This window comes from Cuculus canorus, chromosome 8 (assembly GCF_017976375.1).
Source record: "Cuculus canorus isolate bCucCan1 chromosome 8, bCucCan1.pri, whole genome shotgun sequence".
Taxonomy (NCBI): domain Eukaryota; kingdom Metazoa; phylum Chordata; class Aves; order Cuculiformes; family Cuculidae; genus Cuculus; species Cuculus canorus.
In genome coordinates, this window is record NC_071408.1 from 5,359,121 (window position 1) to 5,481,172 (window position 122,052).

The 122,052-nt window shown below is 50.6% G+C and overlaps 4 protein-coding genes and 2 long non-coding RNA genes across 18 annotated transcripts; 2 read left to right on the forward strand and 4 right to left on the reverse strand.

The window, feature by feature from the left end:
• Positions 1 to 8,817: 8,817 nt before the first annotated feature.
• LOC128852917 (uncharacterized) lies at positions 8,818 to 23,631 on the forward strand. Of its 6 annotated transcripts, none has more exons than XR_008451042.1 (6): positions 8,818 to 9,033; positions 11,261 to 12,832; positions 13,675 to 13,758; positions 16,362 to 16,852; positions 18,168 to 18,749; positions 19,812 to 23,631. It is a non-coding gene; the product is annotated as an uncharacterized LOC128852917 (long non-coding RNA). The 6 variants fall into 6 exon arrangements; XR_008451044.1 differs by having other exon boundaries at positions 12,692 to 12,832; XR_008451043.1 differs by lacking the exon at positions 8,818 to 9,033 and having other exon boundaries at positions 10,599 to 12,832; positions 19,812 to 20,000; positions 20,174 to 23,631.
• A 4,893-nt stretch (positions 23,632 to 28,524) lies between these two features.
• On the reverse strand, positions 28,525 to 53,009 carry LOC128852916 (uncharacterized). Of its 5 annotated transcripts, XR_008451039.1 has the most exons (5): positions 47,977 to 53,009; positions 47,782 to 47,871; positions 33,270 to 37,057; positions 30,949 to 31,308; positions 28,525 to 30,399 (listed from the first exon to the last, which is right to left on the reverse strand). It is a non-coding gene; the product is annotated as an uncharacterized LOC128852916 (long non-coding RNA). The 5 variants fall into 5 exon arrangements; XR_008451037.1 differs by having other exon boundaries at positions 47,782 to 53,008; XR_008451038.1 differs by lacking the exons at positions 47,782 to 47,871; positions 47,977 to 53,009 and adding an exon at positions 37,791 to 38,316.
• Positions 53,010 to 56,961: 3,952 nt separating this feature from the next.
• GLUL (glutamate-ammonia ligase) lies at positions 56,962 to 67,948 on the reverse strand. 2 transcript variants are annotated; one of them, XM_009559611.2, is made up of 7 exons: positions 67,792 to 67,948; positions 62,125 to 62,315; positions 60,656 to 60,817; positions 60,237 to 60,383; positions 59,638 to 59,765; positions 59,263 to 59,462; positions 56,962 to 58,336 (listed from the first exon to the last, which is right to left on the reverse strand). In XM_009559611.2, exons 1-7 carry the CDS (start codon positions 67,923 to 67,925, stop codon positions 58,018 to 58,020), a joined length of 1,281 nt encoding a protein of 426 aa, XP_009557906.1. In that variant the 5' UTR covers positions 67,926 to 67,948; the 3' UTR covers positions 56,962 to 58,017. The 2 variants fall into 2 exon arrangements, with proteins under 2 accessions (XP_009557906.1, XP_009557907.1); XM_009559612.2 differs by lacking the exon at positions 67,792 to 67,948 and adding an exon at positions 63,512 to 63,668.
• A 5,112-nt stretch (positions 67,949 to 73,060) lies between these two features.
• On the forward strand, positions 73,061 to 92,090 carry RGSL1 (regulator of G protein signaling like 1). Its single transcript, XM_054073072.1, is given in 21 exon segments — positions 73,061 to 73,073; positions 73,815 to 73,897; positions 74,150 to 74,224; positions 74,965 to 75,094; positions 76,074 to 76,178; positions 76,483 to 76,644; positions 77,027 to 77,745; positions 77,747 to 77,917; positions 78,473 to 78,535; positions 80,254 to 80,485; positions 81,159 to 81,341; positions 83,401 to 83,808; positions 84,293 to 84,410; positions 85,106 to 85,202; positions 85,644 to 85,773; positions 86,779 to 86,956; positions 87,692 to 87,830; positions 88,444 to 88,568; positions 88,735 to 88,847; positions 91,334 to 91,429; positions 91,937 to 92,090. Coding segments are annotated over 21 exon segments (3,414 nt in total). The 3' UTR covers positions 92,011 to 92,090.
• Positions 92,091 to 96,627: 4,537 nt separating this feature from the next.
• RNASEL (ribonuclease L) lies at positions 96,628 to 103,466 on the reverse strand. The gene is made up of 7 exons (XM_054073708.1): positions 103,336 to 103,466; positions 100,889 to 102,513; positions 100,443 to 100,531; positions 99,842 to 100,032; positions 99,610 to 99,736; positions 99,014 to 99,135; positions 96,628 to 97,931 (listed from the first exon to the last, which is right to left on the reverse strand). The coding sequence occupies exons 2-7, from the start codon at positions 102,345 to 102,347 to the stop codon at positions 97,796 to 97,798; spliced, it is 2,124 nt and encodes a 707-aa protein (XP_053929683.1). The 5' UTR covers positions 102,348 to 102,513; positions 103,336 to 103,466; the 3' UTR covers positions 96,628 to 97,795.
• A 5,376-nt stretch (positions 103,467 to 108,842) lies between these two features.
• On the reverse strand, positions 108,843 to 115,220 carry RGS16 (regulator of G protein signaling 16). 3 transcript variants are annotated; one of them, XM_009559609.2, is made up of 5 exons: positions 115,022 to 115,220; positions 113,625 to 113,726; positions 112,873 to 112,934; positions 111,410 to 111,576; positions 108,844 to 111,146 (listed from the first exon to the last, which is right to left on the reverse strand). In XM_009559609.2, the coding sequence occupies exons 1-5, from the start codon at positions 115,099 to 115,101 to the stop codon at positions 110,946 to 110,948; spliced, it is 612 nt and encodes a 203-aa protein (XP_009557904.2). In that variant the 5' UTR covers positions 115,102 to 115,220; the 3' UTR covers positions 108,844 to 110,945. The 3 variants fall into 3 exon arrangements, with proteins under 3 accessions (XP_053928987.1, XP_009557904.2, XP_053928986.1); XM_054073011.1 differs by lacking the exon at positions 115,022 to 115,220 and adding an exon at positions 114,339 to 114,970 and having other exon boundaries at positions 108,846 to 111,146; XM_054073012.1 differs by lacking the exons at positions 113,625 to 113,726; positions 115,022 to 115,220 and adding an exon at positions 113,098 to 113,422 and having other exon boundaries at positions 108,843 to 111,146.
• Between the last annotated feature and the right edge of the window lie 6,832 nt (positions 115,221 to 122,052).

Sequence of the window (122,052 nt, forward strand, 5' to 3'; positions counted from 1 at the left end):
TGAGATAACAAGAAGGTACTGTGCTCAGAGGGGTGGTCGTTGTCCTGGCTGGGTATCTCCTGATTAGGTGCAATACAGAGATACCGGCAATGCAGTCTCAGCACGCCAGGGCCAGAGGTGGGGTTTGGCAAAAGGGTATGCAGGTCATGGAAACAGGGATGGTCCTTGTGGTGCCCCTGTCACCAGCCCTCAGCTCTATCCCCAGTTCTGTGCTAAAGGATGCAGGTACCTTGGAAAGTTTGGGGATGCTCCTTTAAAAAAATTAATACTTTATACCAGAATGCCTCAAGTCTGTATGGCCTGAGCCCAATTTCTTCCTCTTAGGGGAATTTGTATGATTCCATTTTCTTTCTGCACTTACTCAAATCATGGCATTGCTGCCGTCTGTTCAACAGTGGCCAGGCTCTGTGCCAGTGGTGGCTGTGTTTTGTGGGGAAGGGGAGTGTCTTGGACTGGTACATCCATGAAACATTGCAAACCGTGTTCATAAGAGTGATCAGACTGAAAGAAAGGTCCTGAGAGAGGCACTGAGTTTTCTGAATTGATGCTGTGTTTGGTTTCCATGTGCTTCTCCCCTCTGAAACTATGATTTGATTTACAGGAGAGATGTGACTTTTGCATTAGCCTTTAGCCAAGGCTTGTCTCAGCTGGAGGAGCACCTAGGAGACCAGTGCACAGAGGTCCTCTCTGTCCAAGAGCATAAGTGTGGTATGTGACAAGTGGGGACTGACGGCAGAGTGGCTGTGCTGGTACCCAGGGAAAGGGACTGGCAGTGCTAGGAAGGCTGTGGCTAGAAACAAGGAGGGAGGAAACCCTGCTTTGAAATCAAGTGCAAACCTGAGCCAGTTCCTTTCCCATGTGCTTTGTGTCCTAGTCACGCAGACTTTTCCAGAAGTCTTGGAAAACTTAATGGAGAGGATAAAGCAATCAAAACTTGAATGCATTGCATGTTGGTGGTGACCTTCCCCTGCAGCAAAGATAAGGAATGTGCAGTCTTTGCAGTCAGGGAAAGGAGCCAATTTCAGTTCAGGACCAGGAGATAACTATCTAGCTGGACGTTGCCTGTGCCACGTAAACCTGCTGGCGGGCAGTTTGCTGCCAGCACTATAAAGCTCTGTCATTCTCCAGATGCCAATAGGCCTTATCACTTAAAGTAAATCATATTGATTGGGAGTGGACTTTACTGCCTGTATGTGTGGCCTTTAAACCTCATGTGAAGTTTTTCACCCTCAAATGAGTTGGAGAGGGTTTCACAAGGTGGTAGAAAAGAGCAACAAATTGTTTTCTTCCAGCGTGAGCTACCCTGAGCTGTGGGTGTCCTACTGGCCCCATGGATGTGTGCTGCTTCAGGAGCAACCACATTTTTGCTCCAGTGTGATGATGGGGATCCAGAGTGGTCTGGGGGCTGTGCCAAGTTTTTGACTTCCTCTGTGCTTGAGCAACCCAGGTCCATCACACCTGCATGACCTCAGTAGAGCTTTTCCGACTCCAGCAAAACCAGTCAGGATGCTCTTTCTGCCCAAATTTGGAGCAGGAAGCTGCCCTCGCTGTGCAGTTCCCCTGGTTGGTTCAGAAGAGCTCAGCAGAGGCGCTTATACACCTAGCAGCCCTGGGGAATGTTAAGTCCACTGGTAGTGGGCTTCCAGCCAAGGATGCTGAGGTACAGCTAGCCTTGCCTACAGTCTTATGAACAAGAACATAACAATGGGTGTTTCTGGGCATTTGATTCATTAATACTTATCTTTATATTCCCAGGAAGGCAAGAGCAGTAATTCACTGAGGTCCTGGTATAGGTGATGCCTCCCTCCATTTCACACCTATTCTGTGCAGTTCCTGGTAAGGTGGTTCTGCTCCCTGGGACAGTTTGGACAACCAACCTCTCCTCCCCATGTGGCTGCTTCCCCCACATTTCTCTTGAGAAAGGGAGCACCTGGTTGAGGGGGAAGGGGACATTATCTTGTCCCCCACACTGGCTCCTTGGCCCTTAATGCTCTGTCTGCCTTGCCACTGCATGAGGAAGGAATTGTAGAACCATAGAATGGGTTGGGTTGGAAGGGACCTTGCAGATCATCCAGTTCCAACCTCCCTGCCATGGACACCTCCCATTGCATCAGGTTGCTCAAAGCCTCATCCAACCTTGGCCTCTTCCATCTTGAAGGCTGGCATTGCTCAAGCCTAGTGAGTGGGACTCAGCTCATCTTCTCAAACAGTTGCTCCAAGAGCTGTGATTTATGGCTCTTTATGAGCAGAGAGAAATGTCCTGTCTCTGCCTTGCCAGCAGAGAGCTACTAGCAGGGAGGCTGGAGACTTTGCTGCCCATTCGGAGGTTTCCAAAGCCTCCGAGCTCTACGTGCTGCTCCTTTCCTGCCTTTCCCTTTGTGGCCAGGTCGGCAGAGGGCACTGCATGTCCATGCTTCATCCACCTGGGGAGGGAGGGAAGGTCCTCTCCACCCCTCCAGGGCCAGAGGAGGCATGGACCAGCAGCTTTGCTCTCTGACCACCAAGCCTTGCCCCCAGCTCCCTGCCAAAAAGCTCCTGGCTGCAGGACTGCCTCCCTGATGGAAAGATTTGGGGCTGATGAAGGAAATCAGGAGGTACTTGTTGAAACAACAGGCGAATTCAGATCAAACGGCAGGAAATCCGCTCTCCAGCAGTGCAGAAGAGCCACGCTGTGGAAAGCTCTGGTCTGACAGGAGGTCATCCAAGACAAACACGGAGCTGCCTTCTGGGGTGGACTGGCCAACTGGCAGGATGGGCGAGAGCTGGAGATCTGGGCAGGGGAAGCCATAAAAGCCTTTTGGCTTTGTGCTTCTCTGCAGTCGCTGCAGGTGGCTGGGGAGGAGCTCCCACCCTAGACAGTGTTCGGGATGGTACCCTCAGCCAGCACAGTGAGCAGAATCAGGCCTTTCTCATCAGGGCCTGAGGAGACAGACTGCTGGACTTTTTCATCAGAGCATGACATTTATCAGCCTGGGTGGCATCAGCATGGTCGCAGCTTGGTTTGTTTCAGATTGGACATTAGGAAAAATTTATTCACCTGGAAGGGTTCTCACCTCGAAGGGTTCTCAAGCACTGGCAGAGACTGCCCGAGGGGGTGGTGGAGTCCCCATCCCTGGAGGTGTTTAAAAGACGGGCAGATGAAGTGCTTAGGGATATGATCTAGTAATGGACAGGTACAGTTGGCCTTGATGGCCTCTAAGGTCTTTTCCAACCTAGTGATTCTGTGGAGCAGATTGTGTCCTCCTTGGTGAGGTGGGCTGGAGATCAGTGTTTGGAGACAGGCTTTGGGCTCTTCCAGTGAGAATATTTGAGTGCAAACACAGATGTAAGTGTCCCAAAGGGGACATTCCCATAATGCTTGTGGAAGTAGCTGCTTACCAGAGTGAACAGGCAGCCAGATGGTACCTCTTGCCTTAGCGTAGCAAGGTTTTGACGCACTAGTGACTTCTCCTCAATGAAGGTCTCTGCCTGAAGAAGCAGCAGTAATAACCACAGGCTCATGGAATTTCTTGGACAGCATGTCCTGCTGCCTTTCATTAGGCAGGAGGCGTGAGCGATTGAATTGTGGAGCGTTCCTTCTCCAGTCTCGTGCACTGGTTGAAATCTGGTCTTGTCTGAGAGCTCTTCTCCTCAAAGAGTGATTTGGCAGCACTTGGATGACCACTCCGAAAACCTGGCTGGGCAGGTTTCTGCAGGGCAGAAGTTGCAGCTGAAAGAGTGGTGAACCTCAAGAAGACATCAGGCTTGTGCATCCCCAGGCAGTACCTGTGGTTTATGCAAGCCAAATGCTTCACTCATATTTGAGTTCATTTATTCCTAGCCCGTAAAGGTGATTGCTCCTTGGGAACCTGCCTTGGGGTTCATTTGTTCACTGAAACCTTTATCAAGAGAGTGAAGGTGATTTTCCAGACTTGTTGATGTCCTTAGGAGATAGCTTGCACGGAGGCTTTCCAAGATGTTGCTCTCTCAGCTATTGCCCTTTGACAGGAGCAAAGATAAAGATACATGAACCTCCTGCTCAAGGAAGCTCCCTCCTCTCTTGCACCACTTCCTTGAGATTAGCGTGCAGTTTGCTGCTTCACGAGCTGAGGCTCTGTCCTCAGGAGAAGCAGCTGGGGTTTCACACACAGCCCTACTTGCTAGTGAAAGTACTCTCTGACTTGGCTCTCCTCACCCACTTGGGGCAAGGGCTTGTGTGGGGCTGTTTGAGCCCTGCATGGGTGTGAGAGCATTGGAGTGGAACTGGGTGATCCGTACAGACACTGCAAGCAAGAGGGATGGATTTTATCCCATTTAGGCTATCTAAAGAAGTAGCTGTTGCTCAGGAGGAGAGACGAGAAAGTTTGGCTAAAACCACAGTCCCTGGCATGATAATGCCTGAAACAGCAGTATATTTATGTAGGACTGTAAAGGAGCCAGGAACTGCCACCAGCCTAGCCATGAATATCCTGGCAAGCCTCCTGGAGCCTATAGACACAGCCTCTGCTTGCTCCCTCTGGCAAGCAGCAGACCCAAAGGGAAAGGAGTCTTAAGTGGGACCAGCTGGGCAGCTCGAACCTGTGCAGACCTGACATGATAAGGACCTCTGGCAGGGCTAGTCAGCAAAGATGGAAGGGGAGGTGAGCTCTGGACCACATCCATCCTGCAGGCTTTCCATCCTCATCCCCCATGTGGCTGCTTCTAGGAGAGGTAGCCGGTCTCACCAGCTCGCTGTCAGGGTGCAGTTTCAGAGGTTTCCCTCAAATGAAGTGTTGGGAAGAGTCCTGGACTGTTGGGCTTAGAGCCTTTGGGCTGATGAATGCAAATGAGACCTCTGCTCACTACGGGCAACCCACTGATACAAGCGCTTCCAGAAAGCGATTCTGATTTGTCTTGAAAGAAGGTTGGGTTTGGGTTATTTTGTGTCTGCTGATCCCTTTAGGAGACTGCCTTGGGGACTTTCCCTCTCAGTTGTTAGAAATGTTCTATAGATTTCCAGCACAAATGTGTCTATGGCCAACTTTTTCCTCATTTGTTCTTGAGCCAGAGGACAGCTGGCACGAACAGCTTTTCTCCCCGCCTGTACGCTTCAATGTTGATTTGAAGTAGTCTTTCCTTGGCCTTGGGTTTCAGAGGGATACATTTCAAAACCAGAAATACATGGGCTTGAAATATTTCCCATAATTTTATAAGAGCTCGACCCTCTGATAGCAAGATTAGAAGAAAGATAACAACAGAGATAATCAGCATTCAGGCTGGAACCGCTATTGTTAAATAGACAACACTGTAAAGCCAGTACTTCTTGTTTACAATTGAACTCATGAATTTTTAGATATTAATGTATGAAGGAATTGAGTAAACAACCATTGTGCCTCTAAGGAATGAGTCCCAGGCTGTCCTGAGCTGGAATACTTTGTACTTTCCTGATTGCCTTCCAAGAATTTCAAATTACTTTGTAACAGAAAAACAAGCCTGCTTTACAAGACGCTTGTGAGGTTCTCTTCACGGCCTTAATTCCTCTGTGTCGTGATGTGGCTGGTGTCGGGGCACAGCTCTGGGTACCGTGGGGTAGGTGCTCAAAGAGAGGTGGGAACTACGTGTGAGCAATAATCTACTCAGGAAATTAAACCCCTGCTGTAGCGTACGGGCTTGCAAGCAGCGTGTGGCCCGTTCATCCCTGTTCCCAGTTTGATGGGCACAGAGGCATTGTGGACACTGGGCAATCCTGTGACTGCCATGGAGAAGGAGTGGTGAAAGGGGCTAGTGGGAAGTCATGCAGCAAGTCGGGCCGAGAGGCAGCAAGAAAAGGACTCTACTTGCCTAAGCCACAAGGCTTTTGGGAGCAGCTGGGGTACTCTTGGGCATGGGTCTGTGGAAACAACTCCCAAGGACAAAGGGTAAAGGGATGTGTAGGCAGGGCGTGTGCCCTGGAGAGACCATGCCGTGCTCTCTACTGAAGCTGCAGACCGTGTTATATATTCACAGACTCTCCAGGTGGAGACCATGACAAAACACGCTGTGGTACATTTGCAAATTGTCCCTTATTTCTGGCTGTCCTGTGCTGAGCAGGTGCTCTTCAGGAGCACTTGCCCAGAGTCCCTCCAAACAAAAATACCACTTGGGTCTGGAGACCAGCCTGCTCAATGTCCCTGCCAACTCCTGCCCATTTGCCTAGTTTTTGAGCTAAGACCAGGAGCCAGAAATGGCAACATCTTTCCAACAGTGGTGGTGGCTGGGGATTGCAGGGAAGACATGCAGCAAAGGCAGCTGATGGCCATCAAGCCTTGAAATGTCCCTTTCAGCCAGTCTGGGCAGTCCCGTCTTGGTCATCATGACTGGCACTTTGGTAAAGCAGGCAGAATGGGTCCCTCTCTACTTGAGTTGTTCTTGGATTTGGTTTTGAAGCCAGCAGCCTGGAGCTGTGGAAAGAGTCATGAATCTGGGTTACCAAACCATCTGCTGGATGCATTTTAAAAAGCAATTAAAGCAAAATTGTTTCCAGCCCTTCTGTTTGCAAGATGTAGCCTAAAGAGAGATAACTGAGCCAGGATTTGCCTGATCCTGCCACAGCTTTAAGCAGGAGTTAATTTGATCTAATCCCTCCTCTGTGTGTTCTGGTAAGTGAGGAGTTCCTTACTAAGAACTTGGGGAGCGTGCAGGTAAACAGGGCTGCTGTGCTGTTAGCACAGAGATTTGGGTGATGGTGAAACCCTAGAAACTGGCATTTTCAAACACTTTTTATTGGTTTTAATCAGAAATTATTAAAGAGTGAAAGAAAAAATAGAAATTAAAAATACTTTTGCATGGTAGCGGATGATAGCATGTTGCCAAAGACTGATGGATACCAGGTCCAGGCAGTGTCAGGTGGAGTTGCTAGAAGTCTGAGAGGCTGGATAGGAGTGGAGGACAGTTCTTTAGCTGCCTCTGCTCATGCACTGGCTCTCAGTGACCTCTCAAATCATGAAACTTTGCTTTCTTCCTTTCCCCGTGGTGAAAGGCATGCAAACAGCCAAAAGAAAAAAGGGGTTAGGGATGAAGAGAGAAAGTAGGGTGACATCGTTCTTGCTTGTCCTCCTTTGCCAACTGTCACCAAATCAGAGACTAACCTGAGGTGAGGCTGTGCCTGATGGTGAGGGGCATGTATGCACTTTCCTGGATGTTTTTATATCTACAGGGTTTTTGTTCCTGTTCTGCTGAAGGGTCCTTCCCAGGAGAGATTGGGTAAGAGTCACAATAATCCTTACAGGGCATGTATTTGGGGATGCCCTTAGGCATGAGGACTCCTTGACAGCCAAGGGTCACAGGATCAAGACACCCTTACAGAAAGAAGGGACAGCTTTCCCTATTGCTTCATGCTGTGCTTGGTAGAGAGGACTCGCAACCATGCCACCGGTGCCCAACATCTTTGTGACTGCCCCTGTGATGATCGCAGGGCAAAGCAGAGAGAAATGAGCTCTGGTGTTACAGAGCTCAGATTTGGGCCAAAGCATCTCCTTTTTCTGGCAGGAGGAGGTAACATGCCCCAGTGCCAAGTCTTGAAGAAGGTGGGATGGGTTGGTGGTGGCTTGTGGTGTTGCGTTGAGGCTGGGGACAGCCCGGTGTTCCCCACCCATGCCCCAACCATATTCCAACAACCACCTGAACGTGATGTGGGTGTGAGGTATCGTATCGTATCTGATGATGGAAGGGGAAAACAAGAGGCTTGCAAGGAGGCAGGAGAGAGGTCTTCCATGAGTGGTGGGGGCAGTGCAGCTGCAGGGTCCCAGAAAGGGTCTGCTGGTGCAGCTGCTTGGTTTACAAGAAAAAAGCCCTGAGCACAGCACCGGGCTGAGCCGGTAGCTTATGTAAGAGCTGGCAGCAGGGCTAGCGGTGCAGAAACTCAGCGGGCTGCCAGCGAGCCGCGATCGCCTTTGATTTTTCTCCTGTTTGCTCAGCAGCTTTCATGCGGTGGGGGAGCGGGGCGAGGGCACGAGATTCCTGCACACTGAACTCCTCTGTTTCTCTCGGCAGGATAAACAGGACATAAAACAAAGCCCTGAGCCAGCCCTCTCCTCCGAGGCAGTGTGTTGCCAAACCCCAGTGGGGTGGCCTGTCCCCTGTGTGCTCCCCGGGGAGCAGCCACTCCATCCTGGGTGCTGCAGCCTGGGATGCAGTGAGGTGATGGGAGACCCCCAGGAGGATTTCTGGGTGCTACAGCCAATATTTTTGCAGCTGGGTGAGGGTTGTCCCATGGCATTGGTGAAGAGCAAGCAGGGAAAATGGGGGCAAAGCTTCCTGGCAGGGTTCAAGTGGCAAATCCTTGGTGAGTTGAGGGTGGGTGCTCCAAAAGTGACACCAGGCTGGACGCTGCAGACACTGGCTGGGCTAAGTGTCCCCTGCAGGGATTTTGCTGCGACCCAGCTAGCCCACAAGGCCCAGTCCCAGGCAGTGGGATTGAGTCCTGTCTGATGCATCGTGAGATGCAGCAGGGTGAGCAGGGAGTTGAATGCTGGTCCGCTCTCTGCAATGGGCTCTGTGTGAGGTTTTGTGTGTGTGCCTTAAAGCTGGGCTGCTTTATTTATAACTTCTCCTAAGGAGCAATTTCCAGGCTCTCTTTGCCACCGTGCTAGCTGCCTGTCAGTGACAGAGGGCAATGGGGCTGACCTCAGCCCTTTCCCAATGCAGTGTTAACTAATCCAGCTCCCCAGAGATATGCCAGCCCAAGCCCATGCCAGCTCCCCTGAATTTCCACAGAGCCATGATTTCACCACTGCCAGCCTGCTGCACAGAGAGGGAAGAAGGCAAGGAGCAAGCCCTCACTACTGAGGTTTGAAACACTTCCAAGAGGTTCAAGTAAGGTTCTATCTGGAGCAAAGTGTCCTGTACCCACCTTGAAATCGCTTGCTTGGGGAAAAGCATTGACCAAGTGTGAGGCTGGAGCGAGACTCCTAGGAAATGCTATCGCTTCTAAAGCAACATGAAGGGAGGATGGTTTGGCACTGTGCCTCTGTCCTGGTCGTCTGTCCTGCCAGCTGTGGTGGGTGGTGAGATCCCTTCTCCTCCAAGGTGCTGCTGGTGAGTTATCCTGAGCTGCACTGCTGCAGCTATACTATGCTCCTTGTGCTGCTGCATACCATGGCATTGCTGACTTCTGTTCCCGAAAGGAAGAGCTTTGACCTGGAAAAAGTCACCTGAACAGAAAGCTGGTTTTCTGATTGGAGTGTGGGGCCTCTGATGCTGCCTGCCGTAGCCTGGAAAGATGGGCTGGGGTGGCTTCAGGGTCTCTTTCTTGTGCCCAGATGGGAAGAACATGCTGGTGTCTGGAGCTGTATGAGGGCTGGGGAGGCACGTGGGAGGTATGCCCCCCTGTGTAGCCACACTAACCTTGGACAGGGGAGGCTTGAAGAGCAGCGTGCCCTGGCTGCCTGCTCTGGCTGCTGGTTTGTGGGTGCTGAGCACCCCTACAAGCACCGGTGGCCAGATGACCTGTGCTCCTCAGAAACCATCAGGATCTTGGTGAGGAGTGCAAACCCTGGGGCTGCTTATCCAAACCTCTTGGCCTGAGGTTTTGTGAGAGCCAGCTTTCTCACAGGATTCTCACTCTGGACTCGATGGGTTGGAAATACTGCAAGAGCAGCCCTTTTTCTGTTTTGTTTTGGGTTGGTTTTTTTGTTTTTTTTCCTCCTGATGTTTGTGTCTTTCCACTTCCGTCTCTGGCCAAGGCGAGTGGTGCCAAGGCACAAGACCCAGGCACACCCAGAGGGAGGGGGAAGCAAAGCACCCTCAACCCACAGAAAATGGGGACAGAAAACAAACAAGGCCTCCAGGAGCAAGGAGGAGAGTTTGCTTGTCATCTGCAGCTGAGAGATGTCTCTCCTTGGGGAGTTCCGTGCACTTTGAGGCAGGTATCATGCTTCTGATCCAGCGCTGATGTCATGAGAGAGGTGAGGGGATGCCCATGGGGTGCACACAGGGCTCAACACCCTCCTGCTTCCCAGCAGTCGGATCTCCCTGGCCCTGCTTTGAGGAGCAATATGGGCTCAAGCTGCACGAGCTGAAAAGGCTCAAGCTCTCGAAAAGCAGCACGGGATCAAAGCTTTCTAAACACTCAGGGCATTTGGCCTGGGAGGTTTTGTTCCAACTATTTATAGCAGTTGGGGCCAAGCGAGTTCAGAGTTGGAGGCAAACTTTTCCAAAGCTAGGGGCCGTTTGGATTAGGGAGGGGGAAAGGGAGTTCAGCCAGGCCCGTTTCCAGCAAACGTTGACTCCTTCCCTTAGGTATGTGTTGCTATCCGTGACACACTAACAACAGCTCCGCACAGAAGTGCCTGGCTGGGGCTGTAAAGATCAAAAAAAAAATGTGAATTGGCTAGAAGCAAGAACATGAAACAGAGAAAGTTTCCAAACAGCAAAGCCGTTGCATTTGAAAGTGAAAACTTTCCTTACCAGCTTGTTTTCATCCAATGGTCAACGTCCTGCAACTACAAATACACTTGTGTTGGTTTTGGGAGGGGAAAGCTGGTGATGATTTTAGGGCAGAAAGACCAAGATATGGCTTCTTGAAGCATATATCATCATAGAAATGGAGAGGAGGGGTCTTTTTACCTTCCAGGTGATTTTTTTTTGTGTGTGTGCTGTCGCTGAAGAATGTGTTATTTTTCTGTGCTACCCAATATAGACAAAACCAGGCTTAAACTCTGAGCAGGCAAACCAAGCTGGCCAGTTTTGAAATCGCATCACATTTGAAGCTATAGCCCTTGCAGAGCATGAAGGCAGAAACTGGGGTTTTCCTGCCTGCTATGTGCATTCTGCTAATGATGATGTTTAATTGTGAGGAGCATGAGCAGCACTGTTTGGATACCATAGCTTTTTGCATGCCTAAATCCACTCTTGATTGAAGGCATTCAGTATATGTTATAAAAATATCCCTGTAATTACCAGCAGCTTCCCAGCCCACTGTAAAATCTCTGCTGCCTTGTAGGAGCAGTATCTCTCAGCTTCTCCAGAAGGACAGGGTGCAATTAGGTTGTCAGGTAATTATAATTATTCTAATGAGGAGGTGGTTTGAGGGAAGTGAGTTTGGCAGCTGGGTGGTGTCCAGCCCAGGTGGGCTGTTGTGGCAAGCAATGTTATGATCTTTCCTGGCAGGGATGGTACAGGTTTTCTGCTTGCTGTTGGGTGCTGCATCAACAAACACAGCCCAAGCCTACTACACTTGTGCCTTGGGTTGCTTTCAGAAAGGAAATGCCGTAGCTGCACGGTTTCCTTTCATCTCTGACATTCTACCTCAACTGTATTGCAGAGGATATCTATCCTCATTGTGGATGGTTGAACTGCACTGGAGAAGCCAAATTGTTATCGTACACTAAAGGCCACAAGGTCTACGTTGAATTCTGAAGAACAAAATGTGGGTGGAGAATGGGATGAAGGTGGATCTGATCTGACTGCACATTAGGTGGTCGTGGCTGGTGTTGCAAGGGGAAGCATCAGGCAGAAGAGGTGGTTTCTCCTGGAGCTCCCAAGTTTTCAGTCGCAGGGGCTGTCTTATTTCAGATTTCTGTGAATGACCCAAAAAACTAGAAGAGCAACACTGAGGTGTCTGGATGAGGCAGAGGAGGACAGTACAGAGGAGGTTATAGTTGTAAAAAAATAATTGGATGACCTGGAAGATGGGAGCCACAACCATGGTATGAAGCACATCAGCATAAAACACAAGGTCTTTGAGACTGAGGAGTGACAAGATATGACAAAATAGGACTTCGCATTGTCTGGGAGTGACAGAGAAGGGCTTTGGACTAGCCACTGATCTCACACAGTACCTGAATGCTGCCAAGCAAAAGGTGGCTGCACCCTGAGGGAATTCTCAGGACAAGGCCTCTCCATTGACCTTAAAACCCTCAGGACAAGAGCAACCAAGACCTCTTCTGGAACAGTGGGTACAACTCTGATCATCCTTTCCCCATAAAAATTCAGAGTAGAGTGAATGTAAAGCAAATCCACCATCCTGGTTGCTCCACGCGTGAAATGGGTGTGAGGGCCAGACGTGGTTGTCCTTCTCACGTCTTGGTTTTTCAACATGGCAGAGACAGGCTCTGAGCTTGGCTTCCACCTCTACCCAGTAGAAGAAAATGTTCTCCTCCTTTTTGCCTCCTAATGATGATGATGACCATTCACCTCTTGTTTTGTATGTGTCCTTTGCTATGAAAGACTGTCCTTGTACTCGGTGCTTATGTTCCTAACCCTTGGCTTGGAAAGGGTACACCGGCCAACTGGACAGTCATTCATTTCGATGAGAGGCTGTCTGTTCTGCAATTAATAGACAAAATGCCCACCACTGTGGTTGAAAAGAAGTTTTAATTAAAATCCCTTGATATTGGCCTTCCCTAGACAGTGAAGTGAATAGGAAGAGGGCAGAAGGCCCAGGTCGGTGTCTTTGGTCACCCTAGGAGAAGAGTGTCTGCTGAGCTGAGACTGAACACGAGGAAGAACCTGGTTTATAATTGCATGGGCTTATTTTTTTTCCCCTCAAGTGACCTGCCCAATGGACAATTGCAAGCTGATAGGAGCGCAGATACTGCCAACCAAAAGCTGGGATAGGTCCACAGGTCGTTTGAGTCCTAATGAGAAACAATGAATAGAAGCTCACATCACACGAGTGAAAAACACCTCATCCTCTTCTCTAATGAGCAGAGCGTACCAAATGTTTCTGTCTTGGGCTTTGCTTGGCTTTCAGAGGTGCCTAGAGCTGCATCTTCCAGGCTGGCTCCCAAGCTGTTGTCACTCACCCCATCTTCTCTCTGATGGCCACCAGGAAGGTACCTTGCTCTGCTGGCTGGCCAAGGCGAACCTGCAGTGGTTTATGATAGTGGCATGGGTAAGTGAAGTCTTCAAAGGGTGAGATACCACCTCAGGGGAGATGTGATGGGCCCTGCGTGGTTTTCCCCCAGGTGGAATTAGCCTTCCATGTGCTTGCCTGTGATGTACTGGGCTCTGGACAAGCAGGCACATTTTTTTCACGTGTGGTGTTCCCCACCAGCCCTGTGACTGCAGGTGTTACCCTAACGAACGAGTGTCTGCTCCTCTCAATGTCAAAGCCCATTAATTAATTCAAAGGCCATGTAATAAGTGCCTGAAAACAGGAGCCAGGATGGGTTCCCCTGTTGTCTGCATGAAGCGAGTCTGTGGTACCAGCCCGTTTATATTCCCTTTGCTCAGGATGAGGTGACGGATTTCTAGTTTGCACAGTAACGAGCAAGCAAAATTGAGACATTTAAAAAGCTGACTGGGTGCCAGGCCCATAACTAGTCACACGAAGGCCAGTCTGAGGGTTCTTCCAGCCCGCGTTACCCCTTGACACAGCACTAGAGCCCTGAAGCCATATAGATGCTCTTCAAAATGTTACTCCAACATCACTCGTATTTTTTTGAAGATTGTTAAGGTAATTTTTTGGAGGCAAAAGCCTCCCTTGGTTCTGAGCACTGAGCATTGACTCCTGCACCTTTCCTTAAGCATGGCACAGGCTTTATCCAGAGGTACCCCAGCCCCTTGCGCAGGGGGATGGAGCAGGCATTTGACACAGGGAGCTGGAAAAGGAATTTACTTTTTCTCTTGGGCTCTGGCCTAGAGAAATCAATTAGCTTTCACAGGTTTTAAGGAAAAAAACCACCAAAACCTCCTTTCCTGCTGCCATTTAAGGTTTTTGTCTTTTGGTTTCAGGTTTAATTTTGTGCTGTCAAGCTTTGTGGGAGCGCTGAACAGCTTTGGAGTTTCTCAGCCGGTGCTGGTGGAGACATCATCCAGGTGACCCCAGGCTCTTTGGCTCAGCTACACCTGTGTTTGTCTGGGATGGGTGTGGGTGTCCCTACCAGGAACTGGTGCTGTGGGCAGGGGAGCAGAGGGGGCAGTTGGGTGGCTGGGACTGGGAAGATGGGAGAACCCCAGCAGTGAAGCATGGCGGTGGCTCCAGGGACTCGTGAGTGGTAGCATTTGGGGCTACAAGGACCCAGGTGAAACATCCCAGTGTATTCTCTGCTGGCATCAGTTTAGACACATGCAGGACCAGCCACCTGCACAAACCCAGCTTTTGGGATAAAATTAGTATTGTATTAGTATTGTAAAGAAAAAATGCCGTTTTTAATGCCCAAGTGTAGCAGACAAAGGGGTTGGCTGTGTTTTCCCCTTCCATTTCAATCCCTTTTCTGCATGGTAATATTTTCTACTTCCAAACCCTGTTCTTTATTATTTTTTCCCCTCTTTTTCTCCTCCTATTTCCCACTCCCTCCTCAGCCAACATCTTGGGGGAATGGCCCCTTTCCTGGGGTCCCCCTGTCCTGGCAGGGTGCCGGGGAGGTACCAAGGCGTGCAAGAGGGACGATGCCAGCACTTCCTGCTCCCTCCCTGGCAGCACAATGGGGACATTCAGGCGGGCACCGTGTAGCCCAGCACCAGAACCCCCCCCCCCCTTCGTCATCCCCGTCCTCCTCTATCGCCGTCTTCCCAAATAGCAGCGTGAGACAGAAAGCAGCTGACGCTGTGTCCCAGCACGCCGGCGGAGGCGAACTGGAATCCAGCATCACAAAACAAGCCCTGTGCATGCTCCCCTCCTGACGCAGGCGTGTGTGTGGGTGTCCCCCTCCCTCCATCCCCCCAAAATCTCCAAGTCTGCCCAGTAACACCAAATTCGGCTCCCTTTCCCACCCACCGCTGGCCAATCCGCACGCTGCCAACAGGCCAGGGCCTCCGCCGCTGAGATGCGAAAGGCAGGAGCTGGTAGAGTTGCAGGGAACGGCATGTTTTCCTTCTCCCCTTCTTCCTCCGGAGCTGCTTGTTTTTTAATTCAGGGCTGGAGGGGAGGAGTAGGTCAAATCTTGGAAGCAGCCCCCATCCTTTCTCCGGAACACAGCCTACCTCCCCCCAAAAATAAGATGAGATTTCATTGTTGCTCCGTGGTTTTAATCGCAGGCAGATCAGCGGGTTATTTTGGCAGTGGAACAAAACAGAAAGGAGGGGCAGCAAAGCAAGAAAAGCCAGACTTCATCCTCCCTAGGTCCAACCAGAGCTTTTCAGGCTTTCCTGCCTGCTTTGAGGGGTTTTTCCACCCCCCATCCTCTTTGCTTTGCTGTTTTTCCATGCCTCTGACCTTGCTCGCGGCAGCTGCTGTGTTTGCAGAGCGGGAGGCTGGGCTGGTGTAAATCCAGTGGTCCTGGGGTGCTGGGGGGTGATTGATAGCGGCTGCTGGTTGGACTCCAGGCTGCTGCCCTCCGAACCTCCCTGGGAAAGCACTGGGGTGGATTCAGGGGTAAAAACACAGAACATGCTGGCTTTAGGGGATTTAACTGAAGGTCTTTACGATTGGACTTGATGATCCTAAAGGTCTTTTCCAGCCTAGATGATTCTATCATTCTATGACTTCAGCTGTCTTACAGGGGAGCGGCTGCCTTCTCTGTGCATCTAGGCTTGTTGCAGGTCCCTTGTGCTTAGCAGCCACGCAAATACAGATGCAAAATAATGATTAAACACATTTTGATCTTTTCTGGTGTGTTCACGGGGCAGCACCTCGTGACAAGCTTGCCAAAGTGTCCTTAAAAGTGCAAAGGTATTGGGGATGTCCATGATCCTGGTGCTTGTCACCGACGTAAGGGATAGGTGTTTGGAATCAAGACTGGTAGGGCAGGCAGGTAATAACATGCCCAGTTGTGCTGAGATGCAGCAGTGGCTGATGAGAGATGGAAGACCAGCTTATGCCTGCTCTCCTGCAGAGTTGGAGGAGCTCTGCTGTGTCAGTGTCAATGATGCTCTGCTGATTTGCATCCTGCTGAAGCCTTGGTCCAGGAAGGTGCTTAATGCAACCAAATCCTTGTGGGATCTCAGTAAGCTGAGGGCATGAAGGTAGTGGCCTTGTTGCAAAGGGTGGAAAGCAGGAGGTCAGGTAACCATGCGGCTTATGTCTTGTGGGAAAATTGCTGCCAGCAATACTGCCAGCCAGGTGGGATTGTCCTGACATCTGAACGCTTTGCAGCCACCTCCAGAACAGTGTCACACTCCCATGGTCATTTTGAGCATTGTGACCCAACATCAGCTGAAGGGAGGATGAGACAAATATCCCCCTGGCTCTAGGGGCCCTCAATGGCTGGGGAGAAAAGAGGGGCTGCTGCAAGCTGGTGCCCTGGGCTCCAAATGGAGAGCAGGAGGGCCAGATCCTGCTGGCACTGCGTGCAGTGGGTAAATGACATGAATAAAGCTTGGACTGCAGACATCCCAGGGAATGGCAGGTCAAACTGTGCCAGTCTTTGAGGGGTGGTCAGGAAAGGCTGGCGAGGGCACTGTGTCCCTGTGCATGCTGGTGGTGCTCCACCCCAGGGAGAGGCTGAGCCCAGGGCTTCTTGCACAAACTGTTTGCGCAGGGTGAAGAAAGCTGGGGCCTGAGGGCATGGAGCAACTCCAGAAGTCCAGTGGCAGTTCTCCTGCACCAGATGCCAGGGACAAAGATGCAGCTGAGCATGTGAAACAACATGTATTGCAGCTCTCAAGGGATACGGGCATTGCTGGGTGAGTGGGACCACCTCAGCTGTGGTGGATCTTCCCTCCATGAGGCTGTGTTATAGATAAATGGGTGTTATTTCTTGAAATTAATTTGTGGTCTTTTTCTCCTGTGCCTTTCCCTCGTCTGCTTCTCAGCATCTGTCCTGCTCACTGACTCCACTGAATTATATCAGGGCACAGGTATCTGGGGTGAAAAGTGTACATCTTGCATGGACAGCTAGCACCATCATCGCTTCCTGGCTCTGCACACATCCAGCACACAGCCAGAGGAACAGCAGGGAAGTTTCAAAGCCCCAAGCTTTAACCCTTACACCCATTTCTGAATGACAGCCATGGGCATGATCCCTGCAAGGTAAGAGAAGAACAGCCAGGGCCTCACCAATGAGAACAACTTGGATGGGAGGATGGCTGGTGTTAGATGAAGGACAGATATAATCTTCTGGTAGACTTGATTGCAGGCAAGCTAGAGGTTCCTACAGCAAACTCACTGCTCTGTTCATCCATGGGTGCAGAGCCATGGAGAGGGCAGGTGCTGGTTTCTCCTGCGCTGGCTATGGCATTCACTGGGCAAACCAGTCCTCTTGGGCACCTGCTCACTCCGACTCAGGTTTGAGTGGCAAGTAGGATGCAGGCACAATATATGGGGTATCCTATATGATATCAAGCTATAGAATGTAGACATGGTCTACAGCTCGCTGTAGAAAACGTCTTCCAAATGAACAGCTCGAGAGCTGGATTTTTGTATCAGATGTTGCAAGAGCTGCAGTGGCAGGAAGTGGGCTCGTTTTATCCAAGCCCAAAGAAAAGAGGGTGGGGGGGGGGGTGGGGGGGGGGGTGGTTTCCTCATCCCCTTCCTGACTCAGATTGTGGTTAGGGATGCAGGTGGGCATAGCAGTAGGGTGATGGTCCCTCCATACAGGGCAGTCCTGCATCCATGAAGCAACCAGGGTAGGGGCTGGCTGGGGTCTAGCTTAGCCCTTTATGCTGGGAGGATGGGAAAGGGCTGGCAGGGAGTGGGCAAGAGTGGTGGAACACAACTTTGCATTATGGTTATGGGATGGAAAACAAGTTCAGGAGGGTGTGAGCTACGGCACACCCTTAGGGTTATAGTAATTCCCTCCACTGCCGGTGATTTGAGCTGTACCTACTCTGGGTCTGGAGCATCAAGGTTCGACCGACCCATCGGATTTCAAATCTTGGAGATTTCCGTGATGGAGTGACTTGGTTTTCTTTGCAGCAGATAATCTTTCCCTCCTCCCCCACTGCTGAATACTCTGGCATTCCACCAAATAGTAAAGTCAACATGAAATACACCCTCGTTTCCTGGGCCTCCTCTTCCCTGCCATCCTCCAGCAAAGAGGAGTGATTTAGCGTCTACTTTTCTAGCCACAGCCCTCTTCCAGGGCTCGGTCTTTGTGTCTCTTTGGAGGTGGTGCCAAGAGCTTTGAAATTCATTCAAGGCATAAAGCAAGGAGCAAGCAGCAGGAGCCTGTGTTGAGCTCTGCCCTCTGCCACTAGCACCCCAGATGCTGTTCCAAAGGGTGTCAGGTTGACTCAGGCTTTTAAGGGGCATCACTGAGGCCACCACAGTCCCATGGTGTTCCACAACCTCCCTATTCAGTGCAAAGGGGGAAGGGGCTGCTCACATTTCTTTCCTTCCAATGCAGGCACAAAGAAAGATTGGAATAAGGATGTTGGCTCTGTCCCATTGGCCTGGAAACTGCTGTTCACAGCTATGACAATGAGTCTAAGTTATGGGATAAACAGGATCGGGAGAAGCTGATCGGTGGAGAGAGATCTCATCAGTGTCTGCCAGGCCTTTGCCAGGAACTGGAAGCAAGATAAGATCAAAGGTATCTGCTGCACCTTCGCTGCACCAGTTTCTCATCTCCATCCCAGTTCTCTTGCAAAGCAAATCGGAAGCTGGACAAGCAGCTTTCCACAAAGGTGGGTGTGAAAAGGCAGAAAGTTGAGCTATAAAGGAAGGAGGGAGCCAGGGGCAGAACAGTCTTCTCCTACCCTAAATCAGATTGCTCCCTGTCAGTGTTACAGGGCTATGGCATCTTAGGGTCTATTGTTCTGTCTCAGATGAAGGGTGATGTCTCCCTGCAAGTTGTCAAGGCTGTAGCACCAACGAACCCAGCAGAAAAGGGCAAGCAGAGGCCTTGAGAGGGAGATAAGTGGTGGAGGGATAATTCTGACTGGAAAACGGCTGCTATTGGAGGTATCTCTGCTGCTTCACTCTGCCTGTAAGCACTCAAGAACCAATAAAACCTTTGGCACACACCCTGAGTTTACACAAGCAGATGCAAGAGCCCCCCTGACGCACACCCCAGCCCCATTGCAAGCACAGCTCCCTGCCCTAAGGCCCTGACGGCCTCCCCAAAGCCTCTCCGCTATAGGGTCTGCCCATCAGGATCCCTGTTTCCTCCAGCAGGCAAGAGGGATGCTGGCTCAGTGGGAAGCAGCTGGCTCTCTAGCTGCAGTTATTATGCAGCAGTAAACACCTTCTTGCAGCTGGCCCAAGTCCAGCACCAACGTCAGCCTCGGGGCTGTGACACAGCCTGTGTCCTGGGGCCACCCTACTGACACTGGGTGCCAGCCTCTCTGCCCGTGGAGGGAGCAAGGCAACCACACCGCTCATCCTGACCCAGCTTTGAGGTGTGGACCTGGAGAACAATTCCCCCGTGATGCTGGGTTAGCCACACAAAGTGTGGACAAACACACAGCTGCATGTCAACCTCCCGTTTGCACAGCTCTTGCTTGTCAGGACATCTTCGAGTACATTGTCTCCAAGTCTGGTGGATGTCTCTGAGGATGCACACACAAAGCTCCTTGTTAGCTGGAATTAAAGATGATTAAAATAGAAATGTACTAAGAAATTCAGCCCCTCTGCCAGCATCTCTTTAACTGCAGCTGACCTCACTTGTGCAACCACACTACAGATTCTGACAAGCTGTAATGACCTGTGCTCCCATGCGAAGGCTGTGGTGGAGCTGCACTTGGAGCAATGTGGAACTAGGAACTGCTGCTGCTGGTTATTAGGCATAGAATCATAGAATAGTTTGAGTTGGAAGGGACCTTAAAGCCAATCCGGTTCTAACACCCTTGCGATGGGCAGGGACACCTCCCACTGGATCAGGCTGCTCAAAGTCCCATTGCTCCTCGTCCTATCCCCACAAGCCTTTGTGAACAGTCCCTCTCCAGCTTTCTTGTAGCCCCTTCAGATACTGGAAGGTCACTATAAGGTCTCCTTGGAGACTCTTCTCCAGGCTGAACAACCCCAACCCTCTCAGCCTGCCCTCATACAGGACGTGCTCCAGCCCTCGGATCATCCATGTAGCCCTCCTCTGGACCCATTCCAACAGTTTGATCTCCTTCTCGTGTTGAGTATCGTGCACGGCTGGAGCTGTCTGTGTGCTGGGCAGTCCCTGTCCCAAAGAAACTTGCCTGGAGGCAAAATGAATCACCTGAAGGCTCAGTCTTGTGCAGTGGCCAAGGTAAGGACCCTGGTTGAACAAGCACGTGGAGCTTCTACGTTCTTACTGCAGCCACAGAACGTGTGGGAAGGCTTGCAGAGCTCCCACTGACTTGGTTCCTGCCATGCTGCCCCAAAACCACAACCCCAGCAAAAGAAAAAACAGCTCTTTCCTTGGTATCTGTTTATTTACAGGTGGAAGCTGGATGAGCAAAGGCATTTACTCCATTGCTTGGAGACCTTGGGCATCTTCCAGCCCCAGCGTACAGCAGGGACCAACCTGCTCTGCAAACCCACAACTGACCCTCCAGCATGGGGACAAGGAGTCCTAAATAAGCTCTTCAGAAGTAATGAGGAACTCCAGCACATGCACTAAAAATAAGGAAACAGCAGGCTGAGCTGGGAGGCTCCCGTGAGTCCAGGCTGACTGAGCCCTGATTTGTGGTCTGACCTCAGCCGCACTCATTGAACTCCTTGGGCCGTGGCTCGTCTGGCTGGAAAACTGAGTAGAGTAAAAAGCGAGACGTCAAAGCTAAGCGTAGCTTTTCCTTCTGCAGATAAATCACTAGGAGATGAGGAAATTGGCTGTGTTTGTTTGCAAACAGCTTGCTTTTAGCGTGCCAAGCCTGCCTGCAGAGAGTGGCTGCGCCAGGCAGGTCGCACAGTTGGGATGGGAGGATGTGCAAACCATCGTGTTGCCCTTGTTCTGCTGATGGAGAGTTAGCCCAAAGATCCTGTCCACAACAGCACGGTGGTACCCAGGGACAGGGAGTGGAGTGCAAACCACCAATGTGTAAAGGATGGAGGTATGAACTGGTGAAAGAGGGGAGATTTAGATTAGATCTTAGGAAGAAATGTTTCCCTGTGAGGGTGATGAGGTGCTGGCACAGCTTGCCCAGAGAAGTTGTGGCTGCCCCATCCCTGGAGGTGTTCAAGGCCAGGTTGGACGAGGCTTTGAGCCTGTGATCCAGTGGGAGGTGTCCCTGCCCATGGTAGGGGGCTAGCAACTGGATGGGCTTTGACGTCCCTTCTAACCCTAACCATTCTATGATATTCACGTAGCAAATGTCTGTGTCATAAAGAGTTTATCTAGATGCAAATTTGGCACCTGCTAGGCTTGAGCCAGGGTATCTCAGTTATTAAGTGCTTAACAGAGAAAGCTCAAGGGGACACAGGAATAACTACACCCTACTCATCCCCATTTTCCTTGTGGCTCCAGGCAGCAGGAGCAGAGTTTGCTGTAGCTTCTGTTCCCATATATTCTGGAGCTGAAGCTGTAAAAACAGGCAGAGGATGACTACACCACACACTTGCAAGCACTGAGGAATGATGCGGATGTGAGAAGAAGAAGAAAAACTTGCTCATTTAGTGTTTTTCTGCCTGCCTGCCAGAACTGCATCTGCTCTTCAGCTGACGCAGTGTGAGACCACGAGCTGGCTATTAGATGAGAAAAATGCAAGTAATTCTTGTCACGTGGAGGAAGGGGGAGCAGAGACCCACCCCGATGGCCCTTCGGAGCTGAAAACTGATTCTCGTGTCCATCGGCTGCTATGTTCAAGATAACAATGTATGGATTTTTTGTTTTCTTTTTAAAGTTTTTCCTAAAACTTTCATAATTTGAGAAGTTAACCAACATGGCCAAACCAAGCTGATGGTCTGTTGTGGAGGTAGAAAGGAGGGAAGAGCATGAGCAGATATGATCCCTTGCAGCATCTTGGAGGCACCTGGGTTCATGGCAAAACTCTTCAGGAGGCCCTCAGGACCTTCCAGATGCTGGGGTGCTGCTGCCCTTTCCCCCTTCTTTCTTCCCAGCTCTCAGCACCACCTCTTCTGAGAGCTGGGACAGTTTAAACCCATTTATTTGAAGCCAGGGAGAGAGAGGAAGGAGGAGAAATACAATTACTGTGTCAGAGATATATCTCCTGCAAGGTTCCTGGTGCACAGAATGTCTGCTGAAACAAAAATCATCATTTGTCTAGCCCTGATAATTTCATGAAGAGCTCTGGATCCAGGGGTGAAATACAGTTGTTCCCAAGGAGGTGCCTGCATTTTGACAGCTGCCAGAGATGGTTATTATGCATGGGATGAGCGGGGTTCTGCTTTGCTCAGTGCTGCAGGATGGACCCCAGCAGCTCAAGGCACGCCCCAAAATGGGCCCTTTTGTTATACCCACCCCGGGGCGATGGCGCTGGGGGAGCTCAGTGTGAGCCTGGTTTGCAGTTGTTATAGAATCATAGAATGGTTTGGATTGGAAGGGATCTTGAAGCCCACCCAGTTTCGAGTCCCCTGCCATGGGCAGGGACACCTCCCACTGAATCAGGGGGCTCAAAGCCTCATCCAACCTGGCCTTGAACACCTCGAGGGATGAGGCAGCCACAACTTCTCTGGACAACCTGTGCCAGTGCCTCGTTACCCTCACAGGAAAACATTTCTTCCTAAGATCTAATCTCAATTTTATCTCTTTCAGCAGAAAACCATCCCCCCTCATCCTGTCACTCCACGCCCTTGTAAAAAGTCCCTTCCCAGCTTTCTTGTAGCCCCTTTCAGGTACTAGAAGGCTGCTCTGAAGTCTTCTGGGAGCCTTCTTTTCTCCAGGCTGAACAACCCCAACTCTCTCGGCCTGTTCTTGTATGGGACGTGCTCAACAGTTGAATCATCTTTGTAGCCTCCTCTGGACCTGTTTCAACAGCTCCATATCCTTCTTCTGTCGAGGATTCCAGAACCAGACACAATCCTCTAGGTGAGGTCTGACAAGAGAGGAACAGAGGGTCAGAATCCCCTCCCTCGCCCTGCTGGCCACGCTGCTTTGGATGCAGCCCAGGACACGTTGGCCTTCTGGGCTGTGAGCGCACACTGCCGGCTCATGTCGAGCTTCTCACCGACCAGCACTCCCCCAAAGTCCTTCTCTTCAGGGCAGCTCTCAATCTCATCATCCCCCATCCTGTATTGAAACTCAGGATGGCCCCAACCCAGGTATAGGACCTTGTACTTGGCCTTGTTGATTCTCATGAGTTTCTCACAGCCCCACTTCTCCAACTTGTCCAGGTCCCTGTGCGTGACATCCTGGGCTTGCTTCTCAGTTTCTAATCCCAAGGAGTAAGCTGGGAGTATTTGGAGACTGGGAGACAGAAGGACATATGGCTCTGAACTGAGCTGTGTCTTTGTCATGTGTTTTAAATTGCATTAAAAAAGATGATGTTCAATAATAAATTATAGCATTTAATTAGGAGGATCCCAACGCCTGCTGTGCTCTGGTTTGGCCTGGGGGAGGGAATGGAGCTGGGAGCTGTAAGAGGGATATAACAAGCAGTAAAATATAATCCTGGGATTACAGGCAGCAATTAGCACTGTATGTTCATGTCACCCCACGCTCCTGGCCTGCGGGCTTTGGGGTGCAATACAGGGGCCAGAGCATGTCTACAGGTCTTACGAGGAGCGGCTGAGAGAGCTGGGGTTGTTTAGCCTGGAGAAGAGGAGGCTGAGGGTGACCTTATTGCTCTCTACAACTACCTGAAAGGAGGTTATAGAGAGGAGGGAGCTGGGCTCTTCTCCCAAGTGACTGAGGACAGGACAAGGGGGAATGGCCTCAAGCTGCACCAGGGGAGGGTCAGACTGGATATCAGGAAAAAACTTTTCACAGAAAGGATCATCGGGCACTGGCAGAGGCTGCCCAGGGAGGGGGTGGAGTCACCATCCCTGGAGGTGTTTAAAAGATGGGTAGATGAGGTGCTCAGGGACATGGTTTAGTGGCAGATAGGAATGGTTGGACTCAATGCTCTAAGAGGTCTTTTCCAACCTAGTGATTCTATGATTCCTGTCTGAGCTCACCTCATGCCAGAGTCCCCGAGTTTGGGCAATGACAGGATTAGTTCCATGAGCTTCCACTGTGCCACAGTGCCCGCAGCACCTTGGCATCACAGTTTCTTAGGGAAATTAGCACCAGCTGAACCTGATGGACTCCAAGGAGTGCTGGCCTGGACTTGTGAGTGCGGCAGAGCTGGCAGGAGAGGCGGGGGTGGGGGAGATCAGCTCCAGGGGGAGCAGGATGGCAACAGGATCTGCAGCCCAGGTTGTGCTGGGTAAGGACGAGCTCCTTGGGTGCCAGCGTGAGCCCTGTGCCCACCTGCACGGCTCAGCCCATGCTGGGTGGCAGCAGGCAGTGCCAGTCATGGGCTGCTTTTGAGACCTGTGATTTAGAGCTGCAGTGGGTGTCTTGTCCCAGGAGCAAGTCACGTGCACCCTGCCTCGACAAATAAAACCCCCAGCATGAATGAGAGGCTGAAGGCTACAGGGCTGGGCTTGCAGGCAGCCAGGCTTTGCCACAGCCTCACTCCACCTTGCACCATCCATCCTCTCCATATGGAGAGCGCAGCTGGAAGTTACAACGCAGCCGACTGTGGCCTTTCATTTCTTGTCTAGAAAATGACCCCCATATTAAAAAGATGGAAATTTAGGGAGCCACAAGTGTTTACTGGCCAAGGAGGCATCAGGATGCACCAAGTGATACACCTTTTCCCAGCTGTGCTCACCATCCGTGATCCCAGTCCAAACTTTCATGGCCAACTCATTAAACATGGGACATGGATTTAAAGCTGGCTCAGGTGCAGTTTGCTTTATTTATAGGTAACACCTAGAACCATCAAAAAACCCCATGAAACTCCAGGCAAAACCAGACATAGGACTAGAACATGGGGGTCAGCAGTTGCCTTGTGGCTCCCTGAGCTGCTGTGTGAGCAGGACTTGCTTGTCGGTGGGTGGCAGGGATGGAAAACACCCCCAGGGTGTGGGGATATGAAACCAGGCACTGAACACAAATGCATCATGGCCATGGGAAAGTGAGAGTTGTTCGTAGCTCAGCACTGCTTCTACACAGCTCAGTGCTGTTTGCACAGCACGGATTTGGTGATTTGGCTGGTCCCATCCTGTCTCTGTGGCCATATTCCACAGCCACAGGACCTCGTCCTCACTCCAGTCCTGACTGAGCAGCTAATGGGGCTCCTCCCTGTGCCTTGTTCTCCCTCAGGGCTCCCCTGACCTTCAATCTTCGTTTGGGCATTTTTTTTGGCATTTCCACATTTCATAGAATCATAGAATACCCTGAGTTGGAAGGGATCATCGAATTTGGGTCCTGTCCCTGCACAGGAGAACCCCAGCCTTCACACCATGTGTCTGAGGGCATTGGTGAGATGCTTCTGGAATATTGTCAAGCTTGGTGCTGTGACAGCTTCCCTGGGAAACTGTTCCAGCTCTCCACCACCCTCTGGGTGAAGAATCTTTTCCTAATACCCAACTCCTGGCACACCTCCCTGCTGGTCCCTCAGATCCATCATTGGTTACCAGAGAGACAAGATCAGCACCTGCTCCTCCTCCCCTTGTGAGGAAGCAGTGAACTGCAATGAGGTCTCCCCTCGGTCTCTTCTTCTCCAGGCTTGAATACACCAAGTGACTTCAACCACTTCTCATATGACTTCACCTCTAAACCGTTCAGCAATGTCACGTCCACCTATGGACACTTTAGATCTTCGTTATACTGTGGCACCCAAAACTGCACACCGTGCTTCCTGCTTGCTCGACTTCCATAACCCACCCCAAGATGCCACCGCCCGCCCTCAGCCTCTCTGGCCCAACAGGTCTATGTGTGCTGCAACCCCTAAACAGCTAGATCTGCATTTTTTTTTTATTATTTATTTTTTTTTGTGGGGAGATTTCAAAATCCAGGACATTTCCCAAAGGGGGCTGTTGCCAATGAACTGGTGTTCAGGAGAGGGCAGGGTCAGCCACTATGCACTGCGGCATAGCGTCAACATTTTGAGGTGCCTCTGCCATGATATCCATCCCAGAGAGAGCTTTGCCTTTTCTATGGGTCCTTCAACCTCACTTACATCCACATGCTTTGTGCCTTTTCTGTCCCCTTCCAGCCCAGGACTGTCCCTGCAGAGCCAGGGGAGGGCAGTGGGCACCTTATTTACACCGTGTTCATGGTGCTGAGCCATTGCGAGAAAGGATGGAGAAAATACCTGACACTAATTGAGGGATTGGTTGCAAGTAGTGTTGCCCTTCCAGGAAAAGCAGGCAGCTATGGGCACTCTCGAGCCACTGAGCCCTGGGGACTGCAGGGCTTGCAATGGGCTCTGCCCCATCATAAGGATGCTGGAATGGTACCAGGAGCTCCACCGGAGAGGAGCGACAGAGTTAGCATCATTCCAAGAGACTTAGCGCACACTCCAGCTCCTCAGTCAGGGCCACTTTAGGTGATGAGTGAACCATCCTGCCCGTGGAGCAACGCGCTGAGTAGCACAGCAAGCCCCTGCTCAGCCAGACCAAGGGATGGAGAGAGCCAAGGAGGATGACGGTGGAAGGTTTTCCATCAGCAGGGTTGGGGGAGCAGCGGGATGGGAGGGGGTTAGCAAAGCATGGAGGAGGGCACTTTCCTAGCATTGATTTCTCCAGAACTCACACCCTTCCTCGAGTCACTCCTGAAACTCATCCGGCCTTGCGCTGGCTACAGGCTGTTAATGTTTAACTGGACGGGAACAGCATGTTGGAGCCAGCACACGGGGGGCCGGGCCAGCGTGCAGGGATGGCAGCGGGCAGCTGGGCACCCCTGAGGTCACCTCCGCGCACCCAATGCTGTCGGTGCACCCGGCTACCACACTGCCCCCATAAGCCCTAAGACATAGTGGAGTGAAGAGGCTTTATTGGGGATAATGCTTGGAAAAGGGCCTTCCAGGGCTGCGTGACCCAGGATACTGCGGCACCAGCTTCAGGGGACCAGCTGAAAGGTGTAAGGGAGGGGATGCGGGCTTCAGCCTCCTGGAAGCGCATAGCCTGGCAGGCAGAGCTGTGGGGTGATGCATAACATGAACCCAGGGTGTTTGCACACACAAAGCCCATTTTCCCCCAGAGCCAGAGTGCCTCGGAGCCCAAGTGAGCCCAGGGAACACAGAGGGGGATTGCTGCCATGTTTTAGAGAGAGCACTGGTTTGTCTAATGAGGGAAAAAAAATAGTTTCCTTGTAAGCAAACAAAGCTTGACTTTATTGCCTTTAAAGTGCAACTAGCACAAACAGTGGCAAAAGTGCAAACACTGATAGTGCTCGGAACATTTTGAGCTAAGCAAACAAGGCAGAGGTAGAAGAGTGTGTTGAAATGAAGGGGTGAGGGGTACAGGAGGGGAAAGGAGGGCTCCCAGCCTCATAACCTTTCAGGACTTTCCCAAGGCAGTGATGTTGAGTTCTGGTTTGGGGGTGGAAGCAGCCCCAAATGTGCAGGGCTGAATGGGAGCCCTTTGGAGCACAAAACCCTCGCTGAGGTGGGATGCAGATGTTATTGTGACATTTTTAGCCCCAGACTGAGGCTATGCCCTACCCTGGCAGCTAGAAGAGCTCCAGAGCCTAACAACGGAGCCACCAAGACCAAGCAGAGCCATGTGTTCCTTACTGGTCCTGAGAGTATGTCTGTAGGTCACTGCCCAGCTGGAGCATCCCTCCAGCATCTCAGACACCCACCGTGTGGCAGACAGCCTGCTGCCCCTGCTTTATTTTCACCCTTCCTTCCCTACCTCATCTCCTCTTTCCCAGGCAGGTGGATGCATTACACATGCCTGTGTTCCTCCTGTAGCTTTGATGTCCTGCCCAGGTGTCCAAAGCCTTCTCTGGGTGATGATCCATGAGTGGAGGCTGCATATCCCAGCCCTGTCTTGCTGGCTCCTTGCCTGATGACCACAAAACCCGGTTGCCCACTGCCCAGAGCTCATCAGGGCACATTTTTCCCTGGATAGGGGAGGGTGATGCATGGGAGACAGTCCTTGAAGATGTGAGATAGCTTACAGAGATCTAGAGCACCAGTGCTGTAGGTAAGGATTAAGGTCCCGCTCTTCAAGAGACATTTAGGCATCTGCTTCCCATTACTTAGGATTACAAAGCAGGTTGGAAAAAACAGGCCACTGCAAACTGAGTCAAAAGAAGAAAGGGAGAGATCTCAGCTGGATTACCATAGATTCAGGCAGGGTGCAGGGAACTCAGCCTTTATCTCGGCTCTATCCCTCCAGATCACCATGCAGCAGAGGGGCACTCCAGGATGGTCCTGCTGCCAGGCTGGGAGAAGGAGGGATGCCTGGAGTCAGGACAGCCCCATTCCACACACACAGCCCATGAAAGGATTACCGAATTCTGCATGTGATTGATGAACTCTTCCCTAATCCAGCCTCAAGGGGGAAAAGCTTTTCCTATTAAATCCATTCCCCGTCCCATCTGGGCATCCTGGATTGCTCCCCTTCCCATCCAGGCTGCTGCTTGCTGGCTCAGACACCTCCCTGGCTGCCTGATGCTCCAGCTGATGAGGTGACAACCAGCTGGGATTTTTCAGGAAACTGGGGACCTAAAGAGCCTTTCTGTCTCTGCAAGAGACACTCCAGCACTGACATCTATTTTCCTGCAGCCAGGAAAACCTGAATATTGGGGTGGAATGTCTTTGCCAGACCTACCCAAAATCAGTCAGTTCAGCGTGTTAGTAAGGGAAGGGACAGACAAACGGAATGGCAACACACTGAAGTACCTAAAACAACAACAACAACAAAAAAAAGGGGTAAGTTCAGTTGCTCTGGAACAAAGTGATCTACTTTTTAATTTTTTTTAAAGCTAAACCTTCCTTTACTCTTTCTCCTAATTCTTCCAAATCTCTTCTGAGTGAGGATTTTGGGGATTTTCCCAGCTGCACTCTGTTTTTTGGTGGAAGAAACCAGGGCAGGAGCACCCACAGATCCCACGCTCGGAGCAGAGAGGCGATGCACATTGTACGTGACACCTGGTGCGGTTTTGGCCCAGTGTGGGTTGTTGGTATAACTGAGGCTGGAGGCCAAAGGTAAAAAGGGATTAGAGTAAAGCAGTTTGGGCAAGGAAAAGGGTTTTTCCTAGCCGTTCACTGGGTGATGCTCCTGTGAGAGTGCGGTAGTGCAGTGCACCCAGGTGTGCACACATACAAGCAACAGAGCCCATCACAGACACGCTGTCGCATGGTGGTACCCGTGACATTCAAGCAAGGACCCAGACAAAACGGGTGCTTGATGTTGGCAGGTTTTCAGAGCAAGCTGTTATTCTTAAACAGGCTCTTTCTCACCCCAAACACTTACTTTCCTTCCAAAAATCACCGCGACCGTCACGTGAAGCGTGAGCCCCATAAGCCCCACTTCTCCCCAGCGCTGCCTCCCAGGGGGCTCCTCTGCGATGAGCAGCTGTTGGCTCACCCGTGGGGTGCTGGAAGCTGTCAGACCTAAAAATTCACAGCTCCTCAGGGAGCAGGAAAACTATTTTAGAGGCTTAAAAATTGCAGCAGCCCAAATGATTTCCTGAAGCCTGCATTAACTTATTCAGGCATCTGGCTGTGCAGGCATAAAGCAGCTCGCTCATAAAAATGCTACTCCCTGATAATTTTCTTGACTTTTCCCACAGTCACGTTTTTTCTCTGTGCTACTGGGATGTGGGGGAAAGAAACATCTTCTAGTGAGCTTGTTCAGGATGCGACAGGAAGGTATTTTTGTGTGTGTGTGTGCCCACTTGCAGTATGCACATGGACACCCTGGACTGGGAGCCTGACATCATCTTGTCCCCGGCAGTGCTTGCATTCGCCTGGCTTTGGACAGAAAGGCAACCTATGTCCTGTAAGTGGTAAAATTTACTTAGGCATGGCTAGCAGGATAGATGGATTCAAGGAGAGCCCTGGAAAGCAAAGCCACCACGTCCCTGAAGCACTCAGCCTGTCACAAGCATCCTTGGGTTTCCTCTGCAGGGCCCCAGGCGGGAGAAGCCGGGTGGGTGCTCTCCCCACTGGGCAGCCCACATCCCAGCCTTCTGCCAGGGTCAGGCGCCCGCATCACGCGCCGAAGCATCGCCACCGACTGGCACTTCACAGCTGCTTTGAGGTGCTGCCAGGGACTGCAGGTCATGACTGCCAACAAATCAGAGCCATTGTGCTCCATCGCTCCCCCCGTTTCTCCCCGTTAATAGCCCCTTTCTGTACCCAGGGAATGTGATTCTGCATCATCCCGTCCCTCTGCGAACTCCAGCTCTGCTCCAGGCTGGCTGCCTACGTCCAGCAGAGCCGGTGTCCCTACTGGCCTTGCAGGATATGGGTATCCCTCCCACAAAGCACTTTGATTTTGTACCATGGTATTTGTATTGGGTTGCTACACTCAGAAAAATCTCTGACACTGCATTATCCATAAGCCCTTCCACCAAAAACTGGGTCGTATTCTCCAAAAGCTGCAAAAGCCCCTCCTTCACTCACCCCATAGCTGATGTTTTGTACCCAAATGGAAGCTTGGGTAACCAGAGCAGCAATGCACAACAGCGGGCACCCCAACACCAGGGCTTGAGCAGGCGGGTTGTTTGGATGCTCTCCAGGAACACGAGCCACCTCGCCAAGCTGTTGTTCTCATTTGTTATTCACTGTTAAGGAAATCTGCACCATTCTCCCGCCAGCCTCCCCATCCCGGAGGATAATTGATGCTAACGTCATTTCATTTTGGTCCAGCTGCTGGGCTCGGGAACAGATGTTTTATTGTTCAAACTGAACACACAAAACCAGAAAAAAAAAAACCAAAAAAACCCACACAACCCAAAAAGCAACAAAACCCAACTAATTTGTGTTTGTCATGAGGTTAGCCACAGTTTTCTCTCCCCAGAAATGCGAGGAGACAGAGCAGCGGCCCCAGGGAAGACCTAGACCTCCAGGAAAGCTAAGATTTATAAATCCAACTAAGTGACAACCTCCAACATATGACGGAGCACAACCTTCCGAGAGCTTGCTGTGTCCAACAGGTAGACTAATCTCAGCAGATAACTACTTCCCTCAACACTGAGATGTCATCTTCAGGTGGGATGTGCCCTAACAGCTTCCGTGTCCTCCCGGGAGCAGAGATCCTCCTTAGTATTTGCAAAGAGGAGAGCAGCACTTGTTTAAGAGCAAGGATACACATCTCCACCAAGGAGCAGATAAAAATAGGTGCAAGAATATGCCCGTGACACGTGCATCTCCTGTGCATGGGCAAGTGAGATCAACCTCTTTTCCAGCTCATCAAAAGCAGTCTGTCCAGTTGATTCTTCGGAGCGAGAGCACCACGGTTTGCAGCCGTAGGGGAGGGCTGGGCACCACACACATACACACACCTCTCTTCAAGAGCACTGGAGGGAGGGCTCATCACTTGCTCTGCAGCAGGTGAATAACAACATCTGGTCCCATCCTGGTCCAGCCACGCACCTCACCGCATCCTTAAGGGTTCTTGTGAAGCTACTACAAGGCAAGCCATGCAGCAATGGGAAAACTCTTCCCTGGCTGCCAAAAAAGAGATATGTTAAAATAATCTTGCTGAAAAAGCCTAATATTCATTTTCTCTTCAGCACCAGCAACCCTATAGATAAGAACAGCACTTCTCCCACAGAGAAGAACTGGGATACTCTGGTATCTCTTATACAAACTGGTGAGAAGCTACTAGGACAGACACAGCTGTTCTCCCAGCCTCACCTGCAGAGCCCCTTTTGCTGCAGGTGAGACACGGCCCTGAAAATAAAGGGCTCTTTATTTTATAAACACCCATAGTAAATCGCTTGCGTAATTTTCCCTACACGCCCAACGCAAATATCACCGGGCTGACGGCGAGGCCCACGCGAGCATCTTTTGACACATGATTGGCAGTATTCCTGGCAGCATATTGTGTTTTCTCCCTGTTCCACAAGAGGGAGGTAGCAGGGATCCAATCCTAAGGGACACCCAATCGTATGGGCAATGGCATGAAATTCCCTGGTCTCTCTTGGAAGACTGTGCTGGGCCTGGCAACCAGCACATGGTTTGAAAAGCCCTGGCAGGAGAATGGCTGCAGCATCTCCTCTTACAACAGTGGGAGAGAGGCATTGACTTTTCATCGTTGCGAATAAAATAGACCTTGTCCACGAAGGGCTCCAGGCTCTGTAATACCTGCACGGTAAACCCAGCTGCTGAGGGATCAGTGCCAGATGTGACAATCCCATCAAGAAAAGTGCTGTCAGGGGAAAGGAAAGTGCTGTAAGGCAGCACAGCGAGAGCAGGAAGAGGCTTGAGGTGGAAAATACCTATGGGATCATCTGCCCCTTCTCATTCAGCTGAGTGTGCAGCAAGGATGTGCTGTCAGTAAGTGTCCCCTCCTTTGCCTGGTGACAAGGTCCTCCCACTTCAAAACAACCTCCCTGTGTCCCACCTTGAGCCCATGGATGCTTCACACCAGGTCTAAGGCTGCTGCCTCCAGCATCCCAGCTGGCTTGGCAGTAGTCCATAACCACAAGTGTTTTTTAGCTTTGAGCAGGCCAGGGAAGGTGTTGGAGAAACCATCAGAGCAAGCCAGAAGGATTTCTTCACTACGGAGAAGTGCTGGCCCATAAGCCACTTTGTTTGCCCTTGAAGAGGATCCGGAGGGGCTGCTGAAGCATTCGGAGAGTTTATTTGTAGTGATATTGCTTGGGACGTGCAGGGAAGCAAGGAGAGGGCAGAATCCAGCCCTGTTCCCCACACTGGTGGAGCTCAGGCAGGCTGGATGCAACAGAGCTGGGGCAGCTATAGGTACAGAGCCCGAAAGGAGATGTTGGAAAGAGATGTCATAGAAAATATTTACTCCGTGAGGTCATTGCACCCTTGTCTTCTCTTTGGAGGGGACTTTGAACACAGGAGGGCAGGCGTTTCCCACACGCTTCTGCAGGCGAGAGGCTGGGGAACTCAAGCGCTTCCCTTGGCTGGGAAGGCAAAAAGCACCAATGGAAAGTTTCATGCATAAGGGAAAGCCAGTGGACCTTCAGCTGCTGGTGGCTGGGTGTTTGCTATTAGAAGAAACAGCCTCCTTTGGGAAGAAGAGGCTGAACCTCTGAGAAGATCTAGGGGGAAAAATACAGAGGGGATGCCCTGGAGCAGAGCCATGGACTGACTGTATGGCAACCAGGAGGTGCAGGCATGCACCAAGTTCTGTACTAGAGGGAAGAAATCACCCAAAAATTGAAGTGCATTGCAGGCAAGATGTGGCACGGACAGGCAGAAGGGGCTCAGCATGCCCATGGGGCATCCCTTACCCACTCTCCTGCCCAGCAGAGCCCTCTGCTCCAAACATTATCCCATGTCACTACACCAGGGAAGGACATCTGAGAAAAGAAATCCCGGTCCCCAGGCCTGAGATCGGGGAAGGGGCGCAGGCTAATGGAGTGACAGGCCGTGCATAACAGGGTACAGTATCCCCTAAAGCAAGCCCTGGCAGGAAAAGGGTGCTTGGTACTTACAGCAATAACAACAGTGCTTCACAATTCCTTCGCCTGGAGTTCAGCTGCCCCATGCAGAGCTCCCCATCACTTCATATTAGGTTTGAGCCATGATTTGAATGTTGATTCCACTGCCTCCCCTTCCATCCATCTCCGGGTGGAAGCAGCTGGTCCCCTGCACACGTGATCACCTCTGGTGCTCGGGCCACCTAAACTGGGTGATGCCAAGCATTCAGATAGCTCGAACAGGGAAAACATCTCCTAGAAGACCATCTGAAAGAGCAGCGCAACAGCTCGCAAACAAGGACTCTCAGCACATCTTGTCCTAATTGATATGCAAATTGCTTACCTTAAAGCAAGGATCTGATGCTTTCAGCTTTTTCTGGGAACAACTCTTGCTACACTTTCCAGTGCGGTCAGCATGTCAAGGGACATTTTGTCTCTTTATTTCAGGTTTATCTCATACAGTGACGATTTTCCTTTGCAACCACCCCATGGGGGCTGTGACTCCATCGCCTCTTGCAAGCGAAGCGGGCAGCGGGAATTCCCAGTGCCGAGGCTGCATCCAGCATTGCTGCCAGCAGTGAGTCAAGAGGTGGGAGTCCCGCCTGTCTGACTCGCTCACTGTTGAGCCTAAGCCCTAGCCGGATGTTTCACTTGCATCACTTGGTGGAGATGATGAAGAGACCTGAGGTGTGTTCTTGAAGAAATGTGCTGTTCCATTTTAAGACCCTACGTACTCCCATTTGCTAGATTTCCCCTCCCACTCCTCAAGTTTTTGATTCACTGTGTTGTCAACTCATCGCTCCATCAAGCAAGCACGCTACACAGTGACCTCCTCTTTGGCGTACTTGAGCTCCCTGTCCCTCTCTGTTTTATCCCAGTCTCATCTCAGCATCCGCACACCTCCAGCTCCCTCGGGGCAAGGGACTCATGGTCCTACCAGACAAATACCCCTCAACCGAGAGTCCTTGGCACCCTGTACCACCTTGGGATGGCGTCTCCAGCATGGCACGGCAAGACCCTCACCCCCAGGGAGGCTCTTCTAGGTGTGATACCAACAGAAGGGTTGCCCTCTGCCCACCACCTTGCTGGTCCCCAGCTCTTCCACTTGGAGCTCACCCACCCACCCACCCAGTTGCCCCTCATCCCTCACTTCAGCCAGGCATCGCCATGGCTGGGACACTTGAGCCCCAGCTCAGCTGTTGACTCTAGCCCAGCCTCGAGGAGTAGGATGGGGACGGGGAGCCACTCCAGGGTGGAATTTCACTCAGTTCGGTGACCTCGTGCCTGCAGCATGCTCTAAAAATACAAATAAACCAGCGGGCAGCACAAAATCCACCCCATTTCCCGCAGAGGGCTGCTTGGCCAGGACCTGCCTCCCTTGGCTGTGTCCTCCTCTGTGAAAGAAATTAAGCTGAAGGCTAAAAAGAAAAGGCCAGATCCTTTTCTTCCCTGGTCTCAGCTAAAGAATATATTTATTATATAAAAGGACCAGGGCAAATTTGCTGAAGATATGGGCATGGGGTCAGGACGGGCAGGCTCTTTGTCCCCCTCACGCTCCCTGCTTTGCTAAGCCAGACCAGCCAAGCTCTTCCTATCACCCCTGGGCTCTCCCATCGCTCTAACCACTCTGTTGCACCTCTCATCCAACGCTGTCTGCTGCAGGCTGGGCACAAGGGGCACAGTGATCCCCAGTGCAGTGAGGAGCCCATCTCCACCCACCCAGAGCATCTCACCCTCATGGTATCCTTGTCGCCAGACATCCCTTCCGCTGCCACTTCAGACAAACCCTGAGGCAGCAGCAGGAGGTTTTCTTCCCCATTCTCACCTGCACGGCTCTTATGCTCCATATTAACTAATTCACTCCCATTCCTGCCTCCCAGGTCTCACGCTCGGGCTCATGAACCCTCAGCCCCTGCATCAAGGTTGTTAGCAGAAACCATCCACAAGCCTGATGCTGGTCCAAATAATATAACTTGTGATTGTGAAATCCCCTCCCCGCTGGGGACAGTGATATCAGGACCCAGGCTCCGTGCCCCTGCCTTCGCCCCTGCCCGGCAGCGGGTGTCCCCTCCCGTGTCCCCAGCCGCCACGCCAGCCCACTGTCACTCGCAGGGACAGGGAGCTGAAGGGGATAGCAGGCAGCAGAGGTCACGTTTCCCTGCGCCCAGCAATAAACAAGTTCTCCCAAAAGGCAGGGGAGGGAGGAAAGGTGGCAAAAAGCCCAAGCGAGATGTATTTTTGCGAGCAAGCAGATTAGGAGCAGCTCGAGGCACGCTGGCAGCTGGGGAGCCTGTGCTATCTGTGAATGGGCGCAGGCTGTTACCCACGGCTCCCACTACTGCCGGGACAGGGAGGTGGGGAAGGGGAGGTCCAGGGAGATGTTTGCTCCTCAGCCAAGTAGCTATTTCTGACTTTGGGAGCCTGCAGCTGAGGCCAAAGAGGGTTTGCAAGCAGCAGCTGAACCCAGGCTGCACCCAAGGCATATCCAAAGCTGGAGAAGTTGCCCTGTCCCCAGACCCTTGGTGCAAGCCCCTCTCCTTCCCGTCACTCCCGAACCCCGCTGGCAATGCCCTGTGCCCTGGTACACACTGTCCCACGCTATCACTCCAAGAACCTAGCGAGGTCCCTAGGCGGGGAGCAGCTAAAGCAGGGAGCCGATTGAGTTACAGGCCAGCGGTTGTATCGTGTTTACCAGCTCCCTGCAGCATATCCTGTGCTGGGAGGATTCCTGGAAGTGGGAAGCTGATTTCACACCCCTCCCCAAGCCGTACAAACATGCAGGCTATGCCAAAAGCAGATCTCCACACGTGACCACTGCTGATATTACCCAAGCGCTGGCAGGGAGCAGCCACCCCCTTTCTCACTCTTCTTCTCCAGCCACATACTTCCTGTCTCCAGCACAGGGCTGGCCCCATCCCTTTTTTCATTCTTCTTCCTCTTCTCTTAACTCTATTTAACTTCTGCTGCCTCGTAATTTAAAGCAGAGATGGTGGCCCTACCGGAGATGCTGGAGGTCTTCAGACCTCTAATAGGATGGTTAAATCCCAAGTTTCCTCCACCCTATGCCATCAGGCTGCTTAGGTAATGCCAGAAATCCAGCCAGCAACTCTGGAATGAATAAAGTCCTGGAGTACAGACTCACCAAGTGATACATGAACCTTTTAGCCATGCAGGAAATCGGGGTGTGAGTCAGTCACAAACGCTGAGCATCACTTGCAAACACAGGTGCAAGTACGGCAGTGTCCAGACCCAGGGTACTGGGCTTGGTACAGCAGACAATGCTGCAATGCCTTCTAGCAGACAGGGATGGAGGAAGAGGTGGAGTAGGAAGGTCTTTTCCACCAGCCCTGGGCCCTGCATGGACACAGTGCATCCCTCTGACACCACACTCTGCTACCTGAAAACTCAGGGTGGAAATCCTCCCTGCATGGCACCTGAAGGTATGCTCTAGGACACACTTCAGGCTGTTTCTGTAGCTCAACCAACATGTCTTCTTCCTACCGGCAGGTTTTGGGTGGCAATTGTTGGGTCAGTAGGTCCCACTTCCGTTTTTCTTTCATATCTGGGCCAGCCAACTTGGCGAGATGGCATGGTGCCTCGGGGCTGCCATTTGCCTCTCGGCGATAACACTTCACTGGGCATCTTCTCCCTGATGTCCCACTGCAGTGAGATGAGACACTGGACAGAAGGTCTTGAAGTGGGCAGATACATCAGTTCTGTAAAGCCTGGGAACTGCAGCAGCTTGAATTTCTCCCAGCCAGACAGCGTCTCCTGCATCCTCACTGACATCCCAGCAACACTCCCTGAAAAATAAGAAAGGTCAGGCCAGCTGGGAACTGCGCCTCTGTTTTGAGATCCAGCTCCTTCAACCTTAACTCTTGTGGGCACGCAGAGGACACAGCTCGCGGCTGCCTTGCTCGCACTGCCCGCCTCCACGAACCCCTCTGTGCCTCTGATCCGGGCGGTGCAGGGCAGAGGGAGATGAGTGCTTACAAGAACTCCTCCACCGGTACACCCTGTTTGCACACGTGAGCCCTTCTGGGTGGGAATCCCATAACCAGCATCAAGCAGCTCCATGGTCAGGAGGACAGCTTTATGGCCCAGTACCAAATATTTGTTCTCCCTCCCTTTTTGGAACAGCATCACCCACAGCTAGACTTCACTTAGTGCCCCACCTGAATTACCCTCATCTGTGTAATATCTCTTAGCGTGAGATTTCCAACTCCAGCATCTCCTGATATTACTTGCTCACCAATTTGCTTTAAATACATCCCCTTCTTAAGACAGATGTTTACGTCTTTTGGAGGGTTTTGTGTGCCTAAATATTTCTATTTTGCTCAAGATTTCTTCCTGAGATAGGCTGGAAACTATCCTGGGATACTACCAGGGCAAAGGTTACCCTCAGATATATTTATGCATTCAAGAAGACAAACTACAAGATCTAATCTTGCAAAGATTCATGCACGCATTTGACTTGAGACACCTGCACCATCCCTTCATGGCAAGTGAAAGAGCTTCAAGCTAAAGGTTACTTACTGTTTTTCTTCCTGGTGTGCGTTTTTCCCTTGTAAACAAAGAGGCAAACGAAGCACCTCTGCTACCCAGTGGAAAATTCAATGTGGGCAAAAAAAAAAAGCTTTGGAAATAAATTGTTGGATTTGCAAAGGTTCTTCACAGTGTCCGCCCCAATTGGGTGGGCTCTGGGGCCACAGGTGGTCAGTACTGCTGTATAAAAATCAGGGGAGAAGAGGAAGGGAAGGATGTGAAAAGGAAGAGAAAAAAAGCCTCTGTAGGGAAAAGCCATGAGCACCCCCAAATTTAAGGTAACTTCTCTCAACGCTCAGCATCATTGCCACGGGGGGATGGATCAGCTCTGACACCATGTGGGGTCTTGATCTCCATTCCACATGCAAGAACACCCTGTTCCCAGTCTCCCTGACACATCGATAATGGGAGGGAACCCGTGCTGATGCTATGGATATGAGTAATCTCAGTGCTGACTTTTAGAGTAAGTACCCCTTCCTGTGATGTCCTCCAAGAGCCTCAGCCCTTCTGCAAGCTTAGTTTCTCCCATCAGGTCTGTGTTTTTTGTCCCCTTCCTCTACCAAGCCCCCTCCCACCTTCCTTTAATTACAAATGTCATGCAGGCACAAGCAAAAACCCAACTGGCAGCCAGATTCCTGTCAGCACCTATTATCTCCCTGCATTAGCTACGTCCTTAATGAACTACTTAAAAGAAAGGCAGAAGGACGTTGCCCATGGACAGGAATTTTCCACTGGGTAGGTATGGCCAAATAGCGTCACGCGATGCAGCGCCCTGGCTTGCATCTACCACCGGCACCACGAGAGGCAATTGTGCCCACAGACAGCCCCTTCCTGCACTGCCCGAGTCCTTCTGCCCGGGACATTGCCCAAAAAAGGCACATTTCATGGATCAGTTGGACCTGAAACATCCCTGACTTCATCCCAGGAGGACAGGCTCCAGTCTCCAAAGTCATCCCACAGGGCCACTAGCTCACTTGGGACTCGCTCGTCATGACCTTGGCACCAGGCTTCATACATGAGGTGGTTTCATGTCGACGCCCCGTCCCTGGGACATGAGGACAGAGCAGAGGGATGTGTCTCTTGGTGATGGGTCTCTCCATCCCATCAAGCTGGCAGCAGGATAGAAGTCAGCCTCGCTGGTGTTGCTCTGGATCTGATGACAACTGAGAGCTGTTTGAGGAGAAGATGGGGAGCAAGGGCTGCTTCAGGAGGAGAAGACAGGGAGTGGGGGGTGTCTGAGGATGATGACATGTCTGGGAGGGAAAGAATACTCAACTTTGCTGGTGGAGCACTTCCTCTTCTGCAGCACAGTATGAATCCACTCAAGCTGTTGCAAACCAGATAAATAGCTGGCAGGGCAGCCCAGACTGCTTCCCCCAGCCATGAACAGTGAGATCCAGAGGGTTTCCAGTGGAAAACTCTACTGCCTGCTCCTCAGCCCACTTCCTGGCCAGCAACGAGCTGCTCCTATCTCCCTGCCACTCCACATCTGGAAGGGAAGCATCAGGAAGAGACATGCTGGGCACTTCCCTCCTGCACATCTGGGAATTGGGAGCACTGCTTCATTGTGCGAGGGCAGGGAGGGGTTTGCTGGTGTTATTATTCCAATCTGGCCTCAAGTCCTAGGAAAACAAAAGCTTCTTCCTTGCCAAAGGGAAGGCTGGCTAGAAGCAGCCACTAAAGATGACGGCTGGACTATTCTCTGGGCTTCTAAACGCTACATTTTGGTAAATTTAGCCCTAGACTGACATTTTGCAGACGTGAGCCCTTCTGCTGAGCCAGCGGCCTGGCCAGCATCAACACTAGCTTTTGCCACGCAGGGTGCTGAGCAAGCACCCTTCCTTCCCCAGGAGCTCAGCCTCCGAGCTTCCAGCCCTGGCAGTGACATGATACGTAGGGCAGACCCCATCAGAAAAGAAACCACCCTGATGTGCTCCACAGAGCAGCAACGCCCGGACGAGGGAGTCTAGTTGGAGCTTTTTGGGACATCCAATGTATATTGAGATGAAGGAAGATGCTTGCAAATTCTTCTCTTTAGGCAGATCATAGAATGGTTTGTGTTGGAAGGGACCTCAAAGCCCATCCAGTTCCAACGCCCCTGCAATGGGCAGGGATGCCTCCCACTGGCTCAGGCTGCCTAAAGTCCCATCCAACCTGGCCTTGAACACCTCCAGGGATGGGGCAGCCAAAGCTTTCCTGGGCAACCTCTGCCAGGGTCTCATCACCCTCATAGGAAAGCATTTCGCCCTAAGATCTCATCTCAATGTCCCCTCTTTCAGCTGAAAAACATTCCCCCTCGTCCTATCCCTGCACTCCCTGATATAGAGCCCCTCCCTAGCTTTCCTGTAGGCCCCCTTTAAGTGCTGGAAGGCTGCTACAAGGTCCAGCTTGATGACCAGCTTGGTCAAAGAAGACTTCCTAGAAGCAACGGAGATGCCAGGTGTTGAGAGCTCTGGCCATGTCCTGTGCCACCTGCTTTTTTTTCTCCTGGGGCACACAAAGTCCTTATGGCTTTTGGCTTCTTATACTACAGCCTTTAAGCTTTAGGGTGCCAGTCCTTGCCTGGGAAGGGATCCAAGCCCCATGCTTCTGTTTTATCACCATCATTGCTCTCCATTTTCCCCACCTTACTCCACGGCATGATAAATGGCTTCAAGGAAAAAACACAAAAAAGCTTTCTTCACAGCAGGTCTCTCCTCTACGTCTAGATCCCCAGATAGGATAGGCACTCTTTTTTTCTCCCAAATACATAATATAAAGGGACCAGCCAGCAGTTGTTTCCATGATACTTCGTCTTACGACCTGGGAAGGTGGGCATGGTCCAACACTTGCTGAAAAGCCTGCTGTCCAAGCTCTGCGGCCTCTGCTTGAGTTGGCCACTGGAGTTAAAGCAGGCAAATAAGGAATCAGGAGGAATGCCATTTATTTGCTGGAGTTCTGCAAACAATAAATATGGCCTTGTCCTTTGGATGAACCTGGTTTGATAAGGATTCTATTCATATTCCAATGATTCCTTAAGAACAGAAAGTTGAAAGCAAGTGAGCCATCCAGCTCTAGCCTGCAAGGGAAACACATCCTGGGAAAAGAGGGATGCTCCAAGCTTTCAAGCGTTTTCTGCACAAACCCAGTGGTGCATGAGAAGTACCCTATAAAGGAAGTGGAAGGGACAGGGAACGGTGGGGAATCGCTCATATATAGCACGACACAAGGTTGTTTCATGCAACAGCTCTCCTGCAACTGCTTTCCCCCCAAAGCTATTCAGCCCCAACTCCAGACCTCTGGGTCTTTCAGAGCTGCTGTGCGTGACCACTTGCCGTCTGCTAAGCGCTGGAGTGGGACCTGGCTGAAGAGACAACCTTACTTTCAAAAGGGATCTAAGAACAGAATCACAGAATCACAGAATCACAGAATCACCAGGTTGGAAAGGACCCATTGGATCATCGAGTCCAACCATTCCTAACACTCCCTAAACCATGTCCCTAAGCACTTCATCCACCCGTTCCTTAAACACCTCCAGGGAAGGCGACTCGAAACACCACAATAGATCTTTAAGACGAATGGACTAAAGATTGCAGGTTTTTTAATACATAAATTAGAGTACTAGAATAATGCAAACAGCTGAATATCCGATTTTGTGGCTTATTAAAATCCAGGGGAAGCCGATCCTCTCCGCACACAGCTCCCTAGGGATGAACTGTATTTCACTGTTCTGTGTCAGGGTTCAAATGCTACAGGGATGTACAGAAAGCTTTTCAGCACAGCAAGCCTACAGAAATCACAAGGGTAGCTTTTTCTGGAGATTATCAACCTTTTTTTTCCCCTAAATACCAATTCTGACCAAAGATAAATATATAAGACACACAGAAATATGTGCTTCTCTCTAGGAAAGGAACACACGCTGCCATGAACAAATTAGGAAGAGCAGAAACACAGCCAGCTTCACATTGAAAAGCTTATCCCATGGCAAAGAAAACCTGTGCCAGTGTAAAGAGAACTGGGTGGATTCAGTGAGTTGCTTAAGCAGATGTTTTGCTAAAATTCTGGCTCATTGAGAAAGATGGAAGGAAGACGCTGCCTGCTGCATGAGAGTACCATAACAGAGTTAAACAAACATAGCTGCTCTACTGAAGCTTTGAGTGGTCTTGAAGACCTGGGGAATAGATATTAGCTCTGTTTTGACCAACTCAGCCTCTCCTACAATCCCCATCATTTCCCTAGCAAGCACTTTTGCTTTTAAACGCTTTTGCTACTTCCTTTTGCTGATCACTCACTGTCATGACAGATTCAGCATTGTCAGAAATGCTCACACCTTCAGACTGAAATGAAGTTCTGCTCTGAAGAGCGGTTGTGGAAGCATTGTGGGTGATTTGATGCCTATGACCTGCAGAAGCTGAGCCCACAACTGCAACCGAGGAATAAAAGGGAACCGTGCCATCAAAGCAAGAGGCTGGTGCTTAGAAAACCCACGGAGATCACATCCAAGTTTCATCAGGTCTTTTCCCCATAGAGATTGTGTGACGTTTCTCTGGGATAGTCTGCTTTTGGACACGAACTTGGTGATTAAACCACACCAATAAATCCCCAAGGAGAAATAGCATCTATAGGCACAATGAGAACATTTTACAGTCTTTATTGCCCAAAGTCACGTCTTTGCTTTTGATTTGCAGGGATCCCTGATGTATTTGCAAAGGCTTGTTTGACCTTAGTAAAAGGGAAATGTTATAGAATAGAATCTTAGAATTGTTAAGGATGGAAAAGACCTCTAAGCTCATCCAGTCCAACCGTCAGCCCAACGCCACTGTGCCTACTAAACCATGTCTTGAGTGTCACATCTACACATTTTTTGAACCTCTCCAGGAATGGGGACTCCACCACTGCTCTGGGCAGCCTTTGCCAGTGCTTCATCACTATTAAAAGAAATTTTTCCCCAATATCCAATCTAAACCTTCTGAGGTGCAACTTAAGGCCATTTCCTTTCATCCCAACATTTGTAACTTGGGAGAAGAAACCAGCACCTACATCACTACAACCTCTTTTCAAGGAGCTGCAGAGAACGATGAGGTCTCCCCTCAGCCTCCTCTTCTCCAGGCTAAACCGCCTCAGATCCCTCAGCCACACCTCATAAGACTTTTCCTCCAGACCCTTCCCCAGCTTTGTTGTCCTTCTCCAAATGCACTCCAGGATCTCAACGTCTTTCTTGTAGTGAGGGGCCCAACACTGAACCCAGGATTCAAGGGGCAGCCTCACCAGTGCCGAGTCCAGATGCAGAATCACATGCCCATTCCTGCTGGCCCCACCACTTCTGATCCAAGCCAAGATGCTGTTGGCCTTCTTGGTCACCAGAGCACGCTGCTGGCTCATGTTCAGTTCACTGCTGTCTCCTTTGGACCGAACTCTGTTCTGTAGCTGCAAAGCATCACCCCCTCACTTCTACAGGGTTATACAAATATATACAACAACTATCTGGACTTTTACCACCCTATGAAGTTCTAGGCAGGTCTTCATGAACACAGCCCTTCCTGGATGCCATCTGATTTCACAAGTGCCAAGAACTTCTTAAATAAACTCCTAGAAACCAGCGAAAACACACTTTAAATGAGTAAAGGCAATCAGCTAAAAAAAAAAAACAAAAACGTACAACTTTGAGCTTATCCAGTTGATGAGAAGGAAGGCAAAAAGCCAACACCAGCCTTGACGCCGGCCACGTCCCATTGAGAGGATGCTGGTTGGGAAGGCAGCCCGGTACAGCCCACCACCTCCAATCGCGCTGCCGGCAGCTCGTGTTGCTATGGCCCTCAGGTCTGAACCTTTGGAAATTAGGTAAAAGGTCTGAACATGAAGTTTTTCTTCTCCTCCCCCTGCTCAGCGGTGCCCCTTGCCTAGCACAATCCCTTTTCCTGCTGAGCTCTAGGAGGAAAGCAGCTGGGATGAAGAATTAACTCTCGCAGTCCCAAGGGCTTTCCAAAGCAGGAGAAGCAACGTGCGACACAAATGGTATTGCAGGGAAGGGGAGATGTACGAGCAGATCTTGCTTCCTACCTGCCCTGTGGAGATGAACTAAGAGAAAAAACATGTGCATGGGGATGGATGCATCATTTCCTATCCCCAAAAGGGGGGTGGATTGTAACCAGGTTTCACGCTGGGGAAACAAGCGGCTTAGAGATCCTAAGGGGTGGGATTTTTCCATCCCCTGGGTAGAATCTGGCATTTCTAAGGGTGCATTTTAGACATGGAAGGACCCGCTGCCTTCCTTTCCTGAGTAAAACAGGCAGTCCTGATACCCCCCCACACACACGTGGGTCTCTGAGCTTTCCATTCAGCCTTGCGAGGCAGTGCCTCTGCACAGCAGAGCTTGGTGTGGTACAGGCTGAAGCAAGGACATCTCTGCCTGAGGTCAGAGTTGATGATTAGGTGCAGTGCTGAGCTGGCAATGCAGCCATTCGCCACGGACCCACACCCTGACGCTGGTCTTGTTCCTGGAGGCAGCCTGCCTGCAGCCACACGGTCTGCGCTACATGGACATGCCGGCATCCCCCTGCCCACCAGGACCCCCCCTGCGTGACACAGATGTACCTGAAAAGGCCACCATCCCACTATAAGCATCTCTACTGTATCGAGGCAAGCTGGGAGGGAAGGTGCTGGCCCCACTGGCAATTTTAAGGGCTCCCCCATCCAAGCCCCATTATACTGCTGCAGGGAGGGGTTCTTCATGTCAAGATTAGAAAGCAACTACCACCAAATTTTGGCTCTGGGAAGCTCATGGTTGCTCTTCCAGCCTCCCCCAAGCCAGACACCTTGATGGCGTGGGGCCAGGCAGCTCTGCAGGGCAGGGAAAGGGTGACAAAGGCACCTTTGTTTCTCCTGCCTGCTGGCTGCTATGCCCCAGCCCTGGTGTGACACCTACAAGGTGGAGTCATCTTTTCACAGAAAACACCCAGCAGTGTTTCCCGGATGCTGTGTCACCACAACAGGATCAAGTTCATCACCCTCTCTTTCCCAGTCACCAACAGAGGAGCAGAGGAGCCAGGAGCGATTGAGGCAGGATTTGGCTGCTTTTGCTCAGCCAGGTGTTTGTATGAATCCTTCCTGGAGCAGAGTCCCATTCTCATCTCTGCCTGTTTCCCCGAGAGCCAGGCTCATCTCCCACCCAGTACATCCCTTCCCCAGCACCGTGGCGTGGGAAGCTATGAAAAGCAGCATACACATTTTATCTTCTCTCTTTCGGTCTTGTTTACACAGGAAAGTTAAGATGGATAAACTACAGGTGTCAGGTCCTTAAAGTCTGTGGAGAAAGCAATTATCTTCTAGTGAGACAGCTAGGAAAACCCCGAAGAGACGCTGGCCCAAATCTATCATAGGTCTGTGATGGAGCAAGAAGTCTTCAAACCGAGGAAGGACCTAACTTGCAGCTGGCCACATCTCTGCTTACACATTTCTTGTTTTCTTTCCGTTGTGCCAGTGGGTCACCTGTTCTTCTTCCAGCAGTCTCTCTTGGCAAACGCTGCCTTGTCCATCACCTGGAACCAGCTGAGCAGCCACAACAACACTACTGCTGCTTGGAAGCAAGGTCTGTCTTCTCATAGATGATCTCATTGAGAAATAAATCTCCGTTTGGCACCATGGTTAGAATCACCAGGTTGGAAAAGTACTCTTAGATCATTGAGTCCAACCATTCCTATCTGCCACTAAACCATGTCCTTGAGTACCTCATCTGTCCGTCTTTTAAATACCTTCAGGGATGGTGACCCTGGAGAACCACGTCCCTGGAGAGCCTGTTCCAGTGCCTGAAGACCCTTTCTGTGAAAAATGTTTTTCTGACAATTAGATGGTTAGATTTAAGTACAGCAAAATAGGACCACTTTTACAGTATCATCACGTTCTTTGTTCAGCCTCTCAACTCCCTGCTTGGAAAAAGCCAACCCTGAAAAAAAATGCCCTTGGATATTAAACATCTGCAGCTCCTATCAAACATCGGCTGGGGTCATTGAAAGGCAAATAGACACCCATCAGTGAAGGACTTTGCTGCCAAAGTCTTGCTTGGCTGCTATCAGAATTCAGAAGCTGTGAGCTGGGCTAGGATGGAAGCTCATGCCTCCCCCACCAGAAAGAGGTCCTGCAACAGCTTAGCTCCTGGCCACCCGAATGCCTGTCCCATGCCCAGGAGAGCTGCAGTAGCCAAGCTGGGACCCAGCAGGATTGTGCATTGTGTGGCTGTTCAGATCCCAGGCTGCACTGGCACTCTGGGAGGTAACAATAACCATCATTTTCCTTGCAAATTGCTTTTGATCTCAATATATTTGGGATGCTAAAAACACATGGCTTATGCCTTGCTTTTGCTTTTAAATACAGAGCTGCTTTGCAGAGCAGTGCTCTGCTATGCCACCTGCAAAACAGCACCGGACTCAAAAAGAAAACCAAAACCCCAAAGGGCACGGCCTCTCTAGGGTATAATTTACTCTGCAGAGGCGGATTGCTACCCAAAGCTGTAAAAGGAAGCAGGGGAATGCCTGGGGCTCAGTCTTCCTCACACTCTCAGCTGGATGTGAAGAGGCGAGGGTTGCTGCCAGCTTGGGGATGTGTGGTTATGAGGAGCCAGAGCAAGGTTTGAAGGCTGTGTGCCAGCATGGGTTAAAAACAGAGAGTACAGCCAGATGCTCACAAGCACTCACTCCATCAGCGGGCGAGAAATTTCTTCTAGGCGGCCAGTCTTCCCTAACCTCCCTGCCAAGTTAATCATTTCATCACTCCCGCTCATGATGGGCTGACTGCACAAGCAACTCATCCTTTGCCTGGCCTCAGAGGTTCCTGGTCCTCCTCCTCTGGGAATCTCCTTGTGCCCAGCCACCCCCGCAGGGACTTGCACCCCACCCAGAGCAGCGACCAAGCTGGCCCCCGTGCAAGCATCCCACAAGCCATGAGACCAAGGCAGGGTGTTGAAGTGGAAGCCTGCCCAGAAGGCTGGTTACGTGACTTTGGTGGTCCTGCCCCAGCAAAAGCAGAAGTGGGAGCCAAGGCTTACTGTGACCAACACCAGGGACTTGGTTGCTCAGGGCAGTTATCCAGGGAGCAAGGAGGAACACACCTCACCTGAATCTCAGAGCGGCAGCCTTGATGCAGCCTAGGCTGCAATTCAGGGTGCACCGTCCTTCATGATGTGCCACACAGTGACAGCCAAGCACAGCATCCTTTAGCCTCTGACTACAACAGCCATGCTATGTGGTGGCAGGCAATTAAATAGCATCTCATTTCCCCTTAGGGTGAGAAAAAAAAATATTCCTCACTGTCTCTGCATGAGGAAAGCGATGAGAAGGATGCAGAGTGGAGTAAAAATTAATGAGGTCTCCCCTCCTTCAATTCTCTTTTGCCACATAGGGTTTAATGGCTGGGAAGCAACCTGAGATCAGCAGACACGCACTGGAAAAGTGCACCCATGCAAATGAGTCACGAGCCCAGCAGAGCCAAACGAACCTAGAGACAGAGCAGAAATGTGCAACGCAATAAACCTCACACAGCTCCTAGTAAAGAGAAACCAAGTCAGGCAGAAGAAGCCATCCACAGGCACGATTTATTCCGTGCCTTCCTCTCACCCCCACTGCTACCATCACTTATTTCTTCTCACCACTGCATTGAAGGCACATTCACGCTGCTCTGGAGGAGCAACTTCAGTCCCTGTGGACGTGGCAAGCTGAAACCAGCCAGCACAGGTACTGGGACTGGTACAGTTCAGAGACATTTATTCTTTCTCTGAGGGGCAGAGGAGGGTGCAAAGCAGAGGAAAGGCTCCGATAGTAGCAGGATGATGGACATGATATTTCTGACAGCAAAGAGCCCTTCAGAAACCAAAAAGAGCTCTGACAAGGATGTGGGTGCAGCCAAAAAAACCCAAACAATAATCAGGGTTTTCTTAGCAAAACATGCTGCATGTTTTCTCATTACCAGAATACAAAAAAAAAACCCAAAACCTCAAAACAATAAAACCCACCTCCTATCCGAGTATGTTCCTCTCCCTCCAACTCCTCCCAGTGTTCTCCGGTCGCCATGTCCTTCTCAACCCACTTCCATGATGAGCTACCTATTAGTGGATAGATAGAGCAGGGTGTTGAGGGCTGAGCTGAGCATCAAGAGGAGACACCAGTTTAATGAAGCCAGCACACAGAGCAGCTTTGCTGTTCAAGACCTTCTGTGCAGAAGACAGGGGTCTGGCTGAGAACACGAGGCAGTGCTGATATGGGAGGGTCCCGCCTGTCTTGGGGGTCAGCATCCCAGGGGCAAGCGCCTGCAGGCAGCGGTGCCAGAGGAATGACTCCTTCCCCTGCCAGGGAGACGAGCCAGCATTGCCCACAGGCACATCTGCTCCTGCTTTCTCTACTTTCCGTGCCACCGACATTCAAAACAAGCTGTTCCCGAGCCCAGAGGAAGGGCTGGCGCCTGCCTTGTGGTACCTGGCACGGAGTATCCTGCAGGACAAGCACACGGTGCTGTGGAAGCTTTCCAGAAGGACTGAACGTTTTGGCAGAGCTGGCGCTGTGGTCTTGCGGCATGCCTGGGCAGAATGTAGCAATACACACATACACAGCTCCAGATGCACAGAAGAGTCTCATGCTGGTTTTGCATGCTTCAGAAGAGGACTATCCAACAGCAAGTGCTTGGAGACTTTACTCTCCATGCAAGTAAAATCCTGTCTGGCAGCAGCCTCTGCTGGACTGCATGGCCAAGCTCCTTGCCCTCCTGCTCCAACAGACACCGCGAACAACACGCATGACTATTTCACCTCTACAGAGAACGCTTCTCCTACCTTCTAAGCCCCGCAAAGCTCCAGTCTGGGAGCTCAGTTCAAATTTGGTATAAAGCAGCTCAGTGCTGAGGTCAAACTGAATTACACCCATTTCCACCAGCCACAGATTCAGCCCAACTTTGCTAAGAACACTTGATCTCCTCCCAGAGCCCTGCCAGCTGGTTGAAATACAGCTGCTGCTTCAATAGAGCACAGAAAAAAAGCCCGATGCTATTTACAACAAAAAGACTAGTATTGCAGCATTTGCTTTAGATTTCATGTGAGCAGTTGTCACTGGTTGGAGAGAGGAAGGAGATTCCTGTGTCAGAGCTCTTTGGGCTTGCTGTCACTAGCACCCACTCAAGATGTCCTATGAAGTGAGGTCACACGTTGCTCGCACAGGGAGTGATCAGCTATAGCTTGTTAGAAATCCATTCACTCTCATCTTCCAGGCGCTCTGCAGAACTCACATGGCATCATTGCTTTTCCCCCACCTCAGACTTTGCACAGAGGTTTCTGTTTTACCAAGACCAGATCTTCCAGCAGAAGTTTGCCTCTTACAAGCTTCATGACCTTCTCCAGTGGAAGCTTCCCCGGTAAGTCCAAGCTGCCTCTTTGCAAGATGCAACAGAAAGAAGGGTTTTCTTTCGTTTGAAGAGGAAGTGCGTACCCTCGAGTTTACCCTTTAGCAGGTGCAAATTGCATGGCCTACCCCTTCCTGGGTGCTTTGGAGACACCGTGGGTGGCTCACGGCAATGATTCAGAGAACTTCGCTCCTGCTATGCCAAAGATGAACTCCATGTACACAGGGGCATTGCAGTACATTGTTCAGGCAGCATTCAATCCCTTCTGCTCTCAGTTGCCTGTCAAAGCCAGGCAGACACGTTCTGTAGGGTCTGGAATGCTGCCCCTTTATCCCTTGATGTTCCTGAACTATAACCTACCCCGTGTGCAGAACCTTGTGTGAGGAGCACGCATAAGCTCTACAACTCGCACTTGGAAAGCAAGATAGCACTCCTGCCAATTCTTTTCCCTCCCCACGTAAACAGAGATCAAATGACCCAGCTGAAACACCTCACTCTGACCAGGACACGATCACGGCACAGACTGCTGGCACGACACAAATCTTTAAGATGCTCTTTGGTCCCAAACCACCATCCACAGAGCATCTCTGGCTCCTCCTTTGGTGGCATTTCCAAAGTAGTGCAGAGGACAGCTCTGCCAGAGACCACTTCCTTCCCCAGGCAGCTTCATGAGCAGCTTTCTCCATCCTAGAGAGATTACAAAGAAAATACTTCCACGCTATAGCAGTCTCCTCTCTTAATGAAGTGCTTCCTCACAGGTCTAGAGCCCACGGTGACAGTGTCACCCGCTGATCACTGGCACGGTTATTTGCCAGAAGGGAAGGCATCCATGTTGCAGTGAAAACATTTTAAAGAGCGGATGGAGAACTTGCCAGGAGAGTCCGCCACAAGGAGAGGTGGAAAAAATGGAGCCAGTTAATCACCCTGCATGTGTTCTCAGTCTGAGTGGAAAATAGTCTGAAAATATCCTGTATTTCAGAACAAGCGCATAGTTTTCGGTGATTCAGGCAGCTGAAGCCCTGGCCTTCAAGTCTCAGAGACAGGCTAAGCCCATCTTTAAGCCCAGCTGTTCCCAGGCAGCTTCCTAAATGGAAACGGCATCCGGACAACATAGCCCTGGATATGACTGTTCCAACCTCGAACTTGGTGGCTTGCTCAGGATCCCCTCAACACAGGGAGGCGCTGAGGAAGTTGTTCTTTGTGGTTGAAGCAAATGTTGATCCTAGCACTTTACCAAAAACCTGCTGGCCGGTGTGCTTCCCAGCATCCTACAGATTCAGCTCAGTAAGGGAGAATGATCCCGTTCACAGTATTTTAGGCATTTTGGCCAAGCTTTGGCTCAGGACAGAAGCATCTCCATGAGCTGTAGAATCATAGAATCAGTAGGTTGGAAAGGACCCACTGGATCACCGAGTCCAACCATTACTCACAATCCCTAAACAATCCCAAATAGGCGTGAGCTTGAGCCACCTGGCCTTGTGGTGAGGAAAAGTAGCCCAAATCTGTATCTGATTAATAATTCTCACCTTAACAGCATACTTGGCACTGGGGAAAGCTGCTAGCAAAAGCTGTGGAGCGTGGTGCCTCATCCACCCACACACGGCAAGGCACTGCTGCTATCAGCTCTGTCTAAAACCTGAATATAGGTTCCTTCTGAACCAGCGCAGCTCACGCTCAGCCAAATGGGGTCCTGAAGCTCAACTGTCCTGAGCACAAGGGCTGAAGGCAGCTTGCTCAGACTGCTGGGGAACCAACAAACAGCCTGCCCGGAGTCCACTGCTGTCCTGCACCCCATACCCAACCGGGCTGGTGCCACAGGACCCCCAAGTGCAGGATCTCCAGGGTTCCCCGAGGTCCTTGGTGGGACAAGGGTCACATACTGCAGATGTGGCAGGGCAGTCAGTGGTGGGACAGATGAAGAAGCTGTTGGCACCTCAGGCTCTGCAGCCTACCTGCTTTCCTTGCCAGCCTGGCAACTCACCTTACCACTGTTTTGGGGGGCTAGGATTACAGAAGTCTTCCTTTTTCCTCCCCCACCAGCCTTTCTGAGGAAGGGTAACCTAAGCCAGAGAGTTCAACAAACGAAGAGAGGAGAAGAAGGTGCCAATGTGTGGTGTGCATGCCTGGGCCAACCCTCCTAGCAGCCAAGGAAAGGACTTGCTAAGAGGAGTCTTGGGCAGAACCTGTTGACAAAGGAAAGCAGGGCTCCTGCACAAACGAGCTGGCTCCACCTGGGTCGAGGGATTAGAAACCTCGGCACAGCCCTCAGATTCCTCCCAACAAACCAACTGTGGCTGGAGGCAAGGATTAAACCCGGTGGCAGAGGAATGCGGCTCCTTCCCGCTGCAGAGTCCAAGTTGGCACTGCATCCCCACTCAAGACACGGCTTACATAATGCGGCTTATGAAAGCAAAATAGACTGGCTGTACCAGCCAGCGGGCAGGCCAGGATGGAGAGGAAAAAGGGGAAAAACAGATTTTTTTTCCTTTTTGGCTGAGGTAAAGCCTAAGCCATCCCTCTGAACCACAGTACATGCAGCAGTCTTGCACCATCTCTCCAGGGATGGGAGATAAGGAGCGGTGAGGGAAGGCTTAGGAGAGGCTAAGACTGAGAGCCCAGACTTCCTACTCAATAATAAAGGGCTATAGCTCTGGTGCTCATTCTGGAGTCACAGAATACGGATTTTTGCCTCAAAATTCTCCCTCCAACCCTAGGTTTCTCCCTATCCAGGCAGATTCCTATCGAGGTCAAGCCATGCATGTTCTGTGTGCAGTGCCACTGCAGGTTTTGGGGGCTAACACCCCCAAACACCCAGCCCCAGTTCTCCTTCCTTTCAAAACACGGGCCAGACACCTCCAGGAGAAGCTGGGAGAGTGTCTCATCTCACACTGAGGATGGAGACCCTTGAGATGCTTCAGTGTGTAGAGCAGGAGGGCTGAGGCACGTATTCATCAAAGGTCACTTCACAAAAGGGGAGAACAGTCCCAAAACATCCGGCACTGGCTCAGAACAGAGTCACAAGGAGCAAACTGAGATCACCCTTTCTTCGTGAACCAGGCAATTAAACAAATGACATCTTTGGGCAACCAGATGGATCATTACCCAAAGGCTGGCCCCTTCATCAGCAAGCGAAGGGAGTCAGGACTCGGTTTAAAAACTGCAAGAGCCAAAATGGTGAAACCAAGCACTTGTGGTCAGTCCCAGCTGAAGAGCTAGAAGAACTGCTCCTGGGTGAAGTAGCCACTCATGAGCCAACCCAGTTGTGACCCTGCATCCAGCTGGCCAGGGAGGCCAGGCAGAAGATCTTCCCTTTCAAGAACCCCTACTTGTTTTCTAAGTGGCTGTCCTCAACTTAATCAGTAACTGAACAAGCAGGATCAAATCCTGGCTCAGCTGAAGCTGAATTACTGACTCCAGTGATGGCAGGACTACCCCCTGGCTCCACCAGCCTTCTCATCTGGGTCACACCAGAAACTACCAACCAGCTAAACTTGATCTGTTCCCAGCAGCTTTCCAGAGCATGCCTTGGATTCCTCCAAGAGGGCAAAGGTCCTCCAGCCCCCTCTTCAATAGCTCACAACAGAGCCAACAAATGAGTGTAAATCTCAACTGGGACATCTCTGAACACCACACTAAAAGAGCTGATGGACCTCCAGGAGGCATTTGAAGAGAGTACAGGAGAACACAAGGTTCAAACACAAAGAGGCTCTTACAGAGGTCTGCAAATCACCACCTTCATAGTCTATATCTAGCTGCCTCGCTGGAACCATTCCTTCCCATCCTCCCCAGGCAGAAAAAGCTGCAGAACGGTCACATAGGCCAATATCAACATCCCAGGAGAAGAAGAAAACACAGACTCAACAGAAAGGAAAAAAAGAAAGAAAAAAATGCCACTCACCCACCCCAGGTAACAGCATCCAAAAGACAGCTCAGCAAAACTTTACTCACCTAAGACTGGCTGCTTTCTCCTTCAGAAGCTGTGTTCTGGAAAGGAGGGCTGGAGGCTGCATAAGGGTATGAAGGCTGACATACCAAAAAGAGTCATCTAGGAAGATTGACTAAAAACCAACAACAACAACAAAATAAAAGGGGGGGAATGATATGCAAACATTGGAGCAGCATCAGCACACTTTCAAAGAGTAAAATAAACTCAAGCAGACACACCTTATGCGTAAGGCTTTTCAGGAAGAGAAAAGCCCTCACACCCTCACAGTAATTGGGCTGGCACAGCCCAGCGTTAATAGATGCTGCAAGTGTGACCTTGATTAGCTCATCTGCTGTAGGCTGTGTTTGAAGGGAGCTGTGGCTAATCTTATTTTGATTGCCTTAAAATTCAGTTATGGAGAAGAGCCCAATGTGTGAACAGATAGATTAATCGTTGTGGAGCAGCCTTGTCTCCTAAGCTGCTGTTTGATTAAAAGAGAGCACAACCAACAGGCTCTTCAAAAAGCTGGTGCTATTTTTGACTGCCTCATTGGGAGCAGTTCTCGATGCTGCCATGTGCGTAGCAAACCCTTTGGGACCAATACTGTCACTTTCTTATATTTGGTGAATATTTCTATATTATTGCTTATGTTTTAAGGATGTGTGAATAAGCAGAGAAAAGGGATTGGCTTCTCCCCGAGAGGCTAAGATCGAAAGTCAAAATGTTTTGTATAAATAAAGAAGAGAAGGACTTGGAGTGCTGGTGGTGAAGAAGCTCAACGTGAGCTCCAATGTGTGCTCACCTCCCAGAAAGCCAGCAACATCCTGGGCTGCCTCCAAAGCAATGGGACCAGCAGGGCGAGGGAGAGGATTCTGCCCCTCTACTCTGCTCTCACAAGACCTCACCTGAAGTCCTGCATTCAGTTCTGGAACCCTCAGCCCAGGAAGGACATAGAGCTGTTGGAGCGAGTCCAGAGGAAGCCACAAAGATGATCTGAGGGCCAGAGCACCTCCCATCCGAGGTCAGGCTGAGAGAGTCGGGGTTCTTCAGTCTGGAGAAGAGAAGGCTCCAGGGAGACCTCAGAGCAGCTTTCAGTAGTAGCTTTTCAGCTACAGAGACGCTCTTTATCAGAGAGAGCAGGGATAGGACAAGGGGGAATGATTTTCAGCTGAAGGAGGGGAGATTGAGATTAGATTTTAGGAAGAAATGTTTTCCCGTGTGGCTGGCAAGGCACTGGCAAAGGTTACCCAGAGAAGTTGTGGATGTCACCTTCATGGAGGTGTTCAAGGGTAGGCTGGAGGGAGGAGGCTTTGAGCAATCTGATGCAGTGGAAGTACTTGATCCCTTCCAACCCAAATCATTCTATGATTTGATGAAATAAATAAGCAGTAAATTCCACTTCAGAAGGTTACAGGCTCAATTTGCAAGAACTCTACAGACTTAAGAGGGTGTCTCTCTATCCTACATAGTTGCAGGATAGTGTTTTGGTAACTGCAAAGCAGACTCAGCAAGGAGGCTTTCGGCAAAAAGTTAGAAAACAGTGTCGAGAGAAAAGGAAGGATTTTCGCTTCTAACTCATTATAATCTTTTTTTAACATACATTTTCAATAATTATCTGAAAAGCTACTTTGCAGCACAATGTTGTTTCAACCTTGTTTTCAGCTGGATTTCATTGGCAAAGTGAGTGGACAAATGCTTTCTCAGCTGAGAACAAGAGGAACCATTAAGCATAAAACTCATGTTCTGCTGTTCTGAATTTATGTTCAAAGCAGATGGAGAAGCAAAGGACTGAAGGCTGCTCCCACTATCACCGTGGTGGCCAGTTTGGAGATGGCAACCTCTGCAGTGGAACACAAATGGCAATCAGCGTCTCTGCATCAATGAAGCTCTGTGAGGCACAGAGAGGTGGTGTTTACACCCAGGGCAAAGCCTGCCTGCCCATCAGCTACTGCTTTGGCTGCTGGTGGTGCTTGGTGTTCAAGAGTAAGTACACTGTGCCTCTTTTTCTCCAATTCCTTTGTTCCCAGGGTCTCTGGATGGGCATGGCTCCAGCTTTGATGATGCACAGCGTTCAGAGGTACAGGAATCTCAAAAAAAAAAAGAAAAAAAAGAAAAAAAAAAGGCATTACCATGTCTTGTTCTTCCCTACATGCAAAAGCCCTTACAGAAATAACACCTCTGCTGTGAGGACAGCATGAAAGAGTTGGGTTGTTCAGCCTGGAGAAGACTCCAGGGACACCTTAGAACCATTTCCAGTATTGAAAGGGGTTACAGGAAAGCTGTGGAGGGGCTTTTTACAAGAGCATGGAGTGACAGGGCAAGGGTGAATGGCTTTAAATTGGAAGGCGGAAGATTTGGATTAGACATGAGGAAGAAATTCTCCACAATGAGGGTGGTGAGGCACTGGCCCAGGTTGTCCAGGGAAGCTGCGGCTGCCCCATCCCTGGAGGTGTCAAGGCCAATTTGGATGGGGCTTTGAGCAGCCTGATCCAGTGGGAGGTGTCACTGCCCATGGCAAGGGCTTGGAACTGGATAGGCTTTGAGGTCCCTTCCAATCCAAACCATTCCATAATTCTATGAAATTTCCTTAATTTTTAGGGGTAATACCTTTTTCCCCCCTGTAACATTTTCCTGGAAGGCAGTAAGAATATTAACTGCCCCACACACCCACATCAGCAGGAAAGCCCAGCATTTCTGGGCTCACAAGTTACTACAGAACAGCATGAGTTTCTCCTGGCTGCAGTCCCTTGCTCCAGCTGAGAGTCCTTGCTGTCGTGTCGTGATCCGAGGAAAGGACATGATGTTTGCTTTGCCTCTGCTCTGGTGACACCCCACTGCGCACAGGGAGAGAGGGCAATCTGGGGGCCTCGGTGACGAAGGTGCTGCCTTGAACGTTTCATAGAAGGGAGAACCAAAAGACCGTTTCGTCCCCAAAAAATATGACAGCAGGGACAGCTTTATCAGCCCAGCAGTGTGCATGTGTGTTGTTAATCCATATTTAAAGATGGGAATGGTTAAAATGTCCACCCCTGGAGAAGATACCTCTTGGGAGCTGGGAAACAGCACCTCAAGCTAAATAAAGGAACCTGGGGAGCAGTATGACACATTTCTACTACCTTGCTTACTTTTCTAAACACCTGGTTTAGAAAAGGCGGATGAGCAGCATTTCTTCCATAGGGAGAGCAGGAAAGCCCCCTTTTTTTTTTTTTATGAAGCTTGCTGGAATTTTCTGTGGGATTTCTACATCCTCTAGAACTTGCATGCAGGCTGCTGAGGAGATGCACAAACACTGTGCTTACCCATCCCATGGACACTCACAAGCCCAGTCTTTTTCTTGTGCCAAAAGAACCCCCCTCCAGTCACAGTTAGACCATCATCCACTGGAGAATCAACAGCCACCTCCAAAACCCCATTTTCGGGAATGCACACAGGGCTTGCACAACTCCCAACACCACAAATGAAAAGCTAAAGCCCAGCCACTATCAGGGTTAAAATTCCTTCAAATGGTGAAGGCAACGTGCATCCAAGAGAAGCTGCCAGGATGAATCAGAGAAAGGAGGCAGAAGTTAGAAGTAAGGTTTTGTTCTTTTTTTCTTTTTTTTATTATAAAAAAAAAAAACCTATTTGGAAGAAGTCCAAATGCAACAGAATATAACTGGCACCACCTAAGATACCCAAAACATTTGAACCCCCCGGCATGAGCCAGGAAGCACCAAGGCTGGCCGGGAGGGACGGGTGGCCTCTCCCTTCTCCTAGCCCCCATCACAGCTGGATGTCAGGCAGCTCAAGAGCCAGGACACAACAGTGACATCAACGGTCTCTGTAAAACCATTCTGTTTTAGAAACTAAGAACATTAAAAAAAAGAAAAAAAAAAGAAGTCTAAAACTTTTTTTCCTTTATCAAAAGCCCTGCTTTCGTGACATGCTAGCCCCGCTGGAAAGATAAAGCCTCCACAGCTATGCCCAGAACGTGGTTAAGTTGACCGGTCAACTCCTAGTTCAGGACATCTTCCTCCTGGTGATTCACTCATGAGCGCGTCGCAGCTGCTAGAGTTACAGGAATAAATGCATCTGTGGGATTCCCACGTCTGGGAACTGCCTCCTGCAAACTGCACTCCACGCAGCAACAAATCCCATCCGAGTCTCCTCCACAGAGCCCTCCAAGTTCACCCGCAGTCCTACCTGGAGACCCTCAAACAGCATCCTCAGGAGCTCTGCCTGCTCTAGCCAGGTGAGTCATAGGAACGTCTTCTCTATGAAAAACTTTCGTATATAATTTTTTTGTTGTTTTTATATTTAAATAGAAAAATACTACTTCACTCTGTGTTATGAGCCAGAGACCAGTTGACTTCTAGTGACAGAACCAAGAGCTCTTCTTGACACTCGTACACTGAGCTCAATGCTAGAAGATTCCCAAAAACCTCAGAGTGGCCATAGGGTGAAGATCTCCCCATCACACCATACAGGCAGGAGCACGTGGGGCTCCATCACAGCTCCTGTCTTGCCTTCTCGGTAGAAGGGCACCAACCTTAGAGAACCATTAGCCTGCAGGGAGCCAACGATGGGGATCACACCCCAAACTTGACTCTTGGGGAAGTCAGCTATAGTTTTAAGCTTTCCACTCACCCACTGGCTTTGTGTGTGTGCATTCTGCCCCTGGAAGCCACTGGATCCCATCAGATGTACACAGGAATTAGACGAAAAATAAAACAGTGGTTAAAAGTTCTCTAACATCCTCTCCTCCTCTTGTCTTCTGAAGACTCAATGACAAACAGACATCAATAAAACTAAATTTGCCCTCCTCCCCACCTCAAGACAACAAGAGTTACTGAGACACAAAACATGTTATCTTGTACCCTCAGGATTACATCTAGAAGGGAAGTTTAGGGGTGTGGGAAGTGAGGGGGGAAGGTGGTGTCTGTGGGCGCAGTCTGCTTAGTTCTTGTACTCCAAAGGCTCGTCTCCAGTTTCGTTGAGGAGACATGTGCGGACGAGGGCCTCTGTCACAGCATAAGGATCACAGTTGGCAGAGGGCCGCCGGTCCTCAAAGTAGCCCTTCTTCTCATGGCCCACATTCCTTGGGATGCGGATGCTGGCACCACGGTTGGCCACACCAGCAGAAAACTCATGGATATTGGATGTCTCATGGAAACCCGTCAGGCGCCTGGCATTGTCCAGCCCCCCTTTGGGGTCATAGGCACGGATGTGGTACTGGTGGCGCTTGCTCAGCTTCTCGATGGCCTCTTCAATGTGCCTGTCAAGCGAGCAAGGAAGAGGAAAAGACACAATGAGTGTCTGATGAGGATCCAACTGACAGCAGATTTATTGCTGTCCCCAGGCTACTTCATGATAAAGCCTATGCCCTATAACCCACTCTTCTGATCATCCCAACACAAGTTTTCTCTTCACTTCTACTTCTGACCCAGGCTGGTTCTTGGAAAAGGATCACCATGGTCTCAAAAGATTCCTCGGGAGCGCTGCATGTAGAACACCACCAGTATAACCCACAGCCAAATCCCACAGACACATTGCCCTGAGGAACCTGCTCTCAAAGAGGAGATTCTCTAACACAGAAGTTTCTATTTGGGAAGCACGCACAGTCACGGGCTGGCTCATTATCCCAGGTCATCACTAAGATTAAGGGAAGAAAACAGCTGCCAGAAGGCATCCCTTCATAGACCTCCACTGCAACCCAGTGCTGTAAGGTCCCTGTCTGCACATTAGTCCCACACGGGAGCTTTGGTTTTAACTTCCCAAGATCATGTTGTTTAAGAAAACATAGCATTTGCTGCCACAGCTTGCCTAGACAGAAGCAAATGGTCTTCCTACTTTACCATGGTTCTAAACAAAATGGTTATAAACTCAGCATAGGCTGAGTTTGTTTGCAGCATTGGCAGATGAAGAGCTGGACAGCCTGTTAAAAACAGCTGCATCCTGACCACCCGTGCTTCCATCAGCACTGATGGTGTTCTACTGCTGGTTGAATTTCCCACCCAGCACCGAGAAGGGAGGATATCATACAAAAGAAGGAAAAAAATCCAGTAGAAAGGTTCAAACACGACACCAAGCACCAGTGTCATCTCCCATGTCGTCATAGGCTCTGCAAAAAGCATGCTGCCACCAACCAAATCCAAACTGCTGCCCAGCAAAGATACTACCAACCCAGCTCAAAAAACTTACTTGAGACCTCCGTCTTCCCTCATGTTCTTGGTGCTGAAGTTGGTGTGACAGCCAGCACCGTTCCAGTTCCCAGGGATGGGTTTGGGATCGAAGGACACAATGACACCAAAGTCTTCGCACACCCGATGGAGGATGAAGCGTGCGATCCAGAGGTGATCCCCCATCTCAATCCCTTCGCATGGTCCCACCTGGAACTCCCACTAGAAGGAGGAGGAGTCGCCGGCTCAGTGGTGCAGAAACACTCACAGCGAGACACTTCCCAACCCCTTACGCTCTGATTGTTGATAGAACTACATGGCTCAGAGCCAAAAGCTCCTGCTGCCTGGGATTTTCTCTGTACTATCTCATTCTATGAGGCACACAAAAGAAATTTACCTGGGCTGGCATCACTTCTGCATTGGTTCCTCCAATTTTCACACCGGCATAAAGGCACGCTCGGTAGTGGGCCTCCACAATGTCTCTGCCATAGGCTTTGTCCGCCCCTACCCCGCAGTAGTATGGACCTGCAATGGCATGGGTGAACAGCAAGGGGAACATGAGTTTCCAGGAGGAAAAAGGCTTAATTTCAGTCAATACTGAGCAGACACAGGGAAGAACTCTCCAAAGGCTTGGGATGCATGGAAAAGCCCCAAAATCTCTTTTTTTTTTTTGGAAGCACTAGCAGAGCAGACCACTGACACAAAGCAAGTCCCTCTGAAAGTCCTGCTGGGCAAGAGTTTAAGTCACCAGCACACTAACAAACCTAAGAGCAAATTTAGATGCAGCCAATCTTCATCTTAAACTTTCTGTAATGAGCTTAATTTCATGGCTTAGTTCTTGCCAATATCCTCTTTGCTATTGTCCACCTTCAGTCTTAGAAACATCTCAAATCCTTCAGCTTGCCTGAAACACTTGAGCTGCGTCATACACATTACAGTTCAAACACGGCATCAAGGACTCCTGACGTGGTCCAGCATAGACTCCTGAGAGGTTACCTTGGGGTCCAGGGAAGCCGTTGGAAGGCCAGCCAAATGGATGTCCATCTGTCCCCAGAAGAGTGTACTCCTGCTCCATCCCAAACCAAGGGTGCTGGTTGGACACCATATCCATAATGCGTCTGCAGGTGTGTCGGAGATTTGTCTCTAGAATGGAAAAGCAACACGAGGCTGATTAGCATCTCTGCCTCCATTCTCCGTTTCCACTTTATTTACAGTTTCTGCCCCAGCAGCGCTGATGAAGAATCCCAGGACCAGCCCTTTCTCCACCACCAGCGCTTTGTTTGTCTTTTACTTTCAGGGCTGGGATTATTTCTGTCATGAATGATGCTTAGGGCATGAACAGCACTAAGAAACACCTCCCTTTCTTCTCCCTAGAAACACCACCTCCACCAGGAAAAGGGAGAAGGTCCATTCACCTGCAGACTGGCGGTTGTATTTGAAGACCTCGCAGAGAACTAATTTATTGGGGTCCTTGCGAAAAGGGTCCCGAAACATGGCAGCAGGTCGCAAGTACATGTCACTGTTGGAGCCTTCAGACTGGAAAGTGCTGGAGCCATCAAAATTCCACTCGGGGAGATCTGGAGCAGAGAGAGAACGAGTCACAGTGACCCAGGGTCCTCAGCCACCAGGAGGATGGGCTCCTTGCTGCCCTCCAGTATTACAGAGGTGAAGAAGCTTATAGAGAACAGGCCTACAATGGATTTAATCCCAGCTCAGCTGATTTTGTTCCAAGTGGAGGAAGCAAAAAAAAAAAACCCAACAAACTCAAAACAAGCAAAAAATGGGAGTGCAACGTCCCAGCCACCCTGGGAAACACAAGGAGCTGGGCTGCTGGCCAAGCCCATGCAAACCAAGCAGCACTGAGGACACTTCCCATGTCACAACAGCAATCAGGATGAGCAGAGCACTCAGTCTTCTTGCAGAGGTGGTTGGGCAAGCTGGGAGAGGGCAGAGCATAAGACACCTTCATGGTTTAGGAATGAAGGGATCCATGATATACCCTTATCCTTAAAGCCTCTATCGGCATTGCATGGCCTGGGGAAGGTGCAAAAGCAAAGCACGTGTAGGTGGGGGTCTCATGGAGGAGAAGTAGGGCGGCTTGGCCCCCTCACCCACCCCTCCTTGCTGTGCACTGCCCTCAGGTCAAAGCCCAGACAGAAAAGCAGTAAACTCCACCCGGGCAATGTTATCTTCTCCATATCCTGGGGGGGAAAAGGGAGGATGGGAAGCACAAAGATTCCAAAGGAGCTCTGCCAACCACTCCCTTAGAGGGAAAAGGGGGAAACAGAAGAGGGAAACCAAACAAAAAAAAAAAAAAAAAAAAAAAAAACAAAGAAAAAAAGAAAAAAACAGAAAAAAAAAAAGATAATTCTGCTCAGTCACACACAGTATTTTCATTTCATAACTGTCTCCAGCCAGCACCATGGCAACCTGGGGAAAATCCTAATGCTATTATTGTGTAAGCTGGGACTGTTTGTTCTGAGGGACACAAGCTCTTAATTACACCGGATAGCTCCATTCTCTCCCCTCCACTTTCTTCTGCCAAACTACTTCCGGCCAAACCGAGTACTCGAGAGTCAATGGACCACCGAGCCCCTGCCAAAAGCCCCCAACCCCTGCCAACAGCCCCCTCCACAGCGGGGACAGTGCCAGGGACCGGCTCCCAGCCCCAGGCATCCCACATGGACTGTACATCTGGAGAGGAGGGAGCATCCCCCAACTTCGGGTATCGGGGGAATTAAGTATCTGAGAGGGGTCAAGGAGTGATGTCTTCCCCAAATACCATCCCTCTATCATGAAAAAGGAGGGATCGCATCCATTCTCCATAGCGGCCAAGCATGGCTGCTTCCTCCACCCAGCAAAGGCCAGCGAATCCTACACCAACCTTCAAGGCTCTTGGGCTCGTGGTCCAGCGTGCGGGTTTTGCATCGGAGGTGCTCCCCTGTCCCATCGATCCAGATGTACATGGCTTGGACCTTCTCACCCTGCGGCAGCTTCATGTACATGTGCTTGATGGCTTTGCTCAGGTGGGAACTCGCTGAGGTGGCCATGGCTGCAGACCGGACGAGGGGGTTCCTGCAAGGAGGATATAAAAACCAATTCCAACCACGAGCTCTATCCTGTGCTCCCAGATTATTAACCATCCAAACCATGGAAGAGCAAGAGACAGTTTGGCTACAGCACTGCCTGCCAAATCCAGCAATCCCGTGCCACTCTGCAGGCAGAAAACACAGCAGCTCAGGCAGATGCAGGCAGCTGGGCAAGCCCTGCTGCAGAGGCAGTGCTTTCCAAGTGTCCCACTAATGCCCAAACTCCTGCCGGCACCCTGCCAATAAACTAGGTCCTATCCACCAAACAACAGCCCTCAAAAGCGCTTCTCAGACCTGAGCGAATTGTCACCTCTGTTGTCACCACCGCTGTAGAGCAAGGCTAATGCCCAAGAAAGCTTAGCTGGGGCTTTCTTAACAGCCTTGCTTCAGAGAGGAGGGTTTGCCAGCCCCAGCTGCCCTCTCGGATCAGCTGAAGTTATACAAGCCTTGTTTAGGGCAGGAGCCAGCACGGAGGAAAGCAACAGGCAGGGCAAGCAACCCGGGCAGCAGCCTGCAGGCAGCGATGGGGAGGCTGAAGGGGTCCAGCCAGTGAGAGAATCATAGAATCACTAGGTTGGAAAAGACCTTTGAGATCATCAAGCCCATCTGTACCTGTCCACTACTAAACCATGTCCCCAAGCACCTCATCTACCCAGCTTTTAAACCCCTCCAGGGATGGGGACTCCACCACCTCCCTGGGCAGCCTCTGCCAGTGCCCTTTTTGGTGAAGAAATTTCTCCTAACGTCCAATCCGAACCCGAGCCACAGCATCCCCCAAGCCCAGCTCCCAGGGACACGGGGCAGCCGCGGTCCACGCGTTTTTGCAAGAAACACAAACGATTTGGAAACCTGAAGCGACTTAAAAAGTCACTCCAAACACCGTTCCCCTTTGCTCGTGTGCCCGGAGCATCCCTCCTCGCCCCCGGCGGGATCCCCACGAAGCATCACCCATGTCGAGGCAGGGAGGAAGGCGAGCAGCTAAAGAGCCTCGCGAAGAAAAACCACCAAACACATCCGTTCGCAAGGAAAAAAAACCAAACACGCACAGGCTCTCCGCCCACCCAAAGAAATGAGCAAAGCGGCGGATTTTCCCCTACAAAGCTCTGTCCGCCGAACGCCAAAGGGAGAGCCTTGGGGTGTCCCGGGGGGGTGAGGCTCCCCTCTGCCCTGCGGGGCTGTTACCTGCGCTCGAGGGCGTCCGTGGAGCGATCGCGGAGCTCCCACGCTCGGCTCCCGGGGCCGCGCCCGCCGCCGCTTTATGGCCCCGCAGCGCCGGCCCCGCAGCACCGATTGGGCAGCGGCGGGCGGCCCGGGGCAGGACCGGCCGGGGGGGACACGGGGTGATGCTCCTCCTCCTCTCCCTCCTCCTGCCCCCCTCCTTCCCGGGAAGGGGGAGCCCCCCGCTTCGCCCCGCACCGAGGGAGGAGGGGCAAAAAGCAAAGGGAAGAGGAGATGGATGGGGAAGAGGGATGGGATGGGATGGAATGGGATAGGGGATGGGATGGGGAAGAAGGATGGGATGGCATGGCATGGCATGGGATGGGGAAGAGGGATGGGGAAGAGGGGAGGGATGGGATGGGATAGGGGATGGGATGGGGAAGAAGGATGGAATGGGATGGCATGGGATGGGGAAGAGGGATGGGATGGGATGGGATGGGATAGGGGATGGGATGGGGAAGAAGGATGGGATGGGATGGGATGGGATGGGATGGGGAAGAGGGATGGGATGGGATGGAATGGGATAGGGGATGGGATGGGGAAGAAGGATGGGATGGGATGGGATGGGGGATGGGATGGGATGGGATGGGATAGGGAATGTTGGGTCTTTTTTTGCAACCCTCCCGTCTCGAAAAAAATAACCCCTCGCCTCGCCTAGTTCTGGGAAAGCGGCATCGGGAGCAGATCCAGGGCTTTCCGCAGCGTTTACATTAGCGGCTGCTTTTGCGTAACTCGAAGGGATGGAAATCAGCCTCCCTTGGATAAACAGGACAGCGGGAAAGGAGCGGGAGGAACTGGAGCCCAAACGAGCCCTGGGCTCAGGCTCTGGCTCGGTGTACATGGAGGGGCAGAACAGGCAGTGTCTTGCTTTGCCCCTTTGCTCCAGCACCTGGATTTGCAGCCAAGACCCTCGCTCCAGGGCATGGAATCAGTCGCTGTCACTCAAGCGAGGGGAAATGCCCCAGCCCCACTTCAGAGGCATCCTGGTGGCAAGGGGCACTCAGTAAACTGTAGGCACTGCCCTGTAGTTTTCCACCACAGCAGCTTGCTCACTGTCCCATCCTTGCTCCTGCTCAGCCCTCTGCACCTCCCAGCCCAACCGGTGGGAGAGGGATGGCATCCCTGGCAGGAGCAGCTACCCATGTGCACCACCTGCACCCACACACAGGGACCCGGCCGAGCACACGCCACCCACACGCCTGCCTTGGGGTGATGGGATCCTGAGCCATCCCATGCCAGACTTGGGAGGTGGCACCAAAACTGCTGTTCCTCCAGGAGCTGTACTCTCCTGGCCACCACAGCCGCGCTATCAAAGATACAGCCTCTGCACAGCCAGAAGCTGATGGAAGTGGGCAGGGAGGGCCGGATCCTCAGCCAGGAGGAGGTGGAAGTGCTGGCTAAGGCCTCGCCTTGATTTATTGCCCTTCTCAAGAGCCAGGTTCCCTCCCTCCCGGGACAAGCCAGGTCATTCTTTACCACCACTTTGCAGCAGCTGCAAGTGTGTGTAAATCCCCCAAGGCTGCCCAAAACAAGGTGAAATTCAGGTGCTTTTCACCTCCTCTCATTGCTGCAGCAAGGCAAAGCCACCAAGCAGTTACAACAGAAACTGCCTTTTCCAACACACCAGCTCCTGCACCCTAGGGAGAGTGCAAAGTTTCAACACAAATACTGTGTTTTACCCATAGAAATTAGCCTGGGATCCCATAATCAGAGCAAGTTCAGCTGTGACCACCTGAATCTAACAGCTTAGCTGAAGAAAACGGAGGCAGGAGATGGTGCAGAGACCTGGTCAGGCCATGAGAGACCTAAAATAGCTCCCATAAAGGGGACCTGTCAAGCCACCCACAGCTCCCATAGCTCTGAATTCTTGGAAACAATGCTTGCTACCTGTGAATTTCCCAGAAACATTGGCTACCAGAGCTGGCTGCAAGCAAGCCCAGGATGCTTGCAGGTGGAAGCCCTGTGGGGTGACCCTCATGCTGTCTAAGCCTTAGGACCCGGCAGCTACAGCTCCAAATAACCCCAAAGAGAAGCGGGGGGCAAAGGCAGCTTGCAATGTAAACACCTCCTCTCCATCCGATAAACACATGCTGGTCAGAGAGACCTGGGAGAGACCTCCAGCGTGGGCAAAGGCTTCACGGCTCGGGTGGCAGGATGTCGCTGCCTGCCCCGGGGGAGCTTTGGTGGCAGCGCCCTCCTCTCCCCTCCCCCCCCCCCCCGCACAACCTGTTTACGAGCCCTCCGAGAAGCGCCGGGCTCTGCAGCCGCGGGGCCAGCGCCCTCTCCCGGGAAGCTGGAGGGGAAAATCCGGCCTTTTGCCTCCCTCTCCGGGTTCCTGGCAGCTTGTTTACCGCCTGCCTTCCCCTCCTCCTCTTGCAGACTGCCGAGTTTTTTTGGGGGGGAAGCGCGGCTCAGGCTGTGCCTTCGCCCAGCTGCGTGCTCCAGTGACCCTTATTGTCGCCAAGCCTTCAACGACACAAAAACCTCATCGGGGAGCTGCGGAGGGCACAGTGCCAACAGGTGACACCTCCCCGGAGTGGATTTAAATCAGCCTTCAAAGGGCTCTCAATGCGCTGCGCGCTTGCCAGGGACAATGCACGGCTCCAGGGGCGAGTCCCAACTGGCACATGTTTTTCTTTTTTCCTCCTATTAATTCGTGGGAACACCTTTATTCGCTTGCCCCGACACTTCCCTCCGGTGCAGTTTATATCCTGCAAGAATTGCCAGGTTTGGAAAGCGCCTGGAGAGCCGGGAAGGTCGCCCAGGGACAGACTTTGCAGCCTTCTGCCTCCGAGGCAGAAGGAAGAATTTCTTCACTGAAAGGGTTCTCAGGCACTGGCAGAGGCTGCCCGGGGAGGTGGTGGAGTCCCCATCCCTGCAGGGATTTAACAGATGGGCAGGCGAGGTGCTCAGGGGTAGGGTTTAGCCGCGGGCAGGTACAGTTGGACTCGATCTCAAAGGTCTTTTCCAACCAAGCGGTTATATGATTCTATGATTCTGTGATTCTAAGGCAGCGATGCACATTGGCCAGGGACAGAGGGATGTCTCCCTCTTGACAGGACAGCAGAGGCTCTCATAGTTAGCATGAGACATACCCGCTTTTATGTGTACCCCATCTGATACCATCCTGGCACCTCTTTTTCCGTCCCCAGCCATGGCTTCCCTCCCCACTGTGCCTTGCTGGGGCTGCTGTGACCCATCCCTGTCCTCATATCCCCCCTAATTCTCATGTCCCCAACTGCTCTGGGCAGTTTGCTCTTGGCACAGGGGCCTTACAACCCTGCCTGGCTGTTAGGAGCCCCTGGAAGTGCAGCCTCAGAAATTTGGGAATGCCTTAAAAATGCGGAATTGTCACACTATGTGCAAGGGCGAGGAGGAGGGGGGCAATTTAAGGGTTAAAAAGGCAGGATGTGAAACTTGGAGGGGGCTCAGGCCTTGGGGCAGGTGGCTGCTGGCTTTGCTCCTGCAGTGCTGGACTCTTTCCTGGCACCTTGGGGCAATCTTGAAGGGAGGCTCCTCACTGCAGCCCCTGCAGCTGGAGAGCTGCCTACCCCTGGGATCTCAGCCCTGACAGACTGCAGCCCTGGTCACCTAAGCCCAGGTACACGTTTGCCTTTCACCAGCACCAAAACAAAAAAACACTCTTAAATAGAAATAAATATTTTTTTTTCCTTTAAAAAAGAGTAAGCACACAGTGAGAAGAAATGCTGGATTTTTTGGTGACCAGTTAGATGGCAGGAGGAGGCCTGATGCACCTGAAATGCCCCAGCCACCAGCAATGGCACAGCTGGGAGGGAGGAGGGACCAGCATCTCTCCTCTCTCCATGCCCAACAGCTGAGACATTCCCAAATTCACCATTTTCAGATTGATCCAAGAAAGCGCTTTAGGCAGCAAGGTCCCACATAAGGAGCCAAAATGCACACAGGTGAGACCAGGCATGGGCTGGATGTCCTGATGGTGCATCACCTCCATCTCTGCCCACCACTGAGCACATCTACCTTTGCTTGAGCACACCACGGTGTGCCCACCACCACTGGGACCTGAGCTCCAGACAGGCTCACGGGGCTGGAGGAACTGGAGATGCAGCCCCTTTTGCCCGTGTTAGCAAGGACTGGAAAATGAACTTAACACCAAGCAAGCGCTTAATGAACAAATTGCTCCCATAAGACATGAATGGCATCACTGACTGAAGACAGGGAGCTTGCTACAGGGCAGGGGAAATGTCTGCACTGGGGGGACTGACCTTGTGCAAGCAGCGGTGTTTGACCGGTCTCCTCTGGAGTGATGTGGGAGGCTGATGAAACCCCCCAAGGCAGGGAGGTGGTAGCTGCTTGCCCGATAGGTGAGCAAACATTGCACGCTCCGCAGTAGGCCCATGCTCCCTTTGAAGAGGCTGCCAGGGTCAAGGGTAGCCAAGGGGTGGTGACCAGAGGACTTTCAGAGGCAGAGCAGATTACCTGGGCTGCACAGAAGGGCAATTTAGGAAAGCCAATTAATAAATAAAAACCTGCAGAGGCATATGCAAAGGAAAGAAAAAAAAAAATCTCCCTCCCTGTGCTGCAATACCCATCCGTGACGCATTTAGGGGAAGAGGGGCCTTGGACTGCAGCCTTATGCAAACCCCCCGGGTTGCTTGCGTCTCCTTCTCCACCTCTTTCTCAGCCCCCTTGGTGCCAGTCACCATGCCCAATGCCCATCTTGCCTCCCGTTTGCAGGAAACCATAGCATTGCTTCATTCCCCAGCACCCCCCTTTCCTGGCTTGCCCTAGGGAGAGCTCTTTACAGAAGGGGCATCGCCGCTGCCAGCTCCAGGCTGGCTGGGCAGCAACCCCAACAGGCAGTACCTACCTCTCGCCAGCCCTGCCTTGCACGCGTGCAAACCTTGCCCAGAGGCCGAGCGTCTTCAGTGAGCTGGGGACGCCGCCGAGAAGCACGTGCTCGCCTTCAAAAGCGACCAGGAGAAGCTGGAAGATGAGAACAGCAGGGGCAGGCGGGATTTGAGACCTAGAAATTGCTTGGCTCGGTTTGCTCTCTACAAGGGTGGAGAATATCCCAGGGAGCACTCAGCGCATGCCTTTCCCTGCAGTTGGAAATTGGTCACAGTGTGCATTGGCAGGATTGGGTTATTTTTTTGTTTGTCTTTTATTTTTATTAGCACTGTTCATGCTGCTAAACGCAGTCCTGGCTAGGTCAGGGCTGTGATACCTGTGGCTGGTGGATTAATTTCAGCCTAATACACTTTGGAGCTCTGTAAGTGAGTGTGAAAAAAACCTCAAAGCGCTGCCCGAGTGGATTCAATGGTAGGATCCACTGTAAATTATCAAAGGTACATAGCAAAGTGCTGTGGACTGTGTCCCTTCCCTGTGGCTAAATGAGGTCTCTCTCATGCCACAGCTTGTGTATAACCTGGGCTGGTGAAGTCAGCAAACCCAGCCACAAGTATAAGGTTACACGAGCGATTTCGCTTGAGCTGCAGAGGAGGCAAGCAAACACAGAGCTTGCTGGAGGGGCTGTCAGGTGTAATGGGTCAGAGCCCAGCCTTCACCGTTAATCCTAAGCAAGGATAATACAGACAGATGGCAATAGGCTCCAAAATACTTCTAATTAATGTAAGGAAATACCAGAGAAGTCCTCGCTGAGCAAACAAGTCTTACATCCTCAGGAGACCAAGCATGAAAATCACATTAAAAAAAAATATCCTAATATATCAAGACTATTTAAAGCCGAACTGCCATATCTGAGACCTCAGACAATTCCAGTTTCAAAGTGCTATAGGCCCAAAAACATGAAACCCATTTGCTGACAGTCTTTGAGGTGTTCTAAGCTATTTCTCTGAGAACAGGCTGGGGCTGTATGAGGGCGGGGGAACCCAGTCTTGCCCCAAAAGCTCACTCTGGGCATATGAGAGGGAGAGCAGTTCTGTGCAGCAAGGTGCTTGCACCTCTCCCTTGGAGTTTCCTCAGCTTGGAGGGGCTGTGGACCATCACTTGAGGTGGAAAGCAATGCAGAGAGGGTTTGGGCTGCTGTGGGTTTGTGGGTACCAACCACAGCTTGAGGGCAAACAACTCCCACCTTCCCTGCAGCACCAGAAGGGTCACGTTGGGCTGCCCGGGGAGGCTGCAAGTGGCCACTGACCGCAGGTGATGAGGCTGACCCTGTGGTCAGGCAGCCTTGGACTTTGTCACAGCAGTGAGCTGTGCCAGTTTATGTTTGGCGAAGATAAAACCCAGCCCCTTTGCCACCCCAGGAGCATGAGGCTCTGCCGCTGGTGGAGGTGGCCTCAGATCTGCTGAGGGTGGGCTGCTCCCTGTGCCAGGGGACAGAGGACGTGGGTAATTTGGGCTCGGGCAGAGGGGGAGCAAAGCTTTTCTGACGTGTTTGGTGTTGCAACCCTGACCTTATCTTTGTACAAAGAGTCCGGCCACTCTGTGTTCCCCTCTGAGCCCCCTTCTAAATCTGGACTGTGCTCATGCGTCCATCTATTTTTTTTAAACTCTCTTTTTTTTTTTTTCTTAATAGCCACACAGCTCGCGTGAGCTCCTGTTGCAAGGAACCATGGCAGCAAGGTGAACAGATCAGACCAAAACGACCCTGGGCAGCTGCAGCCAAGCTGAACCGGGTTCCATTCTGCCAGACCTCGTGGGGTCTCCTTCTCAGTAACAGTGTCAGCCTGTTCCTGCTTAAAATCATTCCTGGCAGAAACCAGCAGAGCTACACCAGCCTCTGAGGATCTCATTGGGCATCTGCTCAGTTGCCAGCTGGAAATTTTATTTCTTTTTTTTTGGCAGTTGTGACCTTTCTCTGAGGACTTTTGAGTCTTTCATAGGTGAGACAGCCACAACACCAGCTCATCCCTAACCCCTTCTCTCATCTGAGGGGAGACCTTATCACTGCCTACAACTACCTGAAAGGAGGTTGTAAAGAGGTGGGTGTTGGTCTTTTTGCCCAAGTGATAGGGAATGGCCTCAAGCTGCACCAGGGGAGGTTCAGATTGGACATTAGGGAAAATGTTCTTCACTGAAAGGGTTATCAAGCTCTGAAACAGGGTAGCCAGGGAGGCGATTGAGTCACCGTCCCTGGAGGTGTTTAAAAGATGGGTTGATGAAGTGCTTAGGGATATGGTTTAGTAGTAGACAGGTATGGTTGGGCCTTGTGATCTCAAAGGTCTTTTCCAACCTAGGGATTCTATGATCTCTTAGCCTTAGCAGCACAAATCCTTATGAATTTGTGACTGGAGCTGCTCCTCCCCAGGGTCTTCTATAACTCCTTCCCACTACTCTGCCTGGCACCACTCGGACAAGGCTTCACACTCATGGCTGCCCCTTCCCCATGTCCATTTGAGGTCTGTCATAGTGACCAGCCGATGCTCTCGGGCTGTGAATGTAGGAAGGTGTGGGTGCATCCCCAAAGGGCTGTGTTTGGAGCTGACCCCACAGCGGCCAACACAGGGCAGGCACTGCAGAGCCACCCTGCAGCAGGACACATGCCAGTCCTCATCCCCACCTCCCAAACACAAAGCATCACCCGAAGGACAACATCCCTTCGTGGTCACCGCGAGGATGCACATCCCACGTGCACACCACCCACTGCCCTTAAACCCGACAGCTTCAGCCATTTGAACTGTTGCAGCCTGGCGGGATGCGACCTCCCCGGGGGCACACGTGTGTGCAAAGGTAGTTCAGGTGTAACATACTTCCACAAGTCTCTGTTGTGTCCCTCCTGGTCTGGTGTAGCAGCAGTTATCTCCCTGCACAGCGAAGCACAGCGATGCGCAAAGAAATGAGCTCCCTTGCTCAGAGCGATGGACCGAGCCGGTGCCAGCAGCCCTGGGCTGTCACCCTGGGGGTCCCCAGCGCCACCCCCACAATTAACTAGGAGCCGTCCCTGTACTAATTGCAGCGGTAGAGCCACAAACCAGCTGCTGGGCTGCAGAGCCCTGTCACTGCCGGGGACAGATTCCCATTCCTGAGTTGACAGCGCCACCTCGTGAGGTGGCTGCGCTCCTGGAGGCTCGTCCTGTGCCACCGCTCCCTGAGCCTCCCGAAGCGTGTTTGAACCTGCCCACGCAGGTGACAGCAACGGTGACCGTAGCCATAACGACAGGAGGGGGGGTGACAACACAACACAAACGGCGTTTTGTTAATGGCCAGGCTGAGAACCCCCAGGGCTTCTTGGAAACAAGAGGTTGGTAGAGTCCATCCTGCATCACCCATTTAGGCAAGCACAGAATCACCAGGTTGGAAAGGACCCATTGGATCATCGAGTCCAACCATTCCTAACACTCCCTAAACCATGTCTCTCAGCACTTCATCCACCCGTCCCTTAAACACCTCCAGGGAAGGTGACTCGACCACCTCCCTGGGCAGCTGTTCCAGTGCCCAATGACTCTTTCTGTGAAGAATTTTTTTTCTGATATCCAACCTGAACCTCCCCTGGTGGAGCTTCAGGCCATTCCCTCTTGTCCTGTCCCCTGTCACTTGGGAGAAGAGGCCAGCTCCCTCCTCTCCACAACCTCCTTTCAGGTAGTTGTAGAGAGCAATAAGGTCTCCCCTCAGCCTCCTCTTCTCCAGGCTAAACAACCCCAGCTCTCTCAGCCGCTCCTTGTAAGACTTGTTCTCCAGCCCCTTCCCCAGCTTCGTTGCTCTTCTCTGGACACTCTCCAGAGCCTCAACATCCTTCTTGTGGTGTGGTGAGGGGTAGAGACCACAAAATCTCTGCTCCACACCCTCCACAGGCCATGAAACCCTTCCCGCTCCCACCACCACCACAGAGCTACAGAAAAGCAGACCCACTTCCTTACCACAAGGTACAGCAGAGCCCCCAGGCACGATGGTGGCCAAAACACAGAGGGCATTAGCCACCCTACCAGGTCTGACATTACAGGCTTCAGGGATCAAATACCCACCTGGGAAGTAGATTCCTCCTCCTGACAGGGAAACAGGTCACTGCTGCTGCAGAGAGGTGTTGTTCCTTCTTTCTTTCTCCTATTCCCACTGAAGGGTCTCCAAGGTTGGCTCCCAGCCCCAAATCTGATGAAGCAGGACAGCTAATAAGGTACCTGGGTTTGCTGTGTCAGAAGCAGATGTAGTGGGCTCTCCTGTAAAATTTCCATCACCACCTGAGCTGATGTATCTTCAGCAACCATGCACGGTGCCAAGGTTCTACCAAGAACCTGGTTTGAAGGGAAGAAGTTTGCCCTAATGGGGAGAGAAGAAGGGTTTAATTTCAGGGCTGTCCAAGTGTGTTTGCAGGGCTGCTGGTTAAAAAAGTGACATTTCTCTGAAGGACAACAAAGAGGGAGGTGCTGAGAGTGCTGTGGCCCCCAAACACCAGCCAGGACAAGCGTGTTACGAACAGCATGGCATTCCAGAACATATTCCTGGGACATGGCAGCATGGCAACCACTGGTGAGTTGTCTTTGCAGGAGGCTACAGACCCTCTAAGTACACTCAGAAGGGGACAGCAGCAGCATTAGGCTGCAGAAACATAGGTCTTCCCTGTGACACGGCAGCATGATGACCACCAGTGAGTTCTTTGCTGGAGGCTACAGCCCCTGTCAGCGCACCCAGGAGGGGACAGAGGGGGAGAAGCAGCCTTAGGCTAGGTCCTCCCTGTGACACAGCTGTGCCTTTGTGCAAGTAGGCTGATGCCAGTCCACGTCATCACGTGGGGGTAACACTGCTCACACTGCCTGTATGTTCTGGGTGGATGGGGGTCTGCAGCAACTGTCACTCCACCCAGAGCCACATGCTGCCCCAGCCTGGTGGTGCCCACTGATTTGGAGGAATTTCCTACCAGAACCTGAGCAAGAAGACTCAGAGGGCAGTGGGGCTGGAGCGGCAACACCAGCGCACGCGTTCCTTTCCATGATAGCGGGATTATGCCTGCTGTCTGGTGGAGAAGCACAGCTCATCCCCTCCTGCCACAGCACCTCCTCTCTCCTGCTCCACAGGTGCCACTGCATTTGTGCTCAGCCTCCACAAACCATGTACTTTTGCTGTTTAGGAAGCTGCCGTTCAAACTTTCTGGCTCCTGTGTGCAGCTGAACCTGCTGCTTTCCAAACACCCTGTGCCACCTACCTAGAGCACGTGGGTGCACTGGGACCCAAATTTCATGGACTGTCCAAATCCTCCCATATATGCATAGTGCAAGCCTATGCTGAACATCCCCTGGAGTTGTCCCTCTCAGGATGCATCCTTTGGTTCACATTTGTATCACGGTTGGCGACACAAAGCCTAGTTAACTTTTTCTTCTCCCCCTTGTAGCAACCATAGCCTCCATGGACATGGAGCTTCTGCTGAGAGATGAAGTTTTTGTCGACTTTTTCAACACATTTCTGAATCTTCCTGTAAGTCCACTCAGCATCATAAAGCCCAGGACCTTTCTGAGCCCTTCTCAGGTGAATTTTACGCTTCTGTGGTGTTAGAGGCCCCAGGGAATACACCACAGTCAGCCTAGAAAAATGAGAGAAACCTGAGGACCTCAGCTTGGAGATAGAGGTTTGAAAGGGAAGATTATGAGGACTAACTAGAACACTTGGACTCTGGGCTCCTCTGCCACCTTCCATCTCTTTCAGCTCCCTCCTTTCTTTCTGATATAGGTTTTTGGCCAGACACCCATTTACAACCACAACACGGGCCAGTGGGACCTCTGGCCAGAGCTGCCAAGCTGCATGGTGAGAAAACGTCCCTTGCAAGGAGGGAGGAAGGGAACAGGGCAAGGGAGGGAAGGAGCCAGCTTCTCATTGCCAATGCCACTCTCTGACTCTCCTCTTTTTGCAGCTGGGGGATTATTTCAAACCCAGGCATCACTTAGGAGGAGGACAAGCCATTTAAAGTCCTAGCGTAGGTTATGGGGTCCATCCAGCCCTTGGTAAACATCGATAGCTGGAGTTAAGGAGAGACAGAGAAGGGTGACATGAATATCAGCCCCTTATGTCCTGTATTCCTCCTGAATTCACCAGGAGTGAAGTCCTGTTGATTCTCAAACTGGCTCAGCCTTTCCCATGGACGTCCACCTTCTCCAAAGCCAGAAGTGCAGTTTGCAGCACTCGGATCCCGTAACAAAAGGGAACCTGCTCCTCTCAGTGCTGTCAGAAACCCGCTGTGCCATCCTGCCGGGGCTCCAGGGAAGCAGGCAGGCTGCAAGAAGAGGCAGTCTTGCAGGCAGCCACACAATGCCAGCTCTCCCAGGTGTGCAGGCAGAGCTCATGGAGATGAAGGCAGGAGCCATAGCTCACGTATCCCCCTTCTTTCACAGCACAGGGGTGGTTTGTATCGCTGTCTAGCAACAGGGCACCTTCCCCTGCCTCCCTCCGCCCTAGCAGGGGCCCGCTACTCACCCTAATCCCCAGGGAAGAGATGGCTCCTTGCTCGCAGCCTAATCCTTTCCTTGGGCACGGGGTTTTCAACGCAGGATCTCAGCCTCCCAGCTTTACTGGCTTGGCTGACAAAGCACCGCCTGCCTCACTTCTGCAAATCCAGCTTATGCCTCCACCTCATCCTCTGCCAGAAGCTCCTAGGTTTCATTCGGTCACAAGAAGCAGGTGAGTCATCACAACCCGGAGGAAATCAGAGCAGCTTTGCCGCTGTAGCAGGGCTTCCTCTCGCTGGGGCTGTCACCATCTTGTGCCTGCTCAACGGGTCATGCCTCTGGTCTGGGTTAAAAAGGCATTGCACATCACATTTTTAGAGGTGCAGCAGATCCCAGGGTTTCCATGGGAAGAGCTGAGCTTTATTCTCCAGCTCTGTTAGTACAGACTTGCTCCCTCCACGGAGTTGAGATGAAATAGCTGCTTAGTGGCGTTTAGCGTTCGGTTCATGGGTGGAGCAAGGCTGGAGAGCATCCACAGGCATGCGAAATGGGAGTCCTAGGGTTTCAGGTTTGCTTGTATGAAGGCTGCCCAGAGCTTTTACAATGTATTGTGGTATACTCCTCATCTGGTGCATCCTACACTGGGAAAACAGGCCTATGCCGTAGTCTGTCCTGCTGGTAGCAAGTCTGAATTGTGCTCAGTTTACCCCTGAAATGAGCCATCTCAGCCCAACCAGCTGCTTTGTCAGCCCATGTGTCAATGCAAGGCCACTGGAAGAGAAGGCTGCGGCACCTGGGATGCAGATTTTCATTTCACAAACATAAGCAGTTCGTTGAGGCTTCCTCCAGTGCCATTTCTGAGGGCACCGCTGCATCTCCTCTAGTTGGGTTGTACCTTAAGCTGAAGGAAGTTGAGGACAAGTCCCAAACACAGGCAAGAAAGATGGGTGTTTGCAAGGGGAAGAGGCACGTTATTCAGGCAGACTGTCACCTGCACGAGTGGCTTATACTGTGTCCCTGCAAACACCACACGTGCGTTCCACAATCCTGCCCAAAGCTCCCGTTTTGGCATGATTTGCTGGTTTCCTGGCTCAAAGCACTGCAGCCTGTGTCAGGGAGCCTGGGGGATGCTGGGGGGTCTGGAGGGCTTTCCTGGGGACCATTCCTGCACACATCACCCAGAGCCATGCTCTGCACTTTCTCTCTGACAGCAAAGTTGCTGAACTGGCAAAGCGCTGACCAGTGGCTGCTGGAGAAGTTCATCAGCGGCAGCCAGGGCATGCAGCTCTTTCGGGTCTTCATCCGAGGAATGGCAGGTGGGCATGGGGTGCTCCTCAGCCCCTTCTCAGCCAGCTGCATGCATGCAGCCTAGCAGGGCAGTAACACAAAGCTGGGGGCACAGGTAAGCATCAGTGGGACAGGAAGCACCATGATCCCAGAGAGAGCCACAGCACGGGCACGGAATGGTGGGGAGATGTATAGCCCCAGCCCTTCTTTACACTGATCTCTCAGTTCATCCAGGCAATCTTTCCTTCTTTCTTTTTTTCTGTAAAACACAGGGTGCTTTGCTCATCAGCAGGGCTTTCTGTCTCCAGTTCCCACCGCTTGTCTGATCCACAGGGGAAGAACTGATTGACTTCTGGCTCATCACTGAAAGGCTCCTGGGGCTTGACGAATCAGATGCGGAGCAGAGGGACCTCTACCTGTCCTTATTCCACAGACTGAAAGCCACTCACCTACGTGAAGGCTCCACAGTCATCACTCTCTGCAGGATCACTGATTGTAAGAAACATGGGAGCTGGGGATAAGCAATGCTCTTCCAGTGAGGTGGCCTTTCCTGGATGTCCCCAGGGAGATGGGATACCATCACCAGCTTTGCTTGGCTGGGGAATGATCTGCATGGAGTCATCCTAGACATAAGGAATAATTTCTTTGCCATAAGAGTGGTGAGGCCCTGGCCCAGGTTGCCCAGGGAAGCTGTGGCTGCCCCATCCCTGGAGGTGTTCAAGGCCAGGTTGGATGGGCCTTGGGCAGCCTGAGCCAGTGGGAGGTGTCCCTGCCCATGGCAGGGGGTTGGAACTGGATGATCTTTAAGGTCCCTTCCAACCCAAACTATTCTATGATTCTATAATCTCCCCATCATAATCCCCTGCATCCATTTCAGGGCCACTGCTGAAAGCCAGGCATGTTCAATCCATCAGCACCAGGAGGGAGATCCTAAGAAAGATGCAGGAACAGGCCCTCTTTATGATTCAGAGTTACTGGCTCCCTAAATTCTTTATCCACTACAAGAAGAGCATGAAGAAAGAGAAATCGTGCCAGCCCCTACTGCAGGAATATCAGAAACGTTTATTAGGGGACAACTTTCAGGAGCCCTCAGGCTTTTCGGAGAATTGCTTAACGATGCGTGTTAGAAAAAGCCAGGGTTTGTCACGGTCCTACTGCAGTAAGAAGGCCAAAGAGGAGATCTGGTCTCTGGTCCAGGAGGGAAGAGACACTCAAGAAATGATGATGGCCCATTTTCAAGTGCAACCAGAAAGGCAGCCAAGGCCAGCTGGGAGCTCAAAGGAATCGCGTCTGGGTGAGGAATCTTGGAGACTGATTCCACAGCAGTCAGTGTATCCTGCAAGCACTGTCTTTGGAGGCAAAGGAGAAGCAACCTCTCCCAGAAGTACTAGACCCTTTGTCCAGCTGCCATATCTGAAAAAGCCAGTCAAGGCCTCCAGTTTACTCCCCTGGGCCCTTAGTGCTGAGAGCTGTGCAGGACGTCCCTTCCGGAACTTCCTGAAGCACCAAGACCGGTCTGTGGAGATTCATCTCCTGGATCTGTGGCATGACCTGGAAGAGTTTCAGCCTGTGGTGCTGGACACCAGAAAAAAAAACCAGTTTCTTTCTGCGTCATTTGATGGGCGAGGAGATATGCAAGAGCTACCTGGAGGAGGGCACCATTCAGCAGCTTCCCCTGGAGACCAGAACTCTCAGGAGCTTGCGGGATGACCTGATGTCTGGCGAATTCTCCCCCTGGATATTCAGAGCCCAAAATGAGATTTGCAAGGTACGGAGCGGTGCTGGTGGTGGTCAGGCTGGGAAGCCTCGGTTGGCATTGGCACCCTTGGGCTAGCGCGAGGGCTGTGGGACTGTTCAAAAAGAGGGATATTTTGAAAATGAAGATGGAAAGGAAGGGGGAAAACCTACAGTCGCAAGTACCTGGCACTGGAACCGATGGCTAAGATGTGCCAGGGCAGTAGATAGGAACATCCCCTCCAGTCTACTGGGCAGTGGAGCATTTAGCAGCTGGCCACCTCAGAGCACATGTTAGATGCATGTGCCAGGGATGGCAGGATGGTGACTGTCCTTTTGCATCCAAGCCACTGACTCCAACACAACACAAGTAAAAGACATTTGCAACTCACACACTTCTGGGCAGCCTCTGAGCAGCCCAATGGATCAACTCAAGTACACAGCTCCCAGCAGAGCTGCCCTAGACTTCTCTGCGAGGTGTAACCTGCCCACAGCATCACTGCTGCAACCTCAGGGTACGGTGGTATTGAGGGGAGCTGGTTGCCACTGGAGCACCTGCTGAGAATAACCCACCTCTGCTCCTCCTCAGGTGCTCTTCTGCGTCTATGAAGAATTTCTAGCCGACGATGACAAGACGTTCCTCCAGTATATGGTAAAGGTGCTGCTAAGGGGTCACAGACATCTTCATGGAGTACTCAGGCAACAGCAGGGATGAGAAAAGCTAGAGAGAGGGAGAGAGGAGAAGCCCAGCATTAGTTGTGGTGGTCCAGCATCCCATGGTGTCCCCTGGCCAATGCTGCTGCAGGGTAGTACAGCAAAGCCTGCCCTGTTCCAGCTGCCCAGAGCAACAATCCTCAACCCTTCCACTGCAGCATTCCATAAGACAGCAGCACTAGAGGCACACCCTGCAAAATCTTCCTTGAGACTGACCACAACCTTGCCCAAAAGCAAGGACACTTAAAAGCAGGCTTCCCGTATAGGCAGGGGTGAGACCAGCAACAGGCTAGCTAACAGCTCCATGGGCAAAATACTTCTGGGAATTAACTCTCCCCCTTTTTTTCCCCCGCTTAGAGCAAATACTGCTATTGATGTGAGTCATCCAGCGTGCAGGGGGAAGAGGACATGCAGCCTTTTAGCCTATGATTCAACCATACTCAAGTTTTCCACATATTTTTTCCACTGTGTAAGGGATGATTTAAGAAAGAAGAGTCACACAAGAACTCATCTTCCCAGACTATTATCCCTCCTGGCAACAGAAATCCCACTAATATCCCATGTTTATAAGTACCATCCTTACACCAGGAAACGTCCTCACAGACTGAAACCTCTGAGCAGCCCTCCTGCATCCCTGCACAATACAAATTGCAGGCGATTTGGCTCACTGCAGATGGTGTTCTTCAACCACTGGGCCTTCTTCCCAAACTGCAATGTAAAATCAACATCTGATCCTAGAAATAATGAGAGGCCATCAAGGCTAGTGACCCCAAAGATCTGGGTCACAGAGATGCCAGCATCTCAGCCAGCGAGAGCTGAGCATTTTCAAAGTCAGTTGGCAGCTTCTGACCCCAATTCATTAAATGCTCTTGGTTGTAAGTTAATTAGCTTCCCATGTTTTTAAGCATCTCTTGTCAAGGAAATTACCCTTCAGAGCACAGACCTGGCCTGGGAGTGCAATTAGCGCTTCAGCGGGTGTCGAGCCCATGCTCCCTGCTGGCATCATCCCCTAAGCCAAACTCCTCCTGGGTCTCACTGCACTGATGTCAAGGGAACTGCTCAGGGCTCAGCAGGGTTATTTTTGGTGCTTGGCGAGTAGGAGTAGTGAGTATCTTTGTCAGAAACCAGCCACTCTGACCCTGCTGCCTGGCAAGTCGTGCAAACTGCTCACAGTAGGAAGGGCCAAACTCCGTGGAGGGTCTCAGCAGGAGGTGACGGAGGCACTCCCAGGGCATTGGCCACAACCAGTCCCAGGAAAAGCAGCCAGCCAAAAAGGCACATGAGGTTCCCTGTCAGCTGTTGACATCCTCAGGGTTGCTTTCATCCTTCCTGGGTGGATGTTGACATCTCCAGGAAAGATGCAGCCTTTGCTGGCAAGCTGTTGTCTTGACTACCTGGGGAGCCTGCTGCATGTCCCAGCCACAGGCAGATGTGTGCCAACTTTAAGCAGCTGCATGGGCAGGTATAAGGTCTATGCCAAGCTTTGTGCTCCTGTAGATTTCTTCAGACAGCTTAATGCTAAAGCAGAGATCTAACTTGGGTAGGTTTGTACTCTTAAGGCGCAGTGAAATATGCAACTCACCTGCACAGTGCGGGAGCAGCTCCTCCGGTGGGATATGTGTGTTGTGCAATCACCATCTCCTCTTCTTGCTGTAGTCTCCCCAGAGCGATGTCCTGATGCCAGAGATGAAAGGCCATGTGGTTGGGAAAGATGAATTCTTCCTCGTCTCCCAGCGGATAAACCAGTCCTTGAAGCTGAGCCAGGCCTTGCACGGCACAAGGAACTTGGAAGATTTCTCTTTAAAGCAGCGGCTATTAGTTGTCTCTTGGGATGTCCAGAAAGGGGGCTTAATTAAGGCAGATCATGAATCTCTCCTGCACAGGACCGGTAAGAGGCGACTCTGAATTTCTGCCGTGGTTCACATTGGCTCGGGCTGATAAAACATATTTTGTGCATCCGTGGTGACCAGTTTCCCTAATGCACAGGTTTATGGTGCATTGCTATATTGCTGACAATACACGAACATCGTGGAGTGGGTTGGATGGGTTATCTAGGAGCCATGGGCTGTAATCCAAGCTTTAACAGTGACCTATAGGCCAAATGACCTCCTGCCAGTATCAGAGGCACCAGAAGCCACATTCCTGCACTGGCTGGAGCCACCAGATCTAATGGAGGCTGCAGCAAAGTGACTGAAACCCAAAGCCAGCAACAGCCACTGTCACCCCACTTCCATGTCTTGACTTTCTATTGTGGACATTGAGACTGGCTGTGCTGGTGTGAAACCCCGGCTTTGTCTTCTCGCATCATCTTTTGAGGATGACATCAAATTTGCAGGCACCTGCCAGTGCACTAAAAGTGACAGCAGTCACCTGTAGCAACCCTTAGGTAGCTTGTGGGGCCTTGGTCATACCTGAGATATGCGGTGTCATGGGTAGATCATGGGAACAAGACACACAAGGGGAAAGGGAAGACAGTGATTGCAACACTGCAAGTGCCCGTGGGTTGTCATAGCCAGGAGAAATGAACATTGGATCTCTCCTCTCTTTTCTGTCTGATGCAGACTCTGAGAAGATGGTATCAAATGAGCTGGCTGATCAGAAGCCCTCGACGGCTGATCAGAAGCCCGATCAGAAGCCCTCTCCAGCTGACCAGAAGCCCTCGACGGCTGATCAGAAGCCCTCGAGAGCCGTGGATAAACCAAGCAAAGGAAAAAAGCTTCCACTTCTCAAAAGCTCGTCATTTGGTGAGTCCATTCTGAGCAGCTTAGAATAAAGGTGAGCCTCCATCATACCCTTGAAGGTGCTCAAGCATACCTCTAGGGAACTGGATAAGCATGGGTCTTCCCTGCTTGCATCCCATTATCCTGTAGAACATCTCCAGAAGCAGAAAGGGGCCTAGCCACCTTTGAAAGGCATATGTTTGGGGTGTTAATCCAGCCAGAGAGGGTGGGAGCGAGGGCTTCTCTGAAGCAGATGCTGAGGTAGTCAAACTACACGGAGGCAAAAAGTTGCTGAGTGTCTTCTCAGCTGGGCTCACCATGCAGACATCAGCATGGTGGCTCTGGGGATAGGCTGGCGGGTCCTTTGCAGACAGCTGTGAGCAGGCTCTGGCTGTCACCTGAGGAAGAGGCTAACTTTGTTCTGTCCCCACAGTTGCTGAACTCGAGAACAGAAAGAAGACTGTTCCTATGAGAAAAAACAGATTAAGTGAGACAAAGTCCACCACTGTTGCAGTAGAGAAGCCACTCAGAAGACCCAGGTCTGGCACCTTGCAGCACAGAGCTCTGCTGCTTTTTGCTACTTACACTCTTTCAGGACGCGGATTTTTTCCCAGTGATTTCCTGTACTGCCACAGCTCCCTACTTCATTGTTCAGCCCTCTCAGATGAAGGGATGGTTGTCCTGTGGGTCTGAGCCATGGAGTTACCAGGGAAAGGAGCAAATATGTTTTAACACAGCCCCGATGCCATAGGTTCAGATTTACTACTCACATCTTGTGCATTCTCATGCGCGTCATCCTCAGTTCCCAAACATGCCACCTACACTATAGCAGGGACCTCTCAGGTTCCCAGAATCATAGAATGATTTGGGTTGGAAGGGGCCTCAGAGCTCATCCATGTCCTGCCATGGGCAGGGACACCTCGCACCAGATGGGACTGCCCAAGGCCCCATCCAGCCTGGCTTTGAACACCTCCAGGGATGGGGCAGGCACAACTTCCCTGGGTAACCTGTGCCAGCGCCTCACCACTCCCATTGTGAAGAATTTCTTCCTAATGTCTAATCTAAATCTTCCCCCTTCCAATTTAAATCCATTCCCCCTCATCCTGTCACTCCATGTCCTTGTGAACAGTCCCTCCCCACCTTTTCTGGAGCTCCAGGGATTTGCCTTGACTTCTCAGGGCAACATGTGCCAGGGCCTCACCACCTTCACAGGAAAACATTTCTTCCTAGGATCTCATCTAAATATCTCCTCTTCCAGCCTAAATACTTCTGGTTTTGATACTCAGAAAAATCACTTAAAATCACCCTGTGACCACACTTAAATCTCTGCACTCACTAACTGCATGAATGTCTACGTGGCTCATGTCTCACCTCCTGGGAATACTCCAGACATGAGTCCTCACAGCTTCCCACTGGGATATAAAGAGTAACCAGGACACAAGTCCTGAGTAGTGGCAGCTCTTATTGTCTATTGTGAAAGTCAGTCTCAAGAGCCATACCTAAACAAAGCAAATATTTGTCCCAGTTCACTGATCTTCAAGTAAAAGCTTGCTAACCCCTGAAACAACTAAAAAAATCTCACTCAACTCCCAGCTCTGGTTTTCCAAAGCTCTGCTAAACTTTTCAATGCACCCATCCTCTGCCTCCACATCTCTCAATAATCTCCTGACCTACCAGTTACCAATGGGGAGGGTTTTCCATTCCAAAATACCCTCTCTAGGGCCTAATACACAAAGCCCTCTGCAATCCAGTGGCAAATCATTGTTTATTCTCAACAAGTGCCAGAGGGGAGCACAACTTCCCTTTCCCTCTAATCCTTCCAAGTGCCTCATCCTTACCTGCCTCCCTCCCCTGGTCTCTGCCCCACTCTGTTTGCAGGTTCTGAGGTCTCCAGCACAAACCCAAAGTCCTACCTTCTCCTTGACTCCCTGGGAGAAGCCTCTTCTTCAGGCTGAAACCAGTTCATTTGGATACATGGCAGCAAAGCTGTTGGACAGGTCCACCTATGGCAGAAATGAAACAGCTTGTCAGAAGAATCCCACCATGGATTCCCAATCTTAAAGGTCTTTTCCAACTGAAACAGTTCAATGGCAAAACACACAAGGCATGCTGTGCTCCACCAGTACCTTTAATGGCTCACGTCCTTCACGGATCCCACACACTGCTCATCTACATGTTTCTAGCTCTTCTTCAGGTGTCTCTCTCTTGTTGGGGAAACAATCACAAAGGTTCTGGCTATTTTCCAGGTCACTGGTGGCACAGAGATCACATCTTCTGGTGTCTCCTCCTCTCTACAGGCACTTTGTGAAAGTACTGCACAACCCTGCTCACCTCCAGTCCTTCAAGCGGTTCCTCAAGGAGCACAAAGCAGATCAACCACTGCATTTCTGGATGGCTGTGGAGAGGCTAGTCTCGGAAACCAACCCCAAAAAGAAAAGCTCCCTCATTGACAGAATTGTCAGCAATTATTTCCATGCTAGAATCCCAGCTGGTAGGTGCCTTCCCAGTCTGCACTTTACTCCATTCATGATGAAAGCCTCTTTTCTCCAAGCTAGGTGCTGGTTGCACATTTTATATCGTCTTACAGGGACCTACCAATTCTCCTTTCCCCTCCAGTAGAGCGTTTATTTGCTGACGCCTTTCACTGCCACATATTTCTGGGGTGGTGTCCTGCTTCTTTGGCAAGATCTACTGACAGAAACTTGCAACCTAAAATCCCTGCGGCAGCAGAAATACCTCTTCTCTATATTGTCTCCTTTAGATGACTTTGGAATCACAGCTTCCCTCCCAAAGTATGCAATTAACACAGTATGCAAAAGAAAAGGGAGGAGACAACCAAACTGAGCAAACAGCAGGTAGTTCAGGCAGAGATGGGACAGGATGCCACTTGCAGATGTGAGGGTAGAAGGAGCTGTCATGGTGGCGCAGGGGTGGCTGGCAGGCAGGGGCAGGCACTGACCACACTTCTTTTCCAGAGGAGCAGCTGGATTGCCACAATTCAATCATCAAAGAAATAAGCAAGGCTCAAGCAGTCAGCCGCTGCATGTTGATGACAGCACAGGTCTTCGTCCAGAAAGCAATGGAAAAACGATGGTGAGCATCTGGGTCAAGGTGGTTCCTAAGCCCAGTGGTTACACAAATACATCCTTTCCATCGGAACCCCAAGGTGGCAGAGAGCAACTGCTACAAGTATATTTCCCTATGACCTATCAGCCAGTGCATTGAAATCCCAGGCAGACCCACCTCACCTCTGCAAAGTTGCTGTTGCAACTGCTGATGTGTTTGTGTCTGCAGGGCTTGTGCCGTGGGCACCAAATCACTGTTGGGCTTAGAGGGTGCTGGGCCAGAGGAGGACATGCAATAAAGATAAGCAGCATGGACAACTTCCCTTCCCTAATGGAAGTCATGTCTGCCCCATCCCTGGAGGTGTTCCAGGCCAGGCTGGGTGGGCCTTGGGCAGCCTGATCCAGTGGGAGGTGTCCCTGCCCATGGCAGGGGGGTTGGAACTGGGTGAGCTTTAATGTCCCTTCCAACCCTGACTATTGGGTTGGGATACAATTCTACGACACTCCCAAGCCTGCTACATGCAAAAACAAAGCCCAGCAGAGGAGATCTAGCCTCTTCTCCTTTTCTCCAGCCTCCTTCAAGAACAGAAGTCCAGCAGACACCAACCCCAGGGCTAGACCTGTTAGTCACTCCCCCCACTTATCCATCCTCCCACCAAACCACTACCCTTCTCATGCATCTGGCTGGTCTTTGTGGTCTCTCTCTTATTTCTTGTCCGGCAGGTTTAAAGAATACCAGGATCTGTTCCCTCCTAGTGAAACAGCCAAGTCTAACCTCCGTTTGCAACATGAGATGAGGAAATTTGTGACGGAGAAGGTGGTAAGGAAAGACCCTCTCTGCTGGCAGGCTGGGGTTGTTATCCAGACAAGGAGAGGAGATGCTGCAGGTCAAGCAGCGCTCCCGTAAATGGGGTGAGAGGGTCAGACTTGGACAGCTGTGAAAAGGCAGCTGGTAGGTAAAGCCTCACTCCTACAGGCTCTGGTGTCCTGCTCCATGCAGACTCCACTAGATTTGATGAGGACTGGCCAAGTGATTCATACTGTCACCTATAGCCACCAGTGAAACCCAGAAATACCGGAAAGCAAAGATGACGTCTGGGTCACAAATCTCCCCATGAAGGCTGGGCTCTAGTGCTCCAGCTCACAGCGGTGGGTCCAAACGGGAGGGCTCTGTCTGGGAGCAAGCCCTATTGCTGCAGCCAGGGGCTGAGTACCCGGCGCTGTGCCACTGGCTAATGCAACCTGTGCTCTGTCTCTGCAGCGGAGAGCCTGGTGCACCATTCGCAGCATCGTCAGGAGCATCTGCAAGTTCCACAGGGAGATGGGCAACAGCAAATTCCGTTTAGAGTTCGAGAGCTTTCTCTGGCAGGAAGTAGGAAACAAGGAGGAAAGTATGGCTAAACTCTTTCCACCTCCTCTCCCCCCTCCCCAAGACAGTCTAGGGTTTAGGCAGAGAAGTAGATGGAGGAATCCTGTGGCTCATCTCCCATGCCCATATGCAGACACAGTTTTCTCTGCTGGAATCATATAAAAAGCCAGAAAAGCAGATGTCTCAGCATGCCAGATATTTCTGCACAGAAACCTGCATACGTGGGTGCTGGAGCTGGGAGATGAGGTCCAGAATTTTACACAGGCTCACTTTCATGCAATATCTGGTTCTCTGATGCAGATGTCCCTGGATGCCATTGCACCTCTCTCAAGCAGCAATGTATATACAAGTTTGCATACCTTCCACAAAAACCAGGAGGCACTAAATGAGGCTAAGGTGGCACAGACCAAAAAAAATAAACAAATGAAATAGTTTTCTATGCAACAGGGAGCTGCTCAACAGAGTGCTTTGCCAAAGGATGTAGATCCTCAAAGTTTGTGCACAAGTTGAATAGGAGGTTGGAACAACACTTAGAAATCTACTGAAATTACTAAATAGACAGAAACTCCATCTAGATCAAGAAGTTCCTGGAAATGAATATGTTTGGAAGCTGAGAATATTGTATATGGAGGAAATAACACAGATGTTTTACCTTTCCTTCTCACTCATTATGTGCTCATGGCCCCTGCCAGAAACAGGATAATGGATAGATAAGCAGGTAGACTTTTGATCTACTGTGGCCATCCCCTATGAAAACGTAAGCACTCCATAGGTGCAAAGAGGAGGGTGGATGGAGGAACCAAGCTAGGGAGGAGGCTGCACACTGAGTGAGTCTGAATTCCCCAGAGAGCCTGGTTGCAGGAAGACTGTAGAGTATGTGGAGAGAAAGACCTTCAGCAAATTACTTGTAGGCAGGACAGGCACAAGTGACCTGGAGGAGCAGGGTATAACTCAGCATCAGATGCCCAGCCAGCCTCAAACCCAGTGCTGGGAGAAGCAAAACACAACAGCTCTTCTCATCTCTCAGACTTGCCCATTGGCTTGAAGCAGAGCGGCGGCAGCAGCAGTTCCCGTTCCCACGAGACCTCTGCCAGCACCTCACAGGATGAGGAATTGGGGCTAGTGAAACGCTACCTGTTTAACAATCAGCTCATCACTGTGAACTTCCTCATCAACGATTTCCGCTTTTATCAGGAGATTTACAAGTAAGTTCTCTTTCCACCAGGGGCTCAGGTGTCACAGTCTCCTATGGCTCTGGCGCAAACCCATCCTGCAGGTAGCGCCCGTCTCTGAGCAGCAGATAAAGCCTGGTCCATGGATTCATTAGCACACACTAAGGTTTGTGCTGCCACCCCTTATCTCCTATCAGTAACTCTATGCAAGGCTGGCACGTGGACATCGTACAACACGATAAGGTCTCACCCTATAGCTGTCTACTTCTAATTTGCTCATGGCTACCTGCCCTTGGAGCCCCCAAAAGCCTCCACTTCAACCAGAAGACCAGCGGCTCAGGGTTCCTCTTTGGGTATCCTAGAAGCATTTTCGCTTTGATAGTCCCTAGCATTTTGCCTACACCTCTCTTGACATGCCAGTGGTGGCATTTCTCCATTGATTTTGCCCAGTCCCCTGACAAACCTGCAAGAGCAAGCCTTGGCTGATGCACAACTGTCCTGCACCCAGCACAGCCCAACATGCGTGAGACCAGGTTTCTATTCTCTTTTCCTGAAGAAGGACAAGCATCACATCCCCCACACAGGTGAATACTGTGAGCACAAAGGTGGTGAAAGAGGAAAGTGGCTTTTCATCCCTCCTATCTCACTGTTCCATGCCTTGTGGACTGCTTTTTCTGGCACTGTAAATACAAAGCTAAGCAAGAACAGGTCTATCTATCCTAGCAGTCAAGAGCACTCGCTTCAGAAAGACCCCGCATGCCTTTGCAGGTTTTGCAGGATGGCTGATTCAGCTGAAGCTCTGGCAGCCCACAGCAAGCACTCAGAAAAGGAAGTTGCTTTTCTCAAAAAGAAAGTTGCCATCATCAGCAGAATCTACCTGAACTCTGATATTCCCCCTAAACTGCGGGTAAGCTGCTGGGACCCACCCAGGAAAGCTGAGGGCTGCTGCCTGCTCATTGCTTAAGACCGTTGCATTGCAGCTGTGAGCAGCTGTGGAGAAAAGGGAACCAGGCAGATCTGCTCCAGCCAAGCACGCTGTGAAGCTTCAGAGTATGCTCTGGAGCCTAGGACCTCCACTTGGGCTCCATGGGTTGGGAACTGATCCACCACCAGACCCACACTACCACTTGGCCCAAGCAGATTGAGAACAAGCATGTGGGTCAGGAGATGATAAAATCCCCTACCTGCTGGAGAAATTCCAGGGCTGATGCACTAGGATGGGTGCTGCCCTCCACCAGATCAGTCCTTTCAGTCAACATTATCCTCTCCCCACTGCATCCGCTTGTTCCTCTATAGTAGCCATGGCTCTTCCTGTGTTGAAAGCACAGCACAGTGCTTTCCACAAGAATCCAAAGGAGATGCCACCCTTGTACCTGGGACAATTGCCAGGATGCAAGCAGTATATCTCTCCTTAGAGACTGCTGAAATCCAGGATGGGGTCAGGGAGAGAAACATGCCTCTGAGGCCCACAAGGAGTGCCACAAACTGTTTTAGTTATGCAAAGTCTCTTCTGTGGCCAGGTAAACATCTCTAAAGAAGAGAGGGATTTAATCCGGATTTTATCTGCCAAGAAGCTATTGAACCGCATGCTCTACCACAGAGCCAAGGTCATCATCTTCCCTATCCTGATGCACTTCTGGAGAAGGTACCTGCCCCCTCTGTCCCAGGGTGATGGAGGCTTAGTGCATGCCAGCCTTTTCCTCCAGCCATCTATTCCTCCAACATGATGAAAATGCAGATGAGACACTTGCCAGGAGCTCAGCTGTACATATCTGCTTGGACATTTGCTGTCTTCAGTATTTCTCATACAGGTTCTGCACCTGGAAGGTGATGAGGAGCTTTCGGGTCCCCAGGAAGGACAAGGTTACACTCTCTTTGCCCAGTACAGATATTTCCTCCAAATCATCTGCCGTCTACAGTCCAGGTAACCTGAGTGCCTGCCCCCCCTGCTCCTCATTTGTCCTCAGGCTTGTTCTTCCAATGCAGAGATGTCCAGACCCATGTTTTTGGTGTCCCATGGGGCTCCCCTTAAAAGAGCCAAACTCCTTCCTTCACACAGGTGCTTCACACAGCTTTAAAGACATACATGGTACAGGTCTATTGGAAAATGAACCATCTTCGAAACCATTCCTTCCCCTGAAATTCAGTCAAAATTACCTAGTGGGTTTTTAGAAATGTCTTTGGGGAACAGGGAAGTTGGTGCAGAAACTTCATGAGCAGAGAGCTGTTGCATAACCGCTGTTTACTTCAAAAATCAAGTTAAAAATACTCTGGCACACAGTCTAAAACAGAAATAAAGCAACTAATTTTTGGGTTGCAAGTGAGATGGAAGCAGGAAAAGGAGAACCACCATGTGGCCAAACACCAGGCTCAATGGTGTTACATGGAGAATACTTTGAACTTCTGGAATGGAGATAGATTTTCATTAGGATTTGAGGTGACACTCAGTAGGACATTTCCAGGGTAAGACAAAGATATTTTTTTATCCCCTTCCTCATCCACTTATTTAGTTTCAATACATGGAATAACTCTAAACTGAAAAACACAAAGAAAGTGGTGTTAAGTTCTGTCAGCCTGCCTGACAACCTGGCTCCCTGGCTGAATATTCCTTTCATAATTGTCTAATTGATTTTTGATTAAAGAAGAAACCAAAATAAGCATGTACTAATCTTGCTTTGACGGCCGAGTGGGTGTCAGCAAGCCGATGTTCTGCTCCCTGTCATTTATCACTGTCAAGTTCTGGTTAAAAATCAGCAGAATTGTGAGATTTTGATGCCTACAGGTGCTTAAGCTATGGCTCGGAAGCTGAGCTAGGGTAACAGACCCTCGTGCTGGTGTGCTCCAAGACTGCCAAGTTATATCTGTTAGCTCAAACCACCCCACACCTTGATCTCTCCCTGGATAAGGTGTTCAGCTCAAGTTCCCACCTTGCTACAGAGCCCCACTGCACTTCTAGGACCTTCTCAAACATAGCCATTTTAATGCGAAAGCCTATTGCCTTCAGAAAAAACAGGCAAAACCTAACCCATTGCACATGTATTCCCAGCTAGTGACAAGCTGGAAGTGTAGTGCTATACAGCAGCTTCCTGCTGTGTTACTTGGGACAACGATATGTTTGTGTCAAGGTCTTCAGGAAAGTGATGGAGATGTTTAATCGGTACAAACAAGGGTTAGGACAGTCCCACCACTGTTCATTTAACTACAGAGAGCCTCAACTCTTCCACAAAGACAGCTGGGAACATGTAGAAAAGACTGTGGTCTTTCACCACGGACATTAATCCTGCAGCGAATGTCCCCAAGACAACTCTTGTCCCCACACCACAGTCCCTTGTGGCACCTCAAAGGGATGAATAACCAGAGTCGGGCAGATAAAATCCCTCAGCTCTGGTTGTGTGTCATGGGAAGTGATGTGTCATCTCAAACCCCTCTCACTTCTGCATGACTGGCACGTTCAGCCAGGTTGAATAGGAAGGGCAGATGCTATCACCCTGTGGTAGGGCTGAGCTGTACCCCCAGGGTGTAGTGCAGGCTGTTCCTGCTCTGCATCACCTGCTGACCAGCAGGCAGCCCTCGTTGTAGCACTCCGACTGCTGGAGGAGCAAATCAAATCAGCGTGCAACCCCTAAGCAGCTGCTGTTCCTGACTGCGCTAATGCCAGTGCCATCTTTTGCTCAGGACACTTTCCTGCACCTTATCAGGCTCCCACCGATGACCTTTATCTAAGGGTCTTGCTTTTCTGACATTTAAAGAGCTTGCTTTCCAGCTGGGAAAAATTGTTTGTCTTTAAAAGGCACTAAAATTGCTAGGGAAATTATCTATAATTCCAGAGGAAACCTCCTACTGCCCATATCTTACTGCTGTCTTATTTTGAGCTTTGCTGCTTTGTGCAGTTGCAGTGCGTGTACAGCTGGGGAGGTGCCAGCCATGAATCCATCTCCCATCACCAGGCGTCACTGTGGCACTGTCTGTGCCTTTACACAGAGCAGAGGAGCTGCTCTTACTGGACATACTGCCTGCACCCAGCTTTATGGGCGTGAGTGTGGAGTTCCTCTTGGAAGAGGGCACCGATGCGGGCACAAAGCTGAGAGCACATCTGTGCGCGAGGGCAGCTGTGAACACACGTTCCTTTGCTTCTCCCAATGCCATTTCCTCGCAAGACATCTGCCACAAAGGATGCTCCTCTCACCCTGCAGCAGAGACAGGGTAGGACACATCACCCCTGCCCTGCAGCCCCCAAACAGCTTCACAGTCAAAGGCATCCAGGCAACTCATTTCCTTGCTCAAATACCCTTTCTTGACCTCCATACAAGCCCCATGGGACTCAAAAAGACAACACATCCAGCTGTCCTCCATCCTTTGCTATCAGAGCACTTGCCACGCACTACTACTTCATCTCTTCTCCCTTACTAGGTGATTACACTATCATTTCCTTCACGCTCCAAAGAGGAATACGGATCCTGCTGCCACGGCCTCAGAAGAAAACAGAGCCACTGAAGAAGCCAAATGGTGAGCCAGGGCTGAAAGGAGTGCTCCTGCTCTCAAGGGGAGCTCTGGCTGCCAGGACGGGAACTGGGGTTTAGGGCTCCCTGCATTGGTCCACGATAGGAAGTTTGCACATATTTTTCTCGGATTCAAATGAAATTCTTTAGAAAATACTCTCATTTAGCAAGTCTGCCTCCTGTCTTCTGGAGCAGGCTGGTGGTTGGAGAGGCAGTCTACCTTCCCCAACCCACACCAGCACATGGAACAGCAGATTTAAGACTCACCTTAAAAGACAATGCCAACTGGGTGGGTCTCTGCAAAATGCTGGTCACCCTCCACAATCTGTAGTAACATTCACAGAAATTCTGTCTCTCTCTCTCTCTCTCTCTCTCGCTCTCTCTCTCTCTCTCTCACACACACACAAACACACACACACACTAGGAGCACCCAGCAGTGCTGTTCATCCCTGATACCTGCACCCTGCTTCCATCAGCAACAGCCACTGATGCAAAATCTCTCCCTTCCCTGCAGGCACTGGGGAAGTACAGTCCTACAAGGAAGAAAACAGTCCTCCAAAACTACCATCCACACTGAGCGGAACATGAATGTTCTCCAGAAAAGCCGAGCAGCCCGGGCACACTGCATAGTTTGCACTTAATCAGCAGCAAGACCTAAAAATAAAGCAACTCACGGCATCCTCCAGCCTGCCTGGTAACACAGCACCGCGGCTCGCACATCTTTGACCATGGTAGGGATATGCCACAGCAGGTTTCACCCCCAAAAGGAGATACCCTTGTCCACATGAGAGTCTCTTTCCTCGTGTATTTGTAGAGGACTGCATAGCCCATAGCTGGGACCCAGCAACAGCTTAAATAAATCACACTGGGTGCACAGCACAACACCATTTTCAAGGTATTTTTACAAGACATTTGGAAGGTACCTATAAGCCAGAAAGCAGTCACAGCAAATACCTTTCCTGAGGATGCGGTCCTCAAAGACCACCAGTTGCCAGAGCCCTGCTGCACAGGGAGCCGTCTCTCTCACCAAGGACAAGGATTGCCTTCCTCTACTGAGAAGCCTTACAGCTTTATCTCAGCTCCTCACTCCTCCATGTTTTCCATACAACTTAAATCCCTCTTGAGGGTGGCAAGGCTAAGAGAGCCCACCTGCTTTACTACTCAGGTGTCCCAGGGTAGTGAGGTGGTTGCCAGAGCCTTTCTGATTTTCCAGTCACAATCAGCTCACGTCTGACTTGGTGCCTCAACAGGTTTTTTTTAAAAGCCAGTATGTTTACAAAGCCCTAACCTAATGGTATCAAAGAAAAACCTTCATTTTCCCCAGGTGAAACTGAGTCAGAGCGCCTTTGCCAAGTCACCAAGAAGCTGCAGAAATCACAAACGTTCTTTGGACTCCGTGAAGAAAAGACCAGGGCCTGTATCACATCTTGCCTCTGACAACTCCCTTGCAAGCTCTCAGCTTTGTAACTTGATCTGGAGGATCAAAACCCCAAACAAATCCAAAGTCCAACAACATTTCTACAAATGAGGCACTTAGGAGTGGCATCAGCTTCCTACAGCCTGGACTGTGAGCAGCTCCTCAGAATTCCCCTTGTGCTGTAACTTGATTTCGCCCCAAAAGTTTTCAGCCCCAAAAGTTAGCTGCATTTTTGTGTGCTTTGCACTAACCCTTCAGGCTCCGCAGTCTATGCCCAGCTGAGCCCAGTGCCCCCAGGCAGCTTCACGGATGTGCCTGGAGCTCATGGCAGAAAAAATTGCAGCTAACAGCAATCTTCACTCTGCTGCATCTGCAGACTTCTTTTTTCTTTCCCCCCTCAGTGCAGCAGATGAGACACAGTGATCCGGGGCCATCTCTGCGCACACAAGTGACAGAAAGGGGAGCACCTGATCACGTCGTATCAGGTTGAGTCAGCTGCCCATGGGGTCACCCAGCAGGAGCAGAGGAAAAAGGCAGCAAACCAGCAAATATACAATGTGCAGGCATGACAGCAGGGGAATGCAGCGTGCAGGGCCAAACCAGCATGCTGTTAGGCACTGTGCATGGTCTGCATGCCCGCCTGTACGGGGCAAAAGCAGCAGGCAGCACCTTCCAGTTGGGCAGTGATGCTTGGAGCCATCAATATATCAGGCAGCACTAACCAGCAGCTGCCTCTGCCCCCAGCTCTGCTTCTGGCTCCCTAGGACATCCCTAGCCTCAGGCTGCGACCTCAGGCACTGCCATACCACCCAGCTGCAGTACTGTCCAGGTGTCCTTGCCACTCGTTTTCCATCCTGCCTGGCCTCTCACTGAGCACTCACCCATTCTTCCCGACCCTATGAGGAGAAGAGGCAGCCTGACATTTCCACAGCACTGGTTCCAGTATTGCATCCTCCCCTTTTCCCATGGCTTGATGCTCTGTGAGCAATAAGCCTTGCAGCATGAATAAAGTTCCTCCTCTGACACCAGTCTGCTGGCACCTTTGGCTTATCGGAATGCAGGTCATGGCCCTGCAGACCACAACAGCCTTCCCTTGAAATTCTTCCCAGCAGCCTGATTGCCCCACAGAGGCAAGTCACAGCCTCTGTGGGTTTAATTACTGCTCTGGTTTGAACATCCTTGAATGCTCTCTGCTTTCAGGAAGTCCCTTCCCAGCCTTTTAAGGCTGCCAAGTCACTGCCCTTTAGCACAACAGCAGAGAAATGAAAAGAAGACACAAAGTTCAAGGCAAGCCAGAAACGTGGCATTTTACAGGAGGCTGAAGGAGCCCAGCCCACAGCCTCACCTCTTCTTGTGCAAGAGCAGAAACGTGCTACTGTAGCATGGAACCACCATGCTTCTCATAGCACCCCTGCTTCCCATGCTGCTGAGACCCAGACACTCATGTCCGGGTGTCCTCCTAATTTCTGGGCATGAGAAAGACACAATGAGCAAGACAAAATGAGCAGGGAGGAAAGGAAGAAATAAAAATGTTGGTACAAGAGGAGTACATATTCTCTTGGCTGCATTTTCTCTAATGGCACCTTACAAAGACTTGCATAGTCAACCTGTCTTGTTGTTACATTCACGTATTTTAAAAGTGTCAGAAATAACTTTGTAATCCAAATTGGTAAGGACAAAGTCTTTGAAGCAAAGACTGAGCCAGCAGTGTGCCCAGGTGGCCAAGAAGGCCAACGGCATCTTGGCTTGTGTCAGAAATGGGGTCACCAGCGGGTCCAGGGAGGTGATTCTCCCTCTGTACTCGGCACTGGTGAGACCGCACCTCAAGTACTGTGTTCAGTTCTGGACCCCTCACCACCAGTGGCGTTACTGCATCTCAGGCTGGGTTTGCACAGGGAATTGGTGAGGCTCTGTGTTGAGGCTCTGGAGCGTGTCCAGAGAAGAGCAACGAAGCTGGTGAAGGGGCTGGAGAACAAGTCGTACGAGGAGCGGCTGAGAGAGCTGGGGTTGTTTAGCCTGGAGAAGAGGAGGCTGAGGGGAGACCTTATTACTCTCTACAACTACCTGAAAGGAGGTTGTGGAGAGGAGGGAGCTGGGCTCTTCTCCCGAGTGACAGGGGACAGGACAAGAGGGAATGGCCTGAAGCTCCGTCAGGGGAGGTTCAGGTTGGATATCAGAAAAAAATTCTTCACAGTAAGAGTCATCGGGCACTGGAACAGCTGCCCAGGGAGGGGGTCAAGTCACCTTCCCTGGAGGTGTTTAGGGAACGAGTGGATGAAGTGCTGAGGGACATGGTTTAGGGAGTGTTAGGAATGGTTGGATTCGATGATCCAATGGGTCCTTTCCAACCTTGTGATTCTGTGAGTCTGTAAAGGCTATAGCAGCAAAAATGGTTTATTTAGGCGCTTTGCAAGTCAGCTGAGTCAGGCACTCTAGATACATAGAGACTACGTCTGTTACAAGCAGTTACGGCCTTTTATCTTTCTTCCACTTTCCTGTCCTCATTGCTCAGGGTTTGGGGCTCACACTCTTCTGTGGACAATTTAACTTATCAGGATCCTAAGTCTCATTTTTCTCCTTTTAGGGAGTTGTGTACCTCTTCAAAAACTATATGTCTTATACAAAAATAGCCAAGCAGCATCCTCTACAAAGTGGCTGAAGCAAACACTTAAACTTATTGGCACAGAAGGTCCCAAGGCCATCAGAAGGACCTTTGCTCTGAGCCAGCGCTACTGATGCAGGTTGGCACACAGACCTCACGAGCCACGAGCACACGTGTGGTCCTCAGCAGCAATACCTGTTGCTTTGCAGGTTCGTAAGGCTAAACAGATGCAGGGGCCTCAGTGACGCGTTCTGGTAGCCATGGATTTGTAGAGCAGATGGGACAAACATGTGCACTCCCAGGATTTTACATGTACAGAAACATGCACTTGAAGGCGTTGATGCTCATCTTCACATCTCAACGCATCTACAAAGATCCTCACCCTGACTCCACAAAAACAGTGCAAAACTGCCCACCATTCAGCCCATTACTCTCAAGAGGCAGTTTGCTTCCGAGGACAAGAAGCCTTCAGAACTTCTCAACATCTTTTCCCAACAGACACACAAATGGACCAGAAACAATTCATCTGAGCAGTGACAAAACCATCCACCACCTTACTTAAGCAAGAGGCACTTCAAAAGACAGGCCAAAAATCCCAACTTTTTCATTGTTTCATAAAATTATAGAACGGTTTGTGTGGGAAGGAACCTTAAAGCCCACCCCGTTCCAAGGCCCCTGCATGGGCAGGAACACCTCCCGCTGGATCGGACTGCCCAAGGCCCATCCAAACTGGCCTTGGACACCTTCAGGGATGGGGCAGCCATGACTTCCTTGGGCAACCTGGGCCAAGGCCTCACGACTCTCATCATGAGGAATTTCTTCCTAATGTCTAATCTAAATTTTTCCCCCTCCAATTTCAAGCCACTCCCCTTGTCCTATCACTCCATGCCTTTGTAAAAAGCCCCTCCCCAGCTTTCCTGGAGCCCCTTCAGGTGCTGGAAGCTGCTCTAAGGTCTCCCTGCAGCCTTCTCTTCTTCAGGCTGAACAATCCCACACTCCCAACTCTCTCAGCCTGTCCTCATAGCAAGGTGCTGCAGCCCTCGGATCATCTTTGTAGCCCCCTCTGGACTCATTCCAACAGTTCTGTATCCTTCTTATGTTGGGGATAGAGGTGCAGTCTATGTCTTTCTGTGCAGAGAGGATGGGGGAACCTCATTCATAAACGAGCGCAGAGTCTGTTTTCCAGTCAAGTTTATTCCAAGTTTGGTCCTCCACAGGCTAATTGAAATAATAAGAGCCTGAGTTTGAAAAACAATTAAAAATCTTTTGAACAGCTGAAAAATATTTACATAAGCAATGTATAATCATAGTGCAAATCAGAGCATGAGCTGAGAAACAAGCAAGCCCTTGGACAATCAGACACACAGTGCGTGCTGCAGGATTTCAGATATTCAGCCACTCAGGCTCCAATATCAAGTCTCTGAGCTGGCTGCGTGATGTGGATGTATGAGCACCAGCTCCATGCGAGGGAGCTGCGTCTGGCTGGAGGACAGTGACACACCACCAGCAGCACTGTTTTAGAGACACGGAGTGCTTGTGCGTTGCCCTGCTTTGCAGTCGCAGCCTGCCATGGAGATTGTTCTTTGCAGGAGAAACCCATCCCTGCAGTCCCTTGGAAGTCATCGACCTTGTTCTGATGAGTCAGGGCTACTTGCAGTAGCAGAGTTTTGTGGGATGGTGATCCTTACATGCATTCCTCATGGAAACATCTCCTGTATCCCCCCAAAAGAAGCCCTTCAGGTCCCAGCAGGCCTGAAGGTAGCAAATGCCTCTACCAGATCAGATAATAGGCATGGGGCAACTCTGAAGCCAGACCATCGCCTAGGTGCTTCGTTTTCTCGCTCTGATGTCTCAAAAAGACTGAAAAGAGAATCCCTGTCTTTCTAGGGGTAGATGAGCAGCTCATTAGTGCAAGTTGTAGGGAATATTGACCCTAGCAGGGAGTGAAGCTCCTTTTCCTTTATCAGAGTCTTGCATTATCTGGCAATGACCGAGCTCTTTTCCTCCCTCCCAGATGCATCGGGTCTGTGGGGGCAGTCGTACATCTCTCTGCTCTCCATAAGGATCAGGGCTTTGATCTCCACCTCACAAAGGCAGAGAAGCCCAGAGGAACACAAGTAGTCCAGGGGCATGTGGGCTGGCATCCAGCTTGGTTCCTCGTAAAAGCCCATAGCTGTTACACTAAACACTCCTGAAGCATCTGTCATTAGTATAAGTTGTCCATGCTCTGTCCCCGTGTATGCTCTCTTCCATCTACTTATCCACTTTTATTCATCTGTTTGGCAGATGAGGAAATGGGAAATAAAAAGAGGCAGTGATGGTTGGTTCAGATATGCGATATGAGCAATGATATCCTACAGTGAAGGGTCCTGAAAGTCTGCAAAGTCACTGTATTCAGGATTCTGGCGTAAACTATTATAGACATAAATGGTAAGTGCTGGAAAAAGCTTCAAGAAATACAAAGCATAATCTCCTATTTTGTTGGTGATCCTGAAAGAGAACAAAACCAAAATGGATTTTCTTTTAAAGCTTGTCCAAGGAGTCAAGTGTCCAGGATGCCCTGGTTCCTCCCTTGCAGAGAAAAAGCCATTCTAGAAGACTTCTAATAACACAAGAAAGTTTCTTAGAAATCCTTGAGCTGCAACTTTTCTATACCTTCCCTAAGCTCCTCAATCCATTTTTTCACTATTATTCCAGCACATCCATCTGCCTAATCCCACCTGCATCTTCACTGACGAGCTGTGCTGACCACCAGCCTCAGTGAAACCATCACTAGGAGATAACGCTTCTAACCTCACCTGTGAGCACCCATGACTATAGAGGGCTAGTGGCTGGCAGCTCTTTAGGAGTCAAAGCCTCCTAACAGGATCTTCTAACGGGACAGGTGCTTTATGTTCCACACCTCAAAGCACTTCAGCATAGTAAACATCGCCTTGGTAATATTAGCAAGGTAGATAAGGAGGCTTTTCAAAGGCATAATACAAATATTTAAGAATGATCTAAAAACCTCCCTGGAGTTATGGCAAGAAATACCAGACTGCAGCAAACACAACCACCCAGGAGAATACATTCACAGTGTCCTATGCTGTAGAGCCACAATCTGCCTTAGCTGCCACAGACACCTCTTCCACACCACAGGCTGCTCTGCAAAGGTAAGGGTGCAGAGGGGACTGCCACCAATTCTCTGGAGCTGCCAGAGAAAAGAACTCTGAAAAAGAACCAGAAAGCTCTGGTTGAGGATGTACATCTGTGGGAAATCACCTGGGAGTCAGATTTTCTTCAAAATCTGGAGTCTAACCCTGTAAGCTATCCTTTTCTTACATTCAGGAGGGTAATTTTGAGGGCTGCCTCCGGACTGCTTGCTGCCATGATGCACAATCTATTGCGCTGCCAGAGTAGACATCCCCTCTACCGAGATGAACTTTAATGGACTTTCTCCTACATCCTCGTGGTGTTTGCCCTTCTGGCAACCCATCTGAAGAAGATTTTGCTCTCAAACTCGTTATGCTTGCAGATATCTATATGCTCCCTGCAATTCAGCTGTGGCAGGGGCAAGGATGCGGACATAATACCTGACATCTGGGTGTTCATCCATGTTTCTGATGAACCTCAGCAGGTTGGCAACGTTATTTCTGTACTTGAATGGTTTTCCTCTCCGAGGATTTTGCATGATACTCAGAACAGCTTTATCAACCTGAGAAGAAAATGTAGATTATTCTCTGCCTTTTCCACACTATGAAAGCAGCACATCTACCTCCACTTGCCACTACCTTTCTGCAAGCACATCATCTTGCATGGGTAAATCTTGTGAACCTTAAAAGCACCTTTCCCAACATGAGCAGAAAAGTTCAATCTGCTCCATACAGACCTCCTAGGTCCTTGTCTTAAGTGGTCACCAGTAAACACCCTTGAAAATTTGCCAGCTAATTCTATAGCAACCATCCCCTACTACCGCCCCAGTCAACAGATGTTCCCTTTTAACATCAATGCCTTTGACCTGGCGTATTTTGACTACATGGCTTAGATTTGTTTCCTCCGATTATCTGCATTTGTGTGGGGCTACTTTTTGCAGTTACGGTATTAAACAGGACCTATGAAACGCTCAAGAAAAGCCTCTGCCTGAAAGTCTGTCTCAAACCTCATATCCATCCAAAGAGAAAAGGATTACCTGCTCGGTCCATGATGGGTAAGGAAAACTTTTAGTAGCATTAGGAGCTTGGAAGACAGCATCTCGGTCTTCTGGGCTGGGGAAATCTTTGATTTTATTCCATATAATCTTCAGGAACTGGAACCTACTGTGGAATGAGGAGTTTCATTAGCTGCAACAGAACTTCATTGTTCTCAGCACTACAGACAAATCCCATACTGAAATCTTTTCCTTTGGTTCTCCCAGGACTTACGTCTTTTTGCTCCAGAAATAGGGATGTTTGCTCAAACCTTCCAAGCTTCGTTCATCATGAGAATCCAGGCTACTTACAAGGTCCAGAGCCTCTTCATAATCTGGGGAATCAGCATCTAAATCCTCGATACTGACCTGCTGAAGAGGTTTCCTACCCCCTGTTAAAACGTACAGCACGAGCTTCCCAAGGGCCTGCAAAGAAACACATCACAGCTCACGTCCAGGTGGGTGAAACTTCTTACCAAATGGAAGAAGACAAATATTCCTGAATAAGTAGACTGCGTACCTGAACACACACATGCGCCTACAGCTGTGCAGAAGCATACAAATATACACAAACACAAACTTTGAAGCTGTGTGCACGGAGAAAGGAGAAACCACAATCGTGCCCCTAACAGGGTACCTGTGGATACCCCAGCACCTGCTTTGTATCCCAGTCGCTATCATTCTTATGCAGCATCTACTCTTATGTGGGCTTTCGCAAAAATCAAGGTGTTTTCTAGGTAAGGATGCAGAAAGACTTCCCCTAGGATTCACGGCAACAGAAAATATCAGAGAGCACCTGAAATGTTAAGCCATACATAGATTCACGGGGAAGTTACCTCTAAATCTGAGTTTACAAGTTCTTCATCGCCTTCAATCAACTTCCTTTTATTGTCAAAGTCCGCCAAGTAAATTTTGCCCCCTAGATCTGAGGAAACAAGAAAAATTGTTAACAAATCATAGAATCGCTAGGTTGGAAAAGATCTCTTAGATCATCAAGTCCAACCATTAAAATATTAGTGAAAAATCTTCATACAGTCTGTCACTGACTTCTAGATGGTATCTTCTTCAGAAGACAAATCTCTGAAGAGATCTGCTCTGAGTTGATCTATATGCAAAGCCCTGGAAAGGGCAGATCTAATGAGACATGTAAAGTTGTTCTGTTCACTCCCTCGTGGCTGTCTGCAAACATATCCATACTTATTCAAAGAGGACAGCTGTGAAGCATCTTCTCTGAACTACAGGCAACCAGAATGAAAACATTGAGAAAGCAAAAGATGATAACCTATGAGAAAGTTTCTGGGCTGCAGATCCTGGTGAGCAAATCCAAGGGAGTGCAGCTCCCTCACTGCCTGGAAGATCATCCTCAGAGCATCTTTGTAATCCATTTGGTCTTCTGGTTCCTGAAGGTGTTCTTCAAGGTTTTTCTCCCAGAGGGGGAAGCACAAGTACATATAGCCTTTTGCCTTCTCAGACTGGAAGAGCTTCAGTAGATGTTCACAGTTACCACACTCTTTGAAGAAACTTAGCTCTTTTTCACCCTCTGTGCTGCGGCTTATTCTTACTGCTACCTCTGTCCCACCGTGGAGCCCCAGGTAGATGCCACCCTGAGAAGTGTTCTGAATTCTCTGCTGGACGTATTGAAATGTCTTCAGTTTGCCAATCATGGGACGATATATTTTATACAGCTTTATCAGCTGGTCCCTCCAGCGTTTGCTGTTTGGCTCCCAGTCACTGAGGGTTTCAGGAACAAATCTGGTGTTATACCGGCGAAGAAGACAAGACATGTTCTGAGTACGGTTCCTATTCACAATAGCTATAAGGTTACCAACATCAGTCCTTGCTCCTTTTTCACACAACAACTCTGCTATATCGTAATCATCGTTCTTTACGGCCACCATCAGTGCTGTGTTGCCCTCCTCATCTGCATCATCAATATCTATTTCTCCCTTCTCCAATAAAGCTTTCACCAAATCTGGGCTCTGCATTTCAACAGCTAGGATGAGGGCTGTTTTCCCACATTCATCTTTGCTGGTCACATCGACACCGCAGTCCAGTAAGAAATGGCCTATGGAGACTGCTGACTTGTATGTTTTCTTGCCACAAACATCCTTGAGGGCATGGATCAAGGCATTCCTGTCTTTGTTGTCACGAGTGTTCACATCAGCCCCCATTTCTTGGACCAGAGTTTTTACAATCGAGAAGTGACCTTTCTTACAAGCATCCATCAGTGCTGTTGCACCTCCTTTAAGCAGTTTTTCTTTCTCCTCACTAACTACCCTCCTCAAATTCACATTTGCTCCTTTGCGATACAGGAATTTCAAGGCTTCCTCCTTCCCATACCATGCAGCCTCCATGAAAGCTGTGAAGCCGTTGTCATCGTAGTCATCAATATTTAACCCATAATCAAGGAGGAGCTCCAGTATATTCACATTCCCTGTTATTGCTGCCTCAGTAAATGCAGTGCCACCGTTGTCCTTCCTGGCATGTGGACAAGCACCCTTGTGCAGCAGAAGCCGGACCAGCTCCTCGTTGTCAGCTTGCACAGCGCTCTGCAGTGGTGTCCAGCCGCTTTCTGCTTTTGAGTTCACATCCGCCCCTTTCTCCAGCAGCTCCAGCACAACTTCTCTATCATTGTCCCTCAAAGCAGCATTTAACTTGACAGCGAGGTCTTCTGCTGTCTCCGTGCTAGAAGAAGTAGATGCCTTCTGCTGGCTGTGAGTTGTGGGTTCCATGATGGTCATAAGGAGGGCTCCGTACCTCTGATGTTCCTCACCTGTGCCCAGGAATTCCACCAAGGGGTAGGAGAGGTGCAGCGCTCAGTCCATTCATTGTGAGAGATTCTCTGGGTTTGGCTGACGAAACATGAGGTCGCATAGGCTGCTATTTTAAGGGCCTCCCAGTCTTCACCTAAATTATGAATAGCAAAATCTTGTTTTATCAGGCTGTGAAACCTCACCATTTACACTTGATGTCGTGCAGATCTGTGTGAGGGGCAACTAAGGACAGTAATTCCAGGACCAGCTGAGAGCTAAGGCTGACAAGAAGCGTGACTTTAGCGCTTCCCCAGAAATATGCACCCATCCTGTTTGCTGGCCTGGTCTCTGCACTAATCACAGCCCAGACAGGCATCCTCTGAGGAATCTGGGTGAGAAGAAAGGGCAGAACTCAAGATATTCTTGCTATAAATGTTACCTCAGATTTATTACAGGTTACCTAATAAGCATTCCCCTTCAGTTTTGGATGGCAGACACAAACACAGTCCTGGAAAGTCCCTTACCTGATACCTAGAATAAACAGAGCCAACCTTAAACCCTCCTGCTTCCACAGACAGTCAGGAAACTCCCGCTGACCAGAAGCTTTTCCTTAGCTTTTCATGATGTGAAGAGGTTAATCAGGTAGGACCTATTTTGTATCTAGAAAAAACGGAACCCCAATACCGATTTTCCTAACTGTAAGTGCTGGTTGAAGTGATCAGCCCATTCGGAGCTCATCTGACAAGCTGAACTGGAAATAAATTATCTAAGCAAATTAGAAAAGATATAGAGAAGTTATAAGGTGTAAAGCTAAAGTATAAACTCACATGAGTTTATCTTCAAGAAAGGCAAGAACCACTTTAGGGTGGCTTCTCCCCACAGGAAATGAATACCCTATTTCATCAATCTAGATGCATCTCATTTCCTTGTACTTACTTCTATGCCTTTTGCCACACAGAAATAAAAATAATCTTACTTTCCTGGTTGGGAAAGCAGCACAGCATTCCCTGGCAAAGTGGGGGTCAAATTCCTTGTCCCCATCAGGAAGGCAGGAGCTCAGGAAGAAGGAAAACGGGTGCTGTGCACCTTCCTCCTCTTCTTCTGCTGAGTACCACAGCCACAACCACCCTACCCTATGAAATGTCTAAACGTTTTTTTGCCCTCCCCCTGGCTCCTGGCCAGTAGCCGCTTCGCGTCTGCGCATTATGAGTGGCAGCCAATGTGCAAAGTCATGTGCAAACCCTGCCTGGCGTCACTCGGCATCACCCACTCCAGGAAGGTGAGGAAGGGCAGCCTCTGCCCTGCCAGCATCCCTGCCACTGCTTGAAACGCCTTCAAAGCCAGGGCACAGCTTTTCTCAGCAGCTGCACTTCCCTGCTGCTTCCCAGCAAGTATCCCCAGATAGCATTTTCTTCCCAGCAAAACATACGGCCCATTCCCAGGATGGAACAGCCCTAGGAGCATTTTATCCACTTACAGGGAGATGCTGGAGTTTCTGAGGGGGTATTTAGCTACTTTTTTTTTAGCGCACAGGCAGAGAGTCTGTGACCAAAGTCCTGTCCCCACGCAGTCCCCCCCATGCAGACCCTATTTATAAACATGTGCTTCAGCAGCTGAAGGCACAGAGGCGTTAAATGCACCAACGCTGCCGTTTAGCCGAGGGGAAGAGGTCTGGGGGTTACTTGGTAAATCCATCCACAGGAGGAAAATTAGCCACACTGCTAAATTTCATGCAGGGAACCACTGAGGTGCATTTATTCCACAGTTGGCGTGTTCCTACCCCCACCCACGCTGGCGAGCAGGCACCAGCCTCTGTTTAGGCACCTCTGTATGGACACAGTGCCCCCGAGGGAGCCCACTATTCCAGGTCTTCCTGTCCACCTGCAAAGCACACACAGGAAATATGTGAAGGGGAACCCAGGCTCTGACGTGCCACACAGTTTCCCCCACTGCCCTGTGAGACGAGCTCACTGGCACGCAGAGCCCCTGCAGCCTCCCCGGCCACCTCCACCAACCCATGCCAGCTGCAACGCTCAGATCACACTTGAAATGGGGCTGAAATTGCATCAGTGGATTCATACTTGGATATTTCACAAATGCAGAAAAGTGCACCCTAAAATGGTTCTCTAATGTGGTCTTGTAAGTTTTACAAGCATATCCAAATCCTTTTGTGCCCTGCATTTCTTGCTCACATCTGCATCCCAACATTCACAACTCTACTCATAAATGCTCTGAAAAAACTCTGCCTATGCAAGAGTCGCTTCTTGGTACCTAATAGTCACCTTAAGCACCCTGCTTTCCACAGCGTGCAGCGCATCCGTAACGTCTGGGAACACCCCACTCTCTGGATGGAGTTTCACAGAGTCTGTGTTGCCACAGGAGACCTTGACACTGCCCCACAGGCACAAAGACCATGAAAACTCAGAGAACAATCTCAAATCATTCTCAAGGCTGTTAAGATTGCATTTTAATTCACAGAAATCTGCTGAACTCAACAGCATCTCTGCTGGTTGGACCAGAGCTGGGGCTCTAGCTGCCAGTGTTTAACTTCCTATATTCAGGCTGGAAAAGAGACAAAAAAGGAGAGCAGAAGCACATCACTGGCTCAGAGTCAACAATAAAGACATCCATAGAAGGGTAAACATTAAAATACATAACAATACCACGTCACCCAGCCAGCCAAGTGCAAAGGCCTTCTTCAGCTTGCTGATTTAATTAAAGCAGTTCATTATCTTATGGTGGCAAGATGAAAAATCCCAGGATGGAAGAAACCCAAATCCTACAATGCTGGAAATGAGGCATTTGCAACCAGCAGGGCTGCAGCAGAAGCATCCCATGACTGTAACCCAGCAAAGAGGGATTTGCTAGTAATGCTTTCCCTATCTCTTATCCATGATCCAACTTGCTTTCCATGGAGTCATCAGCTCAAACTCTTAGCCTCTGTGACAAGCAGTTTATCGGGAACAGAAGGGCCTTGAAGTTTTTTTAGAGCATAAAAGTCACGAAGTTCCTCTCCACTGTCATTCCAGTAGCCTCAGGACCATGTAGTTCCTGAAGTATTGGCACTTCTGCAGTCCTTATTTGTCCCCCCAGCCCTATCGACTCAGGAGATGAGCTGCAGAGACATAGTCATCAGGGAAATCAAGGGCACAATCAAGCAAATCTCCCCTTTCCTCCATCCTGATGGACCTACACCTGTTTTGCAACCCTTCCTCTGAGAGAAGATCTCTCAGCATCAATACCTTTGCCACCAGCCACAAATAAACGTGAGCTAAAACACACAACAAAAACCGCCTGCCAAAGCCAAATTAATTTTTAAAGTAGCTATGAATAGTAGAATGGCTTTTTCCTTCATGTTCCCTGTACTTGCTTCCTTACTGTGTTTCCAAGTGGGAAAGTCCCATGGTTTATATGCTTGGCTGCTCTGATGTGACTTTCAGTGCGGGAAGACATCCCACCGGAGGATATGATTTAAACGCCGGTAGGTGATGCTATCCACACAGGAGCATCTGCCACATTTCACTTTACCATTAAGTACTTCTACATTTTTAATCTACGTTTGCTACATTTTGAGACTGCTGCTCAATCCTCATCATCACAAAAAAAAACCCAGACCAACACATCTGCCAGCAAGAATGAGCTGGAAAGAAGAGGTGAGGGCAACAGAAAGGCTAGGATCTCACCCAGCGTCCCAGTCCCTGGGCAAGGAGAACAGAGCAGGTCCATCAAAAGCATCCCAGAGCAGCCAAAACAGGTCAACAAAACAGCTAGGCTCAGGACCTGAACTTAAATGTATTTCCCAAGCAGTGTAGGTGGTTCCCCAACAACATTTCTCCCACCTGTTTCTCATCCACATCTTCTCACAGGCTGAGCCTACATTGCATCTACACTGGGCCAGAGCTGCCTTCCAACCCTGGAGAAGCAGGAGAGCTGCAGAGCCTGGTGCTGCCCTCGGTGCCCCAGCCGTGTCAGAAAGCATGAATATTATCATTAATTTTTTCTCGGTTCCTGAGGCACCCTGGGGGGAAGGATCTCTGCAAGCACCTGGACCAGGTTGGCAACCTTGGTGTTTAGCTGCACATGTAGTGAGAGGGACGTGAGCAGTATGGAAATACATCACGTGTGATTTCTGGCGCTTTATTTGGGCCAAGGCGGTGAAGGCAAAAGCTGCAGAGTGAAGCGGTGCGATACAGCTGCTCCCTCCCTCCTGGCTGCCACAGAGGCTGGCAGAGCTCAGCAAAATGCTGGGTAAGGTGTTTGCAGTATCTGAAACGGCTCAGTGCATCGCTTTTGCTGGTGAGCTTCATTCAAAATCGCATTTAAACAGCATTTTATAGCATTTACCTGCAGGCTGTTTTTAAAAAAAATCATGGATGTACACATGTGCACAGGCAAACACATATGGATTTGCCTGCATGTGTGTGTTGTTTCGCCTGTGTATCCGTTGTGGTGTGTGCAATAGAAAGCTCAGCATCCATACACCTATACATGCACACCCATCTGCCCAAATAGGTGTCTTTGTGGGGCCGTTTGTGCACTCAGGCTGCCCTGAAGGCTGCTTGGTCCTGTGGGAGCGTGTGACCTGTGGGAGCATGGATCCCTGACCACAAGAGATGGAGTAGCTGAGCAGCAATGCCACCCCACCGAGCTGGAGTTGAGAACACGCAGTGTCCCACAGCAGAGGTGAACGGGTGCTTTATTCCACCAAATAAATCCACCCCCCATCCCAGCTCATGGAAACCTGGCCCTGGAGCAAGTATGTGTCACACCCCGGGGGGGGACAGTGCCAGCCCCATGTTTGCTCCCCAGAGCTCAGATCTTCCCTGCTGCTTCCAAACTTGCAGCTTCTGCCCTGGGAAAATTCGGCCACGGTTTATTGGAAGACACAGCAGCTGGCCGTGCCCGAAGGCAGTCACGGGAAGCTTTGGCTCCTCTTTCTCAATGCGGTTTTGTGGGTTGGCTTTTTTTATCCTCCCAAGGCTTTAAAGGTTTTGTTATACTACCAATGAGTTTTGCCGGCAATCGCAGAGGACCCACTGGACGCAAGTGTGGTTTTATTGACCGAGTTTTTTCTTTGGGAAGAATCTCGGACTTGTAGAGATGGAACTACACTGCAAATGGGATACTTTGGCATCAGCTGGGAAGTCTAAGCACTACCACTGAGGCTGAACCTCAATGTGGGACATCCATTTCCATGCATGGTGCAAAAAGAATGGAAACAGCCCCAAATTCCTTCTAAAAAAAGCTCAAAGAGATTGTAATTCTACATTTTTCTTACTTTTTTTTTTTTCTCAGCCAGTTTAAATATTGCTAAACAGGAAATCAGTTTTACGTTAAACTCAAGGTGTGCAAGACAAAATATTCTTTTTTTTTTTTCAGTTGGGATCTGTAGCTAAAATACAAACCCATGATTATCTTTCTATCTGCTTCTAGACTGCTTTGGTGCTCTCACTGAGTCTTTCATGCCAGATAATTTAAATACTTCCTGGACGCCCTTCAGTTCATTTCTTCCCTCTGACATGCACTAAGATCAGGTATACAAGCAGACTGCTGTGACTTCAAACTGCCTTCTCTTGTAAGACAAGGCCACGCTTAATGAAACAGTGAATAAAAGATAAAGCGAATTTTAAACCGTCTTCCTGCAGTTGGGTGGATGACAGCCGTAGGGAACGGGGATGGAGAAGAGTCAATGTATTTTGCAGTGAACAATGATCCTTGGACTCTCCGTGGCTGTATTAGACGAGACATAAGGTGCTGTGTAGACACAGTTGCTTGCAAAAGGCTTTTTAATGGCAGAGGCTGCCTGGTGCTAATGGCAATACCTGGAGACCTAAGTGTTCCTGATGGTGCCAGCTCCTCCTTGGCACTCCACTCACACTCTTCTGCGCTGACGCAGGCCAGTTAATTTTGGCTTCCAAAACACACAATAAATAGAAAGAAGATTTTGTTTGGTTTTTTTATTCAGGACATCAGCATCTCTGTGCTACACTTGGATGCTCCCCTCCCTGCCTCACTCCTATCGAAGGTTCCTGGAGATGCGCACACCACGCAGCCCTGGCTTTGCCCTCCCAAAGCATCCCAGACCTCTGCTCAGACCTCCAAGACATCACATGCTGTAGCAGGTGTAAGATGCTTTATAACATCCCCTCTAGAGCCAGATATTGCCCTTCCCCTTCCGTAAATGAATTCAAACATCAGCTGATAAGTTTTATGGGTAAAACTCTAATATTATGACAGCAACTCATAAAAGTTTTTAAAAACAGCATCCCAAACCTGAATTCTCCTGGGTTTTTACAATGGTGTCTTATTGATGTTAACTCGGTATTGGGAACTGCAGTTCCTTAGAAGTGCTCAGAAAATGGCAAGCAATACAAACAGGGCTGACCATTGGCAAGGAATACATCAAAAACTTGACTTCTGCTTTCATTCTTGTTGTGAACTCTTCAGTTCTCTTCCATAAGCCAAATACCATGAAGCTTTACTCTTCGCAATTCTTCCCCTTCCTTTCCTGTTCTGACACTGCAACTTTTAAAGTGACTGTAAATGCTCCTTGAACCATCGAGCACAAGCAGCTTTCTTTAGTGTGCTCTGCAAGTCATCCAAATATAACGTAAAAGCTAATTGGAAGCCCACAACAACAAAAAAAGAAACAACATATTGTCGTAGTGTTTTCCTCTTTGCGTTTTATTTTATGACAATATTGTGTTAATAATGAAAACAGACCATTGTGCGTCATTCATGTCAGTAACACAACGAAGGTGGTTCCAGTTGTAAAAATAAATAATAAATAATAAAACAGCTAAAATCTCCCTGTAAACATAGCCAGGCCCCATCGAGGCTCAGAAGTAGAACCAGGATGGGAAAGTGGAAGAGGATTCAGAATAACATTCCCAGACTGGTCCTCTCCTCGGTCCCTTGCTCTGCTGAAACAACCACAAAAAGCCTGAGTGATCCTGTGCTCTGGCTGATGCTGGGGGCAGAAGAAGATGGTTCCCTTGGCAATGAGTGAGTACGAGCTGGATAAAGACCTCCAGGTTAGGTCTTGGGGATGAACGGAGGTACATGTGGCAGCCCCAGGCTTTAATAGTAGTAAACAGTGCTGGTGGCACGTTCCTCTGTTCCCCGTGAGCCAGCACAGGACACTGGTGGGCTCCCCAACACCCACCCAGGTGGCTCTGATACCATTGGTACCAAGTGGGATCTACAGCTTTCCGGGGTGGCTGGTGGACCCAGACATCCCTGCTCAGCCGGCCTTTCCAGAGAGCTCACCCCACGGGTCTGAGCTGATGAAACGTCCTGCAGTTCCTCAAGACACTGAATTAATGGCACACATCACCGTTTCACTTGGCTTCCTGGGTTTCTGATAAAGTGCTGTGGCTGAAGACTGGTTTCACTGGCCAAGGGAACACCAAGCCCAATTTTAAACCAGGAAGAAGCCCTAGGTTTTCTCTCCCGTGTGTGAAAAATAAGTTTACAAAAGGATCGCTCACCAACGCGCCGGTATTACATCGCTATTCTCTGTCTAGGACAAGCCACAGGTCTACATGCCAAGATGCTGCCCACATCTTTAAGGGGAGAAAGGAAACAGCATGGATGGCAAAGAACCTTTTTACACATCAGTGGTCCCTACAAGCTCCCAGGACACCCACCACCCTAGACCTTCTTAGCAGCCCTGCCGGACCACAGCTCTCGCTGCTGCTATTCACATACCTTGCTCCACGGTCATGTTCCATGTCTGTTTTTCAAGTAATTATACAGAAAAGGTGAGGCATGCTAAGTGCTACAATATCTAAAATAATTTAGTTTACAAGCTCCTTGGAGCAAGAGAGGTGCGTTTGCTTTGAGCAGTGCTCTTCTCATAAATATATACATTATAATAACGATCAAATAAATAACAGTGATAAACAGTTATGCATGTGACCTAAGATTGTGTCATGACCTAGAGGTCATGTAGCTTAAGCAACAGATAAAAACATCACTGCTAGCGATACACTGCACTGGAAGAAGGTGTAAATCTTTGAAGCAGAGCATGCATAGGAAACAGCAGAGTGAGGATCTCTTGGGATGAGGAGAAGGCATGTGCAGGGTTCCTTTGGCTGAAGATGCCATGTAGTCTTTGGATGTTTTGGTCTCTGGCCATTTCCTCAGAGAAAAAGCCCTGCCAGCAGGTCTGGGGAATTCCAGGCCCCTGATGCTGCAGGTCAGAGGCAGGGTCCTGAGAGCGGGCAGGAGCTCTCTGGTTAGGGATGCTCAGGGGAATCCAGACTCTTTTTTCTGGGCTCACAGCTCAAATCCAATTTCTCCCTGTCCCTGCAGTGGTGCAGGTCTCTGGGCATGCTGCAAGGGGAGGCATTGGGCACGCTCTGGCATGCAAGCCGTTCCCACCTGCTCCGCTCCTCAGGGGAGGGAGGACTTCTCTTCCCAGCAGCTCTGTGAGGTGTGGAAGCGCTTAAGGTCCCGAGAATCTTCCTAAAACACCAGGACTTCAGCCAAAACCCTGCCACGCAGACCTCAGCGCTCACAAACCATCTCTCAGCCTCTGCCTGGTCCCCTGGCTCGTCCCCCTGCGGTGGATTCGGGCTCGGGTCAGGTATGCGACCGCTTGCTGATGCCACGGCTGGTGGCCTGTTTGGTCATGTCCTGATAGGAGGCGGACTTCAGGAACCGAGGGTAGGAGTCCTTCTCCATCAAGGTGCGGGTCTTGGCTTGGGCTTCATTGAAGCAAGTTGAAGTGGCACCTGAGAGGTTCTTCCGGGTGATCTCCCTGGTTTCATGGTCGATATTGACCTGGAAGGAAGCAGCGTCCACAAAGATTAACTTAGCTTTAACTCCCCTCCCATGGAGGGAAGAAAACAGTTTTCTTTATCTTCAGATGAGTGTGAAGATATTCGCAAGGTTTAATATCCCTTCATGTTGGTAGACCACACAAGGTTGAAATGAAAGCTCATGAACAAGAGCACGTTTTCCCACTTTAATAAAACCCACTGGGATAATTTATTCCTTTCTCTCCCTATCTGAAGCTACAGGACAGAGGCAGAAAATGCTCTCACCTCCCTGGGTGCCTCACTTTGGACAAACTCCTCATAGATCCTATTGGCCTTGGAGGCCAGCTTGGTTTTTGACCTCGTTTTTTTGAAGTCCTCGCATGCCAGCCAGAAGTCGAGGTTCTCCTCACTGAACTCTGTCTTCAGGAAGGTGTGGAAGGCCGTCACCCCACCTGGGGAGGGGACAGAAGAGCAGTTAACAGGGCAGAGGAGGGGGAGGAAGAGGAGGGTGGCTGGCGAACATTGCCCTGGGAGCTCAGACTATGACATCTGCAGATTTCCTTTCCCTCCGGGCAAATTCCACCTTCCAAGATGCTGGTAATTGGCCTCTAGACTCCAATAAAATCCTTTCCCACAGACATGTAATCCTCTGGTTTTATTTATCTGACCTTTCTGTAATGAGGCTTCAGAGTATTTTCTTTACAGCTTTGCAAAGAGCTAATTCTGCCTAAAATTAAATCCACCTAGGTATCAGAATGCCTGCAGGAACCGAGCAACAACGGCTTTATTTTTATTGCTCAAGTGAAATCTAGGGGGAATGAGGAGGATGGCAGAGTAGTTGCAGCAAGGATTTCAGAGCCAGGCTTGGAGGATGTATTCAGTTACAAATCTGGAGATATTTGTTAGCAATCACAGCACATGAGGAAGGCTGGAGAAAAATACACCTGGCCCCAAACTAGTGCTAGGGAAGGACTTTTCCTTGCTGTGGAATAGCTTTTAAGGTAGGCAACTACTTTTCTATTAAAATTTGGCACTTCTACCATTGTGTACCTGCTGTAAAGTCCAGCGCAAGGGAGGGATTATGTGTGGGATTCAAATAGCTGTCCCCTATCTGGGTCTGGATGTACTGTCTGGTGGAGAGGTTGAGAGCACCTTACAGGAAACCTGTGCATCACTATACATATAGCAAATACTGGAGAGGAAAATCACTACGTGGAACTCAGTAAAGCAGCTGAATTCATACTCCCTGAGGAAAAGCCATCCCTGGAGCCACAGGACAGACAGAGACACAGACAGAGGGCAGCAAAGCAGTTTTCTGAGCAACAAAAGCCTGTGGGGATGTTGCTGTGTGCAAGGGAGGACTCTGAGAGCAGACATGCTGCCTTCTCGGAGTATGGAGAAAGGGATGATTGGGGCATGGCACGACCTTCTTGCTGATGCACTGAGGTGCATAGGTTGCCCATGATGATGCTCTTGTCCTCAGGAAGACAAGACAGCACTTGTGGTCCCCCAAAATCAGCCAGCCAGAAGAAAAAGGTACAGCTCCACAAGCCAGGCATTGAGCTACATGCAACGGCTCTGTCAGGGCAGGAAAGGAGCCTCTTCCTAATTACTAAGCCATCTCCTTTGTGGAGGAGACAAGATTTCTTTGTACACTGGCTGCAGGCGTACAGTCACCCTCTTGTTCACAGGAAATAAGTTTGTTGTACACGCTCTCACCAAAGAGAAGAAAACAAGATCTTACTCACTTTTACTCTTCAGGAGCTGGTCAAAGGATTCCCTCCATTCAAGCACCTCTTGTGAGGAGTCTCTGGAAAAGACAAAAGGACGTAAGGCTCACTCTTCCACCACGACAATTCTCCTGCCCTGCCGTGAAGCACTTCAGTCAAGCAGCCCCACTAATGGGAAACAGAGCAAGAAAGGAGGCAGTGGCCCTTGGTAGGAAACCAAATGGACACTCCAGTATCCATTACCTGTGGATTCTCTTTCCTTTCTGCCTTTCTTCTACCTTCCCTGATGACTCACCAGACCTCAGCTCCATAGTGAAACTTTGGCCAGGGAGTGCAGCTTCTCTAGACGATGCTCAGAGGAACGCTTTTTCCGTTGGTACAAGCCCAGCAGAGCCACCTCTGCCAAAAGATGTCTTTCCTTCAGCAGCAATATTTAGGATTTTGTTTTTAATGCTGCCTGCATTCCCTAGGAGTTCCAGACACTGGTTAGAGATACCAGGAATTGCGGGAGCCCTCTGGGTTTCTTGTCTATTGCTAAAGGCCCTGCTCTTCTGCCTAATGCCAAAGCATCAGTTCCCCAGGCTGATTTTTATATGTGGTGGAGCTGGGAAGTGATTCGCCTTCCCTCCCTGCTGGGGTGGGACCATGGGAAGGGTGAGCTGTGCTCTGTCCTCCCTGCTGCACAGATGGGCAGGAGCATCTCCCAGGACAGCCAGGTCCACAGGGACCCGTCCCAGGCTAAACATAGGACACGGCACCGCTTGGCTTACCTCCTCCTGGAACCCAGCTGCAGCTTGCTAGAGGTCCTAATTCTGTGTCCCAGCTCTGGTTTATGAAGCAGGATCCCTAAGCGGGTCTTCAGATCCTTGGCTCTGGAAGGGAGGAAAGGGAGAAGTAGGATTGCAGGACCGCCGCCAACTGCTGCTGCTACACATTCCGCCAGGTCTGACCCCCAGCCTCGCAGGGGCTGCACCCCATGGACCCAACACAGCTCACAGCCCTCACTTCCTCAGTTTCAGCTGCTTCTTTGTCTTCTGATGTACAAAATAAACGCTCCGGAGTGCTTTTTCTGCTCCCTGGCAACCATGCTGAGCAGTGCACTAAGCTCAGGGGACCATCTCCTCCTGCTTCCCAGGTAGCGCTGCATGCATCTATAAATCACGACAAGCTTTTTCCTCTGAGGCAGGTAGCAGAGCAGCTGCTGAGTGCCCAGCTGGAGCCCCCCCACCAACCCCCAGCTCCCTGGAGCTAGCCTGGCTCCTTTCCCATCCCTCTCTCCGGGCACTGTTATGCTGCTCTCAAAACACTGGAAAAACACAGCAACTGCTTTCTGCTCGGCAGAGCAGGAGTGTGTCCTTGTTGTAAGGCTGCCGCAGCAGGGCTGAAGCTCCCTGATTATCTCTTTTTGGGTGCCCCTGAGTCATCAGGAGCCTCCCACCATGCCATAGAGGTGGCTTCATTCCCCGGTGGCACCATCCACCTACCCCATGCCTTGGAGCCCCAGGGCAGTACGATGCTCCTATGCCAGAGTCCCCTCTGCAAGAGCCTGGGATGCAGCTGCCTGTCACCGTGGTGGCACGGAGGCACCTCCCTGCTGGGATGTCTCTGCGGCAATACGGTAGGAGCTGCTGCTAAATCAGCTCCTCTCCCTGGGGTCCTCCCAAGGCAGCACACAGCCCCGCTGCTATTTGTGTGCTGCAGTTCATTCAGGCATCCCAAGGCGCTCGTACAAAAATAAGTGTTTAAATGTCAAGCCGGCAGCGTGGGGCTTTGTAGCCGTGTTTGGCAGGAGGAGCAACATGTCACTTAAGATTTCAGCTGTGTTGACAAAATAGTCCTGTTGCTGTCAACCTGAAGCAGGTTCTGCGGAGACGGAACCACAGAAACGATCCTCGTATGTTTGTCCATCTGGACACACGCAGGGCAGCCCTATCCAACCTGCTCTCCCTCTGCTTGTTTTACCTCTGTGCTCCCCTCGCAGGGAAGGTGGAAATGCAGCCAAAACAAACCAATCAGGCCATTCTTCGTGGCGTGTTTCCTTGGGATCTGCACCCCTATTTCTACCGAAACATCACAGCTGCAGTAGCAGAGGCCACTCCGAAGTCAGATGCATCTTTTCCAGCTAACCCTCTGCATCCCAGAGCTGCAGCGTGGCGAAGCTTCTTACCTTTCCAGGCAAGTGATGGGGAACGTGGCTAACCCCCGGCACATGCTGAGAGCTGGGCACCCAGGCATCCAGCAACCCATCGGGTCCTTACAGCAGCAGCAAGGGTGTGCAACAGGCAGCAGCAGCAGCACCTGCGCCCACAGTCGTGTGCTGTCAGCTGGAAAAGCGGTGAGGAGCTGTGCTTTATATTGAGTAGGAGGTGGGAAAGCTGGGAGGGGGGCCCAGCACTGCTCCAGCCTCCAGCCAACCAAAAGCTGCTCCAGCAGCGCGGGATGAAGATAACGGCTTAGGTAGGTTTCTTTTGTGCTGTGAAGGGAGGGGGGGAGTGGGAGGCCGAGGCTTGTCCTTGAGCATCACAGTCATAGCTGCTTCCTCGATAACAGGAAAAAACAGGCTCGTTTCCACCGACGTGCAGAGCCTGCTGAGTAATCGCCGGCGGGTGGGTACGCAGATGGGGAGAGCAAGAGGGACAGGACAGATGCCGTAATGCACAGCAATTCGTCAGCTCTGTCCTGCTGCTCGAGGACTTCCAAGCCTCCCCACACTACAAGGGCTGGTATGGCAGCATCACAACAGCATGCTTTTTCCAAGATGGTTTTAGCAGGGGATGCCAGTCGCCCAGCAGAATCAGGTTGTTTACAGCATCCCAGGGATGGATGCAAAGCCTGGGGGAAGGGTTTGTGCTCCTTAGGGCAATGCAATGCACCTCCCTTGCACTACAGGTAGAGCAGAAGGGTGTAATGTTTCCACATCCCACCAAGTTACATTGCCACTGCACAGCTACAACAAAAAAGGACCGATGCCTGACCCCTTGTACCGGCAGAAGTTGCATTTCTTCATCACAAGTTCTCTGCTGGGTCTACAGTGGAATAAGAGAATGGTTGCACATCAAACAAAGTCTGAACAAAGCCTGGGGATGCATTTGATAAAAGTGGATCTTAATGAGAACTGAAGATGGAAGAAGAGGTTAAAAAGCAGGAAAACTGGAACTGGAGGGGAAGGAATGAACCAGAAAAAACAGAAGGCTGAAGAAAAAGAGTTAAACTAGTGTCAGACATTGCACACCAGTGAATCCTGATGTCTGGTGCAACAAAGAGAGAGGTCCCTAACAACCAACAGGTCCCCCATCCCAAAGTCAGGCTGACACAAGGTCCAAAGAGATGCCCCCCCCCATGCAATTTCCCGGTTGGTGGTGCTGGGAGGGAGCTCATGGGGAGAACCATCCTAACCCCCCACCACCACCTGCTCACAGCCATCCCCAGTCAAAAGCAAGAGCCGCCATCTCTACCCCTCAACTTCTTCCTTCCTCCCCACTCGGTCCCTGTTATTTCCAGTTCCACAGCCAATACAGACATCTTTCCAGTGCTCGGGTTGTCTCCTATCCTTGCTGCATGCATTAATCATAAGCGGGAGATTGCCGGAGCATCTTGCACATGGAAGATGAGCTGTGTCAGGGGAGGCTGCAACGCGCAGGAGGATGAGCTGCTTTCAGGGAGCAGAAGCACAAGGATATCAGAACAGGAGACTTTCTGAGGAGCACTAGGCACCCCAGCTCCCTTGAACTGTCCTAGGGACTCCTATCTATCTCTCACCGCTTAGAAAACACCACTGAATTGTCTTGCCCACAGCTAGACAGAAAAGATGCATCAGGACTAATGACCAAACACACATTTTTAGTTCCTTTCTCAGCTTTAATTACAAAAGCAGTCTCTTTCCTGAGAGTTCTATTGTTTTTTTTTACTTGACTTAACAAGTTTAAGGCTTCTTGGTTAGCAGATATTCAGCTACAAATTGGGAGCTACAGAAAACTTGTTCATGTCTTCCCTGTGCCTTAAATCCATGGTTAGAGCTGTGATCCTGTGCATTTAAGCAAAGAAAGGCAACAGCAAGGGTGGGAGGGCTGCAGGGTTGCCCTGGCCTGTACAGATGCTAAGAAGGTCTGTGCGTGCCCACAGCATGGACATCACTTGGCTTAACACAGGGTTTGAAAGTGCTTGGCCACATCAGCCTGGTGCTTCCTCCCAGCTCACTGCCATGCTGGGAGCACTGGTGTGGCTGCAGCAGTGGGTACTGGCTCCTGGTACCCACAGGAGAGGGTCAGAACCAGGTCTTTCAGCAGCACTGGCTGTGCACACATACCCTCTGCACTCACCTCCCAGCTGAAGTGGTTGTCCAACAATAACAGCCCTGGTCATGGAGCAGTAATGGCTCTTCTCGATAAGTTTCATCTCCCTTTCTATCTCTTCCTTGGTTCTTTGCACAGATGCAACGCTCAGGGATGCCCTGGCATTGTTTTGTCTCATCAATTTAGGGCATGCCCAGTGTTAAGCGGGACTTCATCTCTGTCTTTTTTCTTCTTAAAATTGTGCTCACTCGTTGCAGCCCACTTTCCCACCTACAAACCTGCAAAGTTATAGGATGCTCTGGTGACTCCCCTTGGTGTTTGAGGCATCCCCTGAGCAGGTTTTGCAGAGAGGAAAACCTCCAAGAGGCTGGGCACGTGTTACAGACACATAGGACAGATGAATCCTGGCAGCAAGTCCACAATCCTGGAGACAGTCACTGTGCTGAAAGCCACGTGCTTCTTGAAGCAGCCAGGGAAGCATAACTGTAGAGCAAAACCACAGCCAGGACAGCAGCAACAGCCACTGCCCCTGAGAAAGGAGCATGGGTGATGTAAACCAGAGCAGAGAAGCTCGGCACATCTCTGCCTTGGTATTACAGCCTGCTGAAACCTCCACTTCGTTTCAGCCTCTGCCTTCCCACTGCTTTTCCCCATAGAAATAAAGTGCATTGGGCAACTGCATATGTGGTTTTACCTTGTGTCCTCCGTAGGGGCCTTTGAAGCACTTGGTTCAGGTGAGGCAAAGCCAATGGCAAAGCAGAAGCGGGGAAACACCTCTGGTGGGAGTTCGGTCCCTGTAAGCCCTCATAGGAAGGAGAGACCCCTTATAAAACCTCAGTGGGAGGGAAAGAGTCAATCAAGGGCTGTGCCCTCTTGGCCACCATGGTCACTCTGTCAAAAGATGCACAAAGCCATAGGAGATGATACGCTTACAATGGAGTCCCGCACTGGGGTGTCTGAAACCAGTGCGCAGCTGTGGGACACACTGCAGTGCCAGTACCACACGTGTGGGTTTGAGCCCAGGCACAGGAATGGGATCAGGCCGTTCTGCTGATGTCCTCCCCACCAAGGTCACGACAGACCCTCCACGTGCTCTGCCATGGCCACCAGCCTCCTGCACAAGCCACCAGCCCGCAGCTCTGCTCCTTTGGGGCAGCTTTTTTAACTCGACTCTCCCCTTTGATGAGGTGGGAGATGCTGTTGGAGGACAGGCAGCTCGCCAGCGCAGAATGCGGTAGGTGCAAGAGTTTATAATGCAGAGCTCTTTTGTTATGCAATAGCCTCCAAGCCCAACAACGTACGTGTACTCAGATGTTTCTATGCTGCTCTATATCTAATTTAATTACGTGCTTCCTGTCTCATTTAGCTTAGCAGCCTCCCGTGGCTCCAGCCCGCTTGCCTGTATTATCAGTCTTTGTTTTGGAACAGAAAAAAACCCATTGGTGTCGCAACTCCTGGGACCAGGCTCCCTTCCCATAACCGTGCTACAGCCTTGCAGGCACAAAGCCCACCTCCCATCCAAGGGAACCAACCCTGCTAGGGTTTCATTTCTACCAGGGAGGTCCCAGCAAGCCAGGCAGGGTGCCACTGGGGGAACCCCACCTGCTCGAGCTGGGAGATGGCTGGGCCGTGGAGGTGGATGTTGTCAAGGCACCTGTGATGACACGCACAGCCACCTTCTGCCTGCACAGCATCCGCAGAGGTACAGCTACCAGCTGCCCCACCAGGACCAAAGGAAAACCTCTGCCTCGGGTAGTGCTGCTGTTGTTTCCACGTTAGTATTTGTGAAGTGCCAGAAACCTTGAAAAAGAGGAAAACAAACTTCACAAAGCCACGCAAATGAGGCAGGTACAGAGAACCAGGGAGAGATGGGTGGCAGGGTCTAAAGAACCTTTGCATGTGTGCTCCAGAGCATAGTCAAGCTCTGAGGGATTTCTGGTACCATGTATTTGTGGGTTTTTTACCTTTCAAAAGGAATAATAAGGGGAGGATACAGAAATGGATAGGGAGGGAAGGCAGGGAGGAAGAGAAGAGCCAGAGTGAACCGCGCTGCTGGGGTCTCGCTGCAGCGCAGATGTGGGCCACGTAGGCTCACTGAGGAGCCTGACAGCTGATTTCTCCTAAATCAACGGGGAACCACAGAGGTGGCAATCAGGAACAGTGAAATCCAAAGACAACACTGTGTGCCTTCCGCACTGCTTCAGCAGAAACTGCCCAGTGAGTCCCCGGGAGCCCTCTGGATGAAATCAGGGAGATGCTGAATGCAAAAGAGTAGAAGGGATAGACTTACAGGCACTGCTTACGTACCATAGTCCCTTCCTCCACCAGCAAAAATGTTTGTTTAGCTCTGGCTGCGTTTAAGGAGAGAGGTAGGAAAATGAGGAGGGGAAAGGGATGCTGGCAGGGGATCACCCGTGGTGGGAGGTTGCTGCTGCACAGGCAGAAGCACAGCATTGCTCCAAAGATGCTGATGGTGCCCAGGAGGAGCAAGGAAGCCACTGGGGCTGCATCCACAGTGGAACATCTGCAAGGAGTCCCCAAGGAGCCACATTACACAGCCATGGGGACAGTATTTAAGACAGGGATGGTCAGCGGCTACTATGGGATGCCATGTCCATATGGTTGCAGAGAAGCACCCACGCCACCCTGCCCAGGGCAGCCTCCACCCCACACGGGCAGCAGCGTTTGTTCCTCTGCAGCTTGTGTGCAACAACAGGTCCTCGCCCTAATGCACAAGGTGTTTAATTGATTCCAAACAAAAGCACACGGTGCGTTCACATGAAGCGCGAGAGGAAATAGCTGCTCTGCAAATTTGTAGCAGTGCGGAAAGAGATTATTGAAATAAAAAAATTAGAATTACAAATGAGATTTTTCAAGGGGCAGCTGTTATCCACTCTGCTCACGTGTTTGCTTTGCACAGTGCCGGAGCACATCTGCACAGGGAGAGGTATCTGACAGCAGGTATTTTTAACCTTCTTTTTCTGTTCTCGGCACCCGCTCTTTAAAGGCACTGAATGCAAAAAACAACCCCACAAAGATGATGGCTAAATATATCCTAACTAAAAGGAGAGAGAGAGCAGCACTAATGGCAGATCCTTCCTTGGATGCATGTAAATTGTTTTGGCTCAGAGACAGGCTTAGAGGGAAGAAGCAGCAGATGTAGAGGGAAAAACAATTTAAAAGGGAAAAGGAATTAGGGAAAAAAGGGGGGGGTAGAAAGAAGATAGAGGGGCTGATCGGTTCCGCTGCACTGATTTCCAAGAAAACCAAGCTCATTAATTTTTATTATTAAATGCATCCCTGTGCAGAGGATGTAGCAAACACTCACCTTTTGGCAAGGAATCCACCTTTTGGGTTGTGCACCAGGCAAGGTGACCTCGGTGCACCCAGGGCCAGGCTGGATCCAGGTCTCTGCTCTCCCTCGCTTGCCAGACCTGCTCAGGAGATGCTCTGCTTGGCTTCATCCTCTCCCCGTTGAAGCCCCCTCTCCAGGTGAGCTGCAGCCCATACACAGTTCCTGCAGCTCCACTCCACAGCTGATCTCCCACCATACAATTTGCTGCTAACACACAAACACTCACCTTCCTCAACTACACTCACTCTGCTCTCCACCACTGCTAACACCTCCCTTTCCTCCTTTAGTACCCAGGACTGCCCTCAGCTGCTCTCTGACCCTTCCCCGGCCAGCCCAGGCTCCTCCGGTCTCCCTAAATTTGCCCTCAGGATTCTTCAGGTTGCTCTGACTTTTCCATCTCTTGTTGCCTGTCTCTGCCTCGCTCATGCCTTGATCCCTAGACATTCCTTCCTTGCCTGCCTAGCTGTCCCTCGCCTCTCCCTTTCCTTACTTGTTTGCCTCTATTCCCACCACCAGCCCTTGCCCCGGGCTTCGCGTGTGGCTTGCCAGCCAATTCCTGCTCGTTTATCCTCCAAGGATGGATCAAGCCAAAACCTTGATGCGAGCCCCCTGTTGGAGCCCAGGGCTACTTTTTTATAGATTGGGGAAAGTGTTTTTTCGCTCTTTGTGGCCTGACAATGCTTGATCTACCCACACTGCTCCCTTTTCTGAGAGACCTTGCTTGTGTGTATCCCCCACCGCTGGTCCTCATACAGGGACCAGACTCAGCACTCATTTACACACTTGGCAATAAAGCAGCATGACCAAAATGCTGCCAAAGAGGCAGGTGAGAGCCGTGTCACCTGCAGCACCGAGTCTGCAGGAAAGGCTGATGCCCTAGATGTGCTGCCTTCACCACGGTCACCTCTGGCTGGTTTAATGGGCTCATAAAGAGCATTCTCTCCCCAGCCATCACTGCATCTCCTCCCAGGACAGCGGGATGCACATGGGGGCAGTCAGGCTGCAGAGAGATGACCAGCTGATTCAACAGCCCCATGTGCCCCCACCACACTCCCAGCAAGGAGAGTAGTGCTTGTTTTCCCATTTTCCCTCTGGAGCTTGTCTGAACAAGCATTTGCCTGCTACTGAGGCCCTGGCTTTCCTTCTAGGTAGGTCCTGCATATTTACATGTGTTTCCACAAGACACCTGACTTAGGGGTGTGGGTAATTTGTCTGCGATGAAGAGCTGCTCATTGTACCTGTCTGTAATGCCCACTGCTCTGTGTGCGCTGCCTCCCTGGCCTGAAGCCGGCACTCCTCTTCAGTTTCAACTGCATCTGGTCCCCGCGCAGACACCAGCAAGTCCTTGCTGTGGGGAAGCTTTGCTGCAGCCTTCTCCAAGAACGGCTGTTCCTGACACTGCTTGGGTTTGGGGTTTGAGGTGGGCAATACATTGCAGGCAGCAGTGTCCAGAAAAGGACAGCAATGCACTGGTAGAAAACTCTTCAGGTTTACCTTCCTTGTAGTCTCTTGGATCCTACTGACAATATTTCATCTTCCCAAACTATACCT

What these genes read in the sequence shown, in the direction of transcription:
- GLUL (XM_009559611.2), bottom strand. Translation starts at nt 67,925, where the DNA reads ATGGGCCTACTGCGGAGCGTGCAATGTTTGCTCACCTATCGGGCAAGC. An exon ending in AACACCGCTGCTTGCACAAG is followed by an intron (nt 62,316 to 67,791) that starts GTCAGTCCCCCC and finishes TCCTCCTTGCAG; the next exon opens with GAACCCCCTCGTCCGGTCTG. An exon ending in CAGAAGTGATGCCAGCCCAG is followed by an intron (nt 59,463 to 59,637) that starts GTAAATTTCTTT and finishes TCCTCCTTCTAG; the next exon opens with TGGGAGTTCCAGGTGGGACC.
- RGS16 (XM_009559609.2), bottom strand. Translation starts at nt 115,101, where the DNA reads ATGGGTTGCTGGATGCCTGGGTGCCCAGCTCTCAGCATGTGCCGGGGG. An exon ending in CAGCTGGGTTCCAGGAGGAG is followed by an intron (nt 112,935 to 113,624) that starts GTAAGCCAAGCG and finishes TGTCTTTTCCAG; the next exon opens with AGACTCCTCACAAGAGGTGC. An exon ending in AAAGTGAGGCACCCAGGGAG is followed by an intron (nt 111,147 to 111,409) that starts GTGAGAGCATTT and finishes GCTTCCTTCCAG; the next exon opens with GTCAATATCGACCATGAAAC.
- RNASEL (XM_054073708.1), bottom strand. Translation starts at nt 102,347, where the DNA reads ATGACCATCATGGAACCCACAACTCACAGCCAGCAGAAGGCATCTACT. An exon ending in GCCCAGAAACTTTCTCATAG is followed by an intron (nt 100,532 to 100,888) that starts GTTATCATCTTT and finishes TTGTTTCCTCAG; the next exon opens with ATCTAGGGGGCAAAATTTAC. An exon ending in TTGTAAACTCAGATTTAGAG is followed by an intron (nt 100,033 to 100,442) that starts GTAACTTCCCCG and finishes GTTTCTTTGCAG; the next exon opens with GCCCTTGGGAAGCTCGTGCT.